Source organism: Notolepis coatsorum (genome assembly GCF_963971535.1).
Source record: "Notolepis coatsorum genome assembly, chromosome: 8".
Classification (NCBI taxonomy): Eukaryota; Metazoa; Chordata; class Actinopteri; order Aulopiformes; family Paralepididae; genus Notolepis; species Notolepis coatsorum.
Genome location: NC_140172.1, coordinates 80,818,992 through 80,963,170, shown reverse-complemented (window position 1 = coordinate 80,963,170; position 144,179 = coordinate 80,818,992). Strand labels below are relative to the sequence as shown.

General features: G+C 43.3%; 1 protein-coding gene across 2 annotated transcripts; it reads right to left on the bottom strand.

Moving 5' to 3' along the window:
- Positions 1 to 34,581: 34,581 nt before the first annotated feature.
- On the bottom strand, positions 34,582 to 125,486 carry ppp4r3b (protein phosphatase 4, regulatory subunit 3B). 2 transcript variants are annotated; one of them, XM_084319865.1, is made up of 16 exons: positions 125,059 to 125,486; positions 124,341 to 124,396; positions 109,543 to 109,641; positions 102,749 to 103,372; positions 94,340 to 94,417; positions 89,115 to 89,231; positions 85,951 to 86,067; positions 81,479 to 81,610; positions 74,659 to 74,761; positions 66,748 to 66,789; positions 47,706 to 47,864; positions 44,851 to 45,020; positions 43,424 to 43,563; positions 41,345 to 41,496; positions 40,061 to 40,203; positions 34,582 to 36,064 (listed from the first exon to the last, which is right to left on the bottom strand). In XM_084319865.1, exons 1-16 carry the CDS (start codon positions 125,198 to 125,200, stop codon positions 35,957 to 35,959), a joined length of 2,382 nt encoding a protein of 793 aa, XP_084175991.1. In that variant the 5' UTR covers positions 125,201 to 125,486; the 3' UTR covers positions 34,582 to 35,956. The 2 variants fall into 2 exon arrangements, with proteins under 2 accessions (XP_084175991.1, XP_084175992.1); XM_084319866.1 differs by having other exon boundaries at positions 41,345 to 41,493.
- Positions 125,487 to 144,179: the final 18,693 nt, after the last annotated feature.

The window sequence follows — 144,179 nt, the reverse complement described above, 5'->3', positions numbered from 1 at the left end:
TAGTCTCATTGATTAGGGTCAATCATTAATCAGTTTGTGCATATTCCCTACTTGTCTGTTTGCAGTGCACTATATGCGGTTAACTGCCAACATGTGCTCGCTATACAATCAACAATACAAATTTAAATACAAAATCAACTATCTTAAGGTTACTTAATATCCTGCTCCACTTACGTCTGTCCTCACGTCTGTCATATCCTCCCTTTCCTGTTTAAACTGCTCCTGGAAAAGAATGGTGGAGCGCAATAAGCATCTGATCGTGCACGTTGTATGCTGGAAGAGGATAGTAGTCCAGTACATCTTCGTGCTTAATGCACATATAATCCTCTTGGGCCACTCTTAAGTATATGCGGTTAACTGCCAACATGTGCTCGCTATACAATCAACAATACAAATTTAAATACAAAATCAACTATCTTAAGGTTACTTAATATCAGTGGCGGCTCGTGAATTATTCACGGGGGGGGGCGGAATTAATTAGTATCCCCCTCTATCTCTCCTTCTCTCTCTTTCTCTCTCTCACACACAGCGCGACGTGGAATCGATTCGTTACACAATCAGACCTAGTATGTGTAGTAGTATAGTAGTATATACCAAGAATAACTTCAGTATGAGTACAGGGCTGTACACATATTTTGCATATTGTTAAACGAGCCAAGGCTAGCTATCAAACTATCGATATGAATTGAAAATGGGGGACCCTGATGTAAACAAGACAAACGTCTTTCTCTGGTCTGCATCCCCTTAACAATTGTGTGTATTGAGCCGTACTGTATTGTACCCATTCTGCAATCTGTTAATAAAGTTTTCATTCATTCATTCATTCATTCAAACATAGGCGATATTGAACAATAATCCACTTATTTTCAATCCAAACGAAACTCCACTCCAGAGAGAGAGAGAGAGAGAGAGAGAGAGAGAGAGAGAGAGAGAGAGAGAGAGAGAGAGAGAGAGAGAGAGAGAGAGCGTTAGTTAGTTTAGCATTAGCTGAGTGGCTAACAGCGGCTAACGTTAGCTGAGTGGCTAAGAGAGAGAGAGAGAGAGAGAGAGAGAGAGAATTAACTCACTTTGTTTAATTGAAACGTGGTCCAGCGGAGGGCTTGATAAAGTGTATGTCCACTGACTGTCCCCCAGACTGTTGTCGATGTATATCCATTCCACTGCCCACTGTCCAGACTCGAGACTGCATCACAACACACAGCATCGAACATCCTGCAAACTACCGTTCTATCGTCCACTTTTAAGCAAAACCGAGAAATGCGGCTACGGAAAAGTACTGTCGTCGCCGCGTCGGCCAATCAGAGAGCGTCTCCGAGAAATGCGGCTACGGAAATGATAGACGCCTATTGCTTAGACCGCTTCAAAACGGGCCCGTGTTCCATCATAATACATCATATTTCAACGCACAGCGCGTTACGCACTGATTGGCTGCGACGGATACAGCAATGAAACAGTGCACGGCGTGCACGCGCACTCAAAGCGCTATTGCGTCTAGCCCGAGAGAAATGCGGTGAGGAGAATGCGGCTACAGTAACGGAACGTATTCTCTATCAGACAGTGAGTCACTTCCTGTTCAGGAAAACAATTATTTATATTTGATATATTAACGTTATATTGTGCATTGGAAACACAAACATACTTAAAATGAGTAAATATTATTCATTTTAAACATGTTTATATTATTTATAGGGCTATAAAACAAAAAAACAAAAAAAGATATTTCTTATTCTTCTCTCTTTTAACCAGGGTTAACCAGGGGGATCGGCGCCCGAGCGCCCCTAGTGGCCAGCCGCCACTGCTTAATATCCTGCTCCACTTACGTCTGTCCTCACGTCTGTCATATCCTCCCTTTCCTGTTTAAACTGCTTCTGGAAAAGAATGGTGGAGCGCAATAAGCATCTGATCGTGCACGTTGTATGCTGGAAGAGGATACTAGTCCAGTACATCTTTGTGCTTAATGCACACATAATCCTCTTGGGCCACTCCTAAGTCACAGTACACACCCATGTCAATCAACTTCACACAAATGTGTTTCTCTGAGACAAAGTGGACAGAGTTTTGGGCAACAATGACCAGCATAATCTTCCCCATGTGAAGTCCTTCATCACTGTTCCCAAACAAGATGAACATCCCCTTTCTGTAGTCTGTGCCTTTGATTGTAACATTGTTACAAGCCACTGCAGACTGAGACTCAAATTGACAACTGGCTACAGATGCCCTGATCTTGTTGTTGTAATCATCCAAATAAAAGGCAGTCCCCTTCTCTACCTGTATAACAGGAGAAAACAAGTTTCCCGCACTCAGGTAGGCCTGGAGGAGTTGGTGTCTCTCTGCTAGTGTTTTGCACAGATTTTTGAAATTGTGCAATTTTCTGGCACACTGTTTGAAAAAAGTGTGTTTGCTTTCAAACCGCAGAGTCCACAGGTGAATAAGTGGGCCAAAGTGGAGGATTAGATCTGGATAATGGCCAATATAGTGATGCTTTGGCCTCAGGGGGGCATTGGGGAAGAGCCTTTTCCTGTTGCATATGTATATGCTACCTGGCCTTCTGTAATGACTGGTGCACAGATAAGCTCAACCATCTCTCTCAGCTGCAAAATGAGCTGCCACACCTCATTGTCACAGGGATCTTTAATCCTGCCACCCACCAAGTTCAAGTTCAAGTTCATTAATAGTTGTCATACAGAAGTACAGAATACTTTCATACAAAATGCTTCTTACTGTTACGCTCCAGAGACTGTGCTAGACAAGATAGTATCAAATAACATAATAACATAATATAGCATGAATTTAGAAGAAGAAAATGAGGTCACAGTGTTCGGTATAGACATATGTACAATGTTCTGAGTTACCATATAATATACAATACACAATACTATGCAGTGTACTAATGTACAGTACTATCTAGTGCAAAGCAGAAATGGGATGAGGTACAATTTTAGGTACAATTTACAGTAAGGTGTACGAGTTGTAGTGCAATCCTTCATCCATAAATATAAAGTGTGGGGAGTGGGTGCTACAGTGTGTTTGTTTAAAGTGGGTGTGTGCTATAAGTGTGTGGAGTGGGTGCTACAGTGTGTTTGTTTAAAGTGAGTGTGTGCGTGTGGATGTGTGTGCTATGTGCGTTTGGTGGTTGTTGTTGTGTAGTGTTCATTCATTGTTTGTTTAGCAGCCTGATGGCCTGGGGATAGAAGCTTCTTCTGAGTCTTTCTGTGCTCGCCTTGAGGACCTCAAAATCCTGGAGGAGAGAGGTGTAGTCATATCTGATGGCACTGTACTAAAGGGCTCGTTGGTTGCCATTGCAGGAGACAACTTAGGATCCCATTCTATTGGGGGATTTTTAGAAAACTTCAGTCGGTCTAATTATAGAGAGGGAGTAATCTAAGGAAACACCAGTTTTGAACTGCATGCCCACTTAGTTTGTCACTGCTGGGAGAGAGGTCTGCTGGTTTGTCCCTACCATCGTTCCCTTCATATCGGAACTTGTTTTTGCACCGATTTAACTGCAGGTAAGTAAAATGATTCTCCTGGACTAAATGGCGAATATATAAAGGAAGGTCATAAGCCATGACTCCCTCAAATAAATCATGGCCTAGACATGGTGGGAGGTCAGGCTGGCAAACATGGAAATGAGAAAGCTGGTTGAAAGGAGAGTCAAACTTGATACCGCATACAGAGTGTGTGGCACTAGTTTCCAGGTCTTGCAAATTACTTGTGTATGATTGGACCATTCTTGTGGCACCTGACAGTAGCGACAAAAATAATTAGACCGACTGAAGTTTTCTAAAAATCCCCCAATAGAATGGGATCCTAAGTTGTCTCCTGCAATGGCAACCAACGAGCCCTTTAGTACAGTGCCATCAGATATGACTACACCTCTCTCCTCCAGGATTTTGAGGTCCTCAATTAGATGTGCAAAAACCTTTTTTTGCCCAAAATACTTAAAGTCCTGCTCCCTACATAAGAGAACAAGTTGCATCTGATCTATAGAAGATCTATTGTGAGGCAAAATGTCAGTCAGGGTTAGGTAAACAGCTAAGACCTTGTGCTTTTTTTTTCCTGAGCCCAGTGGATTAACAACCTCGAAGGCATCTTGGTACAGTATCAAACCAAGTGAGGAAGGGTCAGCTTTCAACATTGGATTACTTTGAAATCCTTCTCCATCCTTGACATCCTGATAGACAGCATCAGTAGATTGCTGCAAACGTGTCATGTTATACTGTTCTCGTAGAGACTCATTTTTGAACAGTGTCACCAATGTCTCATGTATAGGTACATACTTAGCAAAGCATTCTTTGTCATTTTCATCATTGCTCAAGAGCAAAGGCACGGGATGAACATGGTTGAAACACTCTTTAAAAGCAGCCTTCCTTTTTGCATCTGTACTGAGTCTTCCCCTGTTATAGAGTGTGAGTAGATCCTCTCTGTTCACTTCATCAACCATGCTGCTTATAGTGGCCTGAGGGATTCCAAGTTTCTTCAATTTCTCACTCAGAACGTTAAGTGAATGAGACAGGCCAAGTTCATGAGCAATTTGAAAGTCCTCAATAATGGTTTGTATGGTGCTTGCCGGTAAGAGTAGCTTAGATTGCAATTTCAAATAGAAAAGTGTAAGGTTCTGTAAAAAAAGGGTTTCGTCCACAGCTAATGGCACTTCTGGTTCATCATCATGTTCACCAGCAGCTTCTGAATACGACTGACTGGGTTCTGGCAATGACTCTGTAGACTTGTCTAGTACCAAGTCATCTAAAACTGAATCCTTGTGTTTCCTGGAAATATGTGAAGCAAAAGTCATTACGTTTGTGAACCTGCAATCACAACCTCTAAATGGACATGGCGATTCCATTCCTCCCTTTATGTGTGTCTTTAAATGCTTGATAAGAGAGGCTAAAGTGTCACACTTAAATGCACAAGCCTCAAGCACACATTTCAAGGATGTGTCAGGTGGTAGAGCTGATCTAGGTCTAGGTGGCTGACCAGCTTGCAGGTAGCACCTATGCAGCCTATATATATGAGATCTCAGTGCTGCATGTTTTCTGAACCTCTGTGAGCAGTCAGGTACCCCGCACTGATAATGATAATTGGGGCCATTACTGTGGAGCTGCGAGTGCTGGACAAAGGTATGCACACTCTCAGACACATGCTGACATCGAATATATTTACAGTGGAACATTGTTGTGCGTGCTATAGTTACCTACCCAATCATTAAATCTGCCTCACACTGAACACTGGTTAGCCTGGCTGCCTCACTGAACAAGATTGTTATTGGCTGCCACTGAACAGGATACTGTATGTTAAAGACCTCTCTGATGACCTAGAAAAAAGGAAACCAGAGAAAGGAGAGATTACAGTTTGCATGCAGATTATGAACGTATAGGCTAATCTCAGGTGTACTGCACAGGAAACAAATATAATATATAAACTATGATCTGTGTTGCATATAGGCCTACCTATATACCTACAACCAGGAAGCAATCCGTGCATGGATCTGGGGAGAGGTTGAACCCGTCAGTGCAGATTACTGTCCTGTACGCCTCGTCGGCCGTAAAATTCAGGCAGGCAATCAGTAGGCAGGCCCTAGGACAAGGGAGGGAGGCAAGGCAGTTTAGTAATTTCACTCATAACTCAATTTTGACTTTTTCCGAGTTACTGCGGTTAGCCTTGACAGGGCAGTATAGACATATTAGCATAGTTGGTGGTAGTATAGACATGGTAGCATAATAGTAAAATGTAAGACAGTTATTATTAGTTAAAATTCTGATATTGAAGAAGTGTGCTTTTGGTTGATAAAGTGGGCAGTTTATCCTGTGCTGAAAAGGCTCCATTCCAATAGAGAGAGTATATATTTTGGTGTTTATTTGATTGATTTGTCCTTTTATTTATTACGTTTCCACATTTATTTCCTCACTTTATTAACATTTTGTACATAATACGAGTTCATGTTAAAATCATGACACAAAAAGACAGACGAGGGCTTGTTTCATAACAATCAAACTGAACCTTTTTTTTGCCTGCCTATTTGTTTGGTGGAAACTTGATCATAAAGTAAAAAAAAAAAAAAAAAAAAGTGCCGATGTAGTTAGCTATTTTTGCCATGTTCTTGTAGTGTAGCTTGCTACATTTATCTGGGGATAGCTTCCATTGTAGTTGAGCTATATTTAATCGAGAGTAACTTGTAGTGTATACTACATTTTCCAAGTAGCTTGCCCATCACTGGCTAAATGCTGCATGTAGCTAGTTAGCTGAACTGGAGCTAGGTAGCTAAATGGCCCTCGCGGGCCATTTAGCTACCTAGCTCCAGTTCAGAACAACACTTTTTTTCACTGGTAGTTTGTGGAAATTAACCAACTTTCCTCTCTTTCACACGGTAAAATTAGTTTGAACAGCCAGGAGCAATACAAAAAGAACCACAGCGGTCCCGTTGTTTGGTAGGCAACGGATGGTGCAGGGTTACGTGGCTACCGTTCTGGGACTGGGAGCTATCGTTAGTAGTACCTGGATGGTGCATGCTAACTAGCTACCGTTCTGGGACTGGGAGCTAACGTTATAGTAGTACCTGGATGGTGCGTGCTAACTAGCTACCGTTCTGGGACTGGGAGCTAACGTTATAGTAGTACCTGGATGGTGCGTGCTAACTAGCTACCGTTCTGGGACTGGGAGCTAACGTTATAGTAGTACCTGGATGGTGCGTGCTAACTAGCTACCGTTCTGGGACTGGGAGCTAATGTTATAGTAGTACCTGGATGGTGCGTGCTAACTAGCTACCGTTCTGGGACTGGGAGCTAACGTTATAGTAGTACCTGGATGGTGCATGCTAACTAGCTACCGTTCTGGGACTGGGAGCTAACGTTATAGTAGTACCTGGATGGTGTGTGCTAACTAGCTACCGTTCTGGGACTGGGAGCTAACGTTATAGTAGTACCTGGATGGTGCGTGCTAACTAGCTACCGTTCTGGGACTGGGAGCTAACGTTATAGTAGTACCTGGATGGTGCATGCTAACTAGCTACCGTTCTGGGACTGGGAGCTAATGTTATAGTAGTACCTGGATGGTGCGTGCTAACTAGCTACCGTTCTGGGACTGGGAGCTAACGTTATAGTAGTACCTGGATGGTGCATGCTAACTAGCTACCGTTCTGGGACTGGGAGCTAACGTTATAGTAGTACCTGGATGGTGTGTGCTAACTAGCTACCGTTCTGGGACTGGGAGCTAACGTTATAGTAGTACCTGGATGGTGCGTGCTAACTAGCTACCGTTCTGGGACTGGGAGCTAACGTTATAGTAGTACCTGGATGGTGCGTGCTAACTAGCTACCGTTCTGGGACTGGGAGCTAACCAGACAGCTAACAGCTAACGTTACTAGCCAAATTAGCAGCAGGCACGCATAACGTGTAAAAACGCATAACCATGTAAAAACGAACGGCACTACTCCGCTGGCGTTTGCAATCAAAATCATAGATACAACATAATATCGACCATCGACTTTATCATGGACTACTCACGTTTTACTGTCCTTAACGATGCAGAGAGACACGCTGATACAATGGAGGACGTTGCAGCACAGCCAGGTGCATTCTGGGAGGCGGGGCACAGGTGTAGTGCAATCTGGGAGGCGCCCGCCCAGGAAGCAGGCAGCCTGAACAAGTCTGAACATGTCTTCTAATATGCATTATATAGTGGCCCCAATCAATACGCAGGTGCAGAACGGGTACTGATTGATTGAAAACTTTATTAACAGATTGCAGAATGGGTACAATACAGTACAGCTCAATACACACAATTGTTAAGGGGATGCAGACCAGAGAAAGATTTTTGTCTTGTTTACATCAGGGTCCCCCATTTTCAATTCATCAGGATACATCATCATCATCATCATCATCATCATTTATTTATTCGTACATGGAATTACCACAGTCCAACAGTACATATTCATATAATTTACCAAATACCATGGCCGAAAGGAACAGGAAGAAGAAAAAATCTTATATATACCTGCCCCTACACACACACACAACACACCGATAGACTTATTGTGTAAAACCAAACATAATATACCCATTTTGCAAAAATGGAAACATCAACACAACCAAATTAAATCAACATAAATAAACCCATTTTGTGTATCTATCAGCAAACTACATATTTTGGTTCATTCATTTACACACACACACACACACACACACACACACACACACACACACACACACACACACACACACACACACACACACACACACACACACACACACACACACACACACACACACACACATGACATACAGATAGACAGTACTACATCTATACATTCATGAAACCGTACATAGGTGGGGTGGGGGGGGGGGCTGTACATTGGAGGTGGTTGGGTGGGTGGGGTGGGGGGGTTGGGTAGGTTGGGTATAGGAGGGGTGGGTGGACACTGTACAACTGTACAAGCACAACTGTACATTGGAATATTGACAAAACCATGTTTGGTAATTTACTGTACATTGGAGGGGGTTGGGTTAGGACATTTACAGGGGCCAGTTTCGAATTGCAGTCTCCCGTATAGGTGTTCTTTGAGAGTGGTTTTGAAAGTGGGTAGTGATTCACATTCATTTACAGCTTTGGGTAGGGTGTTCCACATTGATGTGGCATAATTGCGAAACGTGTTTAGTCCCTGTTTGAGCCGAATCTGGGTTTAACATGATTTGTGGAGCTCCCTCTGCATGGTGTTGTGGTCGTGGTATTCACTGACCTTTGGGAAGTATTTTGACATGTACACATGGGTACCTTGGTCGTGTAGTGTATCTTGTAGACCAGGCCCATTGCAAGTTGCTGTACTCTGTCGTCTACTCTAAGCCATCCTAGGTTGTCAAAGTGGGCAGGGGTGAGGTGGGTTCTAGGAGTAAGGTCAAGCAGTAGTCTGACCAGTTTGTTTTGAGATGTTTGTGTAGCAGGGTGGATTATCCCTACTTTATGAGAGTAGATGTACACTGTCACCAGGTAGGGGGAACGCAGCATGCAGATCTGAGTCCAACTGAATCCCCGACTTTAGTGCAGGAGTAGAGTGGAGCTTTAGCAGAGGGAGTGGATGGGGCCTATAGGATTTACTAACCTAGGGGTAGTGCGCTGGTCCTTCTTGCCCTCCAGGGTGACTCGCAGTAATTCCCCACACACCCACACTTCTCCTAATACTACCCGCACCCTCCCACACCCGGTGGCAGTAATGATAGATGATATACTTTCTCCCCAAAGCAGTACCTTTCCTTGCTGATGAGCAGAGACCTGTCCCAATGATGCCTAGGCTCCCCTGTTAGGGTTGAAATGCTGGGCTATCACACAACAATCATGTGTACTTAACCCAGGCTGGCCTGCTAGGCCTTAGCGCCTTTGAGGTGCTTTGGTACCATGAGGTGCAAGTAGTGATAGATGATATACTTTCTCCCCAAAGCAGTACCTTTGCTTGCTGATGAGCAGAGACCTGTCCCAATGATGCCTAGGCTCCCTTGTTAGGGAAGTTTAGGCTGCCGAGGACTATGATGGTCCAGTTCTACACTGCCATCATCCAGTCAATCCTCACCCTCTCCATCATCACCTGGTTCCCTGCAGCCACGGTCAGGGACAAGGCCAAGCTGCAGCGGGTGATACGATCAGCGGAGAGTGTGATCGGCTGCCCCCTTCCCTCCCTCGAGTCCCTACATTCCTCCAGGGCCTTGAGGAGGGCGAGGAAGATCATGGCAGACCCCGCCCACCTGGGTCACGACCTCTTCACCATGCTTTTCACCCTAGCAACCACCTAGAAACACCCTAGCAACTACCTATAACACCCTAGCAACCGCCTAGAAACACCCTAGCAACCACCCATAACACCCTAGCAACCACCTAGAAACACCCTAGCAACCACATATAACACCTGTGGGGGTCTGTGCGGGGGCCTGTGGGGGTGTCTGTGCGGGGGCCTGTGGGGGGTCTGTGCAGGGGCCTGTGGGGGGGTCTGTGCGGGGGCCTGTGCGGGGGCCTGTGGAGGGGCCTGTGGGGGGGCCTGTGGAGGGGCCTGTGCATCACGTTGTCGGGCAGGGTCAGGCCACAGGACCTCGTTGACATCGCAGGCTATGTTTTCCCTCGCCAGGCAGCGGGGGAAGAAAGCTCTGGCATGCCGGCTGTTTGGCACCTTCAGCAAACTGTGCATTCTAAACTGGCCTATATAGGTGTTGTCACATCATTGGCAGGTGTCTTCAATTTTGAGTCATTGTGTTTAAGCAATGAGGTTGTGCATTCTAAACTGGCCAATATGGATGGTGTCACATTATTTGCAAGTGTCTTCAATTTTGAGTCACCGTGTTTAAGCAATGACACCCGTGCTTTCATTGTGTTCAACTTTTGATGATTGAGTCTACCATTTTGCATCATGTGAGCAAAATGTGTTCAGTGAATGAGAATGTGTTGTGCAACGGGTGTTTTAGCAAGTGCGGAAGTGTTTAGAGTAAGTGCGAATGTGTTTAGAGTTCTGCAACGTGTGTTTTGGCAAATGCCAATGTGTTCAGAGTTTTGTGAAATCTGAGATTGAGGTGAAATGTGTCCTGGGGGCCTGATTTATTAAATGTGTTTAGGCAACTGGTCATTGTGCTCAGAGATCTAGAAATTGTGCTTTAGCAATCGACAAAAACTGTAATGGGATGCAGACCAGAGAAAGACTTTCGTCTTGTTTTGTATAAAATTACAATATTTTATTGTGAAATAAGAATAATATAATGTGATATGTTGATATGCTATTGTGAGATTACAACATCTGATGTGATATTACAGAGAAAGACTTTCGTCTTGTTTTGTATAAAATTACAATATTTTATTGTGAAATAAGAATAATATAATGTGATATGTTGATATGCTATTGTGAGATTACATCTGATGTGATATTACAGAGAAAGGCTTTCGTCTTGTTTTGTATAAAATTACAATATTTTATTGTGAAATAAGAATAATATAATGTGATATGTTGATATGCTATTGTGAGATTACAACATCTGATGTGATATTACAGAGAAAGACTTTCGTCTTGTTTTTTTATAAAATTACAATATTTTATTGTGAAATAATAAATAAATTATGTTAAATATTCATATGCTACTGTGAGATTACAAAATGTGATGTGATATTACAGAGGATTTTGATTGCAATATTTTATTGTGAAATAATAAATAAATTATGTGAAATATTCATATGCTACTGTGAGATTACAACATCTGATGTGATATTACAGAGGATTTTGATTGCGGTATTTTATTGTGAAATAAGAATAATATAATGTGATATGTTGATATGCTATTGTGAGATTACAACATCTGATGTGATATTACAGAGAAAGACTTTCGTCTTGTTTTTTTATAAAATTACAATATTTTATTGTGAAATAATAAATAAATTATGTGAAATATTCATATGCTACTGTGAGATTACAACATCTGATGTGATATTACAGAGAAAGACTTTCGTCTTGTTTTTTATAAAATTACAATATTTTATTGTGAAATAATAAATAAATTATGTTAAATATTCATATGCTACTGTGAGATTACAAAATGTGATGTGATATTACAGAGGATTTTGATTGCAATATTTTATTGTGAAATAAGAATAATATAATGTGATATGTTGATATGCTATTGTGAGATTACAACATCTGATGTGATATTACAGAGAAAGGCTTTCGTCTTGTTTTGTATAAAATTACAATATTTTATTGTGAAATAAGAATAATATAATGTGATATGTTGATATGCTATTGTGAGATTACAACATCTGATGTGATATTACAGAGAAAGACTTTCGTCTTGTTTTTTTATAAAATTACAATATTTTATTGTGAAATAATAAATAAATTATGTGAAATATTCATATGCTACTGTGAGATTACAAAATGTGATGTGATATTACAGAGGATTTTGATTGCAATATTTTATTGTGAAATAATAAATAAATTATGTGAAATATTCATATGCTCCTGTGAGATTACAACATCTGATGTGATATTACAGAGGATTTTGATTGCGGTATTTTATTGTGAAATAAGAATAATATAATGTGATATGTTGATATGCTATTGTGAGATTACAACATCTGATGTGATATTACAGAGAAAGACTTTCGTCTTGTTTTGTATAAAATTACAATATTTTATTGTGAAATAAGAATAATATAATGTGATATGTTGATATGCTATTGTGAGATTACAACATCTGATGTGATATTACAGAGAAAGGCTTTCGTCTTGTTTTGTATAAAATTACAATATTTTATTGTGAAATAAGAATAATATAATGTGATATGTTGATATGCTATTGTGAGATTACAACATCTGATGTGATATTACAGAGAAAGACTTTCGTCTTGTTTTTTTTATAAAATTACAATATTTTATTGTGAAATAATAAATAAATTATGTGAAATATTCATATGCTACTGTGAGATTACAACATCTGATGTGATATTACAGAGAAAGACTTTCGTCTTGTTTTTTTATAAAATTACAATATTTTATTGTGAAATAATAAATAAATTATGTTAAATATTCATATGCTACTGTGAGATTACAAAATGTGATGTGATATTACAGAGGATTTTGATTGCAATATTTTATTGTGAAATAATAAATAAATTATGTGAAATATTCATATGCTACTGTGAGATTACAACATCTGATGTGATATTACAGAGGATTTTGATTGCGGTATTTTATTGTGAAATAAGAATAATATAATGTGATATGTTGATATGCTATTGTGAGATTACAACATCTGATGTGATATTACAGAGAAAGGCTTTCGTCTTGTTTTGTATAAAATTACAATATTTTATTGTGAAATAAGAATAATATAATGTGATATGTTGATATGCTATTGTGAGATTACAACATCTGATGTGATATTACAGAGAAAGACTTTCGTCTTGTTTTTTATAAAATTACAATATTTTATTGTGAAATAATAAATAAATTATGTGAAATATTCATATGCTACTGTGAGATTACAAAATGTGATGTGATATTACAGAGGATTTTGATTGCAATATTTTATTGTGAAATAATAAATAAATTATGTGAAATATTCATATGCTCCTGTGAGATTACAACATCTGATGTGATATTACAGAGGATTTTGATTGCGGTATTTTATTGTGAAATAAGAATAATATAATGTGATATGTTGATATGCTATTGTGAGATTACAACATCTGATGTGATATTACAGAGAAAGACTTTCGTCTTGTTTTGTATAAAATTACAATATTTTATTGTGAAATAAGAATAATATAATGTGATATGTTGATATGCTATTGTGAGATTACAACATCTGATGTGATATTACAGAGAAAGGCTTTCGTCTTGTTTTGTATAAAATTACAATATTTTATTGTGAAATAAGAATAATATAATGTGATATGTTGATATGCTATTGTGAGATTACAACATCTGATGTGATATTACAGAGAAAGACTTTCGTCTTGTTTTTTTTTATAAAATTACAATATTTTATTGTGAAATAATAAATAAATTATGTGAAATATTCATATGCTACTGTGAGATTACAAAATGTGATGTGATATTACAGAGGATTTTGATTGCAATATTTTATTGTGAAATAATAAATAAATTATGTGAAATATTCATAATGCTCCTGTGAGATTACAACATCTGATGTGATATTACAGAGGATTTTGATTGCGGTATTTTATTGTGAAATAAAAATAATATAATGTGATATGTTGATATGCTATTGTGAGATTACAACATCTGATGTGATATTACAGAGGATTTTGATTGCGGTATTTTATTGTGAAATAAGAATAATATAATGTGATATGTGGATATGCTATTGTGAGATTACAACATCTGATGTGATATTACAGAGGATTTTGATTGCGGTATTTTATTGTGAAATAAGAATAATATAATGTGAAATCAAAAGATACTGTCTTTTTTACATGTATTTGTTGGGATATTACAGGAGGCCTTAATTACAATATGTTACTGTAAGATAATACTGTTAAATGTTGTGAAATGCTGGTTAATTTTTACAGTGCAGCAGTAACATACATGTTCTTCTCTCACTGAGAGACATTGGGGGAGGGAAAACGAAATGGGAGTATACCTTTGCTTTTATACTCGCCACAAGGTGGAGTACCTGGGTGGCTCCGCCTAGAGCGCCCTCTAGTGGGAACAGATATATATGCAACTAGACAGTCACTGGTGGAGACAATTATATATGCAGGTAAACAGTTACTAGTGTAAACAGCCATATGTACAGTTAGACAGTTACTAACAATCCTACACAGAGCTTCTGATCTCAACATTGGTACATCAATCATTTGAAACAAATTACATACAGCAGCTGCATCATTCAGTTTCTTCTTCAGTGTACAACTAATGGAAAACCAATCAATATTCATATCTCCTAATATACAGATTTCATTATCTCTGTCGGTTACATTCTGCAGCATTGTACATATATTGTCTAAGTATACAATGCTAGAGCCTGGTGGCCTATAGCAACAGCATATCAGCAATGGTTTCAAATAAGGCATGTGATCTTGTAGCCATAAGGCCTCCACCCCTGTAATACTTGTAAGTAATTTCTTACTTTAACCGGGATATGATTTTGGACATAGAGAGCAATGCCCCCTCCATATTTGTCTCTATCTAATAAAAAAATATTATATCCTTGTATATTCAGTCAAGTCAAGTCAAGTCAAGTACATTTTATTTATATAGCACATTTCTAAGCAGCGGCAGCTGGCACCAAAGTGCTTCACAGGCAGGTTGATAAAAGACAAAAATATAACGATGCAAGATATAAAATTAAAAACACAGTAAAACAATGAATGTAATAAAAACAGGTAGGACACAGTAAAGCAAAGAAGATAAAAATGGGCCAGGGGTCTAGTGGTGATTAAGTGGGGGGGAAGGCAAGGGAGAACAAGTAGGTTTTTAAAAGTGATTTAAAAACCTGCAAGGTCTGGGCGGCCCGTATATTGAGGGGGAGGCTGTTCCACAGTCTAGGCGCTGCGGCGGAGAAGGCTCTGTCTCCCCTAGTCTTGAGCCTAGTTCTAAGCACCACCAATAGCAGCTGGTCGGCTGATCTAAGGGTTCTGTGGGGGGTGTGGCAGTGCAGGAGCTCAGATAGATAGGGAGGAGCCGTGCCATTGAGTGATTTAAAAACATTTAGGGATTGTTTAAAATCTATCCTAAAACGAACAGGCAGCCAGTGGAGCGAGGCCAGAACTGGGCTGATGTGCTCATGTTTTTTTGTTTTGGTGAGGAGGCGCGCGGCTGCAGGTGGATTTGTCAATGCCTGTGTAGAGGGCATTGCAATAGTCGAGGCGAGTGGTGACAAAGGCATGTATCACCGTCTCTAGGTTGTTTTGAGAGAGGTATGCCTTTGTCTTCGCCAGGAGTCTGAGGTGGTAAAAACTGTTTTTGACTACTGCGCTGACCTGTTTATCAAATTAAAATGGCTGTCAAAGATAACCCTGAGGTTCCTGACAGAGGTGGAGAGGTTTGGACCCAAGCGACCAAGTGCGTTGATGAGGGGGGCCGGGGGGGCACTATTAAAAACAATGACCTCTGTTTTCCCTTCGTTCAGTGTCAGTGGTGTATCCTCTATTATACAACGGCATGCAAATTTCTCGATTCTGATTGGCTGAAACAGTCATTTTACACGTCTTTATTGGCAACAATTCCACGCTGCTGGCCCAGGACCCGCCCACAACCGAACCACATCACATCACTCCGCCGGATCACAAGAAGGTGGACAATAATCTTTACAAATGGATATGTTGATAGCGACTAAACGACTAAATATCAAGCGATTCTGTCACAGCGAATGTCTTAGTCGTTTAAACAATGTTGGATGATGTAATTGATGGGTCTTGAATCATTCTGTAACAAAAGAAAATCGCGGATTGATTGATTGATTAATTTTCAATTTTTTTTTCAAATTTTTTTCCTTGCGACTGTCAGCGCTCGCTCTAGTCTCCACCCACCGCCACCCCCCCCCCCCCCCCCCACACACACACACACACACACACACGCACACACACACACACACACACACGCACACACACACACACACACTCTGCCTGCAACGCGGGGGATAGTCAGAGAGCTGGGTGCTGCGCTGTTCTAAGTGAGCATGGCCTATTGAGTTGATTGATTGATTGATTGCTAATTTTATTACTGTACGCTTGGTTTCCAACTGGTTAAGTTTAGGCCCTCTACAGTAGGTTTAAAAAAATAAATAAAAGAATAGGGCGAAGAAAACGTTTTTTTCCTATAGGGCAAAGAACACTTTTTAATTTGTTTTACCTACTTTATATAGAAGCATCTAAGAATGAAGTTCTATGGAAAGTAGGTCTGCATTCCCTTAACAATTGTGTGTATTGAGCCGTACTGTATTGTACCCATTCTGCATCTGGTAATAACATTTTCAATCAATCATTCCAATAATACACAGTTGGATGTGTTAGTTGGTTGGATGCACTTCAAGCTGCTTCCACATGAGGCAACTTCTCTCAATCATTCCAATAATACACAGTTGGATGTGTTAGTTTGGTTGGATGCACTTCAAGCTGCTTCCACATGGAGGCAACTTGTCTTTTTTGTAGTTGTGGGAACTACTTTTTCTGGCGGATGGTTTTTTCAATAAATCTTCGATTAATGTGTGTTTATTGTATAGAAATAAGGTTGGATGAATCTGGCAGTTGTATAAAAGCTTTACACCACTTGCAGTCGGCTGCGCCTCGGGCCTAACGACCACCCCTAGGCATGGTTTATTGTTCACAAACCACTCCTGCGCGTGACCTTGTTCCTCAAACTACACACATTCTCATTAGCAAGTAACATTACAAGTAACATTACCTTCTTTGGCAGATTAACCGAGTGCAGATTAACAGAATGTGACACTATTGTCATATGTTTAAGCATTACATCACGCGCAGGAGTGGTTTGTGAAACAATAAACCATGCCTAGGGGTGGTCGTTAGGCCCGAGGCGCAGCCGAGGGTCGTTAGACCCCCCTAGGCATGGTTTATTGTTCACAAATCACGACTGCAAGTGGTGTAAAGCTTTTATACAACTGCCAGATTCATCCAACCTTATTTCTATACAATAAACACACATTAATCGAAGATTTATTGAAAAAACCATCCGCCAGAAAAAGTAGTTCCCACAACTACAAAAAAGACAAGTTGCCTCCATGTGGAAGCAGCTTGAAGTGCATCCAACCAAACTAACACATCCAACTGTGTATTGTTGGAATGATTGAGAGAAGTTGCCTCATGTGGAAGCAGCTTGAAGTGCATCCAACCAACTAACACATCCAACTGTGTATTATTGGAATGATTGATTGAACATTTTATTACCAGATGCAGAATGGGTACAATACAGTACGGCTCAATACACACAATTGTTAAGGGAATGCAGACCTACTTTCCATAGAACTTCATTCTTAGATGCTTCTATATAAAGTAGGTAAAACAAATTAAAACGTTTTCTTTGCCCTATAGAAAAAAAACGTTTTCTTCGCCCTATTCTTTTATTTATTTTTTTAAACCTACTGTAGAGGGCCTAAACTTAACCAGTTGGAAACCAAGCGTACAGTAATAAAATTAGCAATCAATCAATCAATCAATCAACTCAATAGGCCATGCTCACTTAGAACAGCGCAGCACCCAGCTCTCTGACTATCCCTCGCGTTGCAGGCAGAGTGTGTGTGTGTGTGTGTGCGTGTGTGTGTGTGTGTGTGTGCGTGTGTGTGTGTGTGTGTGTGTGGGGGGGGGGGGGGGGTGTGGCGGTGGGTGGAGACTAGAGCGAGCGCTGACAGTCGCAAGGGAAAAAAAATTGAAAAAAAATTGAAAATTAATCAATCAATCAATCCGCGATTTTTCTTTTGTTACAGAATGATTCAAGACCCATCAATTACATCATCCAACATTGTTTAAACGACTAAGACATTCGCTGTGACAGAATCGCTTGATATTTAGTCGTTTAGTCGCTATCAACATATCCATTTGTAAAGATTATTGTCCACCTTCTTGTGATCCGGCGGAGTGATGTGATGTGGTTCGGTTGTGGGCGGGTCCTGGGCCAGCAGCGTGGAATTGTTGCCAATAAAGACGTGTAAAATGACTGTTTCAGCCAATCAGAATCGAGAAATTTGCATGCCGTTGTATAATCATAATTAGGTCATATCAGACATATCTTTTAAAAGTCAGTGATTTTTAAAAGGTTTTGTCTACCGCGCTCCCTACCTGTGGAACAAATGACCTGCCGTCGTCAGGGGCGCCTGCTCTGTCGAAGCTTTTAAATCCCTGTTTAAGACCCATCTTTTCTCTCTCTCCTTCAACCTACCCTGATCTCACCTGGTCGGGGACTGACCCTTAGATTAATCTGTCTAGTTTAGTTAGGATGTCTATTTGCTCCCATGTCTGCTTTTCTGCAGACATGGAAGAACCTTTTTAACCTCTGTCTCTGTCTCAACCGGTCCCATGGAACAGCTTCATACCCCCTTCTGTCTGGCCTGCAGTGCTGAACCTTACCTGCTTCGCCTCGACCAATTCTGAGTGGCTTCTCCTGCCCCCCGGGGCATACGGCCCTGAGCTATTGTCCTGTATCCATACGCATGCAGTAGTTCTATCTATTACTCAATTTCACAATTTTCTTATATACTATGATTCTACTGTCACCATGTATGCATATGCTCACTACATGTATTTATTGCTCCATCTCCGCCCACTACAAACATGGGAACTCTCTAACCCCTGTCCCCAACCCATCTCTCTGAGTGGTTGTCTCGTAGTGCTGACCAAGGTGGTGGATGTCTCGGGGTCTTGGCCAAGATTGCAGTGACTGTTCTATGTGCACCACGAGGCCATGGGTCAGCTTCTTACCATCTTCTGTCCGTGGTCTGTCAACATGGTTTAGACGTGGAGTTCATTGCTGGGTTAAGTACTTTTTTTATTTATTTTTTTATGTTTTTGGTAGATTTTTATTGGTTTTTACTACCGGGCAGTCCGGTAGAGAGAGAGAAAGGAAGAATGGGAGACAGAGCGGGGGAAGACATTCCGCAAAGAACGCCGGGTCCCGGAATCGAACCCGGGTCGGCCGTGCCGCGACGCAGCGTGTTACGTGGTTCGCCACTTGGGCGCCCTGGGTTAAGTACTTCTATTCTATTCACATAATATGCTTACTACATATATCTATTCTATTCACATATATGCTTACCACTTGTATCTATTGCTATGTCCGCCCATCACAATCACGCAAACTGTCTAACGCCTGTCCCGTCTCCCTGTGAGTGATGACCGGAGTGTTGGACGTCCCGTGATGATGACCGGGAGGATGCGACCCTCTCTGCGCCGCCCCTTTGCCTCAAATAGATCCGCTATCAGCTCTATCTTTAATCTTTCAAAATGTTCAGTTGGTATCGCATGCACTTATCTGTGTTTCATTACACATATGAGTGCATGCTTACCAACTGTAGTGTCCGCTTGTCGCTCCCCAATGAATCGACAAGCGTCCACGATGCACTAATTATCTTACTCAGTCCCAAAGTTTGTGATGTAAATATGGAATGTCCCAAGTTGCTGCTGTTTACAGAGTTTATTGTTGTCCAAAGGTGAATGATGGTGAATGAAGGGTTAAATCAGAACAGTTGTCAATTGCTCCATGGTCAGTTACAAACGGTGAGACAGGTAGGAAAATGTATCCTCATCACAGGTGCATGGGATTACGGTAATTAGCTAGGCTATTTATAGAAGAGGGGCTATAATGGAGGCGGTGAGCCCTCTAGTGTTCAAACATAAATAAGACACTATTCTAACCAAAATAATAATAATATTAATAACCAAAACACTCATATGGCCCTTACACCAACTGTTTGCCTGTTTTATTGCAACACTACTATCACCGACATGGTAGAAGTAACCAGATATGCCGCCCGCACGTTTGTGCAAGTGGAGAATAGTTTTAAGCGGAAACACAAGTTAGTCTACCTAAAGATTACTTATAATTCACTGAAACTTGAAACTTGAACTTGACACTACCATGCTACAGAAGGTTAACCCTTTCACTACCACATTACAGAAGGTTAACCCTTTCACTACCACACTACAGAAGGTTAACCCTTTCACTACCACACTACAGAAGGTTAACCCTTTCACTACCACACTACAGATGGTTAAACGAAAGGGTTAAAGGTAAAAATACTCTGATAGGATAGTACTCAAGTAAAAGTAAAAGTCCTCCATTCAAAGTTGTACTCAAGCAAAACTATGACATTTAAAATGTACCAGTACCTAATTATCAAAATGAAAAGCGTTTTTAGCGTTTATCGCTTTTCTGGTCAAGCATGACCGACAGTTGTAGAGTGAAACGGGAGGGAGAACAGGGGAAGACATTTGGCAAATGACGGCGGGTCCGGGAATCGAACTCGGAGTCAACCAGAACCGTGACGCAGCACGGCTCCTCCCGACGCAGAAATAGCGCCGAGATACGCGGTGAGCTACTGGAGCTCCCCCAATACCTCAACATTTTAAGTACAGGACTTGAGTAAAAGTACTTGGTGTATTGATACCTGTGACATGCCTGCTCTCTGCACTACCCAGAAGCACCCAGGGTCATATACACCACACCAGACTGACTCCTACAGGTGGACTCATTCTTGGAACGCCCTACCCCTACCCATAGCCGTAAAAAAAATTTAATCCCTACCCACATTCAAAACCGCTCTCAAAGAGCACCTACAAGAGGCTGCAATTCGAAACTGGCCACCGTAAATGTCCAACCCCCCCCCCCTCCTAATAGACAGTCTCCTCCCCACTGTATGTATATATTTTCTCCCACCCACCCACCCCTCCTAATGTACAGTCTCCTCCCCATCATATGTATAGATGTTCTGTTAGGATCTCTGGGTAACAGTACTGTATATTTGCACATTGTATATGTCACAAATGTAACAGTACTATATACCTGTATGTCATAAATGTCATGATGTCATCATGTATGTTGTGTATGTCATAAATGTCACTATGAATTGAAAATGGGGGACCCTGATGTAAACAAGACAAACATCTTTCTCTGGTCTGCATCCCCTTAACAATTGTGTATTGAGCCGTACTGTATTGTACCCATTCTGCAATCTGTTAAATAAAGTTTTCATTCATTCATTCATTCATTCATTCATTCATTCATTCATTCATTCATTCATTCATTCATCTAAGAAGGGAGATCCCCCCTTGAATGGCCCTTCTAAGGTTTCTCTCCTCCACATTGCCTGTGGTGCATTTTTTCCTATTGCTAGGTTTTAGTGAGTTTTTCCTTACCTTTGCGTGGGGTATGTCTGGGAGTGTTGCGTTTTTATTAAAAATGTTGTATCTACTTTTTCTCCCATTTTCTATTTTTCTCCCATCCCAATTTCGTATCGTCCAATTCTACCCTCCCCTGTCTCGAACGCTGTTAGGCCATGCCTCCCACAAGCCGGCTGCAATGTGGACGAAGCCTTACATCATGTGTCCCCTCCGGTACTCAAGGAAGCAGCCGTCGCATCTTTTCACCTGCACAGCGCGATCTCTCAGCGTCTGGGGTCTGCGTGGGAGGGCACGCCACCCCCGTCGCTTCCTGATTCTGCTGCGCAGGCGCACCAACCGACCTGTAGGGGTCGCTGTCCACAACGTCCGATCCCCACCCATCAGCTTCCCATCCCCTAATACTGCCAATTGTATTAGTATGAACGACCAGCCAAGCTGATAGCAATGCGGAGAGCTGGGCTCGAACCCAGCGTCTCCTGCATTGGTGGTGAGCGCCTTGCCCACTGCACCACCTAGCCGCCTAGTGTTGCATTTATTTAAAATAATTTGGACTTTATGGTGTTTTTGTTTTGTTCTTGACTTATTGTGATGTTTCTTCTTGACTTGTTTAAAGGGGACATGTACTATAAATGTCATTTTTCAGTCTCTAGCATTGTATTATAGTAATAGGAGTTCGTATCAATGTGTTTTAGTGTCTAAATACCATATTGGCGGATTGCTCTGATTCAGCTCAGATCATTTCCTTCTCCAGTAAATTAGGCCATCCTGATTTGAAGGCCTGAATGACGTTACTCAGGCTCTGGGTAGCAGACAGTGATGTGATTGGCTCTGTGGTTGTAGCTAATGCCCGCCCACAATCTACCTAGACCTAGACTGACTGTACACAGCGAGTGAAAACCACTTCCTCATAGTCTGTGTGCACTCTGGAGGGAGAGAGAGAGAGAGAGAGATAGAGAGCATTCAGGAGCACTTGGGGGGGGGGGGACCTGCCGCGCAGAGGTCCGCGCGATGATAGAAAGAAAAAAAGGAAGAGAGAGGGAGGAAGGGAGGCCCCCCCCCACAAGCTGTCGCGCAGCACACCGAGAGGCAGAGAAAAAAAGAACGGCTTGTCTTTTTTTTTTTTCTCTCTCTCTCTCACCCCCTCCCTCTCTCTATCTCTCTCTGTCTACCAGTCGCAGACTGTGTGGACTGACTGTCACTCAAAGTGCTTATGGGCGGAGCCAGGCCATAACAGCCTGAAATCTTGAACCTGAAAAATGATGGTTTTGAGTACTTGATTAGAAATATAAAACAATGCATTTTTTTGAAAAAAAACTTACAGATGTCTTCAATACACTCACAGGAATTGTGTAAAGTTGCCCAAATAGTGCTAGGAATAGCAGTACATGTCCCCTTTAAAGAAGACGTGTCCGGCCCATGGGGACATTAACGTGTGTTGTCGGGCCTTACAAATAAATTTGATTTGATTATGCTCTGGGGTGCTGTGGGGGGGAGAATTATCAGCTTGTCATGCCTGAGAAAGACAATCTCACCCCTCTCCCGGGCTTACCTCAATTTAGGGAGTAGCTCTTTCCTTTTCATTCTGATTGCGTCAGTGTAATCTTCATTAATGTAGATGTTCGTCCCTCTTAGATTTTTGGCTCTCTCCAAAACCGCTGATCTGTCCTTGAACCTCAAGAACTTCACCACTATAGGGCACGTCCTCTCATTTTCTCCACTCAAAAGGGCACTTTAGCGCTGCATTTTTAACCATGGGGGCACCAGGGGGGGTTGAACCCTAACCCTGCAACCCAAACCCTGACCTTTAACCTAACCCAAATCTTGACCTTAACCCTTTCACTGCCACACTACAGAAGGTTAACCCTTTACTATCACACTACCGACGGTTACCGTGAAAGGGTTAACCATTTGGTAGTGCGGCAGTGAAAGGGTTAAAACCTCCATTTCTTAAGAACTCCCCTGTAATCCCAATTCCAAACTTCCCTCACCTGAAAATCTATTGGAATCCCACCATTATAGCATTGACCCCATCTAGTGTCCAAATCCAATATGACAGGGAGCATCCTAGACATGGTGCGGGAAGAAGGGTCAAACAGAGGAACAAGACATAATAGATTAGAGATGTCTATTTATTTGTGTGTAATATATAATAACATGCACTTATGGTATAGCACTTGTTTTATTTGATTGGCGTTTCTAGCACTTAGAATTATACAATTTATTTCTCAAAAGTGCATACATTCTTTGATGTTTGTGTATACAATATAAAAACACAACATAACAGTGGAACAAGAGATTACACCATAGAGGCCTCCATCCTGAAAATAACAGTAGGCTCTATCCACATTTTAGACCCAGGCTATCCTTTTATTTTTATTTTATACCTACCCTAGGGATTTTAGAACCCCATCCCCCCATGTTTGTGGAGTCCACCCCCTTTTTCTTGACCTGTTTTGGGGAGATCAACAGGGAACCATGGAGCTGTTTCCTGTGCACCACCCAATACACGTCTGTGTATTAAGAAACAGTCCCCTGATCCAGTGATTCCCAACCTGGGGTCCGCGGACCCCTGGGGGTCCGCCAGGGGGCGCAGGGGGTCCGCCAGACCACAGATGATTTTTTTTTTTTCTTTTTTTTTTTTCTTTTTTTTATCATCAGAAGCATGAATAGTCTCTCCACTACAATAAAAAAATAAAGATAAATAAATAAACATCTAGACATGATTTTTGAATGTTAACAGTAGGCTACCGGGTAGCCGCTAAAACGCGAATCAGTTGACTGTATCACTTTCTGTAGCTAGCCTAGCACGCTAGTTAACTTTCTCGGCTCGTCTGCAGTCAGCCGCCAGAGGCGAAAATGTGTGACAAACGAAAAGGAGATGATGGCAGCTCATCTGCAAAACAAGTTAGGACCTACAGCAATCGCGAAAATTACATCACCATGGGCTTCACTGAGGGACCAGACAAACGACCTGAGTGTGTGATTTGTGGAGAAAAGTTGGCAAACTCGAGCCTGAAGCCCAGCAAGCTGAAGAGACATCAGGCGTCTAAGCACCCAGAAACCGTTGGGAAGGATCCAGACTTTTTTCGGAGGAAAGAACAGTCTCTCAAGGCGAACAAGCCTGTTGATGTTAGAGTAGCGTGGAGCAGGGGTGGCAGTGATTTACAGAAGGCTACCGAAGCCTCCTTTGAGTGTTCGCTTTTAATTGCAAAAGCAAAGAAACCGCACAATATTGGTGAGCAGCTCATCAAACCAGCCTGCATCAAAATGGTTTAGAAACTGTGCGGCCCACAGGTGGCGGATAAACTAAAATCAGTACCACTCTCGAACAATGTAGTGAAATACCGAATTGATAAGATGTCAAGTGATTGCGAGCAGCAGCTGTCAGAAAAGCTTAGAAAGGGTCCATTTGCCATACAACTTGATGAAACTACAACTGTCGCAGACGAGGCTGTGCTCATCGTTTATGTGCAATATATTGAAAATGAGGATCTGAAGCAGGACATTCTCATGTCAGTCAACCTTACTACCACCACTCGAGGTGAGGATATTTTTACTGCAGTGGATTCTTACTTCATTCAACATAAATGCAAACCGTTCACCATTAGGGCCTGATTTGAGAGGATGAATACAGGTTTTGAATATTGGCCAAAATTTTGAAATACATAAGGTGCAAGATTAGATTTGTTGATTGAAGGCACAAGTCAAAGAAGCATAGTGGGTCTAATTATGATGCATATGCCTGTGTATAAGCAGTTTGTTATTAAAATAAAAAAAAAGTATTAAACCCAGCTAGGACAGATTCTCTCTGCTACTGATTGGAATTTCCTGTCTCATATTTAGTTTAATTTGTTGCATTGATTTGTTCCATAAATGCAAACCGTTCACCATTAGGGACTGATTTGAGAGGATGAATACAGGATTTGAATATTGGCCAAACATTTTGAAATGCATATGGTGCAAGATGAGATTTGTTGATTGAAGGCACAAGTCAAAGAAGCATAGTGGGTCTAATTGTGATGCATATGCCTGTGTATAAGCAGTTTGTTATTAAAATGAAAAAAAAAAAAGTATTTTATGGTATCTTATTAGGAGGGGGTCCGCGAATTTCATCAGAGATGTTTGGGGGTCCCTGGGGGGAAAAAGGTTGGGAACCACTGCCCTGATCTAACCATAACACCTTAATATGGTATTTTAGGCGAATGAAAACCATTCACAGCACTCATTATTGATGGTAATCAGTGGTTTAGATGTCCCAGTCATATTTTGGCCAGTATTCATATATATTTACAACGGGATGTAAATTATTGAAGCTTAAATTATATTTCTATGCCATTTCTGAGCTTTTCAGAGTGAGAGAAGTGCATTTAGGATGTTTTCAGCAAACAGAGAAATTCCAGTAGTTTGAGCCGTAATTCTGGCATTCCTGTATGTTTTTTTTTTTTATTATCTGGGATTCCATCCCTTTCATGTAGGCTAAATATTTGCCATTTTGTATTAATAGTCCATACCATCTTGTTCTCTATTATTTTTTACCTTGCTTAGTAAGAGCCAGTGGATAAACACAACAGATAACAAATACAAAATGGTAAATATAGCCTACATGAAAGGAATGTTGGATATTAATGCTCATTTACAGAATGTAGATGTGCTTATTTATCCATTCACTGCCATTTGCAGTGTTCGTGTAGTGCTTTTATTTATTTTAGGGCATTTACAATGCCTCGTAGAATCATGACTAAAAATGTGAAACGTAATTGTTAACGATACAAATATTCTCACATTTATTTAAATCCGAGGATGTCTGTAGAATCGATGCGAACGGAATCACCAATGATTTCTCACAAATTAGTCCTAAATAAGAACACTGGCGCACGCCAATCTGGCCCATCTACGACTGCTTTTCAGCGTTCTTAAATCCTGTTCTTAGCTAAGAACAAATCCCAGATAAGAAATTCAGGAATGCCAGAATTGTCCTAGGAACTTTTTTTTTTTTAAACTTACATTTTTTATTAACATTTATTTAGACAGACAGCACAAAAAATAAATAATAAAAAATGAAGAGACTAGTATCACAATAAAGACAAAAAGAAAAAACAGTGCACATAAATATTTACATGGGTATCACATGGTTAGTTGTCTGGTTCCCCTACTGTTGTTTTCTAGGTATTTGATACAAAGGCTGATTGTGTATCTCCCTTAAACAGGCATAAACAGGTAATTCCTACTCAAAGACAATAAATGCTGACTAAGGTTTGTATGTGTGATCTGGGTCCAGAGACCCTCCTTGAGTTTCTTTCTTCCCTTCTCCTTCGTCCTTTCTTTTTTTTTCTCTTGTTTATTAACTTTCACTTTGCCTTTTGTTTCACCCATACACAAACCACATCATCCCTGAATATTTAATATCACACCGTTAAACAGACATAAATAATAAGGTATAAAAGCATTCAGCACTTGTAATATCCCAAAAACAAAATAGATAATATTAACTAAAGTACAGGTGTGTGACATGGGTTCATAGACCCTGCTTGAACATCTTTCCTCCTTTACCCTTCGCTCTCTTGTGTTGCATTTGGTTCTTCCTCTGTGATGTCGTTCTCGTTCCTTTTATAATCCTCCCACTTTCCCCATCTTTCCCCAAATGTCTCTTCCTGTAACCTCAGCATGTGTGTTATCCTTTCCATATCCTGTATTTCTTCCACTATTCCTACCCATTTTGCTATTGTCGGTGGGTCTTCCTTATACCACAGTCTCGTTATTGCTTTTCTGGCCGCTATCAACATTATCTTTATTAAATATTTGTCCCCCCCTTGTATTCCCTCGTGTGTCAGGTCTCCTAAGTAAAGCACCAGTCCTGTTTGTGGTATCCCGTATCCTAATATTCTGATCATTGCTTCCCCTATCTCCTCCCAATACCCCTTCAGCTTCTGACATCCCCAGAATATGTGCGTGTGTTTGCCCCCTCCTTCCCACACATCCTCCAGCATGCTTTTTGTGTTGGTGCATATTTTCCCTTCAGCTCTGGGGTTATAAAGAATCTGATTATGTTTTTCCATCCAAATTCTTTCCATATTCTCGATCCTGTTGTTGAATGTTGTACCTCGCATATGTTCCCCCATTCCTTCCCTGTTATTTCTATCTCTAGCTCTCTCTCCCATTTCTCCCTTATGTAATCGGTCGTGTGTCCCTTGCTGGTCATTATAGCCCGGTATATTGCTGATATTACTCTTCCTTGCCCCCCTTCGTATGCCCATACTATCATCTTTATTATTCCATTCTGTTCCTCGTCTTTGGCCCCCCTTATTTCTTTGTTGTAGTAGTCTCTAACCTGTAGATATCTGAAGTGGTCCCTGTTTTCTAGTCCAAATTTCTCCTTTAATTTTTGTAGTGTCTGCATTTCTCCCTTCTCTATCATTTTGCATATTGCTGTTGCCCCCCCCCCCCTCTCCCACCTTCTGAATCCATGGTCTAACCTCCCTGGTTTGAATCTCTTGTCATGTGCTACCCATCTCAGGACCCCTGACTGCTTCTCCAATTTGTGTGTTTTTACTACTCTGTTCCATATGGTCAAGGTGTATTTGGTGATTGGATTTAATAGTCCCTCTTTTTCTTTAAATAGTTCCCTATCCCCCACCAGAGCTTGTACCTTGTATCCCTCCCCTTCTTTTTCAATGTCTTTCCATCTTGCCTCATATCTGTCGTTACACCAGCACGTCACTGCTCTCAGTTGTGCTGCATAGTAATAATCTTGTAGGCTGGGTACTGCCATCCCTCCCTCTTCCTTTGGTAGTTGTAGTGTTTTATATCTGACCCGTGGTCTTCTCCCCGCCCATATGAACCTCGATATCAGTCTGTCCCACTCCCTGAATTGATTCTGTGGTATTTGTATCGGTAGTGACTGGAATAGGTACAGTAACCTTGATAGTATGTTCATTTTAATGACCTCTATTCTTGAATTGAAGTCCAAGGGCATTACTGTCCATCTCTCTAGGTCTCTCTTGATGTTCTGATTTATCTGTGTATAATTCGCCTCAAACAGTTTCTCCACCCCTCTCGTGATGTTCACCCCTAAGTATTTAATCTTGTCCATGTCCCATCTTATCCCGTACTGTTCTCTAATTTCCGTCGTTGGAGAGTAGTTCCATGCTAAGGTCTGTGTCTTTGTCACGTTTAGTTTGTATCCTGAGTAGTGACCATATTCCTTCAGTAGATCCATCAGTGCCGGGAAGCTCTTTTCTGGTTGCCTCATGTATACTATCACGTCGTCTGCAAATAAGCCTAGTTTATATTCCGTTCCCTTTATCCTTACTCCCTTGATGTCCTCGGTCTGCCTGATCAGTTGTGCCAGTGGTTCTATGAAAACGGCGAAGAGCGTCGGTGAGAGACAACATCCCTGTCTGGTAGCCCTCTCTAATCTGATTCTATCCGTCAAGCTGCCATTCACCTTAACCCTCGCTGTCGGCTCTTGATATAGCGCCTTGATCATCTTCATCGCCCTCCCGTTCAGTCCGAACCTCATCAATGTTTTATATAAAAATGTCCAGCTCACACTGTCGAACGCTTTTTCTGCATCTAGGCTAATCAGTACCGCGCTACCCCCTTGTTTTTGTATCTCCTCTACTATGTGTAATGTCTTTCTCACGTTGTCCTGTGTCTGTCTCCCTTTAATAAATCCAGTTTGATCTTTATCTATAATGTCTGGCATAAACGTCTCAAATCTTTTTGATATTATCGATGTATACATCTTGTAATCTACGTTGAGTATGGACACAGGTCTGAAACTACTACATAATTCCCTATCCTTCCCTTCCTTCGGTATCGTGGTGATTATGGCTTCCTTCCACGAGGGGGGCATTTTCCCCTCTTCCATCGTGTGTCTGAACGCCGCCCCTAACATGGGTGCTAATTCAGTTCTAAATGTCTTGTAGAATTCCGATGGGAATCCGTCGCTCCCCGGAGACTTGTTGTTTTTAGCTCTACTAATTGCATCTTCCAGTTCTTGTTCCGTAATTATTTTATTTAACTCTTCATTCTGTTCTTTCCCTATCGATGGTAACTCTAGCTTCTCCAGATATGTTTCTATTTCCTCTTCTCCCGCTGCTTTTGGCTGTGTATAATTTCTCATAGTATTCTCTAAATGTCCTCTCTATTTCAGCTGGGTCCCTCAATATTTCATTAGTCTTTGTATCCCTTATTGTGTGTATCGTGTTCAACTTCTGTTGCGTTCTAATTCTCCTAGCCAACAGTCTGGTCGCTTTTGGTCCCCCTTCATAGTACGTTTGTTTCATGAACCTCGCTTTCTTTTCTATTTCCGTCAATAATTCCCTATTTATCCTGGCCTTTACTTCTTTGATTTCTCCGAGCGTTTCCTGTTCTTTTGATATCTGGTGTCTCCCCTCTAGCTTCTTTAGCTTCCCTATCAGATTGTGATATGTCTCCGTTCTGGCCTTCTTCAGCATTGCTGTTTTTTCCATCAATTTCCCCCTTATCACTACCTTCAGTGTGTCCCATAGAATGTTCGGGTCTACCGCCCCGTTGTCATTTTCTTCCTTATATCTGGCTATCTTCTCCTTGATCTGACTCACCACCCCTTTGTTATTTAATATTCCTACATTTAGTCTCCAAATCGTGTTCCTCCGTCTCCCTTCTAGATCTACTGTCAGATATATGGCACTGTGATCCGATATGTCCGCCACTCCTATACTGCTCTCCCGTGCCCTGTAACTGTCCCCCGTCGTCATCAAAAAGTAGTCTATTCTCGCATACGTCACGTGTGGGTGTGAGTAATGTGTGTATTCCCTGTCCATGGCGTGCATCTCCCTCCAAACGTCTGTAATTCCCATTTCCGTCATCTGAATATTCATATATCTACTGATGGGCGCCCGTCCTTTTCTAGTACTCGTGGTGTCTAGGTCGTGATTCAGTACTACGTTAAAATCTCCCGTACATATCAATATCCCTTCTAGTTCCATCACTATCATGTCAAAAATGGTCTCATAAATCCCTCTCACTCTCTGGGGGTGCATAAACATTTACTAACGTAACCATTTGGCCCTCCATTTTCCCCTTCACCAAAACAAACCTTCCCTCCTTGTCTCTTACTTCCTTGATCAATTCAAATTTGACTGTTTTTGATTAACGTGATTACTCCTCTCCTCGGGTTTTGTTCAAAGGAACTATAGTATGCATTTTCATATCCAAATCTCTTCAGTTTCTCATGACCCTGTGCTACCAAATGTGTCTCCTGCAGAAAAATCACTTCCATCTCACTTTTTTTACATTTCAACATCACTTTGCCCATTTTTATCGCATTATTCATTCCATTAACGTTTAACGACATCATTTTTATACCTTTTTCCTAGGAACTTCTTAGGTGGTTAGAAAGACATTTCTTCTCGTTTTCATAACTGCATTCGAGAATGAGGTCCACTGTTTCTTGCCACCAAACTAATTAGGGAGAACAAAGACATATTTTGCCAAATCTATTTCAGCATATCGTAAAACTCCACAAGTATTATGTACCATTTTACACATAGTAAACTATATAAGTATATACTAAGTGCTAAATGTTTTGTACCACCTGACCAGCCCTTACTTACCCAATTACAACTTCAATTTAGATATTTCAACACAAGGCAGATTCCTCTCGTTTTGCATGATCTTGCATGTTGCAGTCCAGTGGAATACAAAGGTGTCTAGTCAACTCATTCAGATCTTAATATCTCGTCATAGACTGAGCTTCTTCCCCTCAGCCGCCAGGCTCATCAATGCCTCAGGTCCCCCCCCCGCCCCCCTCTGCCCCCAAGTGACACTGGCACAATGACACTGACTGCACTAGTCCGTACTGGAACTCTGCACTCTTCACTTTATATATATATATATATATATATGTATTTTATTGATTAATCCTCCACTGCACTGTTTCGTTTCTTGTAATGTGTCTGTGTTGGTGTTGTTTACTGGGAAAAAAGAAAAGAAAATGCATACACTGTATTGCTGCAACAATTACCAATGTGTTTTTACACAAATGGCTCAATAAAGGAATCTGACATCAAAATAAACTAATATCACAGCTAGACACAATCACCAAGTAATCAAGACGACAGCTTCCTATTGTCTCGTCACCACCTATCATGTTGACAACTGGAGGCCATTTAGTCCAAGAGAGAAGATGCAGCAAAACACTTTGAATGTCTTTAATGTGAAGATGACATGCTTTTAACTCCTCCCGACATCTGAAGATGAAATGCTTTTAACTCATCCAGACATATCTGAAGATGAAATGCTTTTAACTTTCTTCCCAACATGCTGTGAAGATGACATGCTTTTAACTTATCGTACCGACATGCTATGAAGATGACATGATTTTAACTCTTCTTCCCGACATGCTACAGTATCTAAAGATGAAATGCTTTTAACTCTTCTTCCCAACATGCTGTGAAGATGACATGCTTTTAACTCTTCTTCCCAACACTGATAAACCACTGCTTCGATAGGATTGTTTATTATAAACATCACTGCTCCATCCAAAAGCACCTCCGCTTTAGTTCCGGGTTTAAAGGTCGTATGATGAGTCAAAATAAAATGTTAAAACATTTTCCAGAACCTTTTTTCCCTGCCCATGTATTCATCACACCTTTTTTTAGTGGGTGTAGCAACACACAACATATCAATTGATTATTTACTTCCCTGCCTGGCCAACCCCCACCAAGAGTAAAATAATGTTTAATGACATCTGATAGTGCGTTGGGTATCATTTCCACTTCATAATTATCAAATAGTCTCTGTGATGCAAAGACATAATCTATTCTGGATAGTGTATTATGTCTCGCAGATCGACAAGAGTACTTTCGGGTCGTGGGATTAAGTAACCGCCATAAGTCATTTACACCTGTAATCTTCGACCAATCCTTTAATGCCTTCGATGAATTCTTTTGTTCGCTGGAAAAGGCGAGGTAAGATTTGTCCATCCTTGGGTTCCAGATGGCATTAAAATCCGCACCTATTATAAATGAGTAATCGGGAATGTCTAACATTGCATTGGTTAGTGTAGTGAAGAAATCTTCTCAGGGGCTCATACAGAACCAAGCATTTCACTGTAAAGTACATGTACCTTATATGTGACAAATAAAAACAAACTTGAAACTTGACAGAGACGTTACTAGGGTGTGTGTGTTCCAGTGTGCGTGTCAGTGTGTGTGTATGTGTATTTTATTTTTTTTAAATGTCTCCACGTGGTAAATAAATGACAGTAGATGAGGTCGGCAGTGTTCCTGGCTCCAGAAAGCACATCGATTGAGCAGTGTTCCTGGCTCCAGAAAGCACATTGTTAACGTGAAGATTTCAAACACTGGCCACATTTAGGATTATCATGTCTCAGCAAACATAACATTTCAGACTGACATCCATACAGACTACACAAAACCCATTTTCCATAATATGTCATTTAATAATTTAAAAAAAGTCACCTTTTAATGCATTCATCGCTGGAGTTCCATCTAATTGGGTCTGATCTGGACCCATGGCTACCTTAAAAGAACACACCAACTTTTTGGGAAATTAGCTTATTTGCCATCTACCCTGGAGTTAGACAAGCATATACCCTTTTCTTCTCTGTGCCTGCATTACACCCCTTCCTGACAGAGCGACGCGAGTGCGTGTGATTGCGAAAGTGATTAAAATGTATTATTACATGGCGTTTTCACATTCGCCGAAATGCTTGCTTGTGATTGGTCAATAGCGCACGTCAGAGGTCAGTTATCAGACAATAATGACCGCTGTGGGACAATAATGACCGCTGTGCGCAGCTGTTCGCAATCAAGCCCACTGACAAACACTGTTTCAGTGCAGCCAATCAGACACACCTGCCGGGCTGCCCGCGATAATAATAATCACTTTATTTGGGCTGACAGAACCACAGAACTGCAAATTGTCAAATTAATTAGGTATATTGTTAGTAAGTTAGTCATGAAATAAGCGGGATAATGTATAGCTTTACTCTGTCATCATCGCAAAATAATTGACCTTCACTGACGTTTAAAACACCTCGCCGAGGCGGCTCGGTATTTTAAACTACGTGTCGGTCAATTTTGCGACAATGACCTCGTAGCTATACATTATCCCTTACTTAGTTTCAATCGGACTATCCTGACCTGCCGCAAGCGACAGCGAACTGAGCGGCGATGTCGTTCGCCCCTCAAATATTCGCTCACTGTGTCTCTAGTTGAGCGATTACGTGGCCGAGTCCCGCCCCTAAACATTTTTTTTTTTTTTTTGCGTTTATCGCTTTTCTGGTCAAGCATGACCGACAGAAACAGGTTGAAATGGGATGTAGAGCAGGGGAAGACATTCTGAGAAATGACGGCGGGTCTGGGAATCGAACTCGTGTGCCCCAGATCCGTGACAAGCACGGTTTTCCCCGACGCAGAAATAGCGCCGAGATATGCGGTGAGCTACGGGAGCTCCCCCCTAAACACTTTTTATTGGTCGAGAATCGCAGGCTGCTTTGCCCCTGTGCTTCCAGGTAACACACACACAGACACACTCGGACACGCGCTGCGTCATATCAGGACAGTGTCGTGCGCGATTTCGTCTCCAGTTCGCTCGCTCGCTGCCCGTCAGGAACCGGTGTTAGGCTTAGGTAACAGCCGCACCGTTAGCCTAGCTTAGCGGCATTCACTGGAAGTAGGTGTGCCAGTGTAGCCTAGTTCCCAACAGTCATGAAATACTCCAAATACAACTCCAAAACTTTCCTGTAAACATGTTGTGACCCGTGTATTTACCAGGTGACATTTTAGTTTTCTAAGCAGATAAATACTCTGAACTATTTTTTATGAACCACTGCTGCCTGGGCGCAGTGATTTAATCACCTCAAAAGCCCAGTTTTTTGAAAATCTGGGCTTTTGAGGTGATGAAATCAAATCACTCATCACATTAATTGTCAACGTAATGTCCAATCTTGGGAGTGTTCCATAACAACGCCTGGTAACTGGTCAAATGTTGAGGTGGCATGCACATGAGGTTTCAGTTAACCTACATTTTACATTCAGGTGACATAACTAATTCTGGGGTTCTCTTGATTCACGGCTTTGGTAGAGCATGTTGATTCCAGGGGCACAGGTGCAGGTTCACCCAGGGGCAGGTTAACCCAGGGGTGCACCAGAATGTTAATCATTCCTCTGTTCAAGCTACTTGAAATACACAAATAAAACTCCAGACAACTTTGAAACAAAAAAATTACTTTACTGCAGTTTTAATACAAGTTATTTTTTAAAACCAGCATCTGCAACTTCTTTGCTTTCTACAATGAATCAAATACATTGGATTAAAAGGGTGAACAGTGACCTCACCTTTTTTGTGCACCAATGACTAAAAAAACAAACAAAAAAAACACAGGCAGGTAGGTATATCTCTCCCCTTTTAAAAACCAGGTCAGGGGTGAAGGATTAAAAAGAAAAAAAAACATCTGTACAGTACTTGAATAAATTCATGAAATACAGGATACCTGTCTGATGCAGTCCTGTGTGACAGCGTGTGTTCTGAGCCTCGGTCCTCTGGAACAGAAGCGCATGTTGGTTGAGTTCCGCTCCTCCGGAACAGAAGCCCATGTTGGTTGAGTTCCGCTCCTCCGGAACAGAAGCCCATGTAGGTTGGCTTGCTTTGTTTGTGTGTCGTCACATCTGTCATTGTCTGACCCCCTCATCCATCACCGTTTCTCTCTTGCATAGTTCCCGCTCACCCAACCATAGATGAACAGCTCCGTGGACAGCAGGGTGCCACACATTCACTGCTGCAGCCAGTCAAGCTTTTAGTTTTTTTTTATTAGAAGTGAGACGGCTAGTCCTGCTAGTCTGACCGGCTTGCTGGACGAGTTCAGTTTTGTTGGCCGCCCGGGTCACCGACATCCTCTGATCACCCCCCCGACATCCTCCTCTGTCTCTGTGGTTCGGGAGGAGAGTTAAGGAGGAGGAGGTGCGAGCAGGCGTTGTAGTGCAGAGGTTCCCCAACTACAAATCAGCGTGACACCGGCGCGGAACACCCAAGTCACCTTGGCATGGTTCATGGTTGGATGGTTCCACCGCTCTGGGCCACCAGTAACCAGGTGGGTTGAGGAAGAGGAGGATGATGATCAGAGTAGGAAGGGTGAGGAAAGCATAGCAAGGAGGATGGAGAGATAAGCTAACAGTTGGTCGGGGTGGGCAGAAAGAGCTCTCTGGCTCTCCTGGAGAAGGCTGTCGATACATGGTGGTAGATGATGACTGAAGAGGATAGAGGGGATGAAGGAGCAGATATACATCAGCCTCTTTCCAGTGGAGGATAGGTCTCTGAGCAGGTGAGTGGAATTGAAGTTGGTCGGAACGTCTTACCCAGAAAACGCCATAATTAGATGACTTTCCCTAAGTGAAAGGAGATGGGAGCACCCTTACTGCAGATCAGAGGTTTATTGGGACCAACGGGAGGCTGGAGGTCAGTCTGTGTCCGTCTCCTCAGTGGGACTGGGACAGTGACTGACAGGTGGCACGAGCAGGCCAAGGACCAATGAGACGACCAGAGGAGGGAGGGGAGGGAGGGACTTCACGTCCACCCACGATGCCCCAACGAGCGACGAGGAGAGGCCTTATGAGCCCAGACGGGGCCGTTTCCTTGGAGCCTGCTCTTCCTCCTCGTCTTCGTCCTCCTCCTCATCTTCATCATCAGGGTAGTCCACCAAGCCTACCAGAGCAGCCTGGCCCAAGGAGGAGAGGAGAGAAGAAGACAACATTTAAATGGATGGAACAATGCATAAACACAAAGCACAATGTAGCCACTTAGTAACGCGGGGAAGAGCAGCCACTTTCCTCCCAGCGCCCATGTTAACAGAGACTGTTCAGACGGAGGAGACATGCTGGTGGCACCGGACCGCTTCAGACTACAGCAGCACAAGTGAGTGGTGTATTGAAGTGCCGGTGGTCTCCATTTGTTCTGTAGGCTTGGGCGGTATGACTTTTTTCATACCGTTATACCTTGATTACCTAATACCCCGGTATACGTATATGACGGTATGGCTTTCATTATCATCAGCGGGGGGGGGGTGGCAACCCGTGTTACCAAGTAAACAAATCACGGAGATGGCCAGTTCGCCCGCAGCATCTAGTGCTAACGTTAAGCTCTCAGAATGGTAGCAGTTCGCCGGCAGCATCTAGTGCTAACGTTAAGCTCTCAGAATGGTAGCAGTCCTCCCGCAGAATCTAGTGCTAACGTTAAGCTCTCAGAATGGTAGCAGTCCTCCCGCAGCATCTAGTGCTAACGTTAAGCTCTCAGAATGGTAGCAGTTCGCCCGCAGCATCTAGTGCTAACGTTAAGCTCTCAGAATGGTAGCAGTCCTCCCGCAGAATCTAGTGCTAACGTTAAGCTCTCAGAATGGTAGCAGTTCTCCCGCAGCATCTAGTGCTTACGTTAAGCTCTCAGAATGGTAGCAGTTAGCCCGCAGCATCTAGTGCTAACGTTAAGCTCTCAGAATGGTAGCAGTTCGCCCGCAGCATCTAGTGCTAACGTTAAGCTCTCAGAATGGTAGCAGTTCGCCCGCAGCATCTAGTGCTAACGTTAAGCTCTCAGAATGGTAGCAGTTCGCCCGCAGCATCCTACACACAACAACACACACTCTCGTTACCACACCGCTTTACGGTATTTTCACAGCACTGTCGCAACATTACCGTAAAGCGTGAACACCGTTGTGATCATACACAACACTACAGTTAGCTCTCAGAATAGCCAGTTAGCCCGCAGCACCAGCAACGGTAAGCGTGTCTCATTTAATTTCACTCACTGAAGCGGGGTTCCCCTCCTCCTCCTGTGTGTAGACAACCAGCTCTGCATGCCTCGCTCCACTAGTGAGGACTAGTCTCGCCCTCTGCTGGCGCGTGTGTGCACTACAACAAAACTCCGTTTAGACGGTATTGATTTTCAATACCGTCGGTATTTCTAAATACCCCGGTATACCGTAATACCGTCATACCGCCCAAGCCTACTGTACATTATCCAAAACTTGATTAAACGGCACTTTAAGTGTCTTATTTTATATGCAGGGAACAAAATAAGTAGCCGCCAACCGCCAATGGCGGGCAGATTTAAGGTTTGGCGACTAACAATGAGAGGTCTGCCCGCCACCTGGCATGTAGTTCATATCGATACTCTTATTTTGAAAATCCTGTGCAGGTCTCATTTCCACCCCAAGCGCAGCTCCATTCATAATATCTATGGCTCCGGCAGCTAGCAACGTTCGGTTCATAGGATACTCTTATTTTGAAAAAACCCGTGGCAACTCCGCAAGTCATATCCGCCCAGTACGTGCTTCTGCTTGCATTAAAGCAGAGCAGGGCTACACAGCAGTGCGCCTATTTTGCAAGCCGAAATACGTTTTTTTTCCTTTCTTCTCACAACGGGTCAAATGCATCTAACATGCGTTGCATCGTCGCCATTCCTTTATGCCCACATCGCCCGAAATGAACGTTACGTTAGCGTAAGCTAACAAGCTAATCCTGATCAGAGGCAGAGGCGCAGAGCCAGAGAGAACAGCAGACAGTGTGGACTGGGGAAAGGGAAATGGGGGGGGGGGCACTCTCCCTTTCCCTGTGTGTGCGTGCGTTTGGAAAGACGATGAAGTCACTAGTCAGGACTCATTACTGAGGATGGACAGATAATGTTGATATTCAAATAAAAAAAAGTTTCGAAAGGAGTGGAAGTTTGAAGACAGACTAGACTACAATATGATGCAGGGGTGGTGAGTTGAAACAGTGTGTGTGTGTGTGTCCCGACCCCACTTCTATGTTTCAATAAATTATTTGCATTTAAAACTATTAACGCTGACTCATTCCTTCAGTCCACTCAAAATTATGCTAATATTCATTTTTTTATCTACTTTTTTCTCCCATTTTCTATTTTTCTCCCATCCCAATTTCGTATCGTCCAATTCTACCCTCCCCTGTCTCGAACGCTGTTAGGCCATGCCTCCCACAAGCCGGCTGCAATGTGGACGAAGCCTTACATCACGTGTCCCCTCCGGTACTCGAGGAAGCAGCCGTCGCATCTTTTCACCTGCACAGCGCGATCTCTCAGCGGCGGGGGTCTGCGTGGGAGGGACACGCCGCCCCCGTCGCTTCCTGATTCTGCTGCGCATTTTTGGCTGGTAAAAAATCTGCCTGGCTGGTAGTTTTTCAAATCTACCAGCCAAATGGCTGGTAAGTCAAAAAGTTTATTTTGTTCCCCGTTTATATGCGAGCAAAAAACATAAATCAATTATGCATGTTCACCAAATTCCAAGTTGTTTCATAACTCAAATCATCTATAAAAGGCAATGGTAGGAGAAACACTGAAAACGTATCATTAGATATGGTCTGGCGAGGGGACATCCCAGAATTTGACTCAGTTTGACTGGGATGACATTTGGACTAATGTTACATTAGCTTCCTGCAACCCTAATCACCAGCAAATAATTTTTTTTTTTTTTTATCTTTTTCCCCCTCCTTTTTCCTCCGATTTTCTCCCATCCCAATGTTAGTCGTTATGCCAATTCCCAATCCCCTTCCTGGTCGCTGCGCACTTGCCCCCCCCAGTCGGTCTGGGAGAGTGGAGGCTATCACGTGCTTCCTCCGACACACGTCTAGCCAATCAACCGCTTCTTTTCACCTGTCACTGAGAGGGTGTAACGTGTGGAAGGATCACACTACCCCCCTTAGATCCTATGCGCGCAGAGCAGGCGCCCCGACCGAACTGTAGGAGTCGCTGTTTACAACGACCCGGACCCACCCCGCCAGCTTTCCCACCCTCTAATACAGCCAATTGTATTACCGGTAGTGTGAACGGCCAGCCAAGCTGGTGACAACGCCGGAGCTGTGAGCTGGATTCGAACAGGCGAATCCAGCGTCTCCGGTGTTGGTGACGAACGCAATCTCCGCTACGCCACCTGACCGCACTCAGCAAATACATTTTAATTATATTCATAGGACGTATCTCACACCTAGAAAACTGTGCGCTATGGGGTTGGTGGTCGACTCTCTGTGCACTTCGTGCGCTCTGAGGGCCACTGGCACTTATATGCACATGTTTTGGGATTGCCCACCAGTAGCTCGTTTTTGGAAATCCATAACTAAACTTTCCAACATATGTAACCTGACAATCCCACTGACAGCAGCAACACTACTCCTAAATGATATATCACTACTACCGGCCTCCACAACAAAATACAACAAAAAAGAATCATTCTGGCGAGTGTTACAGCAGCCAAGAAACCGATAGCCATGAGGTGGAAACAACCTGAGAAACTCACAATGATTAATTGGTCTCCGACACTATTGGATATCCTCTACTGCACGTGTGATTGGGGTTGGACAGGCCGGCACTGAACTTTGGGTCTCAGCGGCCGAGAAAGTTAAAGCCATGATCTAGCAGAGAAGGGTGTTGGTCCTGGGGGGTCCTGGGGTAGGAGGGGAAATGTCTTTTGTGGTGTCTGTGATCATATAATTCGATTTTTATGTTCTGTATTTATTACTTCTATTGTCATTATTATTATCATTGTCCTGTAAAGTCCTGTTTGTTATTATTACTGTATTATGTCATGTTTTATGTGAAATAAAAAAAAAGATATTGCCACAATAAAACTGTTGAGCAGCTAAATTGAGCAGTATTCCCCTTCAACCACTCCACCTGGGGGAGCAGCATCAGAGGGCAGCATCTGTGGACTGACCTTGACTACAGGCGTGGCAGGCAGAGGAGCCGCCTTGACTGGAGTGGTGGTATTATTGTTTGGGGTGGCGGCTGGTGAGGCAAGAGGGATGGCCACAGATTTCCCGTTGTTGTTGTTGGCACCATTAGTTCCATTGGCAGCTCCTGAAGAATAAGAAGGGTTATACTTAAGGCCGGGTTATACTGCTGTGCTTTGAGACTATTTACCTTCCTTCTCTTTAAAAAGACAACATATTGTCTAGCTTTTCAACAATGTTATACAACTTCCTTGACATTTCCCCCCCCTCAAAGAAATTAGTCTAAATCTAATTGTAATGATTTATTTTCCAGCACTTGTATTCAACAGTTTTTGGCAGGTACAGCACACACACTACATTTTAAATGAATGATTTCCTTCCTGCCTGGCTACCCCACACCCAAGAGTAAATCAACTTTTGCAAACTAGGCAGTGTTCCTGGCTCCTAAAAGCAAATTGATTAATCAAAGCTTATTCATCCCATTGTGACATTACCGAGAAGCAAAAACAGCTTGTTAAGTTTTTCACAATTATTTACATGTTTTCTGAATCTTTGGCTCAATTTCTCAAAAAGAAGAATCTCCTTCCTAAATTTTACTATTGAGGAAACTCTGCAATAGGGAGGTGTAGTGGTTACGGCATTGGTGTTTCCCGCACGGTCCACCCTCCTTGAGATTGCCATGTATTTCCAATGGACCCATTTCTAAATCATCTAGTTTAAAACAAATAAAGCATGAACATGGGCATGGTGTACCTTTCTGTGCGTATTCATCCACAATCTATAGCTCAACATGAAACAATTAATCGTAAAAGCAGCAAAATAACAACGTTTATGTTTTCGTTCACTGAGGAACTACACTCACTTTGGTACTGCTGACTGACGTCACCACAGCGTAGACTCCTGGCTGTATTAGGCGACAGGTGTCTGGCTGTATTAGGCGACTGGGGTGTAGTGTAGTTATTTTTTAATGACAAATTAAAAACCTTATAACTAACTATTTAAACCAAAAATGCTTAAACAATAATGTTAGATAGAAGGGAAGTCATTTTGTGAAAAAATGGAAAGCTTGCCAATGTTCATGAGGCAGAAATATTACAATAGCCGATAATACAATTTCCCAATGATAAATCCCTATACGGGTGGACCGTGCGGGAGACTAAAGTGACGTCAGACTACACCTCCCTATAGGATACCCATGTGTGAGCCTGGTACGACCATGTGGCCATGCAGCTGGGCTGTATGCCTCAGTCGAGCACAGGGCGACATACCTTTTTTGGCCTCCATGTACTTGCTGTAGCTCTCTGGGAAATAGTCCTCCGTCCTGCTCTTCTCTACAGCCTCTCCATCCTCCTCATCTTCATCATCGTTGAACCACATCTCCTCATCCTCATCCATCGACCGCGCATCCCTTCGATATCTGCTGCACAGAAATGCAGAGGCTCTGAAACAGGCTCAAGCAAACTGGTGCAACGTTAGCACTGACGTACTGTTCATTTTTCAGGGCTGTACGCTAACTTTTTTTTTGCTGCAGAGATTGATAGTTTTGTAGCACAGGCCAAAATCTTGTAGCACGAGTATAAAACGTCTCTAAAATCTCTAAAAACAACCACAAGTAGTGCAGTTCATCACTTAAATAGGTATGTGACTGGCAAAGGACTATGAGATTTTAGTTTATGGAATGTCTTCATAATTTAGTGAATATCCGCCATTTTAAATTAGCATCGCAGATTGTAGTCCTATGAGGAGGGCATCCAGAGCTCTCAATGAGCTTTGAAATTTCAAAAAAAACTACATTATCCAGCCGATTCTAACTTCCTGCAAGCAAATTACTTGTTTATGATTATTATTTTTTTTCCCTCTCATTTCTCGGGATTATTCATCACAAAACGGAACGTTATTGGCATAGATTGGAGCGCAGTTAGTGTGTCTACCTTCTGTGAACGTTTAGCAACAATCTGCGTTGCAATCCGATCAAAATGGCGGAGCAATATCCATTATTAGAATGGAACGGTACATACTAGGGGTGCACGATATTGATTTTTTTTAACCCCGATAGATACAGATAACTTATATATATATTTATTGTATTATAAAAAAATCTTTTTAATGTATATTCCTGTAGTTTTGACCTAACCAGATTTATCATGACATGAGCGTTACTACTATGAACAAAACAAAGCCAAGAGAACAGTTTTGACTCTTCAAATAAAGTGACTATTTATTTTTCCAAATAAATATAATTTGAGTCAATCACAAAATTCACAATCCGCCAATGTCATTAACAATGTGTTTCCCTGAACAATGAGTGAACTAAAAACCAACAGGTATTGTGCTTTGTCAGCAGATAAAGCATTTGAAGCTATAGGAGAGGAGACTGTTGTGGTCTTGGTGCATGAAACAACTATTACTTGGCATTTATAGGACAGCACGCCTCAAAAAGAATTAAATAAACCAAACAAATCATCTGTCAAACGTCTTTAATTTTGCAAACGCCTCGTCAATAGGTACAAGCCGCGCCGGTTCGCGAACTGCAAGTTTGTTGGTAAAAGACTACACGCCGCCGGCTCCTTTGCAGCTGGCTTTGGATTCGCAGCAGCTTAGCCTTTAGCTGCTCACGCGCCGTCGTCGGATTTTAATACACCATCGTAGCGGTGAAGATGTTTCAGGTGACTTATTAGGTTGTTGCCCCTTTCCCTCCTCGTGGAACTTCTGCATTTGTTACAAATAGCAAGCGAACTGTTTTCCTCTGAAACTTTGAAAACGTCCCACACTACCGACGACGCCATGTTTGTTTACCATCTGTGCTGCTTCTGAAACTATGTCACAGCCAGGCATGAGAAAGGGAGCGCTGGATTTGTGAAAAACTTCCTCTTCCTAAAACACACGCCATCAGTCGTACCACAGTACTGGCAAAACGGGAGAAGCCTACAGTAAAAACAAACGCCCTTCATCCCAATCCACCCACACCGCATTTCTTTTAACCAAAAAATGTATTATATATTATCGGAGCCATCAATAATGTTATCGGGTTTATCGGGATGACGTCATAATTGCTGATATCGGCCCGATAATTATCGTGCATCCTTGGTACATACAGTCGATTTCATTCACAGTTCTTGCTGCACGCCTGGAGATAATAAATCCAAATTGAACTCTGGCATTTGAAAGAGAAGATTTGGCCCGATCCATAGACGTGCGAGTTGGCTATAATAAGGTCATTTATAGGCCTGGTATTCTATAATATTAATAATATTATTATATGTTTGCCTACAATAACAAACGTGCTGTTGATGGTTAGAGATCTTGGTTTAGCTGCATCAGCTGTGCTGGAGGATGTGGACACTGACCTGTTGAGCCTCTGACTCTGCCTGTCCTTCTCCTGCTCGTACCGGCCTTTCAGGCCCTTGAAGGTCTGGACGTACTCGATGGACTCAAGTGCTTTGTAGAAGTTGTCCACAATGTGAGCTATGAGAGACTTGATGTCCTCCTGGGAAGACAAAGAAGGGATGATGGAAGACAATCAGGACTACAGTATGGATAGTCCTATGGATAATACAAGTACGTATTGACCAATCACGTGAGAATTGGTGCATAGTGCCCTCTTTCATGAGTCTAATTTAAATATATAAATATAGTTCCATTTTTCACTTGCATTTTCTTGTTATATATTATGTAAACAAGGCAATTTCATTTAAAATATGTAAATGTATACCTACTTATTTATTCCATGTTAGTATACTTATAACAATTACTATATTTGTACTTAGAAAAATATTTGAAAAGTTCTTTAACACATTGACTACCAGCAGCAGGGGGCGCTGATCCCCCTTCATCGACGGGTCTTTATTCAATGGATATAGTTTTAGACTGCGACATTTGCAAGTGCTTAAAATATATCTTATATTATAGCTATGGGTCTAATACACCCGTCGATTGTCAGTGAGTTGCTTCCAGTCAACATCCACAAAACGGATTGTTTTTTCATCAGTACATTTCCGTTTTATACCATTTTGAATGTGGGTATGGTTTGGGTGATTCTGAGTAATTCCAGGGAAAGACGAGAAAAAGGCATTTTAGTGTAATCCAGTCATCAGGTTGTAATTTTTTGGGTGATTATCTAATCATCCTGAAATCAACGCTAGATTATAATTATTATGTCTCCGCGTGCATACATGAAATGGCCTTCGTAGCGCCACCCCCCTCCCCCCCCGCAGCCAACGGTAATAAGCACACACATAAAACACAGATAGCTTTGATCGCGGTAGAAAGAAATATCAGATCAACGCCAGATTTTATATATAGAGTCCTTACCTGGTATCTGATGTAATGCAAAAAAAAGAATCCAATTATCTGATCGCCATTCCAGTTATCCACAGCGATCATGTCCCCGACATTACCGAGCGTTACACATGAATGGGCGGGCAGGGTTAATATTCCATGCCGTCGTTGTAAGCCCCTGGTCGCCCGAGTATTTAAACCCCGCCCCCACGGCTCAGATCGGCTCATAAAACACACCAGCCCATTTCCAATGGAATGCAATAGCTCTGCAAGGCAGTAGAGGGCGGTGTTGACCGTCTGCCAGCTCAGACACATTCACCAGGGTCTACAGAGGCTGCAGACATGAATTATGAATAGATATAGCGAATAAACGAAATAACGATCCCAAAAACTAGTTAACTCGTTTTTGGCAATTATTGTGTTATGTCTTGAGAAAGGTGCAGCCATCTCATCAGGAGTGTAGTCGTGTCAGTAAGTCATGTGTGCGTTTCCTCACCACTTTAATGAACTCAAACAGCTCTATGATGGCTGAGTTGAGGAGGTTGTACCGCGTGCCGTTGTCCAGGAGGGCGTTGATCACCGGCTCAAACAGGTTTCCTTTGATTATGTAGCGGTTGTAGTACTCGTCCTTCAGACCGATGATCCTGCGCATGAAACGCAGCGCGCCTGGCGAGAGAAAAGAACATGGCGAGAGGGAACACAGTACTGCGTTCGGCTCCAGGGTTTGGTACGGGGATTGCACAAGGAAAAAAATAAAAAATAACTAAACCATAGGGCGGCTAGATGGCGCAGTGGGCAAGGCGCTCGCCACCAACGCAGGAGATGCTGGGCCCGAGCCCAGCTCTCGGCGTTGCTACCAGCTTGGCTGGTCGTTCATACTAATACAATTGGCAGTATTAGAGGGTGGGAAGCTGGTGGGTGGGGATCGGACGTTGTGGACAGCGACTCCTACAGGTCGGTTGGTGCGCCTGCGCAGAAGAATCAGGAAGCGACGAGGGCGGTGTGTCCCTCCCACGCAGACCCTCGCTGCTGAGAGATCGCGCTGTGCAGGTGAAAAGATGCGACGGCTGCCTCCTCGAGTACCGGAGGGTCACGTGATGCAAGGCTTCGTCCACATTGCAGCCGGCTTGTGGGAGGCATGGCCTAACAACGTTCGAGACAGGGGAGGGTAGAATTGGAAAATGCGAAATTGGGGACGGGAGAAAAATTGAAAAATGGGGAGAAAAAGTAGATAAAAAAAATAAAAAATAACTAAACCATGGCACTATTGATCAGGTTAAAATAACTAAACCATGACATCACTATTGACCAGGTTAAAATAACTAAACCATGGCATCACTATTGATAAGGTTAAAATAACTAAACCATGGCACTATTGATCATGTTAAAATAACTAAACCATGACATCACTATTGATCAGGTTAAAATAACTAAACCATGGCACTATTGATCATGTTAAAATAACTAAACCATGGCACTATTGATCAGGTTAAAATAACTAAAGCATGGCACTATTGATCAGGTTAAAATAACTAAACCATGACATCACTATTGATCAGGTTAAAATAACTAAACCATGGCACTATTGATCAGGTTAAAGATAACTGAAATTTTATTTCAGTTGTAAAACTAAAGTCTAAACTTCTCGATTTCAACACTATTGAAACTCCGTGAAAACGAAACAGATTTCTCGCTGTGCCTGTGAGCTTTTCCAGGGTTAGCTTAACTTAGTTAGCAGCTAACGTTAGTTAAGGTTTTTACCGTGACGTGGCCATACAGTAATGGCAAGGATGCTAAAGACGCATTGGAGTTTTAACAGCACATAGAAACAGTGCGACTCACAAGAGGAGTTGTCACAGGGCTGTTGAACGCAGGGCTGAAGAGCTAAATGTCATAGCTTCTAAAATTGAAGGTTGATCTAAACGTGAATCGGTACTCTGTGGTACCGACGTCATTTCGATCTGTACCCAACCCTAGGTCCTAAAACAAATACCGGTCTGATTTCTTTACGATGCAACATCAGTCTGAACAGTTATGTTGGAATTCATGTAACTATTATGTCACTCGAGATTGACATTCATCACAATTCTGCACTGGCGGGAGTCACTCTGTGAACACAAACACGGAAAACCGCTGTGATGGAGGGGGTCAGTGGAGGGACAGTGAGGCTTATAAGTATTTGGGGTAATACTTTTGTATAAGCAAAAGGGGATGCATCATAACTGGTCTGTGTTTGAAAGCATATTGAATGAAGAAATGGCTATTTTACCTCCTCCTCACCACCATTATCATCTGCTCATGAATTAGCCGCCTCCACTGCACATGAGCTGGACTCTAGCGGTGGTGGCGGAGAGGCGGAGCCTTGCTAAGCTCCACGCCATCAGGCTCAAGCCCTCCCACCCACTATACACAGTCTTGGCTGACAGGAGGAGCACGTTCAGTGCTAGACTAGGGGCTAAATCCACAAAGAATGGATTACACGGAGCAAGTTGCACCCTTACTTACAATTCATTATGAATTGAAAATGGGGGACCCTGATGTAAACAAGACAAAAGTTTCTTTCTGGTCTGCATCCCCTTGTACCCATTCTGCAATCTGTTAATAAAATGTTCATTCAATCAATCAATCAATCTGCATGGTGATTGATTGAATGAACATTTTATTAACAGATTGCAGAATGGGTACAATAAAGTACGGCTTAATACACACAATTGTTAAGGGGATGCAGACCAGAGAAAAACTTTTGTCTTGTTTACATCAGGGTCCCCCATTTTCAATTCATAATGAATTGTAAGTAAGGGTGCAACTTGCTCCGTGCAATCCATTCTTTTTGGATTTAGCCCTAAGACTCCCTAGATGTAGCACTGAACGGCACAGAAAGTCATTCATTCCGACAGCCATCAGACTTTACAATGCATCAATGTGCCTCACTGCATCACTGAGCACAGGGTGACATTACTACCTTCCTGGACTTTTACTGTATATTTTATATTAGAATGACATAGGAAATGTATATCCCGGACAGTATTTTATTCTTAGGCTTATTTTATTCTTATTTGTGACTTGTTTTTGTCTATCCAAATGTCTGTTTACCGTGAGCGATTTGTAGTGCCAAATTTCCCTCAAGCTGAATAAAGTTGTTCTATTCTATTCATCAACTTATAAATGAAACCATAAACAGACTTGTGTCCTCCATGTTTATGTCAGATCTAAGCACCAAGGCTTGCAGTCTAAACGTAGCTTTAGATTCCTGAAAATATACAGCCAATGAGGGCACATTTAGGATGAGAGAACAGGGAAAGAAACACTAGAGAATCCTATCAACTAGTCAGGTGTGTGTTGGAGACTCACAGAGAGCGAGGAAGGTGTGTTTGGAGTTCATGAGCACCAGCACTCTCCTCAGCAGGTCTTTGTTCATGATGTAGGTCTTGATGTGGTAGGTGTGGTGCTCCACGCAGAACGTCAGCAGCTCCAGGATCAGCGCTAGCAGCTGGGCCGTCTGTAAGTTGTCTGCCCAACCAGACACAACACACTATTTAAGTAGGGGTGTAACGGTACACGTATCCGTACTGAACCGCTTCAGTACTGGAACTTCGATTCAGTATGCGCTGTGTACCGAACGAATGCAACGGTACGTTAACCACCAACGTGCAGAACCTTTTTTTTGTGTGCATAATTTAATTTAAAACTCCAAGTTCACCCCTTCCCAAAATATAACTTGCGCAAAGGGCCGGATGTTCGTTCAGCACACGCACAACACAGATTACGTGTAATTTAGCATAGCCTCAGTGTGGTGAACGCACACACACACCCCCTCTCTCTCTGTGCGATCGGAGATATATTTAACGTCGCACAAATAGATAAATACAATCCGTATGAAGTGATGTTGCGTTTCTTTTTCAAATGTAGCCAAGAGTAAAGACCCTAACCAACCCTAATCAAAACAGTAGTCAAAATGTATATTTTCAGCACTACGTTTGTTAAGCAATGATTTGTTATTAGCAAAACATGAGCTTCTCCAAGCATTGCAATCGAAAACGGATGATTTAGACGGAAGAACAGGAAGCACTGAAATCGTTGTAGTACAGAGAAAGAGGACCCATGGCTTTCGATGGACGTCTAAATTTCATAAAACTAACTACCCAGCTCACACCAGCCGCAGACAAAGGAAGGCCAACAATTTTTTTTCTTATAAACACGACATTCCAGTCAATATTTGTATCTCACGGGTCTAACAAATCTCAACTTTATTGCCATAAAATACAACGTATATCGTTTCTTTACCCTTCTGTGAAAGTCTAGGAAAAGAACGTGTTTCAATCCGGTGATTTTTGAAAAGGTGCTTGAAAAATGCACCATGTTGAGATCAAGTGTACTAAAGATGTAAGCAAAATAACAAAGGGCAGATGATTTACAGGTTTTTTTGTAGATACCGTACTGAATTTTGCACATGCAATTTGAAATATGAATATAGAATATCAGGCCTATAAATTACCTTATTACGGCCAAGTCATATATATATGGCAGGGGTCGCGTTAGGCCGGTAATTGCCGGTTATTTTTATGACAAACCGGAAAATGTAATTCCCTCCGGACATTAGAGTTTTTTTTTTTTTTTTTTTTTTTTTTTTTTACTAATACAAAATAAAAGAAAAACTCCGCAATATAGTCTCAATATCACGGCAATTTATAATTAGGCTTATTAACACCACAAATAAGACAACGTTACATCAATTTGAGCCATTGACTGAGCTGCTGAAAGTTGTCAAAGCTCCCGACTTCTTAACCCTGCACACCTTTACCCCCTTGGGACGTTTTCTGTCCCAAAGGGATTTACATGTGGTTTTTTCTATGAATTTTCTTTTGTATATATGTGAAAACTAGCCATTACTGTACTAGCATTACTAGTACAGTACATTACTGTGTACTAGCCATTTTCACACAATGGCTGCAAATGACCACATGCCAGCGTTTCCGTTAGCCGGTAATTACCGGTATTTGACCGGCAAAATCTGTTGAAGTCCGACATATTTAATCTCTCCGGTCATAATGTCCGGTGAAAATAATTCCCTCTAAACACAATTAGATTATTTGAATTGTATTAAAATAGGCTAAAATTAAATAGCCTATGCGATTAACGAAACAATCATTACATTTGTCGTTGCTTCACCAAGCAGCCGGTCTAATAATGACATCCTTTTGTCAGCGCGAGCTGGCTGCTGATATATTTGCGAGAAGCATGGCTTGGCAGGGTGCAGAACTCCAATTCAGCCATTGGCAATTCAGCTGTTGGGTGGGGGCGCTGCTGACACCGCTGCTCTGCTCTGCCTGCTCCATGCTTCACGTAAATATATCAGCAGCCAGGGAGCTCCAGTAGCTCACCACGTACCTCAAGCGCTATTTCGGCGCCGGGGACAACCGTGCTCGTCACGGATCTGGGGTTTAGCGAGTTCGAATCCCGGACTGCAGCCGTGCCTTTCCCAGAGTGTCTTCCCCCCCATCTGAACCCTTTCAGCCTGTTTCTGTCGGTCATCCTTGACCAGAATAAATGCGATAAACGCAAAAAAGAGCCAGGGGAATGGCCAAAGTTATAAAAAAAAAAAAAAAAAAAAAAAATATATATATATATATATCAGCAGCCAGCTCGCGCTGACATGATGTCATTATTAGACCGGCTGCTTGGTGAAGCAATGACAAATGTAATGATTGTTTCGTTCATCGCATAGGCTATTTAATTTTAGCCTATTTTAATACAATTCAAATAATCAAATTGTGCTTAGAGGGAATTATTTTCACCGGACATTATGAGCAGCACCAAGTCGTTGGGAGGTGGAGATATACATCACAATAGCGCAAACCCACGATAATGTTGCCGTCTCTCTCTGCCAAATTTCTCAGTTCTTCGCTTGATATAATTAATACAAATGTCCAATATAACGGAATTCGTTAGCTCATAAAAATGTGATTATAACAGACTGCTGTTTATTAAGGTCGGGCAGACTGCCCACCGACACCTCAAGTCGGCAGCAGCACGAAGTCTCGAGGGACTTATTTTATTTGGAATATATTAATGACTGTATATACGCAAAAGTAGCCTAGTTTTAAGTTAAAATATTATAAATGCCTTGATGATGTCATTCTTTACATAGGCCTATCAATTGTTTTTAAGCTCAATAAACTCTGACCGGAATTTATCCCATTTGTCCGGTAGAGACCTGCAAAAAAAAAATCTAACGGAAACCCTGCCACATGCACACAGTAATTTCTCAACACACGCATGCACACCACACTAAGACCTCCATAAAACATTCTCAAATAATTTTAGATAAAAAAAATTTAACGGCATTGCAGGATATAAGCAGTAAACACAAAAGGTGTGGCTGCCGGAAATAGATGAGGCAATGCGGCCATCTTGATTTTTTTTAATCATGCATGCCCATAAAGGGGCCAGACGAAATTAGACTTTTTCTTTTTCAATCTGCAATGGCATCGTTTTCAAAAAACGTGTTTAACATGAGTCAATAGGGACGTTTTTTGACCAAAGGGGTAAAGGTGTGCAGTGTTTTGTTGCAGGGCAAACTATAGACTTAAAAAATTAAATAAAATGCAGACTTAATTTTTTGCCCCAGAAAAACTGCCTGACTTAATTTCAGGGGATATGCATTAAATCAAGACAAGGTTATCCCAAGTACAGTATGTACAGTATCTACAGTTGGGACGTTTTTTGTCCCAGGGGTGCAGGAAGGTTAACACACTCCCGGCCAACCACGGACATGTCCGTGTTTCGGATCCAACGGTTGAGGGCCAACCACGGACATATCCGTGGCTAGGTTGTTTTGGCTTTTATTCCATTTTAATAACCTACTCAATGTCACCGAGCGGCACTGCAGATTTTTTACCCTACTCATGGAATTCGGAAAAGTGCATTACTGGCCAGATCCTCGTAGGGGCGCTGTCTCAATAATGCAGTGTTCCCTGTGGCAGAACAGTGTTTTTTTTGCCTGGGTGCAGTGGGGCTGCTCTCACAGCCAACAACATGACATTACATAATTATGTTGCAACCTTCGTCTATCAAGCAAACAATTATATTATATTTAATTTATAATTTATAATTATATCAGACAATGCACCTACAAAAGCAGATGATTACAATGAAATTAGCCAACTTGGTAACACATTAGTCATAGCAGCATAGGCATAGCCTTATTAATGTTTTGTGTGGGGTCGCCGTCGTGTACAACGATACTTATGTTTTTTAGGTGATTTGACAAGGTTGTTGTAGAGTTGTGATATGCCATTTTCTTCTGGCATATCTGGCACTCGGTTTTTTGGGCATTGTCTTTGCATATTTTAAAGTGTAACCACACGTCTGATGACTTCTTCGTCGACATGTCTGCTGCACATGTCCTTGTTGTTTTCAACACAGATAATCTCCACGTGCTTGTTGTAGAGAGGTGGAGTCGAGGCGCCGCTTACTTTAGTTTCATTGAAATGGAGGCGCAAGATTTTGGAGGCAATGAATCCAAAATGTCAATGTGGTTAGAAGTGGTGGAGAGAATAAAAGCTAGCATATAATGGTAGGGTCTGGTTAGGAGCAAATGATAATGGATGGATTATCCATTGGGTTCGAAGCTTGTGCCATCGAACGAAGCTTCGAAGTATTTAAGACGGCCCTAATTTCCAGGGTGTTACTAAAGAAGGGAGCTGTACCGAGTAATAGAGTATTCGGGACCCGAAAAGAAAATATCGAATCAGTAAGTACAAATGTCGCAATTAGTCATCGATTCACTGTCGCGATTATATTTATTATGGACAGAAGTTGTCAAATCATTACCCAGCAACTGTCAACTGTCTGCACATGTGTCAATAGTGTTAACATTACTATTTTACTGTAGCGTTTGTGCGTTTTTCCTCTTTCTTATACAGTAGGAGGGGTGAAGAACGTGGGTGTTCCTATGACTTGTATTCAGCTTACAGCTTCGAAACTCCACTTATTTCGTTTTTACAATGTCAAAGCCTTTTAAATATAATCAAAACGTTCCCGCATTTCTGTCCGCTTTATAGTTTTATGACAGAAATCTGATAGTGTATGCGCGTTCACGCAAGGGGGAGTCGGATTCTGGTAGGGAGTCCGAATTCGGCACAACACCGGCCGAGGCATTATTTGCCGCCGAGTTGAGAGCTCCCCAGAGTCCAGACTACAGCTGGGCGATCGCCTACAATGGCAATTGCCTAGAGCAAACTATTGAATATTATTATGAAGAGGAAGAGGACAAACGGTGATGATCCATCCATAACATAAGGTGCGTTTTCACCAGACTATGTTGGATTCTAGTATTTTCAATAGGGATGCACCGATCCGACTTTTTCAGTCCTGATACCTATACCTGGGTTTGGGTATCGGCCAATACCCATTAATATTTTTTTACAAAAAAAGTTAAGAAAAAATTATTTAATCCACGTTTTTTTTTTTTTTACTTTGACCAGTGAGCTGGTTCTTTTCGCGTTTATCGCCTTTTTCTGGTCAAGCATGACCGACAGAAACAGGTTGAATGGGGGTATAGATGGGGGGAAAGACACTCTGAGAAAGTACGGCTTGTCCGGGAGTCGAACTCGCTACCCCAGATCCGTGACGCGCACGGTTGTCCCCGACGCCGAAATAGCGTTCGAGGTGAGCTACTGGAGCTCCCCTTAATCCACGCTTAAAAAAATAAAATAAAAAATGTTTAAATATATTTTGTTTTAAGAATTGTAAAGGATCACAAGTGTGTTTTTGATTTGTTGTAAACAAAGACGGAAAATAAACTTCATTCATTCAATTAATAAACTGCATGCTTCACTGTCACTGTGTGGAAGAGACTGGGATCATTATTTTGTGCAAGGCAACATCAGGCATGACTTAAAACATTACTTTCCTAACTTAGTGAAACTAAGGCTGCGGTTACACACAGGGGTATTTTCGTTTCGTTTTCAGGGTCAGTTTTGCTTTTGAGAACGCAACGTAATGGCAGGCATGTTAGACATTGGTTTTGCCTCCTGAGCACAGTGATGTAGTACAATGCCAAAGCAGTAGGTGGCAGTAGGTGGCGAACATGAAGGCAATTTTCAACCAATCAGAAGTGGACACAAGAAAATGGATACATTCACTGTGTGTTCTGCCTCTTTTTTTTATTATCTTTTTCCCCCTTCTTCTTTTTTCCGATTTTTTTCCCATCCCACTGTTAGTCGTTATGCCAATTCCCAACCCCCTTCCTGGTTGTTGCGCACTTTCCCCTACTGTTGGTCCGAGAGGCCGGAGACTGTCGCATGCTTTCCTCCGACGCATGTGCAGCCAGCCGGCAGCCAGCCTGGCCGCGTGTATCACTTCCGCAACGGATTTGATTTCCGGGGTTGGCCTGATTGGCCGCGACGGCCACGTGACACGCCGCGGCCCCGCCCCGTGGCAGCGGCCGAGGCGGCAACGCCAGAGGCTGCTGTGTTTCACTGCCGCTTTCCCACTTCAACGCTGCAGCAGCATTGTCGCGCCTAGCACAGTCTCTAACAGTAACAGTAAGAAGCATTAATTTTGCTGAATTAAAGAATGAATAAGTTAAACGCGTCAATTCAGCAGTCAAAGTGTACTGTATAAATCTAACTTCATTAGACGGCCGACGTACGGCTATCTTGTCCATTAATGGATATATAATGGATATTTTATTTATCTGCCACCGTGGTGTAATGGTTAGTCCTCATACCTCTCACGCGGACGACCCACGTTCGAATCCCCCTTTTTCTTTCTTTTTTGCGATGTAAATGCTTCAATCTGGCGGCCTTTGAGAGCTATATAAAGAATGACATCCTCAATGCATGTAGATTTATAATATTTTAACTTAAAACTAGGCTACTTTTGCATATACAGTCATTAATATTATATTCCAAAAAAAATGTATTACACACGCGGGGTTTCGAAATTATAAATCTACATGCATTGAGGATGTCATTCTTTATATAGCTCTCAAAGTGCACCAGATTGAAGCATTTACATCGCAAAAAAAAAAAAATTAGGACTAACCATTACACCACGGTGGCAGATAAATAAAATATCCATTATATATCCATTAATGGACAAGAGAGCCGTACGTCGGCCGTCTAATGAAGTTAGATTTATACAGTACACTTTGACTGCTGAATTGACACGTTTAATCAGGCCAACCCCGGAAATCAAATCAGTTGCGGAAGTGATACACGCAGCCTGGCCGCGCAGATTCTCACTGGGAGAGTGTAACGTGTGGGAGGCCGCACTACATCTCACCAGATCCTACCTTCGCTGAGCAGGCGCCCCGACACAACGCCCAAAAGGTAAATAGATGACTGGGCCATTTTGTTTAATGCTCGTTAAGATTGAAAGAGAAGCTCTGAGCTAACAGGGTCTGGTAGCTAGGTAGCTACGGCAGGTAGCTAACGTTAGCTCACGTTAGCCAGCTGCTCATGCAATCGTTAATGCTAGCAGAATGAATGGATGTAAACTTTATTTAACAGATTGCAGAATGGGTACAATACAATACGGCTCAATACAAACAATTGTTAAGGGAATGCAGACTGTTGTAGCTTGGACTGGGCTCCTTATAACAATAACTTAACACATGGTAGCTGCAGCTATTTGGGACAGCTCTGCTGTCTGTCGTCACCGGACGTTGGCGAGGGCACGCAGATGTCGGTATCTACTGCGGATGGGCGTTGAGCAACAACGGCTCCGCGCAGATTACATGACACGTTGTCGGTGAGTTTTGGCGAGTATCCAAAACGGAAACACAATTTCAGCGTCGTCAGTAGGGCAACGCGTTATCCTGCCAAAATGGCATTTCTATTTAACTAGGACAGCAAACGTAATCATTCAGCAACAAAACAAAAAACCCCAGTGTAACCATGGCCTAAATGTTTCTTGCCTGGACCCGCTATTATTCTCAAATCAAATCTACATCATAGGTATTATGTCTCATCATGAATGCATGAAAGGGGGGGGGGCGTTTGATGCTTTGATCGCCACCAACGGCATACGTTGTGGACTAACGTTACGCACACACGTTCGGATCGAGGTGAAGACATGCTTGGATCAACGCAAGATTGATATCATATAGCCCAGGGGTGGCCAACCCGCGGGCGTGTTGCTTTTTAACAGCGGAGGAGTGCAAGAATGTGACAATGTGACCATGTGACCGCGGCAGAGCGAGAGAGCGGCAGTGCGGAAATAGGCTGTCTATTGCCATTCTCTAAGACAAACGCTAACCTTAACCAGCTCCTTAACAGCGCCTAAACATAACCTTTCTAACCTTAACCAACTCCGAAACAATGCCTAACCTTAACCATGCCTAACCTTAACCTTAACCATAGAAAGAATATTGCCATTCTCTAAGACAAACTCTAACCTTAACCAGCTCCTTAACAGCACCTAAACTTAACCTTTCTAACCTTAACCAACTCCGAAACAATGCCTAACCTTAACCATGCCTAACCTTAACCGGCGAAAGAATACATGTTTATAAAAAAAAAAAATTATGGGATTCGAACTTGAAACCAACGGACCGCCGCGCTGCCAGGTGAGCTAAGCTTCGAATGAGAATCATGGCGGTTTACGGCTAAATAATGCCGCAAGCTCTGCCGCTCCGCGGTTGCCGCGGGGCGTGTCGCAGCCAATCAGGGAAAACGCGGAAGCATTCGGCGCACTCCTCCGCTGTTAATAAGCAATAGGCAACCCGCGGCTCTTTGCCCGTCAATGTGCGGCTCTTCCATCCATACAATTTTTTTTTTTTTTTACTCATTCCATAAGGACGTAGAATAAACATTTAAATTCTTTTTTAAATGGTCCATTTGCATGTTCTTGGTATCTGAATCTAGGGACATAAAGTGTCAGAAATAGTGTCAGTTACTAGGCTTGAGTAAATTGTAATGAACCAAAGGAGAATATCAATTATATTTAAAAGAAAAAGTCTTTGACTGAATAACACCATGCTAAAATTGACCAGACCTGAAAAATCTAAGCAAATGAATAAAGGGAGGATGATTCAACAAAGGTTTTGTAGATACAGTACTGAATTCTGCCATCTTTTTTATAATGTAAATTTCTCCACCATTTTTCATCGTATTGCAACACCGTTTTTTGCAAGACGTTCACAGAAAGGTAGAGAAACTAGCTGTTCTGTTTTATGGCAATAACGTTCAGGTTTGTGGGAGATAATCCCAAAAAATAAGAGAAATAAAAAAGTGAATCCAGAAGTCAGATGATTGACAGGGGCTGGTGTGAGCTGGGTAGTAGGGGTGGACGGTATAAACGGTATAAACGGTATTAATTTGCTCTACGGTATGGATTTTGACTAAACCGTGTAACCGTTTAGCAGCTCTAAAATAGCAATGACGTCATGTAACCACAGCGCGACTATTTCAATCGCATTTGCCCCTAAAAATAGATAGAATTAGTCATAGATAATAGATATGTGCAAACTGGAAAAAGTTATTTAGGAGGCTTCGCGCAGTGGGCGTGTCAACACGCAATTGTCATTTCATAATAAACACATATCACCGCGGCGCACAGCAAGTTTCAATTTCAGTTCCTGGCATTTTTAACCAGTGGAGAAAGGTAAGAGATGTCCCTATCGTTTTTCTTATATGAATTATTCTACGTTAATAAAACATACCTGGTGATCAACTACAGTTTGCTGTAAACATTATGATATGCGTGTAGTGTTATGATAACGACGGCTGCAGCGGGAGCCGGGAGGACGGCGGCAGCAGTGGATTTGCGAATAGCATGCAGCTGCAGAGCCGCAGAGCCAGCGGCGCTTTCAGGTCAGGTCCGCTCAACAACGCCCCCCCACCCAACGGCTGAAAGCTGTGACCAAACCTGAAAGCGCCGCTGGCTCTGCGGCTCTGCAGCTACATATGCTTCTAGCAAAATCCAGCATCCAGCCCGGCTGTTTGCAATGGGAGCAGCACGGACTCTGGACTTATTTTATTTGGAATATAATGACTTTATACGCAAAAGTAGCCTACGGTAGTTTTAAGTTAAAATATTATAAATCTACATGTCTTGAGGATGTCATTCTTTATATAGCCTGCCTATCAGGCAAAAAAAAATATTCTAACGGAAACACTGATACCGTGATATATACCGTTACCGTCTATGCTTCAAATTATACCGTGATATACATTTTAGACCATACCGTCCACCCCTACTGGGTAGGGTAGTTTTTTTTTTATTCGAAAGCCCCGAGTCTCGTGTGAGCTGGGTAGGGTAGTTTTTGGAAATTCGAAAGCCCTGAGTCTCTTCTTTCAAAAGACTACTCACTTTTGGCTGTGCCACTTCCTCCTGTCAATATGCGCCGGTTTCCGACTCGATGCCCTGAGATTTCTATAATCTTATATTTCACTAATAACAGTTAAAATAATTGGTAAACAAACGTAATGCTGAAAATATACACTTTTACTGTATATCTCGGGCTTAAGAGGTTAACCCTGTGAGGCCCAAAATTAAAAAAACATTAGCAACTTCAGAGGCCAGAGGGTGGGACATAAACACATTTACTATCAAATAGCATTGTGAGGCTGAACAACAGGACCAATTGACTATACATGTGCTTAACATTTTTTAAATAAACATTCTTGCAACCGTGAGTCTCACAGGGTACTTTTAATTCCTGTACCCGTTTTCATCTCTATATTAACTTAACTAGCTATTCATATCAATCGAAATAACGTTCATCTCTATATTAACGTAACTAGCTATTCATATCAATTGAAATAACGTATTGTATTGTTTTCATCTCTCTATATTAACGTGATTCCATCAACACAACATAAATGTTCAAAACACGACTTCATTATTGCTTATCTCTGCACATTATTGCTTATCTCTGCTCTGTTTACGTTGGGTGGACGAGCAGTGAGTTTTAATATTGAGCACGGCATAAGTAGGTAATATGCTCTTAAGCGTGACGCAACTTTGGGCTTCATTATTCAGCCACAGGCAGGAGTCTTTAGATCACAGGCTGGTCATGCATAATCTCGCCCACCAGACTCTTCTACCGAATTGACTAGGTCGCGCAAGTCAATCAATAGATTACACTTTCTGTAGGCCTAACACTCACCTACTCATTCTGTTGTGACACAACATGACATGTTAGGGTTGTCACCTTCCGTGATCATGTTTGAACCAATGTGTAAAAAAATCTGTTTTAGATTAGGCTGTAAAAATCTGTTCTATAGGCTATATTTAGTCTAGTTTATTAGACAAAGCATTTAAAAATACTTTGGTGAGTCTACATCAATAGCATTAACCATACATTGTCAAGGTTGACAGAATAAAGTCTATATCAACTTATTGCCATCATGGACCAATAACAGAACAGATTGACAGGTGGTGACAAAGCACAAGACTGGGCATTTATTTAAAAAAAACATACCCTAACCACATAACAGATATTTAAAAGGTAATTAACAGGCATGTTCTGCAACATATATCCACTCTTGAACAATGAAAAACTATGAGCTTCAATGTTTTTGCCCCACTAGTGTTCAAAGCCACCGACAAGCTCAGGCGGTAGCAGTATATTGATGCACAGCGTATATATTGATGGACGGCGGTAGCGAGTTAGTTGATAGTAGTATATTGATGCAGGTAGGTAGCGCATGCAGGTAGGTAGCTGATGCGACGGACTTGTGGAGCTGAAAGTTCTGATAGCTAGTTACGTTAATATAGAGAGATGAAAACAATACGTTATTTATATTGATGTAATGTTGTCGGACTGAAGGACTTGGACTGTGGAACTGAAAGCTAGGCGCAATTGAGAGAAGCGTCAGTGGCCAATCAGATCGCGCAAACCTAACGCGGAAGGACAACTGGCTTAGGGAAAGTATTCACGCTCCCTGGGTGGATAATGAATAAAAATATCGGGGGGGGGGGGGGGGGGAAGGAAAAACTACCCAGAAACGACTTATGTCGTTTTTGGCACTGAACGTGTTAAAAGAGATGGATGAAAAAATACAGAGGAATGACTTCATCTGTGTCATAATTACGAGACGGTCAATATAACAGTGGATCTAAAACTGATTACATATCTGAAACTAGAAAGTGGGGGGGAAAGCTGAGACCCGTTTTCTTGGCAATTATACTGTTGAAGCTGGTAATGCTCAATGTATATATGACAAGGTGGTGGGTGTGCTGCATGAGAGGGATAGACATGAGTCGGGTCATCGGTCTGGCCAGCGTTATGACAGGGAAATAGCTTAGCGTCCTGTATCTCGCCTTCCAGGAAATATACTAGTCCAAATCCCATATAACGCTTATATTCAAGATGCTATACAATGAGAACGTATTGATGAAAAAATTATTTCTTTAAGCCATTTTGAAGGGACGGTTTATGGTATCAATTGACAATGAGAATGGACAGATAGCAATACTATAAAGTATAGATTTAGCTCTACAAACAGCCTCACAAACTATGCAAGTCTATTTTGAAATGCTGGCCGTTTAGCGTGAGATTAGACGGATCCAAATGGCCCTGAGTGTGTTAATGCGGTCTATACTCATTCTACAAACACTCCACAACGCAATCAAATGGCCTCCACCAACTGGTGGCATCCCTCAGCGACGAGGATATGCGGAGCCTGAAACAGCCCTCTGCCGTGCGCTGGCAATTCCCTACATCGCGGAGTAGAGAGCATTAGGCTTGGGCGGTATGACGGGATTACGGTATACCAGGGTATTTCGAGATCCCGCCGGTATGATTCTCAATACCGTGACGTCACAGACTGCTATTACACTGACACTGAGCTGATTGTAGAGCACAGCACAGCACGCGCCAGCAGAGGGTTACGTGGCTATCGTTCTGGGAGCTAACGTTGATACCTGGATGGTGCGGGCTAACTAGCTACCGTTCCGGGAACTAACGTTGATACCTGGATGGTGCGGTCTAACTAGCTACCATTCCGGGAGCTAACGTTGATACCTGGATGGTGCGGGCTAACTAGCTACCGTTCCGGGAGCTAACGTTGATACATGGATGGTGCAGGCTAACTAGCTACCGTTCCGAGAGCTAACGTTGATACCTGGATGGTGCTAACTAACTAGCTATCGTTCCGGGAGCTAACGTTGATACCTGGATGGTGCTAACTAACTAGCTACCGTTCCGGGAGCTAACGTTGATACCTGGATGGTGCAGGCTAACTAGCTACCGTTCCGGGAGCTAACGTTGATACCTGGATGGTGCGGGCTAACTAGCTACCGTTCCGGGAGCTAACGTTGATACCTGGATGGTGCTAACTAATTAGCTACAGTTCCGGGAGCTAACGTTGATACCTGGATGGTGCGGGCTAACTAGCTACCGTTCCGGGAGCTAACGTTGATACCTGGATGGTGCAGGCTAACTAGCTACCGTTCCGGGAGCTAACGTTGATACCTGGATGGTGCTAACTAACTAGCTATCGTTCCGGGAGCTAACGTTGATACCTGGATGGTGCTAACTAACTAGCTACCGTTCCGGGAGCTAACGTTGATACCTGGATGGTGCGGGCTAACTAGCTACCGTTCCGGGAGCTAACGTTGATACCTGGATGGTGCGGGCTAACTAGCTACCGTTCCGGGAGCTAACGTTGATACCTGGATGGTGCTAACTAATTAGCTACCGTTCCGGGAGCTAACGTTGATACCTGGATGGTGCTAACTAACTAGCTACCGTTCCGGGAGCTAACGTTGATACCTACTAACTGGCTACCGTTCTGTGATTTGTTTACTTGGTAACACGGGTTGCTAAGGAATTTTGTTTCGAGGTTGAAGAAAGTGCACTTTTAGGTTGAAAGAACGGCCCTAATGTCAACGTGTTTCAATATAAGTGTTATGTATGGTGATAACGAGTATATTGTTAGCTTCCCCCCCCTCATATACCGTATACCGGGGTATTATGTCAGCATGGTATGACGGTACGAAAAAAATGATACCGCCCAAGCCTAGAGCGCATCCAATCCAACTGGCCGTTTCTCATCAAGGAGCGTAATGTTATTCTGAAGAGCAATGTGTTATAATAAACTAATGATGCAAAAATCAAGACCGCTTCTTTTGTTGAGAAAACATTATGCACACAGTAGGGCTGACCCCTATTAGTCTTATAGTCAACTAATCGGTCGAAAGGAGCCGTAGTCGACTGCCAACCTCTTAGTCGAATACAATTTTTTTAACTTTTTTAACTTTGATTTTTTTTATCATTCTTTCCAAAAGAAAAGAGGCCTAGAAGTGTGGCTAACGCTAATGGCACGCAAACCAGAGGCTAACTGCCTAAGAAAACAGGCACAGAGGCACTGAAAGAGGATTTCACCCATCTAATGAACACTCTAGACTAGACAAATATCAAGATGTATCCATCAGTGGACCAATTGCATGCTTTTGCAGAGGACAAGAAGCCTTCAGTCGACTCCTTCAGACATTAAGCACCCCCACAGCCCAAATGGAATGATAATTATAGTCGTCGACTATAGGTAAATTTCGTCCAATCATAGTAGACTATCCAAATCCTTAGTCGGGGACAGCCCTAGCACAGTCACGCACACCAAATGCGCGATTTTAATGTAGCCTAATCCAGCCGCTTGTCAAGGCAAAGCTATAATAGGCCCATTTAATTGTTATATTATTCTCAAATCGTTTTCAGTCCAAAATATAATACGCTGTAACACAATGTTGTTATGTTAGGCTACATAATTAAATGCACCTGCCTGTGGTTCATGCAATGAATATAGACTGTAATCATTCCGGACATTCTGGCTAGCAGTTTAAAATCCTAGTGCGACCCCTGATATATGGATCGGCCCAAATCTCCCATTTACAATGGCAAAGTTAAATCTGGATTTAGTACCACCAGGCGCCCGATACAAGACCGTGAATGAAATCTACTTAACTGCAGTTACTTTCGTATTATGTCCATAGCTCTGCCATTTTTTACCGGATTGAGACAGATTCTTTTCCTAGACGTTCACAGAAAGGTAAAGAAACAATATACGCTGTATTTTATGGCAATAAACGTTGAGGTTTGTTCGACCTGTGAGATATAATATCATGAAAATAACGTTAAACAATTAGTTTAACGTCAATGAGCTCCAGCTTCCAAAGCGGCTGACGTGAGCTGGGTATTGTAGTTTTATAAAAATGTCTATGTCCATCGAAAGCCCTGGGTCTCCTCTCTCTTAGGACTACAAACATGCATGACGGCTTCATTTCCTCCCGTCTGGGCAGAGATATTTATAAACTCATATTTCTCTAATAACAGGTAAATCATTGGTAAACAAACGTAGTGCTGAAAATACACACTTTGACTGCTGTTTTGATAGGGTTAGGGTCTTTACTACATTTGAAAAAGAAACGCAACATTAATTAATACAGACTGTATTGGTCTATTTATGACGTGATATAAATTACCGGACCGCTCAGGCTTAAATACTGCAAAATGTTTCTAAAATGAACAAATAAAAGGAAGACAATACAGTGGTATACAATAGGCTGTATATTATTATTTCACCCAAGCAAATGCATTATGCCTTGACAATGACACTTCTAGCACATAGACTACCTTAGAGTAGAGCCATATGAAATCAGTTTAATTTTTTTCCAAATTCCATTTTATTTTTTCCAAATTCCGTTTTAATATTTCAGAATTCTGTATTTTGCTTTGTACGCTCATTTTACCATCAGAAATAGTGTCTAATAAGTGGGAATGAATAAATGTCCACAATTTAATAAGATATAGCAGTCCATTTAATAGGGCTGTCTTAAATACTTCGAAGCTTTGTTCGATGGGCATGGGATTCGAATATGAAAATTAAATTCGATTATTAAAAAAATATATATATATTTTTGCAAAATCAACTCTGCCTCTCTTTGTTAACTACAACAAGCAATGCTGTTTGTTATTTAAGATGAGGTCGGACTCGGCACCGACAGATTTGTGTTCATTGTGCTGCTTTTATAAAGCCTCAAATGACGGCTTACAATATTTCATGAAAGCAAAGTGTTGTTTGTCTAAGATTTAAAAAGGTTTAAACTTTACAGCACTGACAAAGTTGAACAAAGTGCTGTACAAGTCCAAAACATAAAAAAAAGAAGTAAAAAAAAAAAATTTAATTTAAATTTTTTTATAGTTGATTCCATTTTTATTGCTCAATTCCGCGATTCCGTCCGCGATTCCGTGATCGCGGATTCCATATGGCTCTACCTTAGAGTAGTGACACAAAGGGCAACAATGCCCAAGAAGTTGACCTACTCTACATTTAATTTTGTTGCCCGTCAGTGTTGCCCATTTACATAGTCCAAAACTGCCCAATATATCACAACCTCTTAACACTTTGGTTGCCTTGGGTTAAATTCATGATATACCATAGGTTGCCGGCTCTATTTGTCTATGGAGAAAGTCCCCTTCTTTGCAGGGCTATAACTTTTTAAATTCTATTGCTACATTGCCATTATTAGGGCCCATTCAAAGTCCTATATGTATTGTTCATTGTGTAGCAACGTTAAACTTTTTCATTCACATATTCATAGTAAAGTATGGTCTAATGTATAAGTATGTTTTCATCTCTTTCTGCAGCTTTCTCCAGAACGTGATATATAGCCCCAAATGCATTAGATTGATGATGAAATAGTTTGATGGCAATCAGCGCGATATAAAAAATTCCAACTAGACGTACTTCTAGAAGTTACTACACGTCATCTGATGTTGACCGGATGGGCGAGGGGCGTTTATAATTCCGTGGGCAGCGTTATACCAATCATCTAATGTGGGTCAAATGTTGATAATAGCAGTTAGTATCGAAGACGGTAACGTTACACGCTGAAACTCACCCCAGTCTCCGCGCGCCGTTGGGCGATCATCGTAGAGTAGAAATCTTATCATTATGGGATATATTTTTACCCGGTCCATCTCCAGCTTGTATAATGGTATATACGTCCAAATCATGTTTTTTTTTTTTTTTTTACTTTATTTTTTAGCGTTTATCGCTTTCCTGGTCAAGCATGACCGACAGTCGCAGGGTGAAACGGGAGAGAGAGCAGGGGGAGACATTCGGCAAATGACGGCGGGTCCGGGAATCGAACTCGGAGTCAACCAGATCCGTGACGCAGCACGGAGTCCCGCGCGAGCGCGGTAACATGGTGTGCTACTGGAGCACCCCCAAATCATGTTGTTTATCGAGTTATTGCCAATCGATCACTGTGTAGCGTGACGAGCCAGAGTCCCATGACCTATAGCGAGCGCCCAGAAGTACTACGGACGTCTAGCACAACCTCTATGGCACATCCTGTTTGGCGATTGCGCCGATCGGCCACCAGATGGCGCTCCTGAACCGCCAGAGAGCTCAGTGGGTCCTGCTGGTGGATCTCAGGCCTAGGGACATATGAATCAGATCGCAGATTTTTGAAATATTGATATAAGGACGCTGTACAGCGTCCTCCGGCAACTTGAGCATGGCCCGCAATGACGTCAAAAGACGTTTCATAGCAGTCAAAGTGTTAACAGGTGGGGTACCGTGCACGGGCCGACATGCCCGTGCGCAGAACACACGCAAGTCATGGCACTTTGCGAGCGTCTAGCGGCTCGGGCTGCATTTTTCGCCGAACATATAATATATACCATTAGAAAGATCCATTTGTTGGCGTTCGAACGCCACCTCACTTAACCAAATCCGTGCCTCGGTTCTCGAGTTACATGACGATATTGGAGGTGAGCGTCTTTTTACGCGCCGCGCGTCAGATGACCACGTCTGACTGCATACGCTCCAGAACTGCTAATCTTCCGCTGATGGCGAAAATGATTGGTCAATCAATCAAATTTATTTATATAGCACATTTAGACATGACACTTGTCAACCAAAGTGCTTCACATAGCTAAGAACAAAGAAAATTGCTAAAGTATAGAAAAGAAAACAGAAAATAAAAACAACCAACGGATAGACATGGAAACAAAACAACACGTCAACAAGCAAGGCAAGAGTCAAAGTGAGTCAAGGAAGGCCAGGCGGTATAGCTGGGTTTTGAGTTTCGATTTAAAAGACTCGATGGAGGGGGCAGATTTGATGGACATGGGGATGCTGTTCCAGAGGTCAGGGGCTGCGACCGCAAAAGCACCCCCCCCCCCCCCCCCTTGTGAGTACACAAGTTCAACTCAAGTTCAGACCTATGTTACTCTATTTCATTAGCACTAAAAGTGATTTTCCTTTTTTGCATTAGTAACTTCAGAATGTTATCTTTCAAAAGAGACCAGGCTCATGCATGTGCTATAAGTATAAAGCTTTGCAAAAAGATATGCAGTCCTCAAGTTCAAGTAAAACAATTGCCACTTTTCTGGGTGCCTGTTAACACTTTCTTCGCCAGGCTTATGTACATCATTATACCCCTCTCTGCCAGCTCTATTTGTCTATGGAGAAGTTCCCCTTCTTTGCAGGGCTATAACTTTTTAAATTGTATTGCTAAATTGACATTACTATGGCCCATTCAACGTCAATTATCGTTCAGGACGTAGGAACGTTATACTTTTTCATTCACATATTCATACTAAAATACGGTATAAAGTATAAATATGTTTTTATCGTTTTCTGCAGCTTTCTCCAGAACGTGATTTATAGCCCTAAATGCATTATAGTGATGATCAAATACAGTTTGATAGCGATCTGCGCGAGATAAAAAATTTCAAATGGACGTGCTTCTAGAAGTTACTACTTATCATCTGATGTTGACCGGATGGGGGGGGGGTCGTTTATAATTCCGTGGCCAACGTTGGATGATTCATCTAATGTGGGTGATATGATCATTAGAGCAGTTTATATCGAACACGGTAAAAAAAAACGCTGAAACTCACCGTAGCTTCCTCGTAGCGTTGGGCGATGAGCAAAAATATTCCTATTATGGGATGTTGAAATATGCGATCCATCTCCAAGTTGTATAATAGTATACGGTATACGTCCAAATCATGTTTATCGAGTTATTGGTAACGGATTGCTATCCATTGTGTCTAGCTCGAGTCCCGGGACTATTAGCGAGTGATCGGACCGAATTGGAATGAGCACCAGCTTCCGTTTCCGGTTTGGGCGATCCGCCGATCAGCCACCAGATGGCGCTCTTGAACCGTTGGAGAGTTGAGAGGGGATCAACAGTAGAGGGGATCAACAGTAGATCTCAAGTCTCCGGGGGAGAAATATGATTGCGATCACAGATTTTTGAAATATTGATCTCAATGACGTGTTACGGCGTCATTGGCAGAATTAGCATGGCGGGGAATGACGAGTTTAGGCGTACTTGGCAGAGAAAGTGTTAAGAGGTTAAATCAACAATATAATGGAGAGAAACCAGTAAACGCATAAGAGAACCTCATGTTTATGACACCTACCTGGACACACTGGGTTGATCTTAGTCGACCCCTCCTGCAGATCTGAAAGACCAAGGCAAAGACGAGACACTCAAATGATGATTGTTGAACCCAGACAGAGTTATGATAAGAATGTTGAACCAAGACCAGGGCTGTACGTTAACTTTTTTTGCACATAGCACTGGTGCTACAGAGGTTGATCGTTTTGTAGCACAGGCCAAAATCTTGTAGCACAAGTATAAAATGTGTTATATTTGTAACAGTCACAAATGTGCCTATTGTATTTGTGTTATTTAGTTGCAGTGCCATGTTTGGCTGTCATTTTATGCTGACAAGTTGACGTCACACAGCCAGACACGTTACGTGTAAGGAATTATGGGATTTGGTGTTGGGTGTATGGACTCTACTAGGGGTGGGAATCACCAGTTTCATCACGATACGATACGATATAGATTCTTTGGACAACAATACGATATTTGCTGATATATGCCACGATATGATACGATGCAGGTGCCTGCAATCGATATGAGACGATATCATAACATAATTCCATTTAACACAATCAGTAACATTTAGATCAACTCAAAAAAGGCAACGGAAATATCATTTGACATTTTTATTTTTGACCTCTTCCAGACTTTTAAAGGAAAAACAATCTATTGTTTTTAATACACATAGACCTCCTGTTCACTGTAAAGTGCCACGTTTTGATATATTGAGCTTTAAACTTTAAGTTAAATGTTTTGGAACTCACAACACGCAACCGTTTTATGTTGCATGATCATGAATACATTTATTTTGTATTGTATTTTTTATGTTTAAATATCAACATTATCTGTCCACCCTCAGTACATTTACTATCAATATAATATAATACTCGTCTGACTTCATGTGATCTTTCCAAACGCACACACACACACAGAGAAGGGAGAATGTCTGCCCCCTCCTCCTCACTCTGCCCGTCTGCTGTTCTCTCTATATGGCTATGAACAGCTTGTTGTTAGCTCATGCTAACGTAACGTTCATTTCGGACTTCATGACGCGAGGATTGCAAAGCATGTTATATGCATTTGACCCGTTGCCGAATAAAACAGCAGGGATTTGTTTTGGGTCGCGACAACACTATCCACTAGCTCTGTTTCAATGTCCGCGTTCCAAACGCTACTGTCTACTGCTGAGACGAGTCCTGCTCACCTGCTGTGTTGTGAGCTGAGCCGAGCGGATATGAGTCACTGCTCGCAACTCGCGGGGATATTGTTTGCTAGGGATTATGGGATTTGGTGTTTGATATATGGAGTCTTACGCAGAAGGGACATTGTATTTAATCGCACAAGACTACAAGTACCAAGTGGCCCATTCAATTTACCGCGTCACTTTTTTTCTCTTTTTTTTGCCAGGCACGGGCCATCGCACCAGTGCTATTGAAGTCAATCCTTTCATCGCACAGACTGACGTCAGTGTCGCACGTGTCGCACTGTACAGCCCTGACCAAGACAGAGGTATGATGCTAAGACTGTTGAACCAAGACCGAGGTATGACGCTAACCAAGACAGAGTTATGAATGATGCTAACTAAGACTGTTGAACCCAGAAAAAGGTATGATGCTAACAAAGACTGTTGAACCCAGACAGGTATGATGCTAACTGAGATTGTTGAACCCAGCCAGAGGTATGATGCTAACTGAGACTGTTGAACCAAGACAGAGTTAAGAATGATGCTAACAAAGACTGTTGAACCCAGAAAAAGGTATGATGCTAACAAAGACTATTGAACCCAGACAGAGGTACAATGCTAACTGAGACTGTTGAACCCAGACAGAGGTATGATGCTAACAAACACTGTTGAACCCAGAAAGAGGTATGATGCTAACTAAGACTGTTGAACCCAGAAAGAGGTATGATGCTAACTGAGACTGTTGAACCCAGACAGAGGTATGATGCTAACCAAGACTGTTGAACCCAGAAAGAGGTATCAGGGCTTGAAATTGCGACCAAATTGGTCACATATGCGACCGAAATTGTACCTGTGTGACCTCAAAATATAATTGGGAGCATTCGTGAGAGTGCAAATAATTGTTCTGGTGCGACCCCCCCCCCCCCCTCCTCTTGTTGACGCACACACACATGCTGCTCGCAGTGCCCTCCCCCTCACAGACCGTCTCATTCACACCGGAGATAGCAAGCGCGCAGCTCCTCTTTCAACACCACTGAAGCATTAAACAATGGCCCAGGAAACTATTCACTTTAATTTAATACACGAGGCGTTGTCTAACGTTATCTAGCTGGCTAGCTACTGATAGCTCATAACATCATTGCCGTTAGTTTTTGCAGCTGTGGCTAACGTTAGCTAGCTGTTGTGCTCACGGAGGAGACAAAACTGGGAATGAGGTTACAATGGAGTGGAGCTAACTAACTGTACAAATCGATGTGATTGGCTGAGACTGTATTTTGTACGGTTGGCTGCCTGGCTGTTGTGGATTCGGGTAGCCAGCTAGCAGCTAACATCAACACTCTGTTGACACCGAGCTAGTTTGCCGACAGCAATGTAACAAACAAAATGGTCCGTGCGGAACCCTTATCCCCAACACATAGTTCTATGTGTGAATTATGTTGAGCCACCACAAAAGATGAATCCAAAATTTAATCCAGTAAGAATAGTACTAGGCTATATAACATACATCTTTGCAAGTAGATTACATTAGCAAAATGCCCTTTTGACATGTAGCCTACATAATCATGAAAGTTTATTTGGAAGTATTTTATATTCTGTACTTAGTTTGAAAGTGGTCAGACAGTTCCCTCTGTGTTTAATACAGACAGTCTTCACACATTCATAAATAACACTTACAGAAAAGCTTATTGTGCACTGTAATACGCTTTGTTCAATGGGGGATTTTTTTATGTACCGAATACCATGAAACCGTGGAATTTTTTACCAAGGTTATCGTACCCTCAAAATGTCATACCGGCACATGCCTAGTCCAGCGTTTCCCAACCGGGGCTACGCATACCCCTAGGGGTACGTGGGTATGACTTTTTGCGGACATAAAGCACATAGGGGACTTTGTAAAATCTTGGCTTTGTATCAGTTTGTAATGAGTTAATTGATTATTATAATTATGAGAGGTTAACGGAATATTATCCCATACATTCTGCCAATTTATGCAGGCGTTGTAATCCTTTAAATCTATGTTCCAGACAGTGGTATTACCTGTAGTTCTGTTTAGTTTTCCTTGTATTTTATTATATAACCCAGAAACAAAAACATTTTTAACATTTATGCCACTCACTATAATCATTAAAGGATGAACTGGTAAAGGCTGATTCCACGGGACACCATAAGTGCGCATTGCAGTGCGCAACTGTAAATAAAAAAAGAAGGATGTACTAGGGACATTATAGATTTGCTTGAGCTCTTGAAAGGATCTGAGACCGTATTCACTGTATATGTCAGATAGTTTGTGAATACCTTGTCTTTGCCAATTGGGAAATGTAGCTGGTTTCCCTTCCAACAGTAAGAAGGTGCCATTTTGTGTCCCACTGTCCCATTTCGGCAATATATTTCTAAACGTAAATTGAATGTGCTATAATTTATGTACAGGAAAACTGTACCCAAATAAAGAATAATGCATGCCAAAATTGAGGGAATTCAAATTAAGTAATAATTTGATGGATATATTATTATTATTGGCTATACTTGTTCTATCGCACAACGTTCAGCTTCCCACCGGACTGTCAGGTGTTACACCGAGCATCATCATTGTAGTGTAGCTAGTAGGGGTGGGACGATACATCGATCCAGATAGATATATCGATCTATTATCAATAATCAAATAGGATCGATGCAACGTAAAAAGATCGATTCATATTGAGATACTCTTATTTTGAAAATCCCGCAAGTCATATCCGCCGGCACCCAATATTGTGAAACTCCATGGCAGACTATTTGATTCCTTACGCTCGAAATTGCCTGGGTTTTGGTCATATGCTCCCGAAATGCTCCCGCTGTTTGACTGTTTCTAAGTGCAGTGATTGAAAACTACTCAAATGCTTTAGAATAGAGTCATTAATTTAATTCAGGGCAACCTAACAGCCACGGAGCTAGCGCTGGCTAACGCTAGCTGGCGCTGGCTAATCAGGCTCATACAGACACACAGAGAGAGATAACAGCTGACAGCACCAGGTAGTACAGGTACAAATACAAAAAAGGGGTGGGGGCTGTTGTGTAAACCTTGTACTCTTTAGTTCACATAATAAGAGATGGCGGGTTGACTGTTTACTAGTAGGTACCGTGCAACATACAAACATGTCCGTGTAGCAACACAAGCCCATAGCTTACAGGACAGGGGCCCGGGGAGCTCTGTGTGTGTGTGTGTGTGTTACTGAGGATGGACAGATAATGTTGATACATGAATACATAATAAATGTATTCATGATCATCATGAAACATAAAACAATTGTAGGAAGTTTGGCAGAGGAAGGGGTTTTAGCTTGCGTGTTGTGAGTTCCAAAACATTTTACTTAAAAGTTTAAAGCTCAATATATAAAAAGTGAACAGTAGGTCTATTTGTATTAAAAACAATAGATTGTTTTTCATTTAACCCTTTAATCGCCGTTGACGCTGAAACACGTTATTCCCTGCCATGCTTATTCTGCCGATGACGCTGGACAGCGTCTTTGATATCAATATCTGGTGGCCGATCGGCAGATCGCCCAGGGAAGTGGAAGCTGGTGCTCATTTCAATTTGGTCCGATCACTCGCTATAGGTCCCGGGACTCGAGCTCGACACAATGGATATCGATCCGTTGCCAATAACTCGATAAACAACATGATTTGGACGTATATACTATTATACAACCTGGAAATGGATCGGGTATTTCTATATCCCATAATAGAAAAAATTCTGTTCCACGCTCATCTCCCAACGGCGAGAGGAAGCTACGGTGAGTTTCAGCGTTATTTTGTAATGTCTTCTATACAAACTGCTCCAATGATCATATCACCCACACTAGATGAATGATATAACGTTGCCCACGGAATTATAAACGAGCCCCCGCCCCCATCCGGTCAACATCAGATCATACGTAGTAACTTCTAGAAGTACGTCCATTTGAAATTTTTTATCAAACTGTATACAATCATCAATATAATGCATTTAGGGCTATAAATCACGTTCGGGAGAAAGCTGCAGAAAACGATAAAAACATACGTATACTTTAGACCGTATTTTTGTATGAATATGTGAATGAAAAAGTATAACGTTGCTACACCCTGAACAATAGATATAGGACTTTGAATTGGCCATGGTAATGTCAATTTAGCAATACAATTTAAAAAGTTATAGCCCTGCAAAGAAGGGGAACTTCTCCATGTTAAATAGGGCTGGCGAGGGATGGTAAATTATGAATTTAACCCCGGCGATCAAAGGGTTAAATGTCTGGAAGAGCTCAAAAATAAAAACATCAATTGATATTTCCGTAGCCTTTTTTTAGTTGATCTAAATGTGACTGATTGGCAAATATCGTATCGTTGTCCAAAGAATCGATATTGTATCGTATCGTGATGAAACTGGTGATTCCCACCCCTAGTAGCTAGTTAGCAAAATATCAAGCCTCTTTGAAAATTTCTGTTAACATTATGGATCAATGGCTGAGTCGAGCTGGTTCATCCAGCAACAACAGCACAGGTGATACTGCTGAATCAGGAGAACCCATTCAGAAGAAAAAGAAAACGGAGAAAGTGAAGAAACGTCAGTTTGGTGAACATTATGTGCTCTCTGGACTTACTGTCACAACTACAGAGCACCCACAGCCAATGTGTTTCCTCTGTGGCGACATGCTTTCGAATAATAGCATGAAACCATCCCATTTACATCTTTTTATATTCAGATCCAATTCTATTGCCTATATTTATGTCTTTCTGCTATTACCCTGCCCATACCTATACCTCCCCTCCCCCATGCTGCTATGACACCCACATTTACCCAAGGGGATCAATAAAGGAATATTTCATCTGATTGTATCATATCGTATCGCATCGTATCTTATCTTATGTTATCTTAGTTTTGAGTCTTCAGTGCTTTGTTAACTTAATGTTACAATGGGAATGAGGTGATGATGTCAGACCTCAGAACTAAAACTTTACTTCAATAAACTGCCAACCTGTGTGACCATGTGACTTTATCCAGGTCATCCACTCACTCACACACACAGCCGGTCTGCCACAATATATAGACTATTAATTATATATCCTGGGGATCACCACGATTGATTGCGTAGTAGGGGGTACTTTAGGTTGGCTTGAAATGCTATGGGGGTACAGTACTCAAAAAAGGTTGGGAACCACTGGTCTACACTATAGGCTACACTACTAGGTCTACACTATACTATAGTTTAAGGCTACTTTCACTGTTTTACTGCATTACAGTACGGTTATATTGTCGTTTTTTTTATAAAAAATATATTACCGGTACATATATATTGTTGGTGCTCCTTACATTTTGGTGGGTGCTCCTAAATTTTTGCTGGTGCTTCCAACTTTTTGAAGTTGGGAGCACCAGTGCTACCAAGTAAAAATGTTAATTTCGAGCCCTGGGTATGATGCTAACTAAGACTGTTGAACCCAGACAGAGGTATGATGCTAACCAAGACTGTTGGACCCAGAAATAGGTATGATGCTATTGCTAACAAAGACTGTTTAACCCAGAAAGAGGTATGATGCTAACCAAGACTGTTGGACCCAGAAAGAGGTATGATGCTAACTAGAGCTGCCGCGGTATTGATGTTTTCCTTACCGCACAAATTTGCAAAATATTTCCTACCGCCGCAGTTATTACCGCACGTACACAAAAAATAAAAAATAAAAGTTTGAATGCATTTTTTTTTTTTAGTAGTAGTCTACTCTTTATAGCATATAGCCTGCCTCTAGTCTAAATGTCTATCTTTAGAGGATGACTTTGCAGCATGAATATTGTTTGGGATTCGGCAAGCACGCATTAGTTATTGAAAGTGAAACACGGATTCGAAGTTTCCCCTCTGGTCGCGCGCCGTTCACTCGGTGTCGCGGGCAGGGGTGGTTACCCCCCCGACCCTTTCTTATTATTATTACTATAAAGTTACTACTTTATAATAAAGGCATTCGTTTTGTGGCATTAACATTATATAGTTATACGTTCAATAACATCAGCGTATTTACCGGACCATAGCTAGGCAAGCAATACTCAATTCATATCTCAGTTCCTTTCTTTGCTCAGAGCGTGCCGAGTTGTCCCATTCTGCGGTCTGTTAATAAAGTTTTCAATCAGACAAGTGTATAGAACGAAGGGCTTTTATTATAACATTCGTTGCAGACAGTAAAATCATTATGTCTCGTTTAGTACTCCTGAGGAGCGATGGTAGTCCACTCCGGCGGGGAGCTAAAGCTAACGTTATTAGCCGTATTGTGATGAGCTCTGATCAATGGCTGACATTCAGGACGTAAAAAACTGCAGGACGCTCCAACGTGTGACGAGTCTCTCTTCTGACCAATCAGTGGTCTGCAATGTTTCACGTGACTTTTCTGGTACCCAATAGGGTCGCTTGGAACCTCGATAGAGGAGTAGGGTATATCTGCAGAGCCGCAAGCCCAACGAGAGGAGGGTACTTTATTATTATTATTATAAAAAACAGCAGTAGGTATTCAGCCTACTCTGCGGTGGCCGTGATGTAACAGCGATACCGCGGTAATCGCGGCAGCTCTAATGCTAACCAAGACTGTTGAACCCAGAAAGAGGTATGATGCTAACAAAGACTGTTGAACCCAGAAAGAGGTATGATGCTAACAAAGACTGTTGAACCCAGAAAGAGGTATGATGCTAACAAAGACTGTTGAACCAAGAAAGAGGTCTGCAGCACAAGCACTTCATGTATTTTCATTCTTCCTCTCCATCCTCACCTTTGCAGTTCTTGTCATGTGCTGTGTTGGCCAGTAGGGGCGCTGTCAGGACATGCATGCAGTACTTGTAGAAGAAACTCAGGAACTCTGTCTTTTCCGTTTTCTGAAAAGAAAGTCGCATGACAAAAATGCCATTTGTTAGTTACATTAATGTGCACACTCCAGGGTTGCCACAGACATTACAACATGCAATTCAAGGACTTTCAAGTACTTTCCTAAGCACTATTTTTCAATTTAACACTTTCAGTGCCTTTGATTAACATTGATTTACCCCGTTGAATGCCACCATCCACTTCAATATTAGCGTTAAAAATGCCTAATCTATGTTTTAAATTATGGCTGTGTCTAATCTGCCCGTCGCTTATCAATGACTCGTTTTCCAGTCAACATTGTCGAAACGGATTGTTTTTTTATCGGTTCATTTTCGTTTTATAGCATTTTGAAAAGCCCTCGTTCAAGGAAAATATAAAGATTTCATGATAAGACATTTACTGGAATATTCTAGAATACACAAAAACGTTGAAATTTTTTGGGCTATTTATGAATAGTTTTCAAATAAACGCTAGATTATCGATAGTATTATGTGTACGTATGCACGTTAGACGCAAGCTGAAAAATCGATTATCTTATTTCCTCATCAGCGATCACAGCCAAACAGCCACATCACACATAGGGCAAAAGCTTATATCTCCGTGAAAACAGGTCTGATTATCCTAAGACTGGTAAAATAGATTCCTTACCCGAGATCAGATGTTATCCAAAAAGATTATTCCAATTCCTGATCGCCATTCCAAATATCGATCACGCTTATTGATTACAGTGTTGATTCCTGTAAATACATAATCCAGGCTGATTTCCATCCCGCGAGCAGAGCACAAGGAGCGAGTTGCCCCCCCCCCCCCCCCCCCCCCCCCCCCCCCCGAGATCTACAGATCCCAGGTCAGTCTAAGCGACTGACCTGCAGTTACACAGGGATAGACGATAGGGGGCGCTTTTTTCCAATCTGAGTTCCTGTAGGGGCTGGTGTACCAACGGGAGACTCGGTTGATGAAATATGAATTCAGATCGCTAATAAAAAAATAAACCGATATTTGTCGTCGTGGGCACTCAATGGGGGGGGGCTGATAAAACGAGATATGTCGTCTGTGGCACTGAAAGGGTTAAAAGGGCATTTAAAAGGATTTCACTTTTAAATGCAGTTTTATATAAAAAGAAATCAGATACAATATTTATGGCTTAAAACCAATTTCCGACAATTAGTTACACTTTAAATAAAAAAAATTATTTCTTGATTCAGAACTATTTTATGGATGAACAAAACTTTCAATGTGAATGGTTGATTTGAATTTCAAGGACTTCTTAACCCATTCTTCACCAGGCATTGTACCCTTCTTATACCATCCTCTGCCAGCTCTATTTGTCTATGGAGATGTTCACCTACTTTGCAGGGCTATAACTTTTTAAATTGTATTGCTAAATTGACATTACTATGGCCCATTCAACATCGATTAGCTATCGTTCAGGATGTAGGAAAGTTTTACTTTTTCATTCACACATTCATACAAAAATACGGTCTAGAGTATAAATGTTATCGTTTTCTGCAGTATTTCATAGAACGTGAGTTATCGCCATAAATGCATATATTACATTGTCAAATGCAATTTGATACCGATTGACGCCAGATTAAAAATGTGAACTGTACAAGGTCGTTTATAATGCAATGACCGACGTTAAATGAATCATGTAGTATGGGTGATATATTGATCATAGCAGTTTGTATGGATAATAAGTCAAAAACGCTGAAACTCACCGCAGCTTCCTCGTAGCGATGGGGGATGATACTGGAGCAAAAAGATCGCTATTATGGGATGTTGATCTATGCGCTCCATTTCGAGGTTGTATAATACTATATACGTCCAAATAATGTTGTTTATCGAGTTATGGCAACGGATCGATTATCCAGTGTGTCCAGATGGAGTCCCACGAGCGATAGCGAGTGGCGGACAGAATAGGGGTGACACCAAGCACTTCCGGCCCCACTTCCGGTTTGGCAACTCGCCGATCGGCCACCAGGTGGCGGTATTGAAGCGCTGGAGAGTTGAGTGGAGATCTACAGCACCAGTCATGACTCCGTGGGTGAAATGTGAATACCATGACGAAAATTTTAAATATTGATCTCGATGACGGCGTAATCCGTCATTGGCAGATTAAGCATGGCGAGGAATGACGTCTTAATCCGTCAATGGCGGAGAATGGGTTAAGCACCTTGTTAACACTTTGAGGACCGACCACGAGTTAACTCGGGTTTCGGTGCCATGCGTTGAGGACCAGAGCCACGAGTTAACTCGTGGCAAGTTGTTATTGTTTTATTCCATATTAATAACCGAATCAACATCCCCCATCGACTCTGCAGATCTACCCGCCTCTGTGAAATCGGCGACATGCAATACCGGCCAGATCCTCTTAAGGGCGCCATGGCTCCACTGCAGTATCATTGTGGGCGAATGGGAAAAACATTTCTTTTACTGTCTAGGGGTGTTTCATATTAGCCTGATCCCAAACAAAGGGCCTGCACCGTTGATCACGTTTCGATTCGCAGATTTCAGCCTGGAATAATGGGATTTATGATCGGCCAATGGACATATCGATCTACCAGATGCCGATCGATAAGGGCGAAATGCTGCCGGCTATCACATGGGCTGACGGTAAGACATTATTAACCTAAATTATAGCCGGATTGGAGCTTGTTGTGAAACGCAAGCAATCGATCAGTGAATGTGGCTACTTGCACGGACACTATTGCTAATCAATAATACTAATCGGCGTCGCCCGCCGCCCCCATTTCATCCATAGATGCTCTGGAATAGTCCGGATGATAAGCAGTTTGTTTTATTTCATTCGAATATATACAACAGAAATGCCGTTCAATATAACGTTAGTAGCCTTTAGCGCCATAACTAGCTTCCCAGAAAATATATGAGACGAAAAGTGCGATAAACCTTAAGCCATTATGAAGGGACTGTTTATGCACTCACGTGACAATGAGAATGGACAGATAGCAATACTATAAAGTATAGATATAGCTGTACAAAGTCACATCGGTTTGTTGACAAACCTTGGTCCTCCAGCACCATATTAGACTGCGCCGGCCCGGTCGCGTGTATGCCTTCGACGACGGAACTGCATTTCCGCGTTGGAGTTTTGCGCTCCGATTGGCCAGGTCATGCGACATGTGCGCCAATCGTGGGACAGCAAGTTCTGCGCCTATTTCAGGGTCTAACAGCCTGAAAACTACCTGGCGTTCTATCGCCATGCTCTAAGACAAACTCTCTAACCTTAACCAACTTCGAAAGAGTGCCTAAGCTTAACCGTCGGAATCAGGGCAGGCTTTCTATCGCCATGCTCTAAGACAAACTCTTAACCTTAACCAACTTCGAACGAGCGCCTAAGCCTAACCAGTGTAGAAACTTGCGGTCCCACGATTGGGCGTACGAGTCACATGACCAGAAATGACCTGGCCAATCAGAGACCGCGGAAATGCAGTTATGTTGTAGAAGGCATTCAGGCGGCCCGGTCCTCAAAGTGTTAAGAAATGGGCTGTTCAAGGAATTCCAGGCCTTGACTTTTGGTAAAAGATCAAGCACTTTAACACATCTTGCGCCAAAAACGAGTTTACTCGTTATTGCCCGCCAATTGAATAGTGCCAACAACGAGTAAATTCGTTTTTATGAGTTATTTCCTTTATTCGCTATTGGCATTCATAATTCATCCAGGAAGGCTCCGGGAGCCAGCTGGACCCTGTCTGATATTTCAACGCCTCAATAACGCCACCTGGTGGATTTTGGGCGAGTTGCACTCCACTCTAAACCGGAAGTGGCGCTCTGTGCATCGGGGAAAAAGCTCCGGCAGAGATATCTTGTAACGTGGATCAAGATACACTCGAGTGCATGGGATCGCTTTCGAGACGCAAGAATCAATATGCTTTCGCCGTTTATAGAGTCATAATGAGTCAACGGAAAATGGATCTAGCAGATCGACATCAAATAATTGGATTTTTTTTTTCACCAGACGCATCGGCCACAGGTAAGAGGAATCTAACGTTTTTCCAGCTCGATTATGATTGAGCATAATGTATAGCGATCATATACATTTGAATTTTTTAATAATAGCGTGTATAGGAACGAATCGCCAATCGATTATGTGTAATACGTGTCGGGGCCTATAACACACGTTCTAGGAATTACTGCTATACAGTCTAAAAACACGTATATTCTCGACGGTACTAACACGACAATGTATGAATGGAAAATTATAACGTTCCCACATCCGGAACGATAGATACCCGATGTTGAATGGGCCATAGTAATGTCGATATAGCTATAATATTTAAAAAGTTAAAGCCTGCAAAGAAGGTGAGCCACTCCATAGGGTTACAGCACTGGCAGAGAGTGGTATAAGATGGGCATACTGCATGGCGCAGAATGTATTAAGCACTTCGAGGACCTTGTGCGAACCCCGACACGCAGAGACGACTGTCAAACATCTCTGCCCAGAGACTAAGTAAACCAAACAGTGTTACTTAATCATTATTTTCCCTTAACATATTGAATAAATAATGTTATATTAATTGTTACTCCTAATAAGTTGTTCCTCCTTTTTATCCTACTTTAAAAAACAGAAAATGTGTTGCGAAAAAAAGTCTAATATTTTCACTTCACAGCGTCTGTACAGCCATGTTTATTCATAAACGACGATGAATGCAGCCATAAAAAGGTATAGTTACCTTTTGTAGACCCGTCTGTTTACTTTCCTGGTAACTACATCACTGCATAACTTGTAAATGTTCAGACAAGCTTAATATTTAGTATCTGTGATACTATTATGCATACATGTAATTCAAAGTTAGTGTTTTCTTTCAAACCAATTTGGTTGCCAAGGTAATAAGACAATAAGTAATAATGAATGTGGGGAAATATGATAATGTATCCTCTTTCAGTGGGATCACTGATATTAAATCATGAGATATTGTGACTAGAGCCGTGAATCTTCACTGGCCTCACGGTTCGATTACGATTCAGCTGTCCACGATTCGATTCGATTAGATTCTAGGATACAGCTCAATAATATATTACATCTTCAATTTTATAATCTATATTACTGCACATGGCTACTTTCTCATCAATGAATACAAGCAGTCAGATAAATTCACTTTTATTTAGAAAGTTCTTAAATTAGAAGGTCAAAATAAATGTCTTTACTAGTGTTGCATGATACAGATACTAGAAAGGTATCTCGATACCTACTTGTTAACACATTGTGTGCTAGCCGGATATGATGATTTATCGCTTGGATGCCAGCACGTTAACCAATGGGAGGACGAGCACATTTGCGAGCGATTAAACTATCTTAAATTATGGCTATGGGTCTAATACACCCGTCGCTTATCAATGACTTGCTTGCAGTCAACATGTACAAAACGGATTGTTTTTTCATCAGTACATTTCCGTTTTATACCGTTTTGAATACTAGTATAGTTTGAGATTTCTAGAAAGAAAAAAAGATTCTGTGATAATAGCCATTTACTGGAATACACAAAACACGTCGTCATTTTCCGGCTGATTTATGAATAGTTTTCAAATAAACGCTAGATCATCAAGAGTATTTGTGTTCTTATGCACAATACAAAAGCGGGCTGAAAATATTTGTGCCGCGCTCCGCGCCTAACGCCACACACACACACGTTGTGAACGCTTGCGAGCGATTAAACTATCTTAAATTATGGCTATGGGTCTAATACACCCGTCGCTTATCAATGACTTGCTTGCAGTCAACATGTACAAAACGGATTGTTTTTTCATCAGTACATTTCCGTTTTGAATACTAGTATAGTTTGAGATTTCTAGAAAGAAAAAAAGATTCTGTGATAATAGCCATTTACTGGAATACACAAAACACGTCGTCATTTTCCGGCTGATTTATGAATAGTTTTCAAATAAACGCTAGATCATCAAGAGTATTTGTGTTCTTATGCACAATACAAAAGCGGGCTGAAAATATTTGTGCCGCGCTCCGCGCCTAACGCCACACACACACACGTTGTGAACGCTGTGAAAAAAAACTCTGATTAACCCAAAACTGGTAACAGAGTCCTTGCCTCAGATCACATGTTCTGCAAAAAGATGAATCCAATTCCTGATCGCCATTCCAAATATTGATCGCGTTTATTGATCCAACGTTATAGTCCGAAACGCATAATCGAAAGCTGCTCCGAGCCTCCCCAGTGAATGTGGTAACAGACACTGCTTGCCAGAGATGGGGAAACCCTGGACCGGAGTTTCTCTGATGCACATGGCCACTCAATCCAATCCAATGATGTGCATTACCATCCGGGAGACGATAGGGGGCGGTATTTGCCCTTTTCGAGCTCAGAGCCATTCCCAATGATATAGTCAGGCTGGATGGATGAAAAATGGATATCGCTAATAAAAAGAAATAACGATTAAATAAAGAGAAATCTCGTTGTTGGCAACCAACGCATGGCGAGAAATAAGGAGAAATCTCGTTGTTGGCAACCAAAGTGTTAAAAACGGTTCAATACTCCATTTTATTAGTATCAATACTTTTCGAATAGCCTGATGCTGTATTTTCTGAGTTGAGTGGATGCATGACCAGAGCACTAGCTTTAATAATATATTTAATAATTATTTATTTTTGTAGGGCGCTTTATAGTTGTGGAGCAAATCCCAAAGCGCTACATTGTAAAAGAACATAAAAGCTAGCAAGAGAGTAATTAAAAAAGGCAAGTTGGTCCTATACTGACGTTGATGGGAGCCAGCATGTTCTCCGGGTCAATGAGTGTCCTGAGCAGACCCATCAGCTGGACAGCCCCTCCCAACTCTGGGTCAGAGTCACAGATCATCTGCTTAATCACCACGTTGATCAGCAGCACGTCCTGGGGGAAAGGAGAACACACACACATATATATATATATATATAAGTCAATAACATACCATGCAGGGGGGGGGGGGGGGGGGGCGTTGGTAGACTTACCGTAAATCCTCTAATAGTGACCTGTATTCAATTAAAAACCGACTCTATTAATGACCGGGTGCGCTGTTGAAATAAGCAATTATAAGCCGACCTCCTAATACAAGGCGGGTTACTAATATACGCGTGAGCGAACCTCCCCTTACTTCCGTATATGGAACACGGGTCGCGCGCAGCACGTAATACAACAGAGCAAGCATGGCTACCGGTACTAAACAGAGACGAAAGTTTGACGTTAAGTTTAAAGAGGAAGTTTTGAGGTATGCGGCGGAGCATTCGGGAGAGAAAGCCGCAAAGCACTTTAACATTGATTCCAGACAAATCCGATATTGGAAAAAACAAAGGAATAAGCTGAAAGCAGCTGACGGTAAAAAAGCATGCATAACTGGAGGCGGGAGAAAAAAAGTTAGTACATTTTACCGACACAAAATGTTGATTTATTCATTATGATCGGTTTGAAAATTTGAAATATAGGCTTCTCTCTTATACATGCCTCCTTTCAATAAAAGCCTGGTACCCGCTACAGTTGAAACAAATACAAGCCCGGTCACTATTAGAGGAATTACGGTAAGTTGAATTTAGAATCAAACAACAAAATGCCGTCATAATAGGGCTTCAATGTTTCAGCTCGTGTTGAGAGGGAGGAGGGAGCCACAACACGTTTCTCCAGTTATTTTATAAAACATCTTTGGTAACTTGTAGAACAGGGGTGGCCAACCCGCGGCTCTTTGCCCGTCAATGTGTGGCTCTTCCATCCATAAAAAAATTATAATAAAAAAAGATAATAATAATTGTCACTCATTCCATAAGGACGTAAAATAAACATTTACAATATATTTTTTAATGGTCCATTTGCATGTTCTTGGTATCTGAATCTAGGGACATATATGGATCAGTGTCAGAAATAGTGTGTCTGTTACTAGGCTTGAGTACATTGTAATGAACCAAAGGAGAATATCAATTATATTTAGAATTATTTTTTTAATCTTTGACTGTGAATAACACCATGCTAAAATTGACCAGACCTGAAAAATCTAAGCAAATGAATAAAGGGAAGATGATTATACAGGTTTTGTAGATACAGTACTGAATTCTGCCATCTTTTTTATAATGTAAATTTCTCCACCATTTCATCGTATTGCAACACCGTTTTTTGCAAGACGTTCACAGAAAGGTAGAGAAACTAACGGTGTTCCGTTTTATGGCAATAACGTTCAGGTTTGTAGGAGATAATCCGAAAAAATAAGAGAAATAAAAAAGTAAATCCAGAAGTCAGATGATTGACAGGGGCTGGTGTGAGCTGGGTAGGGTAGTTTTTTGAAATTCGAAAGCCCTGAGTCTCTTCCTTCAAAAGACTACACTCACTTTTGGCTGTGCCACTTCCTCCTGTCAATATGCGCCGGTTTCCATTCTCAATTTCTATAATCTTATATTTCACTAATAACAGTTAAAATAATTGGTAAACAAACGTAATGCTGAAAATATACACTTTTACTGTATATCTCAGGCTTAACACTTTCTAGTCATTCCCGGCCATGCTCAAGTTGCCGGAGGACGCTTTACGTCGTCCTTATATCAATATTTAAAAAATCTGCGATCGGATTCATATGTCCCCTCCGCTGGCCTGAGATCCACCAGCAGGACCCACTGAGCTCTCTGGCGGTTCAGGAGCGCCATCTGGTGGCCGATCGGCGCAATCGCTTAACAGGATGTGCCATAGAGGTTGTGCTAGACGTCCGTAGTACTTCCGGGCACTCGCTATAGGTCTCGGGACTCTGGCTCGTCACGCTACACAGTGATCGATTGCCAATAACTCGATAAACAACATGATTTGGACGTATATACCATTATACAAGCTGGAGATGGACCGGGTAAATTTACATCCCATAATGATAAGATTTCTACTCTACGATGATCGCCCAACGGCGCGCGGAGACTGGGGTGAGTTTCAGCGTGTAACGTTACCGTCTTCGATACTAACTGCTATTATCAACATTTGACCCACATTAGATGATTGGTATAACGCTGCCCACGGAATTATAAACGCCCCCTAGCCCATCCGGTCAACATCAGATGACGTGTAGTAACTTCTAGAAGTAAGTAAGTATTTACGTCTAGTTGGAATTTTTTATATCGCGCTGATTGCCATAAAACTGTATTGCATCATCAATATAATGCATTTGGGGCTATAGATCACGTTCTGGAGAAAGCTGCAGAAAGAGATGAAAACATACTTATACATTAGACCATACTTTACTATGAATATGTGAATGAAAAAGTTTAACGTTGCTACACAATGAACAATACATATAGGACTTTGAATGGGCCCTAATAATGGCAATGTAGCAATAGAATTTAAAAAGTTATAGCCATGCAAAGAAGGGGTACTTCTCCATAGACAAATAGAGCCGGCAACCTATGGTATATCATGAATTTAACCCAAGAAAACCAAAGTGTTAAGAGGTTAACCCTGTGAGGCCCAAATTAAAAAGACATTAGCAACTTCAGAGGCCAGAGGGTGGGACATAAACACATTTACTATCAAATAGCATTGTGGGGGGGGGCGGCTATGTGGTGCAGTGGGCAAGGCGCTCACCACCAATGCAGGAGACGCTGGGTTTGAGCCCAGCTCTCCGCATTGCTATCAGCTTGGCTGGTCGTTCATACTAATACAATTGGCAGTTTTAGGGGGTGGGAAGCTGATGGGTGGGGATCAGAGGTTGTGGACAGCGACTCCTACAGGTCGGTTGGTGCGCCTGCGCAGCAGAATCAGGAAGCGACGAGGGCGGCGTGCCCTCCAAAACGCAGACCCCGACGCCGAGAGATCGCGCTGTGCAGGTGAAAAGATGAGACTGCTGCTTCCTCGAGTACCGGAGGAGACACTTGATGTAAGGCTTAGTCCACATTGCAGCCGGCTTGTGGGAGGCATGGCCTAACAGCGTTCGAGACAGGGGAGGGTAGAATTGGACGATACGAAATTGGGATGGGAGAAAAATAGAAAATGGGAGAAAAAGTAGATAAAAAAAATAGCATTGTGAGGCTGAACAACAGGACCAATTGACTATACATGTGCTTAACATTTTTTAAATATTTTTTTTTTTTTTTAAATGGCTAAAAGTGATTTTGTAATTTTGCAACCATGGGTCTCACATGGTACTTTTAACCCTGTGAGGCCCAAATAAAAAAGACATTAGCAACTTCAGAGGCCAGAGGGTGAGACCTATAAACACATGAAGGGTGCCGTGACTGAAAAAAAAGGTTGAGAAACGGTGGTATATGGTGTGGCTCTTTGTGGTACCACAGTCATTTTTGTGGCTCTTAGGGTGTGATCACATCTGAAAGTCCGGGGATAGTCCGGACTTTCTGGTCGACCAAATGTGAAAATGATACATTGTTTGCTTTTGGTCTGCGTTCACACTACCCTGTTTGGTGCGGATCTAATTTGTAAACAAAGGACATGCTGTCGCATCTATTGGACTATAGCACTCACAAACGTAATCAGTTGCCGGCAGCGTAATACTATTATGAGCACGGCGCTAGTCGACACAGAGAGAGAGGAGGAGAGAGGAGAGAGGAGAGAGAGAGAGAGAGAGAGACCTTCCTTCCCTTCCTGCGTAAGCTGTCAACTACTAGACAGCTGCATAGAAGCAGCTCGAGATGCGTTGTTGTTACAGAGCTGGTCCACGCTGCTATTATGAAATTACCCAAAAAGTATGTAAGCTTTTTTTTTCTTTATCTGAGAGAATGTCCGCGAATGTCCTCCTCATGCAGGAGAAAGTTGGGGGGTGCGCGCGGCGCGAGTCTATAGAGAGAGAGGAAGAGAGAGACTGCGTCTAGAGAGGAGAGAGAGAGAGGGAGGAAGAGAGAGATTGTCCGCGTGCGGTGCCAGTCTAGAGAGGAGTATGCTACTTTGCTTCTTCCTGGATTAGGTACTATAGTTCGATTGAAACGAACCGAGTCCCAACTTTTCAAGAGGACCATGGTTCGGTTGTTTGGTCCTCATTATAGTTCGGTTTGCGTTCACACCTGTACAAACCAAACGGACTATCGATCTAAAGGGACCATGGTCCACTTAAAGGGACCATGGTCCACTTAAAGTGGACCAAACAGAGTAGGTGTGAACGCGCCCTTAGTCTCTGACTGGTTGGCCACCCCTGTTGTAGAAGATGACAGAACGGAGCGCACCACATATAAATGGACCTACGTGGAAGTCTATAAAAAGGTAAACGTTAAAGATCATCGTACATCGTCTGTCTGCTGCGGTTCCTGCATGACGAACTCCCTGACCATGGAGGGGCTGAACTCCACCAGGTAGGAGAAGATGTCTGTGGCTGCCGCCCGCACCTGCAGGTCATCCATCCCCTGAGATGGAAGAGAGCAGAGAAGAAGGGGTGAGAGTGGGCAAGAGCAAGACAGGTGTTTTATATAACTATGGAGTAATCTTTGTTTATTTAAAAGTAGAGTCTGTAATGCTGTCGAACCGTGATATAGAGGCTCAACTCTGATGAAGACGCACCTTGCAACGAAGCACTAGCGGTAAATAAAGCTTATTGCCTTTAATCTGTGCACTCCAGTGTTCTACTATAGACTAAATAGTATTGCCTTTAATCTGTGCGCTCCAGTGTTCTATGGACTAAATAGTATTGCCTTTAGTCCATAGTAGAACACTGAAGTGCACAGATTAAAGGCAATACTCTTTAGTCCATAGTAGAACACTGGAGCACACAGATTAAAGGCAATACTCTTTAGTCCATAGTAGAACACTGGAGCACACAGATTAAAGGCAATACTCTTTAGTCCATAGTAGAACACTAGAGCGCACAGATTAAAGGCAATACTCTTTAGTCCATAGTAGAACACTGGAGCACACAGATTAAAGAGTATTGCCTTTAATCTGTGCGCTCTAGTGTTCTACTATGGACTAAAGAGTATTGCCTTTAATCTGTGTGCTCCAGTGTTCTACTATGGACTAAAGAGTATTGCCTTTAATCTGTGTGCTCCAGTGTTCTACTATGGACTAAAGAGTATTGCCTTTAATCTGTGCACTCCAGTGTTCTACTATGGACTAAAGCGTATTGCCTTTAATCTGTGTGCTCCAGTGTTCTACTATGGACTAAAGAGTATTGCCTTTAATCTGTGTGCTCCAGTGTTCTACTATGGACTAAAGAGTATTGCCTTTAATCTGGGTGCTCCGGTGTTCTACGATGCACTAAAGCTCTGAAGTCTCAGTTCTCATCAGTTTGTCCGATGCGTGTGTTGGAGTGGAGTGGGGACAGGTGGAGGGGTTGCTACTAGGGGTGTAACGGTACACAAAAACCATGGTGTTTTTGTGTCACAGTGGGGAAAAGTTTGTTTCCATATGTGGCTTTCCATGTTCCACTTGGGGGTGACGTAGTGTGCAGTTACTGTTGAGTAGGGCTGTCAACGTATATTCTATATTTGAATGAATAATACTTATTGACGGATAGGAGACACCGCAACGTCACTTTCTTTGAGCTGAAAAAACGTGCCAGTAGTAACAACAACAACCACCATGATGTGATGGCAGAGAATTCAGAACCCAACTCAGTTGCGAAGACAGTGATTTGCTCGCTGAGCAATCTAAAAGCCCAGGTTGGGAAATACTTCGGATTTTGGTCAACTTGTGGAATCTCGAGACAAAGTTGTATGCAAGCTATGTAAACTACAGCTGGCCTACCTTCTTTTCTTATGCCAACGCTATTTTGCGAGTTCTAGCATCAAGAATGTAAGTAGCCTACTTTTCTGTTAAATTATAATTATTATCTTTCCCCCCCCTTCTTTTTTCTGTTTTTCTCCCCTCCCAATGTTAGTCGTTATGCCAATTCCCAATCCCCTTCCTGGTCGTTACGCACTCTACCCCCTACCGTCGGTCTGGGAGGGCGGAGACCATCACATGCTTCCTCCGACACATGTGTACCCAGCCCACCACTTCTTTTTTTTTGATCCACTTTTTCTCCCATTTTCTATATTTTTTCTCCCATCCCAATTTCGTATCATCCAATTCAACCCTCCCCTGTCACGAACGCCGTTTCTTGCCTCTCACAAGCCGGCTGCAATGTGGACTAAGTCATACATAGCACAAGTCCCCTCCGGTACTTGAGGTAACAGCAGTCGCATCTTTTCACCTGCGCAGCTCGATCTCTCAGTGGCGAGGAGTAACGCGTGGGAGGCTCACACTGCCCCCGACACTTCCTGATTCTACTGCGCAGGCGCACCAACCGACCTGTAGGAGTCGCTGTCCACAACGCCCGATCCCCACCCATCAGTTTCCCACCCCCTAATACGGCCAATGTGTATTAGTATGAACGACCAGCTAAACTGAAAGCAATGTGAAGCGCTGGGCTCGAACAGGCGAGCCCAGCGTCTCCGCATTCGTGGCGAGCGCCTTGCCCACTACGCCACGTAGCCGCCCCCAGCCCACCACTTCTTTTCACCTGGCAGCGCAGACTCTCACTGGGGGAGTGTAACGTGTGGACGGTCACACTACCTCCCTCCAGATCCTTCCCTCGCTGTGCAGGCGCCCCGACCGAACTGTAGGAGTTGCTGTTTACAACGACCCGGACCCACCCACCGGCTTCCCTCCTGCTGACTGCCAGTCGAGCCAGTATGACGGCCGGCCAAGCCGGAGGCAACGCTGACAGCCGGATTCAATACCAGTGTATTTTGCGTTGGTGACGAGCGCTAGTCCGCTGCGCCACCCAGCCGCCTTACTTTTCCGTTTTTAACACTTAGCACTTTATTGTAGATCATCAGTAGGGATGGGTACCGAATTCGGTACTTTTGAGGTACCGAACCGAAACACGTCGGTACTACCGAGTATCGAATCAAGTGAGAAACCGGAAAAAAAAATAAAAAAAATAACTTTTTTCTTTCATGTTAACGTTCACACGCACAATATATGCTTACCTAGGATTTGACTTGATTCAACAACAAAGTAGTTGGAGCAATGGCAAGCCGAAAACTGTTGAAATTGTAGTTATTTGAAGTTTGGATTTTTTTTTTACGACTGAGGTAGGTAAATAAAATTTCTTGAGACTAAAGTACCGAAAAAAGGTACCGTTGGGTACCGGTATCGATTCACAGGTACCGGTTCAAATGTGAAAGGTACCCATCCCTAATCATCAGTCAGGGTAAAACTTGTAGATATTGAATAATGAATAGAGACAGAAGCCTGATGTGGTGTTCAGACCATTTGTTAGTAAATTTGTGGATTTTATGGTGACTCTATTGGGATTTTAATTGTTGATCTGTGAAGCCCATTGAGGCAACTTGTTGTAATCTTTGGCTATACAAATAAATTAGACGCTACTCGAGTTAGAAGGAATAGTCAAATGTCATTTTAGGCCAATTTTGACAGCCGTAATGTTGATAGTGTATTAGAGACCTACCATGACTATTTCAAGAGCAGGTAAGATGCCTAAATTCGCCAGAGTCTTGAAGAAGGTGTCCCTGTTCTGCGGTTGCAATGTTTGTGAAAAAGCACAGAACTCTTTGAAAAAGTTCACCTGTGGAAAAGAGGAAAAAAAATACATTTAATGGGGGGGGGGGGGGGTCGCACTCTGATCACATCATACAAGACATAGGGGAGAACGGGGTTGGTTGTCACTTTTTACTCTAGTGTGAATTACTCATCATCAAAACATCTTTCAATAGTCATTCCTACATTAAATTGAAGCTAAAAGATGTTTGCTTGAAATGTCTATCCCTCTCATTTCCCAACGTATTGTAACAAAGAGGAAATTACCTATCAAAGACACTCCGACACATTGTGACAACCAACCCCATCACAGGGATGGTTGTCACAATGTGTTTTAATGGGACAAATCTTAAAAAGGCAAGGCAACTAAATTTGACAGTTGACAAATACATGCAACTTTTTTTTTATCCACTTTTTCTCCCATCCCAATTCCATTGTGCCAATTCTCTCCTCCCCCGTCTTGAACTTTGCTCGCATATGCCCCCCACTGGCCGGTTGTAGGGAGGATAGAAGCCTCGCATCACATGTCCCCTCCGCGTGAACACTTCAGGCAACCTACTTGCATTCAGCGTTTCTCTGATTGGCCACGACGCCCATGTGACCGCGGCAGAGAGGCAGAGCGGAAATAGGCTGCTGCTCCGGCGAAAGAAAGACAGGCATTCTATTGCCATGCTCTGCGACAAACTAACCATAACCAACTCCGAAAGAATGCCTAAACTTAACCCTAACCTTAACCAACTCCGAAAGAATGCCTAAACTTAACCCTAACCAACTCCGAAAGAATGCCTAAACTTAACCGGCGAAAGAAATATTGCCATGCTCCAAGACAAACTCTAACCTTAACCAACTCCGAAAGAATGCCTAAACTTAACCCTAACCAACTCCAAAAGAATGCCTAAACTTAACCGGCGAAAGAAAGACAGACGCTAGTTACGTTTATATAGAGAGGCGATAAATTAATGAAACTTATATATATATAAAAAAAAAAAAAAATTAAGTGATTCGAACTTGTCACCAACTGGACCGCAGGCTCCACAGCAAGCTGGCGAACGAGTTGAGCTAACCGTCGATGTTAAAACAGGGGGGATTGCTTGCGGCAACCTGCGCGCCGCTGCCGCTCTGGCGCTGCCGCGTCGCCGTGCTAGGCGTGGTCACATGGGCCGCTGAACGGAAGAAGGTTGCCTTAAGTAATGAAGCGTCCCCTCCGATACACGAGGAGGCAGCCTGTCACATCTTTTCACCTGCCAGTGCACTCTCATTGACGAGGTGTAACGTGTGAGAGGCTCACACTACCCCCGCCATTTCCTGTCTCTGCTGTGCAGGCGTCCCCAACCGACCTGTAGGAGTCGCTGTCCACAACGTCCAGATTACCACCCATCGACTTCCACCCGCTAACTCTGCCAATTGAGTTAGTATGACGGCTGGCCCAAGCCGGAGGCAACGCCGACAGCCAGAGTCGAACCTGGTGTCTCTTGCGTTGGTGACAAGCGCAATGTCCGCTGCGTCACCCAGCCGCCCACAAATACATGCAACTTACAACTGAATGCATCTCAACATAAACAGGAAACACATCTTTAGGCCATCCTATTTAACAAAAGAACTAAATAAATAGGCCCAACAATAATAGCCTACACAACTAGGCTACACTCAAGTTAGCCTAGCACTGAAAGTCAGTTACAGTGATGACAAATGTAGGGTCTGGGCACTCCCAACACTTCTCCCATTCCTCCCCTGGTAGAACGTTTCCATACAAACCAAACAAAAACAATCATCTTCGTCTGATGAAGACTCCTCCTGTCTCTTTCTTTTCCATTTCTTGTTCTTGCTGGCTGCCTTTTCCAGCTGGGGTGGAGTGCACTGGGATGTACTAGGCTTGGCAGGTGGTCTAGGCTGGGATGTACTAGGCTGGGAGGTACTAGGCTTGGCAGGTGGTCTAGGCTGGGATGTACTAGGCTTGGCAGGTGGTCTAGGCTAGGATGCAGGGAACAAAATAAGCACCCGCCAAGGGCGGGCAGATTTTAAGTTTGGCGAGTGACAATGGGAGGTCTGTCCGCCACATAGGGTTGGGCATCGTTTGGATTTGAACGATTCCGGTTCCGATTCTCCATATCGATTCCTGTTCTGAACGATTCTCGATTCCAATTCTTTGAGGTGCAGGTCACAGCTTATTTCGCAGGAGAATTAATTTTTTTTTGAAAATTTAAATTTTTTCTCATACTATTCACATTTCAGTTGACTTGATACAGTTTAATTTGGTTGCTGTACTGTAACTAGGGCAGTGTTTCTCAAAGTGGGGGGCGCAGAGGCATGACAGGGGGTTCCAGAACCGGAAGTTAGGAACCGGTTCCTAATTAGAACCGGGTTTCGGTGCCCAACCCTACCACCACGTGGCGGGTAACACAATTTCATGTCAAATAATTAAAACTGCGGTGTGTTTTGGTCTTACGAGTCGCCTTTTTTGCAGCCCCAATCTCTCCTTGCGCGTCAATCTCTCCTTGTTTACCGACGTCACACCCACCACTCATTCTGCAGCACCTGCTTGCACTGTAATGTTATGACCGCCTGCTATACCGATTAACTAACGTTAGCTTAATAACGTTAAATGTGTTAACGTTACAAATATGTGGAACAATATGGAAGGAGTAAGCCGGCCGCTAAAAAGAAAATCCACAGCTGCTTTCTCAGACAAAAAGGATGAGCGGGGCCACCTAACAAAAGAAAGTTTCGAGAGGAGTGGAAGTTTGAAGATAGCGGTGTTTCAAGAGACTGGCTAGGCTACTGGGGGCTGTAGTGGTGAGTTGTTAACTTGTTCCGTGTGCCGCAAGTATATCAAAAAGAAAAACAGAAACACCACGTTTGTCATCGTCGTGTTACTTCACAGTACAAATACGTGAGTCATCTGCTGTGGTTGTGAGTATCCTCTATTAGCTTAACTCTGTAGCAACATCACACAGGTGTATCTCTCTCGCCCTTCCCGTACCTACCCCTTGACCCAGAGTACGGTGGCCTGTACACTGTCGTATAACGCACACACATTAACATAACACCATCAGTAGTAAATCAATGAGATTGTCGACTCTGATGAGGACATGATTGAGGAGGTTTAAGTTAGGTTTACAAAACCTTCACATTTTATTATGTTCTGTTAAATCCTGCAAAGAGGCTAGAGTGAGGAGTCTGATGATGTTTAACATTAGGTTACAATTTAAGCTTAACACATTGGGTGCCAACGACGAGAAACACGATCAATATTTGGAATGGCGATCAGGAATTGGATTAATCTTTTTGCAGAACATCTGATCTGAGGTAAGGACTTTATTTTACCAGTATTGGGGTAATCAGATCTGCCTGGCTGGTAGTTTTTTCAATCTACCAGCCACCTTGGCTGGTAAGCCAAAAAGTTAATTTTGTTCCCTGCTGGGATGTACTAGGCTTGGTAGGAGGGCTGGGATGTACTAGACTTGGTAGGTGGTCTAGGCTGGGATGTACTAGGCTTGGTAGGTGGTCTAGGCTGGGTTGTACTAGGCTTGGTAGGTGGGCTGGGGTGCATTGGGCTCTGCTCGGTCTGTCCTCAGCTCACTTCCTCCAAGTTGGTGAAGAAACGGCCTACATTGTGCTCATTAAAAGCACTGGCATGTGCTTGTCACATGTGACAACCAACCCCAAAGAGAATGTGACGACCAACCCCAACTGGAATGTCTTGCTAATATCAAGGCTAACTATCTAAAAACTAGATAGTTAGCCAACACCAATCTAAACTATAGCTTTCCCTTCACACCAAATTTTGTCCATACCAAAATATGAGAGACGGCGCCTTTTGGTGGCGAAATATAACGAATGCGACAACCAATCCGTGTGACAACCAACCCCGTTCTCCCCTACACTGTTCAAAGCCAGTTCTACCTAAAAGTATTAAGTGCTTGTAGATCATCTTTGTTCTATTGTAAGCTAAGAAGGTAAACTTTTTCATCCACTGGTCAGTGACTAAATGGACTGCATTTATATAGCACTTTTATCCAAAGCACTTTACAACTTATGCCTCACAATCACCCATTCACACACGGATGAGGAAGGCAACCATGCAAGGTGCCAACTTGCTTATGGGGAGCAATTAGGGGTTAAGTGTCTTGCTCAAGGACTCTTCGACATGCTGCCGGGAGCAGCCGGAATTTAACCAGGAACCTTCAGAGTATCAGGCGACTGCTCTACCTCCTGAGCCAATGGGTTAATAAATTCACCTGCCATTTCAATGTTTTTTTTTTTTTTCAACCACAGAATAAAATAGAACTTCCATTATGGCAGGAGTGATGGTTGGCCAAAGCCAAAATATACCAACATATAGCTGGGGGCTGGTAATTGTAATCCATGCTGGCAGCCAATGGATTAAAAAATGATTTTCAGAGAAACTAGAACCAAGAGGCAGCAAATATTCATCTCCACCAAAATGATCAGGGCAGTTACTGGCATTCTACAACACAATCATCTCATGCAAACAACAACAATGGACTACTGTACTACAGACAAAAAGGCAGACAAATTACAACAATCATTCACCATTAAAGTTTACATGTTAATAAAACTGAGGACATGTTGACAAATCCATTATTCATAAAGTCCTGCACATTCAAATTTGTAGATATGGTGTACATAGAAACCTTGGAAATAATTTTTCGTGCTAAGAGTAAAAGCCTACCAGTTTGTATTCAATGTCTCTTTCAACCAAGAGAAGGAAAGTATCATTTAAGAGGGTTGTGTATTCTTATAACATGTAAAAAGGTAAGAACTAATGTAAAAGCTAGATGCGTTTCAATTTTGGGAGTTAAATTGTGGAATAGCCTTAGTGACGGGTTTAAGTTGTGTACTTCTCAGGGGAGATTTAAAAAAGCCTTAAAAAAAGAATTTATAAAGGATAGGCAAAAATAAGCATGTGCTTCAGCCTATTCCTTTTTTTCGGTCGTTGATTTTGGATTTTGTGTGTGAGCTTGCCTTGAATATGTACTTTGTATTTGTGATTTTCTATTTATTTTTTTGCAAGTCCACACGGGTGTGTTTGATTTGTCTGTAAAGACCGTAAAAAAAATTAACTTCATTCAACATGTTACTCTGGCCGAGGAATTTGACCATTCGTTGACTTACAAGTTCTCTCCTTTTACAGTCTTCTGTGGCTTCATCTGTGAGTTGAGCAAAGACCTCCGTTAGGAACTTCTCATCCTCCTGTAGTGTAGGAAATAAAGAGTTAGCAAGTTGACTCAAAACTAGGGTTGGGTATCGTAACTATTGTTTGGATTTTAGCGATTCCAATTCAGTCTGCTTATCAAATCTGAAAAAAAAAAAATCAAGTATCACGAAGAAAATCAGTCTATTTTATTCTTATTAAATTCATTAATATAGCTGTGGATAATGGGATACTAATGATTTGTAATCAATTCACTATGAAACACTTCTCGGTTCACTATAAAATCACTTCAGTGCCATGCATCCACAGTCTGTGCTCAGCCCCTTCACAGCTAAAGTGAAAATAGTTTTCCTGAATATGGGGTCTCTGGGATGAACTTGGGGTGGTAGGGCACTCTGAACTTGGATTGAAGGATTATCGCTTTTACAGGCAATTCCCATATAGAAGACAGATATAACCTCAATATGCCCATGTTGTTCTAATGGTTTGTGAAGTGCTAACATTCCTACCGCTGACTGTATCCAGGGGCCTTTCTCACTCACGTTTTGGGATCGAATCACTGCTCCCGGGAACGGGGGGGGGGGGGGGGGGGGGGGGTGTTCTCACTCACCCCTTTTGGGATGCGAAACGGCGCCGATTCGTTTTACCCCCCGCTGAACGGGACCAGTTGGATTAGGTGCAGCGTTTCCGTTAGAACATATTCGTGCCGGTCTGGGTGTCCTGCAAGATTTCTATCCCCGGACATATTCGAGAAATTCCGGTCCGCCTGGTTTTCCTTTTTACCCGCTGAATGCCACCATCGGCGCCAATGTTAACGTTAATATCGCCTAATCTATGTTTTAAATTATGGCTATGTGTCTAATCTGCCCATAGCATTATCAAAGACTATTTTCGAGTCAGTGCTGTCAAGGCTGTTTATCGCGTCGTTTCCGTTTCAGAGCATTTAGAAAAGCCCCCGTTTTCAGATAAAAAACAGCTCATTCTGGAGCATTCTATGAAAATCGTCTTTTAGTGGAATATTCCACAACGTTGATATTCGTCGGCCTTTTTATGAATCGTTTTCAAATAAACGCTAGATGATCAATATTATACGTGCACGCAAGCACATTACGGCCGCGCGCGGATAATCGCCCCGTTGATTTCCTCTCGGACTTTTACATTGAAACCGAAAGAAGACATTTCACAAAACAGCTTATAACTTCATCAAACTTACTCTGATTATCCTAACACTGATAACATAGAGTCCTTACCTGACATCAGATGGTATCCAACTGGTATATTCCAATTCCTGATCACCATTCGAAAAAATCGATACGTGTATGGATCCAACGCGATACTGTAGAACTCCATGATCAGCGGGGATCTGAGGTTCCAGAATGAACTGTGTCACTGGTAACCCTGGCTGGATCAGTGAACTGGAAAATGTGGATATAATGTCGCACCTCAGCCAGGAGAATTAAACTTTCCACTCGGGCCTGAACGCTCGACATTTCTGTTTCTGTTTTCTTTCACCACGGCATCAGCGGTCTCTGTGACTTCAAGTTCAGAAGACTCATCTTCGTTGTCATTATTATTAGACCTGCTTGTGCTTGGTTTCATGAAATATTTGTTAAGCTTAGCTTGTTTGGCCATCTCTCTCTCTCGCTCGTATACCTGTTTGTCGTTATGGTGGCCAGACAGGCTTTATCAGCGTGAAGCAACATGTAATGATTGTTTCGTTCATCGCATAGGCTATTTAATTTGAGCCTATTTTAATACAATTCAAATAATAAAATTGTGCTTAGAGAAATTATTTTCACCGGACATTATGACCGGAGATATTTAAATATTCGGACTTACGCTGATTAGGTGGTCTCGGAATCGGGCCGAGCGGGTGCGGGGGGCGTGACACACACAACGTCGTTACTGTCATGCTTGCTTGAATTTTTGGGCAGATAACACCACACAGCAACAACTGGAGAATACCCACAAAAACGATATTTATGGGCAATTTGAGAGTTCAGACCTCAACCAAAAACAAGTGGATGAAAACATGAAGCCACGTTACAAACGCACAGCACTTCCCTGGCTCGCATTAGGCCTGGCAATTTTTGTTTGCCATGCTATTTTCTATACATTAGTTTCTTGTCTCAAAAGCGGACTCTACAACAGAGTTCCATTCGTGAGAAAAGAGGCAGAACACAGTGAATGTATCCGTTTTGTTTATTGCACGTTCTTTGCTGAAAAGAAAAAGTGCTACAGGCTATACTAGACTAGGCTAAGCTAACTAGCGTTAGCCGTTTAGCTTAGCGTTAGCCTTGGGAAACGCTCAAAAGCGAACTCTACACCACCATCCATTCGTGATAAAATGGGGTGGGTTATATTGACAAGGCTTGACAACAGAGGTTCAAATATAACTTCATATTTATTGCTTATTTATTCATTTTATATCAGCATCCAGTCTCCAGAGCCATGTTAACACTTCCTGTGTTTACATTTTCGAACGCGACATCATCGCCTACGGCAAGCGTAAACGCTCAAATGGCAAACCGTAAACAGAACCCGGAACGAAACAAGACTGCAGTGTGTACGCAAACTAGAGGGGGGAGAGGGAGTTCGCATCAGATCTCGGAACGGGCTAGAACGAAACGGAATCGAACCGAATACCTGAGTGAGAAAGGGCCCCGAGACCACAATAAGTCCAACATGGTGCATGGAGTCTTGAAACAAAAGCGTTGTCAGTCATGTTGAAGGAGCTCCTTGCTGCTGGTGTTGCATTTTGTTTAAGGCTGAGACCACTAATAGATTTATCAATAACTGCGTGAAATAGTTTTTTTTTTTATTATTTATACTAAAATACTAGGTGTTGTGGCATGTTTTAGTTAACATCACCATTTCATGTAAATTCAGTTGAATTGCAACTCTGCATTCAATATGCAGTGCACTCCTCCATCACATCCAGAGACCACCGACTATAAAATGAGAAGGATCACTGTGGAGAAATCTGTAACACTAAAGATGGCGGCAACAACAAAGTCGTTTGAATACTAATAAAAATAGATATTTATCGATAAGTGTCCAGATTTATCGATTCTTCCAAATGGCATATCGTCTCAGCCTTAATTTTGTTGCATTGTATATATTTTTGGTGGCTCAGTCAAAGTTGTGCATCTGCCATCAGCCACGACCCAGTAAATGTAAACAAAATGTCTCTGCTAACATGCCTTGCATCCCAGATCCTGCCAGTTAACTCGGTTCAACTTGGCAAAATGCTCCCTGAAGTTGACTCGTATGGGGAGAAAAAAAGATTCACCTTTGTCTAACCCACGGTTCTTGGAAATTTGGAAGCAGTTTGATAACAAACCCTACTCAAAACTAGTCAAAGCACAAAACACATCAATGCCATTCCTGGATGGTCTGCAAATGAGTCATCCTATATAGTTCCCCAAAGATCCATGAATTTTTAGCAGAGGTTCGAACCCATTAATTAAGAATCGAATGCCAACGTAACGAACTAAGGTCCGAACGTTCGGGCTCAGCCCTAAGCTCAACATGAAACAATTCGCAATTAATCGTAAAATAATTACATATTATTTTATTTCAACCAAAAATAATGCTTAAAATAATGTTAACCCATTCTCCGCCATTGACGGATTAAGACGTCATTCCTCGCCATGCTTAATCTGCCAATGACGGATTACGCCGTCATCGAGATCAATATTTATCAATATTTTCATCATGGTATTCACATTTCACCCACAGTCATGACTGGTGCTGTAGATCTCCACTCAACTCTCCAGCGCTTCAATACCGCCACCTGGTGGCCGATTGGCGAGTTGCCAAACCGGAAGTGCTTGGTGTCACCCCTATTCCGTCCGCCACTCGCTATCGCTCGCGGGACTCCATCTGGACACAATGGATAATCGATCCGTTGCCATAACTCGATAAACAACATTATTTGGACGTATATAGTATACAACCCGGAAATGGTTCGCCTAGGATCAACAACCCATAATAGCGATCTTTTTGCTCCAGTATCATCCCCCATCGCTACGAGGAAGCTGCGGTGAGTTTCAGCTTTTTGATGATTATTATCCATACAAATTGCTATGGTCTATATATCACCCATACTACATGAAACATTTAATGTCGGTCATTGCATTATAAACGACCCCCCCCCCCCCCCCCCCTCCGGTCAACCGCGCATGATGAGTCATAACGTCTGGGACCTTGTACAGTTGACATTTTTTATCTGCCGTCAATCGGTATCAAATTGATGATGTAATATATGCATTTATGGCTATAACTCACGTTCTATGAAATACTGCAGAAAACGATAAAAACATATTTATACTCTAGACTAGGGCTGGGCGATATGGCCAAAAACATTATCGCGATAAAATTATAAAATTATTTTCATATAACTCGATATCGATAATTATCGTCGATATAATGTCTGTCAAGTTTAATTAACTTCTTATGCCCGGCGTCGATGGACGGGCTATTAATAGACTTGTTTTGCTGCTGCGAATGTCTCGAGTTGATGTCGTCATCAGTCCGCGCACGTTAGCAGTTAGCAGGAGCAAGCGGTGTATCCCATGACAATGTACTAAATATTAGGGATGCACAATATTGATTTTTTGACACCGATAACTTTATGCTCCTCAAGCCGATATCGATATTTATTGTATTAAAAAATCTTTAATGGGGGAGCTCCAATAGCTCACCGCGTACCTCGGACGCTATTTCGGCGTCGGGGACAACCGTGCGTGTCACGGATCTGGGGTACACGAGTTCGACTCCCGGACTCGCCGTATTTTCTCAGAGTGTCTTTCCCCCGATCTATACCCCATTCAACCCGTTTCTGTCGGTCATGCTTGACCAGAAAAAGCGATAAACGCTAAAAGAACCAGCTGACTGGTCAAAGTTTAAAAAAAATAAAAAATTAAATCTTTAGTGTATATATATTTTTTTTATCAAATTTTTTTTTCTTTTTTTTTAACATGAAACAAAACATATCACAATACAATAACAGGGCTGTACGCTAAGCTTTTTCACTAGGGGCACACTTGCCCATAAATGAGAAATTTAGGGGCAAAAAATATTTTTAGGGGCACATTTTTTAACAACAATTTTACCATTATTTATATCGATTGTTTTTGATTTAAAAAAGTTTTATTTTATATAATTCTTTTTTAATAAAATATATATATTATATAATCATACTTGTAGTTGTATTATCTGCGAGACATCGCCACCACGCAACAAGTCAAAATGCTCGCTATATGCAACCAGCTCCACTGTCTGTGTGTACTCGAGTAGCCTCCAGCTACGGCCAGGATTCTCCGGAGCTGCAGCTGGACCCTATACTGTAGCCTCCAGCTACGGCCAGGATTCTCCGGCGCTGCAGCTGGACCCTATTGACTATATTCAGCGTGCCCTCAGCTCGACTACGCATCGACTCAGTGTTATAAGACATTGATATCAGGAGCTATCTGTAGCTATTTAGTTTAATGGGACGTTTCGTTTTGAACAGTGAGCTAACGCGAGCTATCATGCACTACTAGACTTGCTGGAGCATTTGCTAGCCGGCTGGCAGGCTCACGAGGTCCCAGTGTCCCACTAGAGACTAGTGTTTACAACAGCCACGGGTGCGGGAGGGAGGAGGAGCAGCAGACGCCGCAGCTCTCTCCGTGTGTCTGAGTTCAGTTCAGTTCAGTTCGGCTCACTATAGGAGGTCGAACGCGTCGAAAATATGAAGCAATACTAACTTTACTTTTCTTCATAGCTAAATCAGACAGTCAGCCAGTCTATCAGAGTGAGTGCTCAGTCGATTGTTCCCGCTGATCATACCTGCTGAGTGCTCACTGCTCAGCTCGCGTGAGTGACGTCATCGCGTCATCACACGCCTTGGATAATTTAGGAGTGAAATGCGAATGCAAGGCTTGAAAGCACTACTCGCAAGCCCGCCCCCAGATAATATTTACCAATCGCAACGGCCAATTAAAGGGGCAATTCGCGATCATCTCGTCGCAGTGTACAGCCCTGAATAATAATACATAAAAAGACTTCCCAGGACAATAACTTAACAGCAACTTAAATGTATATTCCTGTAGTTTTGACCTAACCAGACAACAGAAACAAAAGCCAAGACAACAGTTTTGACTGATAAAGTGACCATGTTTATTTTTCCAAATGAAAATTCACAATCCGTCAACAACTTATAATACATCCAACCTAAGACGCTTTTTTTTTCTTCTTTTTTCAAAGCTGTCCGCCTTGAAAGAAAGGCTTTGAGTGGACACATAGCCTAGCAGGTCGCCTGCGGCATCACCACCGCTGCGATGGTGTTAGAAGCCTACGACGACGGCGCGAGCACGCTTGTACCTATTGACGAGTCGTTTGCTAAATTAAAGAAGTTTGACAGAAATGACCCAAGGGCTCAAGCCGCTAGCTTTTAAGCAGTCCTTGGTGGTGCAAATTAACCTGGCTACTACGGAGCAATAAGTGACTGCGTATTCAACCAAGGGTTGCATCAGCCATGAAAGGGGCTAGCTTTGCTTAGCTCCCTGCGTCGTCGCAGGCTTTTAAGTTAACACAATAACACACCATCGCAGCGGTGGTGATGCCGCAGGTGACCTGCTAGGTTGGATGTATCACAAGCCGCTGCACTTTTCCCTCCTCGTGGAACTTCTGCATTGCATTTATTACAAATAGCAAGCGAACTTTTCCCCTCCCCTCTGAAACAATCCCCACTAGCGTCGCCATCTTTGTTTACATCCGCGCTGCTTTCAAGAAACGTACGTGGCTACGTCACAGCCAAGAAAGGGAGCGCTGGATTTGTGTAAAACGCCCTGTTCCTAAACCACACGCTACCAGTCGTACCACAGTACTGGCAAAACGGGAGGAGCCGACAGTCAAAACAAACGCACTTCATCCAAATTCACCCACACCGATAATTATCGTGCATCCCTACTAAATATGACCCTAAAATACGCTGTTCCGCCCCAATACATTGCAACGACGTCCACCCCACACTACTATAACCGTGGCCTCAGAATTCATGCCACACACCCACTCGGCACGTAAACTATAAAATAGCGCCGTGCAAGCTAATTATCCTAGCCAGCCTTGTTTACTACTCGAGTCCTACCGCTCTACGTCTCCTTCCGCTGTCGGCCATCTCCTTCACTGATTGGTTGTTAGTGCGTGTGCTCATATCAAAGCTTGGAAAATCGATATATCGAAACTTTGCGACCACGTTTCATGTTTATTTCGAGGAAATAATTTATCGCGATAGTTATCGTTATCGTTTTATCGCCCAGCCCTACTCTAGACCGTATTTTGTATGAATGTGTGAATGAAAAAGTAAAAACATTCCTACATCCTGAACGATAGCTAATCAATGTTGAATGGGCCATAGTAATGTCAATTTAGCAATACAATTTAAAAAGTTATAGCCCTGCAAAGTAGGTGAAGATCTCCATAGACAAATAGAGCTGGCAGAGGATGGTATAAGAAGGGTACAATGCCTGGCGAAGAATGGGTTAATAGAAGGGAACTCATTTTGTGCAAAAATGGAAAGCTTGCCAATGTTCATGAGGCAGAATTATTACAATACTAAAGTGACGTCAGACGACACCTCCCTATGGAAGGCACTCACTCGTTGCTGGTGAAAGAACAAGTTGTGTACAGTTTGGATGCACTGGCTCAGGTCCCATCATTCTCTGCTGTGCTCAACACTCAAGTCGAGCAGCTTGGCAGAGAGGAGGAAGAGATGCAGACGAGCAACGAGAGCAAACAGAACTCAACGCTCCTCACTGCTTTTGTAAACAAACATGGGTCGTTGGACATCTACTGCAAAAGCAGCATTAGCTTAGGTAGCTTCCAGAGATGATCCACTCTCCTGATTCAAATAGTATAGTAAGTGAAGAAAAAAAGCCACATTGACAATACAGGCGTCTCCTGGGTCTATACGGGTCAATCACACTTCAAAAGCAAGTGTCTACAAATATACAACTCAAGCACATCCAAACTAGTCCAGAGGTAGTCGTCTCCCCAGCATACATCCTTACTAGCGATGGGTGTGAGTAATCTATTAATTGCGGCTATGAGAAAAATCGATCATAAATTATTAATAATTTTTATGGAAATTTTAAAAGAAAATAAATATTTACATATTTGTTTCACATGTACCGGTATGTGTAAGATTATAACGGTTTGTTGGTTTCATTAAACATATACGTGAATTAAGTTTTAATACAAAAAATATATATATTTAATTTTTTTGAGTTTTTTCCCCCCTCCACGAGTAATACACGATCCCTCGAGTATAGCATGCAATCAATCGATCTGGATTTCTCTTTAAAATGCCCATCCCTAATCCTTACCTGCAGCATACTGACAATCTCCACCTTGTTGAAGAAGATAAAGGAGGTGAGCGTGGACAGAAAGTTCTCCTCGAAGACGGACGGCGTGGGCAGGATGATGTCCTGGATGTACTGCACCCGGTATGTCTGGTGGATCTTTTGCCGCAGCTCTGAGTCTGTGATGGGGATGACCTCTTTGAACTTGGCCGTTTTGGTGAGGAACTCCCGGTGGCGCTTGGGCTGGACCAGTGCCGGGTCGTACTCCAGGCAGCCGACCACGTCCATGATGCAGTCGTCGGAGAACATCACCTCGAACAGCGCCGCTTTATTGAGGAACAGGACGCCCCGGACGATCTCGTACAGGTGGTGCAGCCCTTCCCTGTTGTCCAAGTCCTCGCAGACCTGGAAGAGCCCCAGGAGCTTCTTGATGTAGCCGTCGCTCATCAGGGCCAGCGCTAGTTTCTCCCTGCGGATGGGTGAGGAGAGGACCGAGGTGACCAGGTCGGCTATCTCCTCCAGCCGGCTCAGCTCACAGGGGGGTAGCTCCACCAGGTGGCTCGTCTCGGGCATCTCCTCGAAGCGCTCCTCCTCCGACTCGTCGATGGGGTCCTGAGTGATCTCCAGTGCCGGGTCCTTCCCCTGCACCTGGGGAGGGACAACACACACGCACACATAAGAGTGATAAACTGGACAAGCATGCTGGTTTCTAGTAGAGCCAAAAGGGTTGCTTCTTCCCCCAGGCCATCAGAACACTGAACACCGATCTCTCCACACACAAGCACACATGAACGAACACACACACCCTGCACTAGTGCACTCTCACATACAAACACACTACAGATGACTTTAAAAAACATAAATGTATGTTTTTGTATAGTATAGTTAGTATAGTATAGTTACATATAGCATAACTGTATATTGTAGGCCTGCCACGATAACACATTTTGCTGGGCGATTAATTGCCCCCGAAAATATCGCGATAAGCGATATTATTGCGACCGGTTAGAGAATTCTTTTTTGAGAAATTTATTTCCCAAAACTTTTATTTTGAAGCCCACCGCTCCGTCTTTTCCGGTGTTTTAGACTTTTATTTTGAAGCCCACCGACCGGACCGGAAGTATTGTTGTGATTATCCTAGCAGAACCTATGAGCCGACAACTTGTCTCGTCCGGTTCTGTGTTTTTGAGCCAATGATAAAACAAATATTGAGATTGTTGGTGAACAACTAACTTTAGGTTAGTTTTAACGTTAGCTACTAACGTTAGATGCAGCTACTACAGGCAATCAACGATGAGGAGGAAGCGTCAAAGCAGTATAATAGAATAGCTGTGGTGCGTAGGCACTGCAGCACGACTCGAAACTACCTACTACGTTATAATAAATGAATTCATGTTTAACTTGTCCCCGTGTCCAGTCCTTTGACTAGCCCCACCCGTTCATTGTAAACAATGATGCATGTAATTGTATTAATGTTATTCTGTGTTGTAGCTATGCTATACGTTGTATTTCGTTTGTTAGCTATTTAGCTAATGTTGTTAGCATTGAATGAGAATCAACACTCGATCTTTCATCTTTATTTAGCAGTCCAGTTTCTCCGGGCAGTAGCGAGTAACTACTTGGGTCTAAAAATAGCTAACGTTACACTATAAATAACGCTACTTGGTTAAAAGGAGCAACACTATTGAGAAATGTAGTTAAGCTATGTGGCGTTGCCCTACGGAGCTCCTGTGCTGTGCTCTGTAGTAAAGCCAGCGGCCCGCCTCCCAACACGGACAGTGACTGACGAGGGGCACTGGTTCCGCCTCATTAAAACAAACGCGCAAATAGCAATTAATCGCACCCGTCAAAATCATTGCATTAATTTTAATTATCGCGGCAATTAATCGATTTATTGCTTATCGCGGCAGGCCTAGTATATTGTATAGTAGTGTATATAAGACTCATTACCTTTAACAGTTTCAGTGCCGGCCAGTTAACATTGAAAACCCTGTTGAGTGCCATCATCCACTTCAATGTTAGCGTTAAAAACGCCTAATCTATGTTTTAAATTATGGCTGCCTAATCTATGTTTTAAATTATGGCTATGTGTCTAATCTGCCCGTCGCTTATCAATGACTTGTTTGCAGTCAACATGGTCGAAGCGGATTTTTTTTAATTATATATATATATATAATCGGTTGATATCCTTTTTATAGCATTTCGAAAGGCTACCGTGCTCTCGAGAATTTACGGAAAATTGAAAGATTCCCCCATAAACGGCATTTATTGGAATATTCTCGAATACACTAGTAGACACGTTGTCATTTGTCGGCCTATTTATGAATCGTTTTCAAATAAACGCTAGATTATCGATAGTATATGTGTACTTATGCACGCTATAGACGCGAGCTGAAAAATCTATTCTCTTGTTTCCTCAAGATCACACACAGCCACACACACACACATACATAGGGGACACGCTGTTATCTCAGTGAATACAGCTCCGATTACCCCAAGACTGGTAACATACTCCTTACCTTAGATCAGATGTTCTCCAAAAAGATTATTCCAATTCCTGATCGCCATTCCAAATATCGATCACGCTTATTGATTGATTATTGGCTGCTGTAAATATACATTCCACGCTGCTTTCCGTCTCGCGATCAGATCCCTCTTGATCAGACGGCTCGCCAGCACAATGGAGCCAGTTGGCTACACCTCTACAGATCCCAGGTCAGTCTAATCGACTGACCTGCAGTTACACAGGGATAGACGATAGGGGGCGCTTTTTTCCCATCTGAGCTCCTGGAGGGGCTGCTGTACCAACGGCGTCTATATTAATCCCAGCCGAAGAGTGCAAGAGCGCTTCCGCATTCTTCCCCATTCGCCGGTAAGCAATGCGCATTTCCTTTTCCTTCGCCCAGGTGCTCGCCGCGCATGAGGTCCTCGCTTGGTTCAGACCCCCATTCAACACGGTTAATCACAGATGCCAGAACGCGCCATATTAAAGCCTTTGGTTCATATTAGCAACGCTGGTCGCAACGCTGGTCAATCACATTAACGCTGGTCAATCACATTAATCACAGAACACGCCATATTAAAGCGCTAATGCGGTATATATATATACGCAGGGACCGAAACTAGAGAGCGCCACCCGCCATTTGCGCTCAGTTTTTACGTTTGGCGCCTCCCACTGAGAGGTCTGACCGCCGTGTGGCGGGCAATCAAATAGTCATGTGAAAACCGAAAATCATGATCCAATTCTTTAGCGGAGTTCTCACTCGCTGTCTCAGCACAGACATGCAGCGCACCGCGCACTGCTGCTGCTCCTACCCCCTCCCCACCTGTTTCTGTATGCCTGCATGTAAACAGAGGCTATTGCCTCCGAGTCACCGTGACGTTAGTCTAGTCAGTGTGGGACCTTCGTGAGATAAGGTTAGCTACCGTTACAAAATGACCCAGTCAACTATTCACTTAGTTTAATACATGAGGCATTGTGTAACGTTATCCAGCGGGCTAGCTACTGATAGCTCCAGACATCAACAAATCCTCCAGCAATAGTCCAGTGCATAATACCTCCGTTGGCTAGGTAGCTCACTAGTCACTACGAAATGTCGCAGTAAACTAAATAGTTCACTGAGGCGTTGTCCCAACGCCATCCAGCAGTAGCTACAGATAGCTCCTGGCATCAATGTCCTACAACAACAACATGCGTATTCGAGTCCCTGGCTTACATCGCATGAGTGAGGGCTGCTGAATAGGGTCCAGCTGTAGCTCAGGAGAATCCTTTTGCATGCTGAATGTAGCGTTTAGGGTCCAGCTGCAGCGCCGGAGAATCCTTGCTGGAGCTGGAGGCCACTCGAGTATACACACAGACAGTGGAGCTGTTTGCAGACAGCGAGGTGGCGATGTCTCGCAGATAACACAATCACAAGTATGATTATATAATATATATATTTTATTAACACTTTAAGTGCCGAAAACGTGTTAGGCGTCTTTCCTAGCCATGCTAAAGTTGCAGAGGACGCCCTAACTCGTCTTTAATATCAATATTTCAAAAATCTGTGATCGAAATCATATTTTTCCTCCGCAGCCCTGAGACACAGTGCTGGCCTCGTCTCAACCCTCTAGCGGTTCAAGAGCGCCATCTGGTGGCCGATCGGCAGAAGCGCCAAACAGGAAGTCATGTGGATGAAGTGGTGATCACCCATATTACTTCCGGGCACTCTCTATAGCTCCCGCGACTCCATCTTGAAACACTGGATAATAGATCGCTCGCCCTAACTCAATAAACAACATGATTTGGACGTATATACTATTATATAACCTGGAAATGGATCCGGTATTTCGACATCCCATAATTGAAAACTGTCTTCTCCACGCTGATCGCCCAACGGCCCGTGGAGACTGGGGTGAGTTTTAGCGTTTATTATTACTGTGTTCGATACTAACTGCTATGATGAACATTTGACCCACATTAGATGAATGGTATAACGTTGCCCACGGAATTATAAACGATCCCCCGCCCATCCGGTCATCATCAGATGATACGTAGAAACTCCTAGAAGCAAGTCCATTTGAAATTTTTCATCTGGCACCGATCGCTATCAAACTGTATTTCATCATCAATATAATGCATTTGGGGCTATAAATCACGTTCTGGAGAAAGCTGCAGAAAGAGATGAAAACATACTTATACTTTAGACCATATTTTACTATGAATATGTGAATGAAAAAGTTTAACGTTGCTACACAATGAACAATACATATAGGACCTTGAATGGGCCCTAATAATGGCAATCTAGCAATAGAATTTAAAAAGTTATAGCCCTGCAAAGAAGGGGAACTTCTCCATGTTAAATAGAGCCGTCAACGGATGGTATATCATGAATTTAGCCTTAGGCAATCAAAGTGTTAAAAATTATATAAAATAATAATAAAAAAAAAATTATCAAAAAAAAGTTGGCAAGTAAGAAATATGCTTGGCGGGTAGATTCTTCCCATCTACCCGCCACTGGCCGGTGAGTCAAAAAGTTAATTTCGCTCCCTGTATATACGCGATGGACGCAGCAGGCGATCACTGCTACTGCTATTCACCAGTACGTCCATCGACATGAATGGATATTATGCACGTTACAATGTACAGTTGACAGCTGGGCTACAATGTACAGTCGCGCGAAATAACGTTATGAATGCCCGAAATAACATAACGTTAAAGTAATTTTTTTTTTTTTTTCCGGTTTCTCACTTGATTCGATACTCGGTAGTACAGACGTGTTTCGGTTCGGTACCTCAAAAGTACCGAATTCGGTACCCATCCCTAGTTAATGTACAGCGAAATAACGTTATGGCGTTATGAAAGTACAGTTGACAGCTGCGTTGTGTTAATGTACAGCGCAATAACGTTATGGCGTTATGTGGTCCTCGTTTGGATAATATGTAAAATACAGTTGACAGCTGTGTTGTGTTAACGTTACAATGTACAGGGAAATAACGTTATGGCGTGTTATGGCGTTATGTTATGTGGTCCTCGTTTGGATAATATGTAAAGTACAGTTGACAGCTGCGTTGTGTTAATGTTACAATGTACAGCGAAATAACGTTATGGCGTGTTATGGCGTTATGTGGTCCTCGTTTGGATAATATGTAAAGTACAGTTGACAGCTGCGTTGTGTTAACGTTACAATGTACAGGGAAATAACGTTATGGCGTTATGTGGTCCTCGTTTGGATAATATGTAAAGTACAGTTGACAGCTGCGTTGCGTTAACGTTACAATGTACAGGGAAATAACGTTATGGCGTGTTATGGCGTTATGTGGTCTTCGTTTGGATAATATGTAAAGTACAGTTGACCGCTGCGTTGTGTTAACGTTGCAATGTACAGGGAAATAACGTTATGGCGTTGCGAGTGAATCTGGTCCGCGTCGCGATAATATACATGTATTCCATTTCGGCGTCTGAGCGTGGAAAAAGAAAATGCGCATTTGGAGGGCGTTACCGGGGCCAATCAGGGCAAAATGCGGAAGCGCTCTTGCACTCTTCGGCTGGGATTAATATAGACGCGTACCAACGGGAGACTCGGTTGATGAAATATGAATTCAGATCGCTAATAAAAAAATAAAACAACATTTGTCGTCGTCGGCACTCACCGGGGGGGCTGATAAAAACGAGATATGTCGTCGCTGGCACTCAAGTATATGTCAGCGCCGACCACGAGTATAGTCGGGTTAACTCGGGGACACTCAGAGCAGCGTGGATTATGTGTTTTGTATATATATACAGTTGGATCAATAAACGCGATAAATATTTGGAATGGCGATCAGGAATTGGATTAATCTTTTTGCAGAACATCAGATGTGAGGTAAGGAATCTATGTTACCAGTCTTGGGTAAATCAGATGTTCCTTTCAACGCCATCGGCGCATGTGTGTGTGTGCGCGCGTGTCGTTGGCGCTGAGCAAGGCACGGATAAACGATTTTCATCCCGCTTCTGTATCGTGCATAAGGACACATATACTATAGATAATTTGAAAACGATTCATAAATCAGCCGAAAAATTACGTGTTTTCTTGTGTATTCCACTAAAAGGCTATTAGCGCGTCTTTCTCTGGAATTACTAGAAATCACCAAAACTATACTCGTATTCAAAACGGAAATGTACAGATGAAAAAAACTATCCGTTTCGTACATGTTGACTGCAAGCAAGTCATTGACAAGCGACGGGTGTATTAGACCCATAGCCATAATTTAAGATATATTTTAACAAGAACAATAAAAACAGCCATTTATGAGAAACATTATACAGAAGCCAGCCAGATAAACGGGGTGAAATTTACCTGGCAGATCTTTTCCCAAATCTCATCACAGCCGGCCTTCTCCTGGAAACTCAGAGCCAGGTCATAGTTCTCTGCTTCTGACCAGACAATCAGCGTGTCCTAGGAGAGGGAGAAAGAAACAGATGCTCCTAAACAAAGTAACAAATTATATAATTGCCAACAATGGCAATTGGAAGTTTGGAGATAGTGGTGTTTCAAGAGACTGGCTACAGTAATATGATACTGGGCTGTAGTGATGAATTGTTCCGTGCGGTGCAACATGTCAAAAAGAAAAAGAAACAACACGTTTGTCATCTGTAGTAGAGCTGCCGCGATTACCGCGGTATCGCTGTTACATCACGGCCACCGCAGAGTAGGCTGAATACCGCATCACCGCTGTTTTTTATAATAATAATAATAAAGTACCCTCCTCTCGTTGGGCTTGCGGCTCTGCAGATATACCCTACTCCTCTATCGAGGTTCCAAGCGACCCCATTGGGTACCAGAAAAGTCACGTGAAACATTGCAGACCACTGATGGTCAGAAGAGAGACGCGTCACACGTTGGGAGCGTCCTGCAGTTTTTTACGTCCTGAATGTCAGCCATTGATCAGAGCTCATCACAATACGGCTAATAACGTTAGCTTTAGCTCCCCGCCGGAGTGGACTACCATCGCTCCTCAGGAGTACTAAACGAGACATAATGATTTTACTGTCTGCAACGAATGTTATAATAAAAGCCCTTCGTTCTATACACTTGTCTGATTGAAAACTTTATTAACAGACCGCAGAATGGGACAACTCAGCACGCTCTGAGCAAAGAAAGGAACTGAGATGGTCCGGTAAATACGCTGATGTTATTGAACGTATAACTATATAATGTTAATGCCACAAAACGAATGCCTTTATTATAAAGTAGTAACTTTATAGTAGTAATAATAATAAGAAAGGGTCGGGGGGGTAACCACCCCTGCCCGCGACACCGAGTGAACGGCGCACGACCAGAGGGGAACTTCGAATCCGTGTTTCACTTTCAATAACTAATGCGTGCTTGCCGAATCCCAAACAATATTCATGCGGCAAAGTCATCCTCTAAAGATAGACATTTAGACTAGAGGCAGGCTATATGCTATAAAGAGTAGACTACTACTAAAAAAAAAAAATGCATTCAAACTTTTTTTTTTTTTTTTTTGTGCGTGCGGTAATAACCGCGGCGGTAGGAAATATTTTGCAAATTTGTGCGGTAAGGAAACCATCAATACCGCGGCAGCTCTAATCTGTAGTAAATAAATGAAGCTGGAATCCATTCGTGACCATGAACAGGCTGCATGTCTGTGTCCCGGATTCAATCGGAGCCTCTCTAAAGATGCTATGTGGCTAGGCTAACAGCCATGTCAGAGCAGAGGTGGAAACTGAGCTACACTTTTTTTTTTTTTTTTTACTTTATTTTTTGGTGTTTATCGCTTTTCTGGTCAAGCATGACCGACAGAAACAGGTTGAAAATGGGATGTAGAGCAGGGGAAGACATTCTGAGAAATGACGGCGGGTCCGGGAATCGAACTCGTGTCCCCCAGATCCGTGACGAGCACGGTTTTCCCCGACGCAGAAATAGCGCCGAGATATGCGGTGAGCTACGGGAGCTCCCCCTGAGCTACACTTTAACAACCTGCCCACTGTACCAATATATCATCAGAGATATATACTCCCCATGAATTGCAAACACCCAAAGAGAGTTTGAAAACATGTATTTTGCGCGTGTCATTGATGTTAACTCAATGGACGCCATACCCGAATAAAGTCGGGTTAACTCGCCGAAGCTTGAGCGCCAAACCAGAGAAAAGTCAGGATTTCATCGTCATTTCTTTTATTCGATATTTCCATTCATTATCCATCCAGGGAGCCTGGTGTTATCATAGGGAATGAGTCTGAGATTGCAAAAGTGCAATACCGGCCGCATCCTACCAGGCGGCGGTATCGAGCACACTTTGAAAACTTGTGTCTTGGGCTGTGCGTCGATCTAAAGTCTGCGGTCTGATTTTTCCATGTCGGGCAAGGGGAACAGTTGTCCCGATCGGCTTGAGGAGCGTCAAATGCTCCAGATGGATGATGTGTGGGGGATTATGTTGGAGACACGATTGACACCAATACTGGGACTCGATCAGATAATTGGAATATTCTTTTTGGGGCACATCCTAGTCAAGGTAAGGGCTATATGATATCAATCTTGCGTTGATCAAAGCATGCCTTCATTGCGATCCGAGCATATGTGTGTAACTCTAGTGCATAACATATTCCGTTGGTGACGATCAAAGCATCAAAAAACTAATGATGGAACATAATACCTATCATATGCATTTGATTTTTTTAATTGTAGCGTGTGTAGGGACGGAACGCCAATGCATTTAGTATAATACACGTTGCGGGCTATTACCAGCCTCTCATGAATTACCGTAGACCGCTCTAAAACCATACTTATATTCACCACGGTAGGGCTGGGCGATATGGCCAAAACCGTTATCGCAATAAAATTATAAAATTATTTTCATATCACTCGATATCGATAATTATCGTCGATATAATTTCTGTCAAGTTTAATGAACTTATGCCCGGCGCCGACGGACGGGCTATTAATAGACTCACTTGTTTTGCTGCTGCGAATGTCTCGAGTTGATGTCGTCATCAGTCCGTGCACGTTCTTCTACGCACCAGTGCATAGATTATTATATTCCACCAGGGGGCAACCTACCGCCACTGGATCATATGCATTATAATAAGAATGGAACTAACAGTTAGCCAGAGCAAGCGGTGTATCCCATGACAATGTACTAACTATCACCCTAAAATACTCTGTTCCGCCCCAATACATTGCAACGACGTCCACCGCATACCCCACACTACTCTAACCGTGGCCTCAGAATTCACGCCACACACCCACTCCGCACGTAAACTATAAAATAGCAGCGTGCAAGCTAATGATCCTAGCCAGCCTTGTTTACTACCCAGAGGTGCACCGCAGGTCTCCTTCGCTGTCGGCCATCTCCTTCACTGATTGGTTGTTAGTGCGTGTGCTCATATCCAAGCTTGGAAAATCGATATATCGAAACTTTGCGACCACGTTTCATGTTTATTTCGAGGAAATAATTTATCGCGATAGTTATCGTTATCGTTTTATCGCCCAGCCCTACACCACGGTATAAAACGGGAATGTATGGATGAAAGAAAAACTCACATATTGAACGATAGATACTCGATGTCAAATGGGCCATAGTATTGTATCCATAGTAGTGATGCACGATATATCGGCCGCCGATATGGCAGTTTGTTTTTACTAGGGATGCACGATAATTATCGGGCCGATATCAGCAATTATGACGTCATCCCGATAAACCCGATAACGTTATTGATAGCTCCGATAATATATAATACATTTTTTGGTTAAAAGAAATCCGGTGTGGGTGGATTTGGATGAAGGGCGCTTGTTTTTATTATAGCCTCCTCCCGTTTTGCCAGTACTGTGGTACGACTGACAGCGTGTGGTTTAGGAACAGGGAGTTTTTCACAAATCCAGCGCTCCCTTTCTTGGCTGTGACGTAGTCACGTTACATTCGGAGGCAGACAGTCGATCTGCCAATTACGTCCCACCGCTTGCACCCACCTCTTCTTCTTACCACCAATCAGAAGCTCTCGTTCGTTTATTTACCTCCGGATTGTCGGCCATTATTCTACTCGGAGCTCAGGCTAATAACGTTAGCTCCCCGCCAGCCACATTGACAAGTACCAGCGCTTATACATAGGGCAGGGCGATATGACGATATTATATAAATATCGGGTACAGTTAATTAACGATACACTTTTTAAACGTATCGTGGATATTGTGATGTTTTGCCCAAGAGGATTGTGTCGCGTCAATCTGGTCCACACGTTGAAACTTTTGAACAGCACCGCCCCACACACACACTACTGCATCAAAGTTACTACTTTTGTGGCATTAACGTTATATAGTTACATGTTCAATAACATCACATCCTACCTCACCAACAGGTGGCAGTATGTTTCCCTCGGGGGCTCCAGGTCAGCTCCAGCACTTGTTAAACAGGGTGTTCCCCAGGGTTCGGTGCTAGGTCCGCTCCTTTTTATGATTTACCTCCTCCCACTCGGTGACATCATAAGGAAACACGGCCTCCACTTCCACTTCTATGCAGACGACACACAGCTCTACCTCCACACCAAACCCTCGGCCCCCCTTCCTCCCCCCTCCCTCACTGCCTGCCTCCAGGACATAAAAACATGGATGACCACCAATTTCCTTCAACTCAATAGTAAGAAAACCGAACTCATAGTTGTAGCCTCCCCAGCCCTCCTCCAAAAGATCGACCACCTTGTTCTCTCCGTGGATGGCTACTCCATCTGCCCCTCCACAGAGGTAAGGAACCTGGGCGTCATACTGGACTCCACCCTCTCATTTCACCCTCACGTCAAGTCTGTCACCAGATCCGCCTTCTTCCACCTCAGAACCATCTCCCGCCTCCGCCCCTCACTCTCCGACACCTCAGCGGAAACACTCAATCACGCCTTCATCACTTCCCGCCTCGACTACTGTAACGGAGTCCTTCTTGGTGCCTCCAAGAAGGTTCTGGATCGTTTACAGTACGTCCAAAACTCTGCTGCGAGGGTCCTCACGCGCACCAAACCCTGGCAGCACATCACCCCCACCCTGCAAAAACTCCACTGGCTCCCCATCAACTATCGAATCCCCTACAAGATCCTCCTCCTCACCTACAAATCCCTGCACGGGTTGGCCCCTTCCTACCTGACCAACCTACTCCACCCCTACACTCCAGCACGAGGCCTCCGATCCTCCAACTCCGACCTCCTCACCATCCCCCGCACCAGGCGTTCCACACTGGGAGACCGAGCTTTCGCTGCAGCAGCCCCCAGACTGTGGAACTCCCTCTCCCCCCTCATCCGAGGCTCTGACACCATCAACCTCTTCAAAACCAAGCTAAAAACCCACCTGTTCACACTTGCCTTCACGCAACACGGCCCCGCTCCCAAGTAGCCCACCCCTGACTCTTTTTAAGCCACAGATTCCGTTGTTTTGTTTTGTTGTTTGTTTGTTTGTTTGTTAATTTTAACCACTTCATCCAATTGGACAGAACTTGCCTCCTTTTTTTATTTATTTTTATCTCTTATCTTATTTGTTTTTTCTTGTTGTTACTATACACAGATCTTTTATGTATTTTATTATATATATTTTTCTCAATTGTATTACTTACTTTTATTTTTTTCCATCCTTTCCTTGTACAGTGTCCTTGAGTCTGAGAAAGGCGCTTCTCTCTTAAAATTCAATCTATTATTATTATTATTATTATCAGCGTATTTACATAGCAACGTCCGAGGTCGACCTAGATAGATAGCAAGCATTAGTCGTTCATATCTCAGCCCGTGCTGACTCAGTTGTGCCCATTCTGCGGTCTGTTAATAAAGTTTTCAATCAGACAGATGTATGGAAAGGCTTTTATTATAACATCCGTTGCAGTAAAATCATTATGCCTCCAGTCGTTTAGTCTTCCTGCGGAGCTAAAAGCTAAACGTCGGCCGCGGGGAGCTATTGTTGTTGTCATTGAGCTCTCCAATGGCGGAAGTAAAAAATGAATACGCGCTTGCCGATTGGTGCTAAGAACAGCAGGGCGGGTGCAAGCGGTCTGACGTAATTGGCAGACTCGACTGTCAATCAAAATGATTCTGTTTGCCGTCTGAATGAATGAAAACGTTATTAACAGATTGCAGCATGGGTACAATACAGTACAGCTCAATACAACAACAGTGGACTGGAGGATGCAGACCAGAGAAGACTTTCGTCAGGGTCCCCCATTTTCAATTCATCATATTTCATATCTAAATCATATAATATCTCATTGCTAAATATATGCAATATATAATCTAATAATCCAATAATCTAAATCTAATATAAAAATGCTAAATGCATGGGTATTTTATTTTGTCTTTAATGTTAGCTTGCAAACTCAAATACTGTCTTGGTAAGCCTCATAATGAATTGTTTGGGGAAAAAAAGAAAAACATTGTGATGCGTATCGCCGAAAGGTCAGAAAATATCGTGATATCATATTTAGGCCATATCGCCCAGCCCTACTTATACATTACTGGCAAATGTCTTGTTGCACTTGTGGCAACGAGCGTTGTCAGCATCGACTTTAGTAAAATAGACCCAGACTTTTGAACGTTTCGTTCTGTCCGCCATGATGAGAGCAGAGCTGTCTGTACTCGGCAGCACCCGTGTTTGTGTGTGAGTGAGTGTGTGTGAGCACAGCCCGCTCCTCGCGCAGGCAGAGACACCGAGGCAGGAGAGATATAGAAAACGGCCAACAAGATTAGTTTGCGACGTTTAAATTCCTCAAAAAAAACTCCATAATTTCTCGAGTACCGATAGCAGTACCGATGACGTCGGAGCTTATAAATACTAAAAAAATAATAATAATTGACCAAAAGAAAAATATATATATATACATTTAAAAATATATATATAATACAATAAATATCTGTTATCGATATCGGTTATCGGCTTGAGGAGCATAAAGTTATCGGTATCGGTGTCAAAATCAATATCGTGCATCCCTAGTTTTTTTTTTTTTTTTTACTTTATTTTTTAGCGTTTATCGCTTTTCTGGTCAAGCATGCCCGACAGATGAAACGGGATATAGATCAGGGGAAGACATTCTGGTAAATGACGGCGGGTCCGGGAATCGAACTCGGAGTCCACCAGATTTGTGACGCAGCACGGTTTTCCCCGACGCAGAAATAGCGCCGAGATATGCGGTGAGCTACTGGAGCTCCCCTCATCCCTAGTTTTTACACACCGGTATCGGTCCGATCAAGATATGGCCAATATGGGCCGATATCAAATATATATATATATATATATATATATGTATATATTTTACATGTTTTGGCCTTAAATAGTTAAGTCATTTCTGAAAATAAGTATACAAATAAAAAAATAAAAATATAAGTATAAAAAAAGTATATATTAACACTTTGACTGCCATGAAACGTCTTTTCACGTCATTGCTGGCCATGCTCAAGTTGCCGGGGGACGCTGTACAGCGTCCTTATATCAATATTTCAAAAATCTGCGATCGGATTCATATGTCCCCTCCGCTGGCCTGAGATCCACCAGCAGGACCCACTGAGCTCTCTGGCGGTTCAGGAGCGCCATCTGGTGGCCGATCGGCGCAATCGCCAAACAGGATGTTGAATAGAGGTTGTCCTAGACGACCGTAGTACTTCCGGCGCTCGCTATAGGTCCCGCGACTCTGGCTCGTCACACTACACAGTGATCGATAACTCCAATAACGCCAATAACTCGATAAACAACATGATTTGGACGTATATACCATTATACAAGCTGGAGATGGACCGGGTAAATTTACATCCCATAATGATAAGATTTCAACTCGACGATGATCGCCCAACGGCGCGCGGAGACTGGGGTGAGTTTCAGCGTGTAACGTTACCGTCTTCGATACTAACTGCTATTATCAACATTTGACCCACATTAGATGATTGGTATAACGCTGCCCACGGAATTATAAACGCCCCCTAGCCCATCCGGTCAACATCAGATGACGTGTAGTAACTTCTAGAAGTACGTCTAGTTGGAATTTTTTATATCGCGCTGATTGCCATAAAACTGTATTGCATCATCAATATAATGCATTTGGGGCTATAGATCACGTTCTGGAGAAAGCTGCAGAAAGAGATGAAAACATACTTATACATTAGACCATACTTTACTATGAATATGTGAATGAAAAAGTTTAACGTTGCTACACAATGAACAATACATATAGGACTTTGAATGGGCCCTAATAATGGCAATGTAGCAATAGAATTTAAAAAGTTATAGCCATGCAAAGAAGGGGTACTTCTCCATAGACAAATAGAGCCGGCAACCTATGGTATATCATTAATTTAACCCAAGGCAACCAAAGTGTTAAAAAAAAAAAAAAAAAAAAGTTTTGGAAAATAGCTCTTTATTTGATTATCATAAAAGTGTTTTCTATAGAGAGATATCGACATCGGTAAATATCGGTATCGGCCAGAACAGCAATATTAATATCGGCCACAATTTTCACATCGGTGCATTAGTGTTGTCAAAAATATCAAAATCGATACATATCGATTCTGAATATTTAAAACGGTTTCAATACTTATTTCCCGAAATATCGATACTTTCTGCAGTATCGATACCAGCTGGCTTGCTCGCAGTGTTCTACCGCAAGTTGTTGACAGACAGACGCACGCTGTTGCAGAGCACGCTTGCCCCTCCTCCTCCGCTGCAGCCCTCCCCTCGCAGACCTGTCTTCAGTTTGTAAACAAAGATTTTAGCTCCGAAGATGGCTAGTGCAGAGCCTCCGCAACTTGTGCTTGTGGATAAAGAAAACAGCAGAAGTGCTGTTTGGAAGTACTTCGGGTTTGAAGTAAACGACGAAGGAAAAGCTAAAGCCCATTTGCAAGCGTTGTTACAGAGCAGTGCCAACGATACAGCTATTAGCTAACGTTAGCTAGTCGTTCCTCCGTTAGCTTATGCTAGCTAGCTGGCCACCTTTATAATTACTTCATGGAAACGGAGTAACGTTAAGTCGAGTTCATTCATACTACACGTTTTATTTTTTTTATCGAAAATGGTATAGAATATGAATATCGATACTTTTCAAGGTATCGTATCGAAGTCGAAATTCCAGTATCGTGACAACACTACGGTGCGTGCATCACTAATCCATAGCTATAATATAGAATAGGGCGGCTACGTGGCGTAGTGGGCAAGGCGCTCGCCACGAATGACAGAGACGCTGGGCTTGCCTGTTCGAGCCCAGCGCTCCACATTGCTTTCAGTTTAGCTGGTCGTTCATACTAATACACATTGGCCGTATTAGGGGGTGGGAAACTGATGGGTGGGGATCGGGTGTTGTGGACAGTGACTCCTACAGGTCGGTTGGTGCGCCTGCGCAGTAGAATCAGGAAGTGTCGGGGGCAGCGTGAGCCTCCCACGGAGTCCCACGCGTTACTCCTCGCCACTGAGAGATCGAGCTGCGCAGGTGAAAAGATGCGACTGCTGTTACCTCAAGTACCGGAGGGGACTTGTGCTATGTATGACTTAGTCCACATTGCAGCCGGCTTGTGGGAGGCAAGAAACAGCGTTCGTGACAGGGGAGGGTTGAATTGGAGGGTTGAATTGGATGATATGAAATTGGGATGAGAGAAAATATAGAAAATGGGAGAAGTGGATAAAAAAAAAGCTATAATATAGAATATAGTTATAGCCCTGCAAACACTGCCACGTATTCCTATACTTTAGAATGCTGGACTTTTAACCACACATTACACATATCTGGCACTGATTGAGTTAACGTGAGGTTGTGTTTTGCGGTAAACAAAACATTGACGTCATCGGACTTTTTTTCTTTTTGCATTACCGAAAATTGGCACCGTTGGATCTTTTCTGTTTCTGTAGAGACTCGAGACCCTTAAAAGTACCGAATTCGGTACCCATCCCTACGTGTAGGACTATAACTCAGCATTTTATGAATTACCCTAGACTGCTCTAAAACCACACTTATATTCACCACGGTATAACACGGGAACGTATGGATGGATTTTTTTTTTCTTTTTCACATATTGAACGATAGATAGGTGATGTCAAGTGGGCCATAGTATTGTATCCATAGCTATAATATAGAATATAGTTATATAGCTCTACAAACAAGGTGACGGATCCCCTATCTAGCGGTGGCGTCGCTACAGACGGCTGCGTCTAATGGCCGGCACTGAAAGTGTTAAGCACTTCAAGGACCTTGTGCGAACCCTGATTTACACATAAACTGAAGCTACAAAGAACCACATACCACTCCTCAGTAGGGCTGCCATGGTGATGTGGAATTTCCGTACGACTAATAAACTCATGACAACACCGGTATTACCGGTGATAACGGACAATTATGTTCAATACCTGTAGAGCGCTTACTTTAATCTTTAAGGTTATGCAACTACCAGGGTTCGAAATTAACAGGGGCTTGGGGCAAAATGCCCTCGAAAATGGACCAAATGTTGTCACGATACTGGAATTTCGACTTCGATACGATACCTTGAAAAGTATCGATACTTCGATACCATTTCGATACAAAAAAATTAAAAATAAAATATATATATATATATATTTTTAAAACAAATTTAGCTTTTGTTGCTGGTTGATTCTCCTCAGCTTCTCTCTGGTACTATAAGAGAAGATAAATATAACACTTTTAAAACCCTTTGTTTATCTTTAGATCAGAGAGAGAGAGAGAGAGAGAGAGAGAGGCTGCTGGAGATTTGAGGTCTACTGAGCGCACCTTTCTAGTTATGACCCGAAAACAAGGGTACTTGAGAGAGAGAGAGAGAGATTTCTCCGGAGCTATGCTCGGAGCATTTATTAAATGTTACATTTTCAACAACATTGCTGCTAATTGGACACTTCATGGAGGCGGGGTAACGTTGTGTCGAGTTCATGTGTGTACTAGTGTAGGATGGACTCCGCTCGACCTAACGTTGGAAACGGGGTAGTTGTGTCGAGTTCATGCGTGTACTGGTGTAGTGTGGGTGGGCTCGGCTTGACGTTACTCCGTTTCCATGAAGTAGTTATAAATGTGGCCAGCTAGCTAGCATAAGCTAACGGAGGAACGACAGCTAACGTTAACTAATAATAGCTTTGTTTACAAACTGAAGACAGGGCTCCCGGCTGTGAGGGGGAGGAGGCTGCAGCAGCTTGTGTCTGTTGCCAGTCTCTGAGGAGGAGGAGGAGGCGGAAGGGCAAGCGTGCTCTGGCAGCGCGTCTGTCTGTCAACAACTTGCGGGAGCAAGCCAGCTGGTATCGGTACTGCAGAAAGTATCGATACTTCGGGAAATGAGTATCGAAACCATTTTAAATATGTGTGATATGTGTGATCTAAAGTAGGGATGCCCCGATCGATCGGCCAGTGATCAGTATCGGCCGATATTCAGTATAAATATGAGATCGGTGAATTCTGATAATGCTTTATTTTCGCCGATCGTGAAAACCGTTCGAAAAACATGATCCAATTCTTAGCGGAGATCTCACTCGCTGACTTCTCTCAGGCACAGAGCTGCAGCGCACGGCCCCTCCCCCTCCTCCCCTGCCCCTCCCTTACCCGTGTCAACACAGAGGCTCCTATTGCCTCCGGCAATAGTCTGCTCTAGTGCATGAGACCTCCGTGAGCTAACGTTACTGTTTAAACTAAATGACCCAGTCAACTATTCACTTTTAGTTTAATACATGATGCATTGTCTAACGTTATCTAGCTGGCTAGCTACCGATAGCTGCTGATAACAAATGCTCCAGCAATAGTCGAGTGCATGATACCTCCGTTAGCTCGGTAGCCAACGTTAGCTCTATATGAAATGTCCCAGTAAACTAAATAGTTCACTGAGGCGTTGTCTTAACGTTATCTAGCCGGCTAGCAGTAGCTACAGTACAGATAGCTCCTGATATCAATGTCTTATAACATTGATTCGATGCATATTCGAGCCCCTGGCTTGCATCGCATGAGGGCATGCTGAATGTGATTTGACCAAAGCAGAGTATACAAATAGGGTCCAACTGCAGTGCCGGAGAATCCTGGCTGTAGCTGGAGGCTACTCGAGTACACACAGACAGTGGAGCTGTTTGCAGATAGCGAGCATTTTGACTTGTTGCATGGTGGCGATGTCTCGCAGATAATACAACTACAAGTATGAAAAATATATATATATATATATTTTTTTTTTTTATAAAACCAAAAACCGGTATCGGTCGATATGGCTCATAGACGATCGGTGGCAAAAACGTGATCGGGGCGCGTGTATCACTTCCGCAACGGATTTAGTTGGATTTCGGTTTCCGGGTTCGCCTGATTGGCTGCGACGGCCACGTGACATGCCGTGGCACGCCCCCCGCTGCAGAGGCGGGCGGCAGTGTTTCACTGCCACTTTCTCACTTCAACGCCAGAGCAATATTGTCACGCCATCTTCTGAGTGCAGACGCGCTGCTGTGTATCATTTAATCATTTAACATTTGAAAGGCATACATTGTTGTCATACAGAAGTACAGAATACTTTTATCCAAAATGCTTCTTACTGTTACTGTTAGAGACTGTGCTAGACAAGATAAGTATGAAATAAAATAGTATAGAGACATATGTACAATGTTCGATGCAGAATAGAAGTAACTGAGTTACCATACAATATACAATGCAATGTACTAATATACAATACGGCTCACTTTTCCCACTTCAATGACAGAGCTGCTGTTTAATAATATTGTTGCGTTGTGGAAAGCAGGATGAGAGAGCGTAGATTTCAGTGTGTATCATTTAACATTTGAAAGGCATACATTGTTGTCATTAGGGATGGGTACCGAATTCGGTACTTTTGAGGTACCGAACCGAAACACGTCGGTACTACCGAGTATCGAATCAAGTGAGATACCGAGAGGGGAAAAAAAATCTTTTATTTTTTTTTTTCATGTCAACGTTCACACGCACAATATATGCTTACCTAGGATTTGACTTGATTCAACAACAAAGCAGTCGGAGCAATGACAAGCCGAAAACTGTCGAAATTGTAGTTATTTGAAGTTTGGATTTTTTTTTTTACGAATAACATTTATAGCACATTTCTTGAGACTAAAGTACCGAAAAAAGGTACCGTTGGGTACCGGTATCGATTCACAGGTACCGGTACCGGTTCAAATGTGAAAGGTACCCATCCCTAGTTGTCATACAGAAGTACAGAATACTTTTATCCAAAATGCTTCTTACTGTTACTGTTAGAGACTGTGCTAGACAAGATAAGTATGAAATAAAATAGTATAGAGACATATGTACAATGTTCGATGCAGAATAGAAGTAAGTAACTGAGTTACCATACAATATACAATATACTATGCAATGTAGCAATATACAATACGCTATAGTGCAACGCAGCAATGGGATGAGGTACAATTTACAGTAAGGTGTACGAGTTGCAGTGCAAATGCTTCTTACTGTTGCGCTCCAGAGACTGTTACTGTACCATACAATATACTATGCAATGTAGCAATATACAATACGCTATAGTGCAACGCAGCAATGGGATGAGGTACAATTTACAGTAAGGTGTACGCGTTGCAGTGCAAATGCTTCTTACTGGCACGCTCCAGAGACTGTTACCATACAATATACAATATACTATGCAATGTACTAATATACAATACGCTATAGTGCAAAGCAGACGCGGGATGAGGTACAATTTACAGTAAGGTGTACGATTCTTGACAGACTGATGACTGCACAGCAGCGTGGCGCGATATTATTAGATGACTGATGACTGCACCGATGTGAAAGGGGAAGTGAACTCCAGCCTCGCGGTCAAGTCCACTCCGCCGCGAGCGTCAACACAGCAGCGCGCTGCCGCCTCTGCCGCGGGGGCGTGCCACGGTGTGTCACGTGGCCGTCGCGGCCAATCAGGCGAACCCGGAAACCGAAATCCAACTAAATCCGTTGCGGAAGTGATACACGCGATCGGGGCATCCCTAATCTAAAGATAAACAAAGGGTTTTAAAAGTGTTATATTTATCTTCTCTTATAGTACCAGCGAGAAGCTGAGGAGAATCAACCAGCAACAAAAGCTAAATGTATTAATTTTTTTTAAATTAAATTTTTACATTTTAAGATTGAACCTTTTTCCCTGTGGTATCGAATATCGATACTTTTCAAGGTATCGTATCGAAGTTCGAAATTCCAGTATTGTGACAACACTACGTTATATACACAATATGTACAACGATACAATGATTTACATTATTACAAATATGGTAACGTGGTTGTGGCTTTTACAAATAGTGGTTAGCTTTAGATAAATGGCTATGATCACGGAGCAATAGCGTTAGGTGAGACAGATACTAGATCCTCGGCTAGTAACAAGAAGGCTCTTTGCTTCCTGCCACTACCTGCGTGTGATTCTCAGCGCCCCTCGCTGCCCTGATACCTGGTGTGACGTCATCATTAAGATGACACACGCACGCTATGAAACATGGATTAAAATATGGACGTGCGTGGTAATTGTGGTTGGGTGGACAAAATGTTTGATATATTAAAAACGCTAAAACTGGGTCAATTTAGAAATAAAATTCCCCCTCTTCATGAAAGTCACCATTGGCCTATAGTCCACATTGTTTATTGAACAAAAATACAACCGGCAAGTGGGCCTTTAAGAAATGTGACAGTAACGCAAGTTGCCTTTATCACATGAACTTATTACACCATTATAGTCAAGCTGGCAGCACACCACCAACCAACCCCACCCTGCAACAACCTCACTGGCTTCCCATAAAACATTGTATAACTTTCAAGGTCTTTGTCCTCACCTACCCTGCAAGGGCTGACCCCCCTCATAGGTGGAGTATGTTCCTCTGATCCTCCTCTCAATCCCTCTCTCAAAGCAACTCCCTCGAAAAAAGCCTTTTATTTTAAACCTACCATTTCAGGTACGACCAAGGTCCAGAGTAGCACTATCCCATAGTTTTATAAAGGCACTTTTAAATCAAATGTATTATAATTATCACCAATCACTTGATGATGTGGTGTGCATTGTGGCTGCCACTGCTCAAACTCTAGATGATTTCAATCATGAATTGCAGATGTAGGATAATCCAGGATAAAACATCAACAAGTGTGACTCAGTATATGTGTGCCATGTCTCCTCAGTGGTAACAAAAGGTAAACTTACCTGTTGTTTTTGATATGCAGTATTTGGACTGATCTTTGACTCCAATAGTAGAGAGCCTAAAAAAGAGTTTAAGAGTTAAACTTATAACTGATTACACATGTTTTAAACTGAGACCTCACACACAATAGCAATTCAACAATGTTAGATAATTAACACAGTTGATAAGATCTTGAGTAAACAAAAACAGAAAGCATTATTCAGTTGTTATTTAGCGTTAGCATGAGTCATCGAGCTGACTTTATTAACTAAACGTTAGTGTTAATTTCCCCAACTTGTATTTATCTGTGCAGGAACAATTAATTGAGCGGTTTGAGATACAGGAGACTAGCAGCCAGCAAGTTTATTTTAGTGCAGCGCTGACTGTTTGGCCCTCTCGCCATGTAGCTTAGCTACAGCTTCCAGAGTAACGTTAGTAAGTTACATCACCAAACATCTACAGCTCACGTTACATGACAAACTGACCAGACAACGTTAGAGTCGTCTTATATATCGACTTTTCTGCAGACGGACATCCGTCGCACCTCATGTTAAAGGCGAGAGTAGTTAAAACGTGAACTTGTAACATTAACTAGCTCCGATATGTGACAAGCAATTAGCCACAATGTAGTTTAACATTAGCTTCCACCTAGCCGGCTAACATTAACGCGTTTTGGGCTATAGGGCAAAGGCTAGCACGCTAACTAGCATTAGCCGGCTAGCGAACTACTTGGCAACTTACCGTCCGACTCGGCCCTGACTAGTAACGATATTCCTTTCAGCCGCTCGACGAAAGTAGACGAGACGTGTCCGGTGCCCCGGTCGTCCCACTGCCGATCTTCGTTCAGCGTGTACACCTTCACGCGCCGTCGAGTGTCCGACATGGTGACGCGAGTCCGGGGCTCGTGAGGCAGCTAACGGCTAACCGCTTCACCCTCTCTAGTCGTGCTTTCCTATTCTCGTTTCTACCCGCATGTTCCACATAATAGTCATTCACAACAGCAGCGATGAGGATCTTAACTTCTTCGCGAGCATAGTACGCCCGCGAATGCTTTACAGTTCCGCAAAGGGCCTAAATGTAGGAATTCAATTAGAACACAACAACAACAAATACGACGACGGCCTCTTCGTTAACGTCCACAGAGCGCCATCTTGTAATCCGATCTTGTGTTCTTTTTCTTCTTCAACGCCAATCAAGCGCTGAGCGCCGCGCGGGGTCTCCTCAGGGGCTACGGGAGCCGAGCAGCGCGATGCTTTCCGTTAGTCTGACAGTACGCTGCATGGTAGATTCCATAACGCTTGAGTAAATTGAATTATACATCTTAAAGGGATATTTCACGTTAGTAGAAAAAAAAATCAGCAATCTTACCTCTATGTAAAGTCATCTACAAGTAAACTAGCAGCCACTGATATCCATGTCGTTTACTGTTTGATTGATTGAAAACTTTATTAACAGATTGCAGAATGGGTACAATACAGTACAGCTCAATACACACAATTGTTAAGGGGATGCAGACCAGAGAAAGACTTTCGTCTTGTTTACATCAGGGTCCCCCATTTTCAATTCATCAGGAGTCAGGACATATATGACATACATGACAGATAGACAGTACTGCTACATCTATACATTTATGACATACCAGATTTGCAAATACAGTACTGTTTGTGATACAAAAAGAGTCCAGAAAAGAGAGTATGCATTTGACGTAAAAACTGTACATTGGAGGAGGTTGGGGGGGGGGGGGGGGGGGGGGGTTGGGTGGGTGGGGGGGGGGGGGGGGGGGGGGGTTGGGTGGGTGGGGGGGGGGGGGTTCACTTTGAGGACCAAGTCTAAATATCATACTTTTTTTTTTGATCCACTTTTTCTCCCATTTTCTATTTTTCTCCCATCCCAATTTTTCATATCGTCCAATTCAACCCTCCCCTGTCTTCGAATGTTGTTTCTTGCCTCCCACAAGCCGGCTGCAATGTGGACTAAGTCATACATAGCACGAGTCCCCTCTGATACTCGAGGTAACAGCCATCGCATCTTTTCACCTGCGCGGCTCGATCTTTCAGCGTCGGGGGTCTGGGCTTTGGAGGGGCCCCGCCACCGTCGCTTCTTGATTCTACTGCGCAGGCGCACCAACCGACCTGTAGGAGTCGCTGTCCACAACGCCCGATCCCCACCCTTCAGTTTCCCTCCCCGTAATACGGCCAATGTGTATTACTGTGGACGACCAGCTAAACTGAAAGCAATGTGGAGAGCGGGGCTCGAACAGGAGGCATCCTGTTCGAGCCTAGTCTCCAGCATTCGTTGCGAGCGCCTTGCCCACTGCGCCACGTAGCCGCCCGTCTAAATATCATACTTATTAAGCATTAACAAACTATACTACAATACTATTCTGTGTGATATATTTTTCTAAGTCAAAGGTACTTTTTGAGCTAATGTTGCCATTTTCATATTACCGATAAAGGAACTATTTCTCACATGTAGTTTTACCAACTGTTAACTCATTCTGCGCCACCGCTTAATCCACGAGATGGCGCTAGTGCGCCACCACTCAAAGTCAATGGGGGGACTGTGAGATTTGCGAGTCCTTAAAATATATCTTAAAGTATAGCTATGGGTCTAATACACCTGTAACTGAGGGGTACAATTCCCTGACTGTATTGTTAGATATGATACTTACTACCACTACCTCTTGTACTTTAGACTCTGGCCACCCAGTACTAGGCATAAATAATTATGGTAAACACTCCCACGTAGATGAAACGATCCAACACAAATGTACCAAGTCGAAAGTCTGCGTTTAATAATAATTAATACATAGCAAAAGGTATGTAGAGCAATCACTTAATTACATTTATGATTTGAAATAGGATGCACTTTTATGGCAAATGAGTATTCGTTGGTATATCAATAGAGAACGTCCAATCTCTGGTGGCGCAGGCGGTAAATATACAACCTGGAATATTTAAGGAATAATAGCAATGATACTTTAATGATTATAGAACTGGATACACTAGGGGGGAATTCCGGTCGCTTGTAAGACAACTGGAGAAGGGGGGGGGGGGGGTAGAGTCTGGCTGTATCCGTCTGGCCGAGGGTATCCTGGGAGAACCCACGGTTGTGCGGCTCGGTGCCTCAGCGATCCTCGATCCACAGATGAAAGCAGTTGGACTCTCTGTGGGCCGGCTTCCTCCGGTCCACGATGGAGAGACGTGAAGCGACCTCGTCGTGTAGAGCGTCTCCTCACCTGTCGTCCTCTCCGGGGGGGGGGGTTTCCAACACACGGCAGTGTTGGTCTTTATCCATAGAATAATCACTGTATACAAAGCATAATCCGTGCCTGGGAAGGCGGGCTGTCGTCGGTAGAATAATCCGGTATGCAGGTCCACTCGCTCGTCGGCTCTGGGGCTCCTCGGGTGCAGCCTCACATGGGGTCGGCCACCCTGGATAAGCAGCCAGTTCTACCCGAAACGATGGGGGTACTGACTACGATAGTATTCTCACCGCACGAAGCACTACATATGAATAGACTATTATTAGCTTAATAGACTACGTCCAACTCGACGATATAGTGCCAAATGTGACTATTCAAATATTAATATACACGATGTCTCAATACCGATGGTAGGCCGAACTTGGCCTTACTCCCACACGTGGCGTCGCGGGGAGGCTTTACGTCTGTCACTCTATTGGAGGGTAAGAAACTGGACTAAAAGGAAGTCCTACTTTAGTAGCGCAGTATATATACGCACTATGAACAAATAGTACCATTAGTGGTGCGGTAGCCAGATTCCTACGCGGAACTAGGACTTGTTCGTACATGTTGAGCGGTACGTTTGAACTGGGTCTGGGGGGTATGGCGGCCTGGCACCAAGGTCTCGACCAATAGTAGAATGGAGACTATTATGGGATGTTCAGTAGGCTAGAATGGATATTCAATGCATATTGTACAAGGAATATACAAGGGATATCAGGGAATATTAGAGAATATACAAATACAATTAAATATATATATATAAATAAATATATATATTCGGTTTAATCTGGCCCTTCACAACAGCCACCCCCTGATTGGTCCCAGACCTAATCAGTTAAGCAGAGACAGATTAATCGCGTTGTCTATTTACACATAAGGGTTTGCTGTAGGGGTCAGTCAACTTCACAAAGTCATAGGGTTATAGGGTCATGGTCATCATCGATTGTGTCTGGGAGTCGGGGCAGTTCTATGAGCCTCGCCACGGGACGGGTGTAAGTGCGACCCTGGACAAGCACTTCAGCTGCTCGGACCTTGCCGTCGGCACCGGTGATCACTTTGCTTACGCGGCCGGCCGGCCACATAGCTCTGGGCAGTGATTGATCAATAATCATGACGACTGTTCCTTCTGTCAAATTGTCTCTCTCCTTTACCCACTTCTGGCGGGTCTGTAGAGACGGTAGGTAGTGCAGTAGGAATGTCCTTCGTTGTGCACTCTCTATGGTAGTGCAATCATCTATGTTGGGGTCTGCGGAGATAACAGTGCTCAATCCACAGAACATAGGTTTCTTATTCTCAGCCTCCTCTTGACTTGCTTCCCTCGGGATAGGCGTGGGCCACTCTCCTTCCGGGAGCTTTAGGAATGCTGGGCCGTCACTGTAGACATTGCGACGGGTGAGGTCATCTAGGGGCATTCCCCGGGTGATGACGTCAGCTGGGTTCTGTTTTGTATCAACGTAGCGCCACTCTGTTTCTCCGGTTAACTCTTCGGTTAAGTCTTGAATCTCGGTGACTCTGACTCCCACGAAGACTTTGTACTTGCATGAGTCCGATTTGATCCAGGCGAGTACTGTCGTGGAATCTGACCACAGGATGGTTCTAGACACCGGTATGGTGAGCTCACGTTGGATGAGCGTGGCTAGGTGCGCTCCGGCTAGGGCTGCGCAGAGCTCTAGACGTGGGATAGATTGTTGCTTGCGTGGGGCTATTCTCGAGCGGGCGAGGACAAATGCTGTGTAGATCTCTCCCCCCTCTTCTTGGGCCCGCAAGTAGGCTACTGATCCGTATGCGACCTCTGAGGCGTCACTGAAGACGTGTAAGTCCATTTTACATGTCTCTGGCCTCACCGTGGGTGGGAAGTAGCTTCGGCGCATATTAACGCCTGGGAGTGAGTGGAGCTCCATCTCCCACTCTCTCCAGGTGGATGCAAGGTGTGCGGGGATGGGGTCGTCCCAGCCCTGGTCCTTGTCCCACAATGCTCGTACAATCATTTTTGTCCTGGTGGTGTACGGTAGAATACATCCTAGCGGGTCATATTGTCGGGCGAGTGTTGTGTACACACTCCGTCTGGTGGTCGGCGCCGCCGCCGGCCTTCCCTGCTCCGTAGTCAGGGGCTTGTGTCTGTAGTGAAGCGAATCTGTTTTGAATCGCCACACCAATCCCAGGGTCATCTCCTGGGCTTCTCCCGGGATTGTAGCCATCCAGGTCTCGCTGCTGGCTGCCTTGTCCTCGGAGGAGAGGCTGCGCAGTACTTGCGGATCGCTGCTGGCCCACTGCCTGAGATCAAAGCCGCCTTTGATCAATGAGGCGCGGAGTTTAATCAGGAGAGCCTCGGCTTCTTCCTGGGTTGAAAGGCTTTGTAGACAGTTGTCTACGTAGAAGCTGTTCTTTACGCTGTGTCGGACCTCTTCGTCCGCTGCTGGGTCCTCTGCTACATGTTTCTGTAGTGCAAATGTAGCACAGCAGGGGCTGCACGTCGTTCCGAAGGGGAGGACTTCCCATTGGTAGATGGCTGGGTGCTCATCTCCTGGCTTCTCTCTCCATAGGAACCGTAACAGGGGCTTGTCCTCCTCTACTAATCTCACCTGCAGGAACATTCCTTTAATGTCCCCGCTGATGGCCACCCTTTCCTGGCGGAAGCGGAGTAGAACGCCGAGTAGGGAGGGGCCGAGTGTGGGACCGGGCAGTAACTCTTTATTCAGATTTTGGGATCCGATCTGGTAGCTGCAGTTAAATACTATGCGGTCTTTACCGTTGTGATGGACCTTGTGGTGAGGCACGTACCACGATTCAGTGGTCTGGTCAGCCTCTTTAATGTCCATCTTTGTGACGTGTCCCGCTGTGATGAGCTTCTCAATCTCAACGCGGTATACACTCTCTTGGGCGGGGTTCTTGGCTAAGCGCCGCTCCGTGTTCAGCAGGTACCGTTCTGTGGCGTCTTTCTTGGCGTGGAAAGTAGGCATTCCTTCTCGCCGCAGGAGTGGCGTGGCGTATCTCAACACGCCGTTGACCGGGACTCTCTTGGTCCCTGTCTCGAGGAGGTGAATGGCGTAAATGTCATCTTTAGAGCGAATGTCTTTCTTTCCGTTCTTAAAGGGCATTTGTTCCAAGGTCCATAGCCGCTCTACGTGTTGCAGGAGTGCGGTTTCTCCCTCTGTGACTCGGGAGTGGAGACATCTAGTGGCTGTACTTCGGTTGAGAGATTTGGCGAGCGGGCCTTGGAGAGTCCATCCCAAACGGGTCTCGACTGCTGCAGGACAGCCTCGGGGTCCGGTATGAACCCGGTCTATCGGGACAATGAGGTCTGCATGGTCGGAGCCTATCAACAGGGTCGGCATAGCATTGTCTATGAGCGGGATCGGTAACTTGCGCAGATGTGCATATTTCTCCATCAGCTTGGCGACGGGGTATGTGTACCGCGACAGTCCTATTTCTTGGCTGGTGAAAGCGTCTGTAATCTGGTACCGTCGCTCGGGCTGGCCGCTTGCTGCGATAGAGAATGAGACATTCTCGCCCTTTATCGTCTTCAAATCTCGTCTTATTGTCCGAATTGTCATTTGGGTTTCGCTTCCCCGCAGCCCTAGCTGGGCCGCAGCGGAGGCGAGCAGAAGGGTCTTCTCTGACCCGTCATCGAGGACGGCGTAAGTGTCCAGGACTTTATTCTGGTAGCTTAGTGTCACACGCACTACTTTTAGGAGTACTCGGGCTCCACTGCTGCTGGCGGGATCGATGTACATGACGCTCGCTTTGCTGCTGGATGGTGCGGGTGAAGGGCGCCGTCTGTTACTGTCGTGAAGTATGTCCAGATGGGCTCCATCGCACTTGGTGCACCTTTTCTTTAAGCGGCATTCGGCTGCCATGTGTGAGCGCGCACAGCGAAAACAGCGCTTGTTGGACTTTATCCATTGACTTGCTTCCTCCGCGTTCAGCTTGGGGAAGGAGTCACATTGCGCTAGCCAGTGTTCTTTCTCACAGTAGGGGCACACTATCTTCCACTTCTCCGTTCTGGAGGGGGTACTGTGGCTCCTGCTGCTCGGTACTGACTCCGATTGGTGCATCACAGTCACCGATCTTCTTCCATCATTTAGTCGTCTGGTTCCTTCTCTGGAGCCAGGGGTGCTCCGTCCGAATGTATCTAGCCGTAGGCTGCTGACTTCTCTCGCCAGGAAGTCTGCTAGATCGAGGAGGTTCGGTTCGGGGCCATTCGGGTCTCGGTGGTCTCTCTGCCGCCTAAAACGCTCCTGTCGAGCGGGCGGCAGCTTCTCCAAGATCCTTTCCACATTTGAGTTGGCGTAAAGTTCATGCCTCCCCTTCTCTCTCTGCGCTCCCAACATCCCTACCAGGGACTGCACTCTGATGGACAGGTCGTCCAGTGCTCGATTGTCTATTGCTGGGGGTAAGCGGTCGATGTGTCGGATCTCCTGGATCACGTAATCCCATATGCGCCCATACCTCTGGTCCAATGCTACCAGCGCTGCTGTGTATGGGGTGGTGGAAGTCGCGTAGGCGAGCGCTATATTATGTGCGCGGGGTACCTTTAAGTGCTTCAGTAGGATGGCGTATTTATGGCGTTCATCCAATACATCCACCAACATGGTCTCCAGACACATGCAGAGTTCTGTATACTGGGCCCGGTTCTCTTGGGTGAAGTCGGGTACCATAGGCGTGCCAATGTATGACGCTGACTGTGGATACATCGGCGAGCGTTGGGGGAGAGGCCTCCTAGGCGAGTCTCCTCCCGCTCCTTGGTATGGGCTGGTACCGGCAGTGTACCATGGCCCGCTTGTCCAGGTGCTGTTCCTCGGTGCGGGTCGTGCGTCGTGCTCACCCGTGTATAGAGTCGGGGGTCTGTAGCACAGCTCCGCGGGAGTATAGCCTGGGCTGTACCGGACCTCCTGGTACGGTAGAGTACTGTGCTGTCGTCGGGCGCGGTTCTCCTCCTCTTCCTCTTCGTCTTCAGTTAGGTCATCCAGTGCTTGTAGTCTCTGGTTTAGCCTCTCCACAGGATATGCTGCTCCTTCCCGGTTGCTAGGTCTCGCTTGGACCGGTGGGGGGAGGTGGTCTGTGGGGGGTATAGACCTCGTCTGTTGGTCAAGTTCAGGGTTGTTTACTCGGCTAGGGGATGCCGCCCTGGAGGTGTGTCTAGACGAGTTCCTGGAGCCTCTGGCGGAGGGAGAGGGTGTTGTCCGTCTGATCAGCTGTTCTATTAGTTGCGCTTGCTGTCTGTCGCGCTCTGCGTCCCGTAGAGCACCAGCAGCTGCTCGCTGGCTGTCTGCTCGGTCTCGGGCCACATTCTCTTCCATCTGAATGCGTCTTATTTCTAGACGTATATGCTCTTCTTCGCTCCGCTGCTGGATCTGCAGTCGGTCGCGTTCAGCAGCGGCGTTCAGGCTGATGAGGAAGGCCTGCTGTAGGGTCCTCTCTGCCTCGCTGGGAGAAGGCGGTTGTATAGGGGAGCCTTCCCTCGGGGTACTCCTTGCGGAGCCTTGGAGCTCTATCTCCACGGTGCTCTCCCCGTCTTCTTCCGTGCCGAGTTCTCTCTCGGTAGCGTTGTATTCCTCCCGGGACTCATCGGGGACTACTTCTTCAGTACTGGCGGGGTGTGAAGTCATGTCTGGTTCCCACTGGTCCCCACCGTGAGCTTGGTCAGTTACATTAGAACCCGTAGGGGCCTCTATGGTCGGGGTAGTCTGGGCGTTGGGGTTAGACATACTTTTACTTTCTAGTTTTACCGCGTTTACTGTTAGTAGAAGACTAGGTTGTTGACTGACAGCGTAAGCCTCTAAGTACTGAGGGAGCCGTCGTTCGCGCTGCGGGCGTTGGTTAGGAGGATCGTTTCGTGGAGTGTTCATCATAGGCCATTTCAATATTAATAACACTATATTAATATTACACTAATTACCATCCGGCTCGAAGGACCAATTGTAACTGAGGGGTACAATTCCCTGACTGTATTGTTAGATATGATACTTACTACCACTACCTCTTGTACTTTAGACTCTGGCCACCCAGTATAGGCATAAATAATTATGGTAAACACTCCCACGTAGATGAAACGATCCAACACAAATGTACCAAGTCGAAAGTCTGCGTTTAATAATAATTAATACATAGCAAAAGGTATGTAGAGCAATCACTTAATTACATTTATGATTTGAAATAGGATGCACTTTTATGGCAAATGAGTATTCGTTGGTATATCAATAGAGAACGTCCAATCTCTGGTGGCGCAGGCGGTAAATATACAACCTGGAATATTTAAGGAATAATAGCAATGATACTTTAATGATTATAGAACTGGATACACTAGGAGGGAATTCCGGTCGCTTGTAAGACAACTGGAGAAGGGGGGGGGGGGTAGAGTCTGGCTGTATCCGTCTGGCCGAGGGTATCCTGGGAGAACCCACGGTTGTGCGGCTCGGTGCCTCAGCGATCCTCGATCCACAGATGAAAGCAGTTGGACTCTCTGTGGGCCGGCTTCCTCCGGTCCACGATGGAGAGACGTGAAGCGACCTCGTCGTGTAGAGCGTCTCCTCACCTGTCGTCCTCTCCGGGGGGGGGGGTTCCAACACACGGCAGTGTTGGTCTTTATCCATAGAATAATCACTGTATACAAAGCATAATCCGTGCCTGGGAAGGCGGGCTGTCGTCGGTAGAATAATCCGGTATGCAGGTCCACTCGCTCGTCGGCTCTGGGGCTCCTCGGGTGCAGCCTCACATGGGGTCGGCCACCCTGGATAAGCAGCCAGTTCTACCCGAAACGATGGGGGTACTGACTACGATAGTATTCTCACCGCACGAAGCACTACATATGAATAGACTATTATTAGCTTAATAGACTACGTCCAACTCGACGATATAGTGCCAAATGTGACTATTCAAATATTAATATACACGATGTCTCAATACCGATGGTAGGCCGAACTTGGCCTTACTCCCACACGTGGCGTCGCGGGGAGGCTTTACGTCTGTCACTCTATTGGAGGGTAAGAAACTGGACTAAAAGGAAGTCCTACTTTAGTAGCGCAGTATATATACGCACTATGAACAAATAGTACCATTAGTGGTGCGGTAGCCAGATTCCTACGCGGAACTAGGACTTGTTCGTACATGTTGAGCGGTACGTTTGAACTGGGTCTGGGGGGTATGGCGGCCTGGCACCAAGGTCTCGACCAATAGTAGAATGGAGACTATTATGGGATGTTCAGTAGGCTAGAATGGATATTCAATGCATATTGTACAAGGAATATACAAGGGATATCAGGGAATATTAGAGAATATACAAATACAATTAAATATATATATATAAATAAATATATATATTCGGTTTAATCTGGCCCTTCACAACAACACCCGTCGATTATCAGTTAGTTGCATCCAGTCAACATGTACGAAACGGATTGTTTTTTCATCGGTACATTTCCATTTTATAGCCTTTTGAATATGAGTATAACTTTGGGTGCCTCTGAGTAATTCTAGAGAAAGACGGATAATAGCGTGTTAGTGGAATACACGAAACACATTGTAATTTTTCGCCTGATTATCGTATCTTCCTGAAATCAATGCTAGATTATCTGTGAGGATTCGCCTGTTCCCTGGACCTTTATTCCCTGTCTCCTCACCTCACCAGCCCCCACCTTTGGACTTTCCCTGTCTACTCTCCTTCACCAGCCCCCACCCTTGCAATGATTTACTCTCCTCTACTCTTCACCAGCCCCCACCCTTGGACTACCTTTCGCAGCTGTCATAGTTTATGATTAGCGCCCCAGAGGGCTTTAAATACCTGGACCTCCCTCCAGTCCTGGTCGGGTCGTTCTTGTTACTACAATCTACTGCCGCGTCTCCGGCGTGAGACGTCGTGCCACCCCTGTACTTCACCACCTGTCGCCGTTTGCCTGGAGTGGGACGCCGTCTACGCTCTCTAATTCTCTACGGGAGGTTTTCCAGTGTTCCCACTCCAGACGTCAAGCCGGCGCGCATCGCTTCCTAATTCCACGGGAGGATGCGCCTCTTCGCCCCAGTCCCCTGGGACCCTGGTGTTCTGCGCTGCCCGTCTACAGCTTCCGAGGAGGATCTCCGTGCCAGGCCTGGAGTAGTGTTCCCACTCCAGACGTCAAGCCGGCGCGCATCGCTTCCTATTTCCACGGGAGGATGCGTCTCTTCGCCCCGGTCCCCTGGGACCCCTGTGTTCTGCGCTGCCCGTCTGCAGCATCCGAGGGGGATCTCCGTGCCAGGCCTGGAGTGGTGTTCCCACTCCAGACGTCAAGCCGGCGCGCTCCCACTCCAGACGTCAAGCCGGCGCGCTCCCACTCCAGACGTCAAGCCGGCGCGCATCGCTTCCTAGTTCCACGGGAGGATGCGTCTCTTCGCCCCGGTCCCCTGGGACCCCTGTGTTCTGCGCTGCCCGTCTGCAGCATCCGAGGAAGATCTCCGTGCCAGGCCTCCGCCGTCGGGCCCCTGGTCCCCGTGCCAGGCCTCCGCCGTCGGGCCCCTGTTCCCGTGCCAGGCCTCCGCCGTCGGAACCCTGTCATCCCTGTAAGCAGCTCTGGCCCTCGCCCTGTCCAAGGCCTTAACCCTGTTCTCTGTCCCTGTCTCCAGCCCGCCTCTCCGGGCCTCTGTCCCTGTCCCCCTCTCCAGTGCCCCTGGTCCTGGTCCTTGACATTTTGCCCTGGCCCTGTCCCTTAGCCTTAGTCCCTTAGCCTGTTCGCCTCTTAAAGGCACAGTGCCGCAATTTCCCTATTTTTCTTTGACTCTTGTGTTTTTGTGTTTTCCCTTAAAGGGACAGTGCCGCTTTTTGTTATGTAATGAATAAATGCCCTGTTTTGGCTTACTCTCATACCTGTCTTGTGTTGTGCGATTGGGGTCGGTTACAAACCATAACATTATCAGTATTATCCTTCCTCGTGCATACATGAAAAGAGCATTGGACCGCGGGGCTCCGCCGCAGCCTCCTCAACACACACACACACACAGCCGTGATCGAGGTAGAAAGACATATCAGATCAATGATCAAATTTATATATAGTTTTTTTACCTTGTATCTGATGTAATGCAAAATAAATAATCCAATTATCTCATCGCCATTTGAAGTACTGGGCGCGGAGGTCCGTGCCACGTTCAACAGCATTGCATATTGAGGGGGGGGGCCTCGCAGATGCATCGGTGTATCTGCCTACCTCGCCTGAGTATTTAAACCACGCCCGCACGGCTTGGATTGTCCCAGAAAAGAAACTAGACCATTCCCAATGGGGTGCAATACCAAAAAACGTAGGCGGCGGTATTTGCCCTTTTGCGAGCTCAGACCCATTCCCAACGATAACATCAGGCTGGATGGATGAAAATGAATGGATATCGCTAATAAAAGAAATAACGATTAAAACCCGACTATACTCGGGTCTGGCGCTCAAGCGATGGTGAGTTAACCCGACTATCATTATGACTGGCGCTGAATGAGTTAAAGGGGACATGTCTTGCTATTCCTTTCACTATTTGGGCAACTTTACACAATTCCTGTGAGTCTATGGAACACATCTGTAAAGTTTTTTTCAAAAAAATTCATTGTTTTGTATTTCTAATCAAGTACTCTAAAGCAGCATTTTTCCACTTCAAGATTTCAAGCTGTTTTGGGCTGGGCCCCGCCCATAAGCGCTTTGAGTGACAGTCATCCACAGTCTGCTTTGGCAGACAGAGAGAGATATAGAGAGATTGAGGGGGATACTAATTAATTTTGCCGCGGGGGGGGGGGGGGGGGGGCATAATCCCACGGGACAATACATTGGTAACTTGTTTCAAATGACAATATATACCCCTGTGAACAGGGCCGGACTGGGGAAATAATTCATACCGGGAGATATAGCGCGAAATATAGCCCCAATCAGGCCACTTTTAAGCGGGGGGGTCTGGGGGTCCCCCACCCGGATTTTTTTTGTTACAAAGACTTAATTTCCTGCATTCTGGTGAATTTTAGTGCATGTGAATCACAAACTAATGAGCCAACAATTGCTTAGTACAATGTACTGTTATGAACCTCAAATAAAACTGTTGTGGCACTAGCAATGGTACTCTCTCCACCTTCAAAAATAAAAAAGCAAGAGCACAACATATTTTTTTATTTACTATTATAATACAGTTAACCACTCTCTCCACCTATTCAAACAAGGCAAGAGCACAATACCTTATTCACTTTACTGATGCACTACCCATCAACAGTTAAAATAGCCCTTTACACAAACATTAAATAACAGACCTTTCATTACAATACTATAATAACAGTAACCACTGCCAGAATAGTGACACATGTATCATGTGTGGTGAGCACACGCATGCATGCACAACGAAGACAGAAGATTGCGTTGTCTCAATAATTTTAACTATAAAATGAGCTCAAAGTATGAGCTCACTGACTGAAATTTCCAACAAAAAGCATCAATTGTCAAATAATATTGATCACATTAACTAGACTAGATGTTTTGGAGGAAATTAGAAAGGGAACAACAACTTAACCCTTGTGTCTGATCAGATTCTTATTTTTTTGATAACTTTGCAGTGATTATATTTGTAGCCAATGTGGCAAAGGTGTGTAATCTTTGAATTATCTTGGAATTATTTTGACTCTCTCTTTCATAAATTGTTTATTCAACTTCAGCCCCAATCATAACCACCACATATTGTTTTTTGTAATGTCAGATTTAACAACTCCTTTTGAGAGTGTGCCATCTGCCATTCCATCTGCCGCCTCCGCTGTCAATCAGTTGTATCGCCTGGTCCCGCCTCCACCAATCACAAGCGGCAGCACGGCTCCATTGTGTGTGTGTGTGTGTCCGCGTGAGGGAGAGAGAGTCAGATAGTTCTCCTACTCTGTCGCAGACAGTGAAATCCTGGTTGTTCCCCACCCACCTGGTTATCTAAAAACTAACGCGCCGCGCCGCCGCCACAACTAGAAACAATGGCCTGACAAAAAAAAAAAAAAAGTATAATAAAAAAAACACATAATATCTTTTTTTATATAATTCTTATTTTTTTTTATCTGTGCAGGCCAGGCCACCGGGAAAACTCCCGGTGCTCCCGATGGCCAGTCCGGGCCTGCCTGTGAATATTATTGCACGGAATACGGGCGCGCGCGTGGGAGCGTGCGCAACGATATTTTGACAGTGATATGCGAGTGGAGAAGCTCCATCCCCGCGCACACACATTTACACACACTCCCCCGCGCGGGGCTGAAGGTTGTGTGTAAATGCTCGTGTCCCTCTCTCTCTCTCTATCTCTCTCTCTCCCTCTCTATCTCTCTCGCTCGCTCGTTCTCTGCTGTCTGTCGGCACCCGTGCACGTCAACCCGCTTGAGGAAGTAATTCCACTCGCTCTGTTGTTTAGCGAATTGTTGATTGTGGGCGGTGACTAAAACCAGTGCCTTACTCACGTCAGCAAAACAGTCAAATCAGAATGGCTTAGTTGAGTGAGGATCTCGTGAACTCGAGACTAGACTTGTTGAAGTCAGAGGATCTGTGTAGGATTGTTAGTAACTGTCTAACTGCATATATAACTGTTTCCACTAGAGGGCGCTCTAGGCGGAGCCACTCAGGAACACCACCAGGTGGCGAGTATAAATAGAGATGTCTCCTCCAACTCTTCCTCTTTCCCCCCCAGCCTCTCAGTGAGAGGAGAACTCTAGAACTGCTGCTCATGTCATGTGAATAAATAAACCACGACAGATAAAGATAGAAACCATGCCTCTTGACCACATTATTGTCACCCTAAAGCCGGATTCTGTCAACAGGTTATGGGCCCAGATAACGCCGGGGTGAAATAATAAGGGTAGCAAACTTAGCTAAAGTATAGGCTAGGTTAGCGCCGGGAGCACCGCGTGGCTAGACGCTAGGCCAACAAGAGCTAAAGCTACGCCTACCATCAACGAAGAGGATGGAAAACAAGGGAAGGGGCAAATGGCCCTCATTCAATGGAAAAGCAGAGGACTACGAGCTCTGGGAAGAGCGCATGCTATGCTGCATGCATGGTGCAGGACTGAAGGAGACGATCCTGGCAGCCCCCACGGGAGACCCGACGGCGGAAGAGCAAGCCCTGGACGACCAGTGTAACGCAGACGCGTACTGTGAGTTAGCGCCACTGCTCGACGACACCAGCTTGGGGCTGATATTCTGCGACACTAAAGACAAAGGCTGAGAAAGCCTGTAGGTGTTGAGAGAGCATTACATCGGGCGAGGAAGACCCAGAGTCGTGGCCCTCTACATAGCACTAACGGCCCTGAGGAAGGGGCACACCGAGACTGTGACCGAATACGTCAACAGAGCGGAGCAGATCACGACGCCATTGAGGAGTGCAGGAGAAGCACCAAGCAATGGGCTAATGATGGCGATGATGATGAGAGGACTACCGGAGCTGTACAAACCGTTCACATTCCTGGTAACACACGGTTCAACAGACATGACGCTGGGACAGTTCAAGGCCAAGTTAAGAAACTTCGAGGCCTCTGATTGCTCAGAAGATACCCACCCAGCCGCCGCGGAGGCGGGAGAGAGGGTGCTAAAGGCCCGAGCGACGCCAAGGGAGAGGACCAGGACCACGGCGGAACTGGCATGTTGGTGATGCGGAGAGAAAGGCCATCGGAGAAGCGACTGCACAAAGACTGTCTGGTGTAGCTTCTGCAAATCCACGGGGCACACAGACAGAGCGTGCATGAAGAAACACGACCAGAGCGCGCGATACGCGCATGGACAAGATGACGGCCATGGACGAGACGGCGGCCACGGACAAAATGGCGGCTACGGACAAGATGGCGGCTACGGACAAGATGACGGCTGTGAACAGGATGACGGCAGCAGACACAATGGCGGCGACAGTCGACGTGAGACGGATCGAGACGACGCCCGGAGAATAACGGGACAAGAAGACTGCGCTTTCGGGGGCGCGGACGGCGTGGATCGCCGGACCAACCCAGCTGCAGCGGGCCCAGAGGAGGGGACTGATCGTGGACACAGGTGCGTCGTCCCATGTCATCAACGACAGGAGTCGGTTCAAGAACTTTGACGACACTTTCCACCCGGAGAGGCACAGCATGGAGCGGGCAGACGGGAGACGCACCTACGGGTTGGCGCAAGAGAGAGGAGACGCACAGGTATGCCTCACGGACAGTAGGGGGCGCCGGCGTACGATGACGTTAAAGAACGCTCTCTACGTACCATCGTTCCCACAAGGACTATTCTCTGTAATAGCTGCTACTGCAAGCGGTGCCAAGGTATTCTTCGATAAAGGTAAACATTTTCTTGTAGAACCTGACGGTACACGGTTTGACATAAAGATGTACCAGAGAATATATTATCTGCAAACGGAGTGTAATGACAACGACAAGTGTAATGATAATAATGATATGTGTAGCATGACGGCCAGTCACGATATTCAGACATGGCACAAGATTATGAGTCATTGTAATTACGAGGATTTACTGAAACTGCAAGCAGTGACAGAAGGCATGCACATTGAAGGTGAAAAGCGTATACCTGACAAAAATTGTGCAGTGTGCAAAACGGGGAAGTTTACTCAACCGAGAAACAGAAATCCCACAGAAAAAGTAAGGGTACCACTTGCATTAGTTGACACGGACCTAGCCGGCCCAGTAAGCAACGAGTCCATAGGAGGCTTTAGATATGTGTGCACACAGGGGCAGTGTTTGTTTACTTTCTCAAAGCAAAGAGTGACACACTCCAGGCCAGTGGTGTCGTTAGCCCTGGGCTTCCGGGGCTTTAGCCCCGGATGTTTTTCTCCTAGCCCCGGATCTAAAAAAAAAAAAATTGTTTACATTTTTTTTTTTTTTTTTACTTTTTTTTTTAAAAAACTTTTTTAACTTTTTTTTTTATGTCAGCATCCCCATTGTCTGTGCTGAATGTTTGTTAGTGTTTGGTATTTTTTGTTGGTTTTTAGTACTTTTAAAAAAATGTAGTAAGTAGTTTTCATTTGATCCTATAATTCTTTCATTCACCGATTTGTGGACTTTTTTTTTAGTGTCCTGAAAGGCGCCTTATAAATCAAATGCATTATTATTATTATTATTATTATTATTATTATTATTATTATTATTATTATTATTATTATTATTATTATTATTATTATTATTATTATTATTATTATTATTATTATTATTATTATTATTATTATTATCATCCAGGAGGGAAAAGACACTTTGGATAGTAGGGACTGCATCTCTGCCTGTCCTGACCAGGAAACACTTTGCAACTGTGATCTCCTCTGGCAATAGTTGGATATTGTAATGTGTGGCGAGGGGTTGCAGCAATTCCACTGAGAGAAACTGGTCTGAGGCTGGATAACATGCCTGTATGCCTCTCATAAGTTGTTATCCAACTCATGAGAACCTGCTCTCAAGCTCTTGCAGCATTCTGTCGACGACTGGATAGAACAGTCTCTGTCTCAGCTGATCTCCTGAGCTGAGGTCTGAGCTTGTGCCACAAAATGACTCAACTACATACTCGTCCATCCTTTTCTGCTTCCTCCTTTGGCTGGTAGTATGTTCCTCAATCCAAAGGCCATTACATATGGCCTTTGTCCTGTCATACATGTCCACTGCCATCTCTGAGGTGCGATAACCTTTGAGTGTGTCCTGCACTGTGCTTTTAAATAGTACAGATATTGAAGATGTGCACTTTAACGCAGCAGCACCTGGAGCCATCCATACCCATGTCCAGTGTCCTATAATAAGCTTTAATCGAACCTCGGATAGTCCGGTTGGTTTGGGGTGGTGTGAAAGCTCATTCACTCTTGCAAGTGAACCCTGCTGCGGTTCATTTGAGATGTGAATGCAAAGCGGACCAAAGGCAGGAAAAGACCCAAAAATCGAATCTTTTTTTTATGAGAAGACTGAAACATATGTATATAATGAAACACACAATCGTTTTTTTTGATTGCCTAAGCATGATTTTGAAAACGGGGCCCGGTGTTTCAAAACACACAATTAGCACAACCACACACACAATTATCAGAACACCTCAGATCCTTTGCTAAATTAAACACTTGTCAAAACCATACACTAATTTTGTTACCATATGAAACACACGTTACATAATGACTTAATTCTGTTTGAACCAGTTACACACACTGCTGTGCTTAACCTAAAACACATTTAGCTATTCTACTTCTCAGTGATTAGAGTACTGTAAGTGAAGTACGCAGAGAATGTGCAAATATACAATAAATTCACCAAACACTACACAAGACCAATGCTGTAGACTGATGAAAATATAATTTATGTATCTACATATACCCAAATCAATGATGCAGACTGATGAAAAAAATTACATTTTCTCTCCATATACCCAAATCAATGATGCAGACTGATGAAAATATAAATGTTCTCTCATATAACCAAATCAGTCAACATTTCAACATGGAGAATCACAACAATATATGTCCCAGTTTTCATGCTACTATGTGCATAACACTGTAAGCTCAGCAAATATCAGACAAACATAAAATACTGTATCCAGTACAGGTTAAAATTACAGTAACACAATTTTTTCTTTTTGAAAAAATGAAAAACAGAAAATACTAGACATTATCTCTTTGCCTAGCTGGATCTGGCAAGACATTTTTTTGTTGTGATTCTCCATGTTGACATGTTGACTGATTTGGGAAAATGGGAGAAAATGTATATTTTCATCAGTCTGCATCATTGTTTGTCTTGTGTAGTGTTTGGTGAATGTATTGTATATTTTCACGTTCTCTGTGTACAGTACTTCACTCTCCTTCCATTTTGGTTGAAGACAGGTGAACTCACCTGCTGCATTTTTATAGTGCTTAAACCTGATTGTGTATCTACAATTAAGCAATGGTGTGTTTGTGCATCTGATGGCTGTGTTTAACCAATTGGCTCATATGTGTGGTAATTTGACATTCTGTGTCTAATGTAATGCAAGTGTGTTTAGTGTTTTGCAAATCACTGTGTGTATTGTTTTGCAAAAAGTGAGGCTGACATTGTAGGGGTGCAAATCTGGGCCTATATTTTACTCCTTGAGTGTAAGGTTTTGATAATTGTGTAATACTTTTGATTTGAGTGTTTATGCAATTGAAGAAAACTGTAAAGACTAGAGATGAACTGTTTATTTATTTTGTACATAGGCTGTGCATATGTTTGTTTGTTTGTTTATTTGCTTATGTGTATGATTCTTAACTGTGTTTTTTATTTTGTTATTGGTGTATATGTGTATGTATGTACAGTATATGTATATATATGTGTATATATGTATATTTGTACTCCTGTTGGGGCTTCTTGGACCAGATCAATGTTTTATCTGGCTAAATAAATAAGAAACTGATGATTTGGTCCTGTTAACTTTGAATTTTCTATGGGGACTGCCCAGATCCCTCTCATGGACCTGGACATCACTTTGAGAACCTCTAATGATTCTAGTTATTCAGTATTCATCTCTAATTACTCTAAAATTGCGTATTTCTGTGCTTTAAAAAAAAATAAAAAAAGGGGGGGGGGGGGGGTGACCCCCCCTCCACCCCCTGGGCTGAAGCCCCCAATGTTTTCTAACCCTAAAAACGCCCCTGCTCCAGGCCACGGAGAAATTCCTGGCAGACGTAGCCCCTT

Bases quoted from the DNA above. Each gene is read 5' to 3' on its own strand.
- ppp4r3b (XM_084319865.1), bottom strand. From the start codon at position 125,200: ATGTCGGACACTCGACGGCGCGTGAAGGTGTACACGCTGAACGAAGAT. The intron at 41,497-43,423 runs GTCAGTGTCCAC...ATTTCTGTGCAG, and splicing joins CAGAGTCAGAGGCTCAACAG to CAGATATCGAAGGGATGCGC. The intron at 40,204-41,344 runs GTATGTCGCCCT...CTTATTCTTCAG, and splicing joins GTACATGGAGGCCAAAAAAG to GAGCTGCCAATGGAACTAAT.